This window comes from Thunnus albacares, chromosome 3 (genome assembly GCF_914725855.1).
Source record: "Thunnus albacares chromosome 3, fThuAlb1.1, whole genome shotgun sequence".
NCBI classification, from domain to species: Eukaryota; Metazoa; Chordata; class Actinopteri; order Scombriformes; family Scombridae; genus Thunnus; species Thunnus albacares.
Window position 1 is genome coordinate 19,657,651 of NC_058108.1, and position 121,896 is coordinate 19,779,546.

General features: G+C 40.5%; 4 protein-coding genes and 1 long non-coding RNA gene across 10 annotated transcripts; 3 read left to right on the plus strand and 2 right to left on the minus strand.

The window, feature by feature from the left end:
• Window positions 1-40,155: 40,155 nt before the first annotated feature.
• Window positions 40,156-61,010, plus strand: lcorl (ligand dependent nuclear receptor corepressor-like). Of its 2 annotated transcripts, XM_044346868.1 has the most exons (8): window positions 40,167-40,377; window positions 41,353-41,418; window positions 44,588-44,676; window positions 45,321-45,447; window positions 46,145-46,363; window positions 47,196-47,280; window positions 53,490-58,951; window positions 59,058-61,010. In XM_044346868.1, the coding sequence occupies exons 1-8, from the start codon at window positions 40,203-40,205 to the stop codon at window positions 59,063-59,065; spliced, it is 6,231 nt and encodes a 2,076-aa protein (XP_044202803.1). In that variant the 5' UTR covers window positions 40,167-40,202; the 3' UTR covers window positions 59,066-61,010. The 2 variants fall into 2 exon arrangements, with proteins under 2 accessions (XP_044202805.1, XP_044202803.1); XM_044346870.1 differs by lacking the exons at window positions 53,490-58,951; window positions 59,058-61,010 and adding an exon at window positions 48,242-52,712 and having other exon boundaries at window positions 40,156-40,377.
• Window positions 61,011-62,903: 1,893 nt separating this feature from the next.
• On the minus strand, window positions 62,904-75,544 carry ncapg (non-SMC condensin I complex, subunit G). Its single transcript, XM_044346871.1, has 22 exons — window positions 75,440-75,544; window positions 75,038-75,152; window positions 73,171-73,413; window positions 72,498-72,726; window positions 72,130-72,275; window positions 71,863-71,947; window positions 71,529-71,721; window positions 71,297-71,446; window positions 70,050-70,190; window positions 68,500-68,623; window positions 68,058-68,147; window positions 66,731-66,919; window positions 66,477-66,587; window positions 65,953-66,072; window positions 65,546-65,782; window positions 65,248-65,429; window positions 64,893-65,058; window positions 64,217-64,384; window positions 63,976-64,099; window positions 63,671-63,718; window positions 63,487-63,556; window positions 62,904-63,346 (listed from the first exon to the last, which is right to left on the minus strand). Exons 2-22 carry the CDS (start codon window positions 75,143-75,145, stop codon window positions 63,220-63,222), a joined length of 3,051 nt encoding a protein of 1,016 aa, XP_044202806.1. The 5' UTR covers window positions 75,146-75,152; window positions 75,440-75,544; the 3' UTR covers window positions 62,904-63,219.
• LOC122979433 lies at window positions 68,172-68,587 on the plus strand. Its single transcript, XR_006402854.1, has 2 exons — window positions 68,172-68,286; window positions 68,441-68,587. It is a non-coding gene; the product is annotated as an uncharacterized LOC122979433 (long non-coding RNA).
• Window positions 75,545-78,494: 2,950 nt separating the features above from the next.
• fam184b (family with sequence similarity 184 member B) lies at window positions 78,495-108,137 on the plus strand. 3 transcript variants are annotated; one of them, XM_044346876.1, is made up of 19 exons: window positions 78,495-79,329; window positions 85,616-85,804; window positions 87,406-88,080; window positions 88,692-88,827; window positions 89,291-89,442; window positions 89,563-90,108; window positions 92,095-92,202; window positions 92,291-92,577; window positions 93,391-93,535; window positions 94,887-95,006; window positions 95,281-95,413; window positions 95,702-95,832; window positions 96,256-96,371; window positions 97,765-98,124; window positions 98,249-98,375; window positions 99,923-100,030; window positions 103,268-103,665; window positions 104,590-104,691; window positions 108,054-108,137. In XM_044346876.1, the coding sequence occupies exons 1-18, from the start codon at window positions 79,180-79,182 to the stop codon at window positions 104,660-104,662; spliced, it is 3,954 nt and encodes a 1,317-aa protein (XP_044202811.1). In that variant the 5' UTR covers window positions 78,495-79,179; the 3' UTR covers window positions 104,663-104,691; window positions 108,054-108,137. The 3 variants fall into 3 exon arrangements, with proteins under 3 accessions (XP_044202811.1, XP_044202810.1, XP_044202812.1); XM_044346875.1 differs by lacking the exon at window positions 108,054-108,137 and having other exon boundaries at window positions 78,496-79,329; window positions 104,590-106,426; XM_044346877.1 differs by lacking the exon at window positions 108,054-108,137 and having other exon boundaries at window positions 78,497-79,329; window positions 98,261-98,375; window positions 104,590-106,426.
• haspin (histone H3 associated protein kinase) lies at window positions 107,664-120,814 on the minus strand. 3 transcript variants are annotated; one of them, XM_044346873.1, is made up of 17 exons: window positions 120,409-120,814; window positions 118,720-118,887; window positions 118,397-118,567; window positions 118,025-118,150; window positions 116,432-116,545; window positions 114,277-116,296; window positions 112,901-113,045; window positions 112,611-112,762; window positions 112,028-112,216; window positions 111,715-111,800; window positions 111,354-111,416; window positions 110,834-110,925; window positions 110,507-110,586; window positions 109,886-109,974; window positions 108,996-109,138; window positions 108,779-108,881; window positions 107,664-108,363 (listed from the first exon to the last, which is right to left on the minus strand). In XM_044346873.1, exons 1-17 carry the CDS (start codon window positions 120,567-120,569, stop codon window positions 108,162-108,164), a joined length of 4,104 nt encoding a protein of 1,367 aa, XP_044202808.1. In that variant the 5' UTR covers window positions 120,570-120,814; the 3' UTR covers window positions 107,664-108,161. The 3 variants fall into 3 exon arrangements, with proteins under 3 accessions (XP_044202808.1, XP_044202807.1, XP_044202809.1); XM_044346872.1 differs by having other exon boundaries at window positions 116,432-116,548; XM_044346874.1 differs by lacking the exons at window positions 118,720-118,887; window positions 120,409-120,814 and adding an exon at window positions 117,366-117,444 and having other exon boundaries at window positions 118,397-118,488.
• Between the last annotated feature and the right edge of the window lie 1,082 nt (window positions 120,815-121,896).

Below are 121,896 nucleotides of genomic sequence, written 5' to 3' on the forward strand. Positions count from 1 at the left end.
ACAGGTAAACAACTCATTTTACTTTGCCCTGCTGTGTAATGTAAAAACACTCACAGCGTGCAAGCTCGACTCAAGTCATGGCTCAGCATGACTACCCCCAAAACAATGGAAAAATGCCATAACGTTAGCAGAGCGGAGCAGTGAACTTGCACGAAATCCGTCACAAGCTGGCATCGGCTTGGGCTGGAAATAGAAAAAAACATTGGAAACCGAGCATTCAGAGCAGTCTGAAGCCAGTGCTTTTTGCTAACAGGGATAACTTCTACATATGTTTACCTCATTATTTTTACACTTTGGCCATGTTTAATATGAACATCTGATATTGTAACAATATATATATGACTATATATGACTGACAATAAGGAAAAGTATAATTTTCAGTTCTATATGTAATGTTACAAGGTGTTGTACAGTGTTCCTGCTTTGGTTGATTCATAGACATGGTTGCTATTTATTGTTTTTATTTGACCTTTTCTACATTTTATTGTTTTTATTGCTGCTGTATATCTTTCTTGGCAGACTTGTTTGTCATTTATTTGTTGTTATTTGACTTTTTCATCATTTTACTGTTTTTATTGCTGTATATCATTCTTGCCAGACATGTTTGCTAGTTATTTGCTTTATTAATGTAAGACATTTTATTGTTATTACTGGAGCTGTTATCATATATTGTATATCCTTCTAGCCCATGTGAATGTGAACTCAGGGTATTGCTGTAAAAGAGCTTAATGCTCAGTCAATTTTCCCTGAATAAACAATGGTTATATATCATAGGTCCCCTTTAAGTTGGTTTTGAAAATGGCACTTTACGAATTAGACGGCACAGTGAAGATCATTTTTTCTCTGTACATTGTCTGTCATCTGTTATGAAATGCCAACACAATTTTTTTTTAAAAACAATTTCATTTCTTCTTTTTCATTTGGAAAACAGTGAAATTCAGTGGAACAGATACAGATTCAGCAAGTTAAACCTCTGTTCTGTTGCCTGTTGTCTGTTGTACTGTATTTCAAATAACACATTTTTGTTGGTTTGTTCTTAGTTTTTTCTCATTAATGTGTTTTTTTTATGTTTCTGTTATAGAAAACAGAATGAGTATGCAGCAGTGATTTGAGTGATTTGATTACATGCTCCTGTTATTCGAGGCAAACTCTTGATAATTCCTGCTGCTTGCAGCTCAGGACTTTCTGACAGATGTGGATACTGTTCTAATTATTATTGTTATAATTATAATAATAATAGACCTTTTAGCACATCCTCCAGAGTATACCATCCCCGCATTTCACCACACTTACTGAGAAATATGATTACGTGACAGTTACATTCTTAAATGTTGAATCTAAAACACACAGACTCTCAACTCTGGAACGAGGCTTCCTAAAATGTACCATAAAATGAAACTTACAACATGATTAAAAGTGGTGCATTTAAAAAGCAGAGTAGGGTTTCCTTCCCTGTGGGTTCCAGCCAAGCCAAATGTTGGCCGGGTCCATGTAACGTGCCGCACTTCTCTTAGCAAAATTGACGCTGACATTTAAGGTTAATACCGCTTGTCACTGTGATTTCTGCAAATATGGCTTCACCACTAAGTGTTACAACAGCTGTTTGTCTGTATGTGCGTGTGCATGTGTGTGTGATTGTGTTTGCATGCAGTGTGGACTAAAACTGTCATTAGAGTTGAATCCAGTCATAATGTCCACACCTAGCAAAAGCCTTCCAGAGGTTGCTAAACACACACACACACTCATCCGTGTGTAGCCATCCAGAATATAAGAGGAAACACCCGCTACCCACCCACTGACTCCTACCCTAATCCCCCACCACACCCCATCACCCCTCCAGTCCCACCCTCCAGCCCAGGTCTGCGGGTGTGAGTGCAAACAGACCACGGTGAGTCACTGCAGGCAAGAGGGAGGAGAGGTGAGGGTGCTGTGAGGGACACGAAGATGAGGAGGGGCTGGAGACACTGGAAACCACCCTGGGAAAAGTGAATATGATTCAACCATTATACACACACAATCACACACGCACTCTGACCTGCAGCCATTGTGTGTTGCATGACAACAGGCCACCTGGCACCCACACACGCCGTCGCCCAGGTCAGTGGTCAACTTGGTGACGGCAGACATCGGGGATTAGGGCTGGTCGAATGACGACAACCCAGTGAGATACTTCATACAACTTCTGCCAGAAGACAGAGTGTGTGTGAGCGAGATGATTGCATGGCTTCATTCATTATTAGACTAACCATAATAGATGCCAAAACATTGCATCCGTAATTACCAGTGCAGTATAAAGATTATAGGAGCTGAATCTCTCTTTCTCTCTTGGTGATTTTTGTGACTGTTTGCTGGCTGGGGGTGACGGGAGTCTTCCCTTGCTGACTCACTGAAGAGGTTGTTTTGGACGATCTGCTTGCCAATGAGCTTGGAAAATAAGAACAGGGGTATTCCAGAGTTACGGATGCGGCATGTAATGATAATTGCAACTTGGCACACGCTAAATAAACTAATTAAACTTTATTTAAGGAAGTGATATCGGAATACTTATTTGATGGCTCACAGGATTTTTGTTTTGGGAGGGTATGTGTGTTTGAGAGAGGTTACGGCCTTCTACACCCTTATTTAATACGTCAACAAAACAGTCATGAAGCCACAGGGCTGACTCAACGGACACATATGCACCGCACCAGCAGCCTTTTTAACCCCCAAAAACTCACAGACTCTTTTAAATGTGTGCCTTTGATCAAGCTGACATTTTAAAGGGGTGTGTGAAGCATGTGTGGCTGGAGACAGAGGGCTTGCGGTGGCGTGGTGGCTGGTGTTGTTGTTATTTGGTTTGAGGTTGATGTTCACTTCTATGCTTAGCACTGGTTTAACTAGATGCAGGCCTGCAGGCCGAGAAATAACCCCTATTTTCCAGCGTCCAGCAGCTGTGGGCACAGTGCCACATGCTGAGAACATACTTACTGTATTTATACATACACATAAGGCAAGGTAGGCAACTGTCTGAGGCCCCAAACAGCTATAGCTATTTATTATGATGTTTAGATATGAAATCGTGTTACTATTCTAACTTATTAAACCCCAAAATTATGTACAAAAGGGCCCCAAAACACTTTTCCTTCACTGGCGGGGTCAACTCATGTTGATAGGGATGCAGAAACTCCTCCAAGTAAAGTGCAATCCAACACAACATCAAACAGTGAAACAGATTTGTCACAGAGCGAATTTCAAAAGGAAAAATTAAGAGCAAAAGTAAAGCAATCACGGTAAAAACTGTTGTGCCCCCTGAAACGTGGACTCACTTGTTAGGTGATGGGAGCACTGACCCTTTTTCCCCCCAAACCTTCATGAAAATAGACAAAGAGAATGATGATAATGTAAGAAAAACTGCATTCGACGAAGAGAGAATGTCAGCTAGTAGTGTATAAGAAAAGAAAAGTGCTTTCAGGTCAGGGGAAGAGAGTAAGACAATGCGCAGTGATAGAAGAAGTATTCAGATCCCATAAGTCACAATACTCCAAAGTCCTGCGTTTAAAGTTTTACTTGTTTTATATTAAGTTTTACTATGTTACATGTTACTTGTATTATTATTATTACAGACATATTGCCTTATAAGCAGCACTTGAATGTTAATTTTAACATTATTTTAATTTATGTATAGCTACTGTTGGGTAGTTTAATCTATAATGATGCGTCATATTTTATCACCTCATGTATTTTCATGTATCAAAAATCTTAATCTGTAAATGTAGTGGAGTATCAAAATAAAGTAGCATAAGGACTATAATATTTAATAGCCTAAAAGAAATCATCAACCTCCTTAATACCATATGGTAAAAAGTAACCAAGTACATTTACTCAAGTATTATGATTACAGTTATGAGGTACATGTACTATACTTTAATATTTCCATTTTATGAAACTATATACTTCTACTCCACTTCTACTAGGAGGAATACAGTTCCTTCTATTTCAGGGGGAAACACGTACTTGTCATTGTACTACATTTTTCTGACAGGTTGTCACTGGTTACTTTACAGATTAAAATTTTACACACAAAATATATGATCAACATAAAAAATATGATGCATTATGATAGATTAAGCTAACCAGCAGTATATAAAGCAGCTAAAATGAGCTCCATCTTGACCAGATATTAAGTAAATGTAAGTCCAATGTGTTAATAAAACATCTGCAATTTACCTAAGTTTACCATTGCATTCAAATGTGTATTTACTTTTAACACTTTAACTACTTTTAACTTTTAACAAGTATTGTTAGTGTGGTGTTAATAGTTTAAAGATTTAAGTACTTTGTCTACGACCGCCATTACCAACATTCTCAATTAGAGAGGGTGAAAATAAGGCATGAAGGAGGTCCCTTGACTGAGTTTGCCTAAGGCCCCCAAATCACTAAATCCACCCCTGCACACACACACAAACACACACACACACACAAAACCACACGCACATTGGCCTGCTAAAATATAAGCAAGCGTGCATGCACTGAAACAGATGAAAATATGTGCACACACACATTGAGAACACCCAACAAGTTCAGAGACATCGGAGTGGAATGAGCTGCAACTGAGAATAGTTGCCAAGTGCTCCTGCATTAAAGAGTGAGTGACGTTATCAGAAAACAAACACGGCACCAGAGTTCATATGCCCGACAGCCACACGACATCACACACAAATACACAGACACACACGTCAGTCTGACAAATGACATGGTAGGGCTGAAATACCACAGACAAGGTACTCTTTTAATGTACTTTTAAAGCTGCATTCTTTATTTAATGGTGCCTTGTTGCACATAATGTCTCTGTTACAGCTTAACTTTTGGCAGAAAGTGTGTGTGTGTGTGTGTGTGTGAGAGAGAGAGAGAGAGAGAGAGAGAGAGAGAGTGTGTATGAATCTGGTCATTGTAACAGTTTAACAGCTGGTTCATTATCTGAGTTTATACACGCATATGAAATCCCCATCAGGCTCGACCACATCAATTCATCTTAAGTATTACCTCAATTCATTCAGTCCATTTCAAGCTTCATTTGTGTGCATGTTTTGTGTCTACATGAGTGTGTGTTTCTCTTGCTGCTGGATTCTTCTCTTTTTTATATAGCCAGTGATGGAATATGTGTCTTTTCTCCACACATGGTGACCTGTAAAAATAATGACAGGATTTACTAGAAGAGGCAAACAGACAGGAACGGCAGTTTAAATTGGTTACACAAAATAAACTAATGGTGAGGCTCATCATTTCCAGGTTTTACAGATTTTCCCCACAAAACAGCCTCATCAGGAAGAGATTAGTTTAAAATAATTTTCACACAGATTTTGTGTCCAAATGCAATCAAATGTTGATGGGTTTTTGTTTTGGTTTTTTTTGTAATTTATAGTGAACAAGTTCTCATGACAAGCACAGATAAGAAAATCATTAGTTTTGAGAAAGTGAAGGAAAAGTCCTCCCAAACTCCAGCTTTGCACCTTGAAGCTTTCTTTATTCTATTTTGGATTTCTTATCAGATTTATGTATACATTCAAACTAAACTCAAATCAATTCTTTATGTTTTTAAAATAAAAAAGAAAAAATCACGACCTTTATCTAAGCAATAGCATTACAGTGCTGTGAGGTGTTTAGTTTTGCTCTGAACGATACAACATCTGGAGGATGAACACAGATTCAAACCTGGCAGAGAGACTTGAAGGGAAGAGGATGTTAAGAATCCCACTTTCCACCATCACCTCCAACTCAGTCAGTCGTCGCCGAGAGCTCCAGTGAAGTGGATAATCTTGTCACTGGAACATCTCCCTGTTTCTGTTGTCAAATATTTGCCTTGCTTAAAAAGGGTAAACCTCAATTCATCATCACAAGATGCTCACAGGCCAGAATCTATGTTGCATAGATAGATAGATGAAAAAAGTATCACAAGTCGCCAACAAGCTGACATTAGCCTCTGTGGGTGGTTTACACATCAAAAAGTGTTCTGAACTGACTTGGAATTGGAAGAGATCCACATTTCTTTTTTATCATCTATATTTATCCAGTTTGGCAGGTTGCAGTTTTTAACCCAGTTTAAATCTAGTTCAACTTCTCAAAAATAAAAAATATGAGGATATGACATATCTGTGTAAGAAAGGTTATGACTTCTACATTAAGAAGAACGTCTGAATGATAACACTGCGCGTTAATGGCGAGTCGTTATTCGCTGCCTGCGCTGTCCTCTCTGGTCACGCTCATCCTCTCTGTTTCTTCATATTCCTGCATCTGCTAGAAATAGCACATAAAGTAAGCTTGTGAAAATGTCACAGGCGACAGCTTATGACAAAATTGAGACGACAAGAAGCTATTAGCAAGCTTGCCAAAGAGTCATTAGCAAACAGGCACAGTTTTCAAGTATGGACAGACAGAAGCAATCTACAGTAGCGTAGCTCTAAAACTATGTTTCTTTTTTTCCTTTTGCTTGTCAAAACTGTTCCTGGAAAGCAAGAAAAAGGAAAACTTGAATTGATTCCTATGGTGTCTGGATAAAAAAAACTGAACCTGAGGGAGAAATAATGTGGATACAGGTAGTAGATGATAAGTGCATATGGCTCTATGTGTGTGTGTGTGTGTGTGTGTGTGTGTGAAAAAGACTTATTCGTGCCACATGTGTGAATAGCGGCTGGCGGTTTTGTCACCAAGCGTGTGAAGCATCACATCGTGGTGACACATCTCTGTGACAGCTCCCAGCGTAAACACTGCAGCTGGACTTTGACAATGATAACTAGTGACAAGGAGAGGGAGAGGAGAAAGGAAGGAAAGGGTAGGGCACTTGTAGATAGCAGCTCTAAGCCTGACTTCATGGCTTCACAAAGAGCTTTGAGGGTCTGACAATGCAGTTGCGCCGAAAAAAGGGGAACTCCATGAATCTTAAATCTGCTCCCTGCATGGTCCAAAATAGAATTTAAGCAAAGGTTGCAATTCAAAGGCAGAAGATATGGATTTGTTTAACCTTTGCCCCAGTTTTATGTGCATGTGCTTGATATTAGGTCGTGTTTATGTGCATATGAGCACCTGCGACCCTTTTCTCTGATGTTGCAGAAAGCCGAATTCATCTGTTTCTTGCATCTCCTTGAGGAAGTCCTAGTAAAACACCATCCTTTTACTGTCCTAATAAAGAGTTCTGGGTTTGTATTCCCATCTAGAGGCAAACTCCTATAAAACACAGGCACACACATACACACACACACACACACACACAATTTGGTGGCAGTAAGAATGAGTGTGATAAAAGGCTCCAGAAAAGGTCTCTCTCCTCAGGTTATGAAGCAAGAGAGTCTCATTGTTCATCTTTACAGCTGTCAGTTAGCAGGCGAAGCCCAATGCATGCGTCAGCCTTTTCTTTAATAGGGAACACAGCTTCTCTACACAGCCATTGATTTACCTCCTCCAACCCCTGCTATCTCTACTATCACCCAGAGGTTTGATCAGCACAAGTTAGATAAAATTTGCCCCGGTTGTTCGTGCGTGTGTGTAATGAAACACGCAGGAGAGAGAGAGAGAGGGGGACAATCAAAAAAAAAAAAAAAAAAACCCACAGAGAAACACTGTGTTGTGTGTTGGCGTGTGTGCTCGCTCACGTTCACCTCGGTGCATTTGTGCTCCTGAATCCGTTCGCAGCGCAGCAGTAAATTGAGCAGCTGTATTGTATCCTGTGAACAAAAGAGGCCCATTTGTATAAATTTGGCTTGTAGAGGGTTTGGCTCTCGAATGCGCCCCTAGCGTAGCAGATTTGATTACACGGGTATCTGTTGCTCTGCCTCAGCGGATAAAACAGGCCTCCATCAACAGGAGAAGTCAACGTGCCCCCCAACACTTCAAACAGAAATTCATGTGTGAGCGTTCATCTGAACAAACCTATTTATCTATTCTTCCCGCCTTTCAATTCATTTTTTGGCTGTTTTGCTCTCTTGAGTATTCAAAGGTCACAGGAATGATTTTTTTTTTACCACTCACTCCTTTTTTGTGCTGTTTTGATGAAGCTGTGTTGATTCTCATATATCATGTCTTCTTTCCTCTTTATGTATTCTTTTTTATTTTTATCTCTTTTTATAAATTTATGGCTTTATATTTAATAGAAAAGTAAGCGTTTAAGTCCAAAGAAGCATGAGACATCACTCATTTGTGGTGATGTAGTTATATCATGCCCTTTCTCATATTACACTGAAATATTAAAGCATCATTAATCAAAAGCTAGTCATTCAGTTTGTGTCATGAATACATGTTGCTTGAAGAAAAATGTATTGTTTATTTAACAGAGCAACTGAACCTTTAATTTAATCTTTGCTAGTGCAAAAAAAAGTGAAACAAACTCAGTAAAAATAGTCAGTATCAATACAGAGCTCCTTGACCTCTCACCCTAATGACCGAGTTTTGATTTTAAGTTTTGAGCAGCTTATTGCTTCACAAGTGTACAATCCAGTGTTCAATAAACTTTTAAAATTCTGCATATCTCCAACTTAAAACAGACTTAAACATAGTAGGTGTGTACAGTAGTTGAGTGGCTTATTTCCCAGCTCACACACTGGCCAGTGATCAAACCTTCCAGAAGTTTCTCAGGTCTCCTGTGCCTCACTCTCTGCTTTTTAAGTAAATAAAAAACATTAAAGCTCAGTGGATTGCTCCGCTCTATTTATGTAAAACATATGATTGTTTGCTTTCCCACTCTCCCATCTCGTTCCCCATTTCCCCATTTGAAATAATGAATATGGTTTTGATCGGCTAATTTTTCACTTTCTCATCCCTAGATATCCCTCCATCTATTTCTATCGCCATCAGGTCCGGTTGTTCCAGACCCAGTTTTCTATCTGTGGTTGAAACGTAATGCCTGTCAGGAGAGTACACTCGCTGGCCAAACCCTGGGCCCCTTCACACACACACACACACACACACACGCACACACACATAGGCGGATATCCATTAAATCCAGTACACAAGCAGAACTACGCACATACACAGGGCTACACACCCCACCTGCAACCTCTTTAATCGAAACCTCCCACCGTTCTCCCATTGCTCGTTCAAACTATGAGGGTCTCCAAACCCCTAAAAACCTCAAAAACCTCTTGTTCTCTAAGCTCCAGTCTCCATCTTCCACTTCAGTTTCTCGGTTTCCACATTCTTGTGCTGAGAGCCAAAGTGCAGCTTTTTTGGATGCTGATAAAAACAGACATTAATCCCCAAGCGGCAGACATACAGTTTTTGATACAGAGGAAAGCATTTGTAATGGTAATCGACACAACTGATGTCATGTATTGATGCATGGTGTGTGTGTGTGTGTGTGTGTGTGTGTGTGTGTGTGTGTGTGTGTGTGTGTGATTATCTTGGCTCAATGAGACTGAGCTCCATTATCTCCACCTGTTGATCGTCACCCTTATTACACTATAACAACAAGAAATCCTCCCAGTTATGCTGGCCCCGCATACTACTCACATGAGTTCACATCTACCACACACACTCTGCCTGTGTGTGTGTGTGTGTGTGTGTGTGTGTGTGTGTGTGTGTGTGTGTGTGTGTGTGTGTGTGTGTGTGTGTGTGTGGAGAGCGAGAAAGAGAGTGGTAACTGAGGCATGTTCAAGTTGGTGGTGGTATTGTTCTTGGAAGGTGCCAAATATATGAACATAACTTCAGTGAAGGGATCCAAACCTACAGACACAAATACAGTAAATCTTCAGTGTGTTTGTGTGTGTGTGTGTGTCTGTCTGTCTGTCAAACCTGGGAAGGAATAAGTAAGTAAGTAACTTTATTTATATAGCACCTTTCAAGAGCAGAGACATTCCAAAGTGCTTCACAGAGGAAATAAAGCATAGATATATAAAACACAATAAAAAACAGAATAAATAAAAAATAGAAAAATTACACAAAGGCAAATCTGAACAAATGGGTTTTGAACTGCTTTTTAAAGGTGTCCACAGTGTCCACAGATCATAAATCCAATGGAAGAGAGTTCCAAAGTTAAGAAGCCAAAACCTCAAAAGCACAGTCTTCTTTATTGTTAAGCCTAGTTCGAGGAACAACCAGCAAACCCTGATCAGAAGACCTTAGAGACCTGCTGGTGACATAAGGCTGCAGTAAATCTCTTATGTTCTCTAATGTAGGCAGGTGCCTGACCATAAAGAGCTCTATAGGTGATCACAAGAACTTTGAATTGGATCTTGAATTTGATGGGGAGCCAGTGAAGAGCAATATGAATCAGTGTCACATGAGACATTTTGGAGGACCTGGTCAAGAGTTTAGCAGCAGCATGTTGGACCACTTGTCAACAATCCAGGAATGTTTTGCTGAGGCAGGTGAAAAGGGGGTTAGAGTAGCCAAGGGCTACTCTAACGGGATGATATAAAAGCATGAATTAACTTTTCCATCTCCGCTTGAGACACAACGGCCCTGAGCTTTGCAACGTTTCTCAGCTGGAAAAAACAGGAGCGAATCAGACACTTGACATGTTGATCCAGAGTCAGAGCCTGGTCTATAGTGACACCTAGATTTCTTATGGATTTAACCGACGAGGAAGGGAGCGCTCGCTGATGAGGAGATGAGATTTGGAGGCGGTTTTAAATTCCCAGTTTAAAATGACATTTTATTTATGGCCACTTAACTAGGTTGACATGATTGGAATGCATCCAGGCATACATGTGTTTATGTGTGTGTGCGTGCATGTACTGTATCTGTGCATGTGTGTGTGTGTATGTGTGGTTAGCCCTGATTGCTTTTGGTAGCATTATTAACCTTGCCGGTCAGGAGCAGTGAATGAAATGTCAAACATCATATCAGTTGGGAGGAAGATATTCTCTCTTTCTCTTTCACACACATACACACACACACGCACTTGGTCTCTACTTGACAGCAGAAATTAACATTCTTCATGTAGAGGACATATAACCAGCGATACACTCACGCGACACTCTGAATAGCAATGAAATGACAATTCCAACGTAATCCCAGTGTCCAGCTCAGTAGATTGATATGTAAATGAAGGTAAATGAATCTCATCCCAGAAACATGACCTCGCCTGGCTGGTCCACGTCAGGCCGTCAATCAGCAACCTCATCAGTATCAGCACAGGGGCGATAGCAGCAAAGCATACCTTAATGCTTCTGTCAGTCCCATCATGCCCCGCATATATATCCCACTGGATTACGCCTGAAACCTGCATCTATCATTATTGTGCTCTGATACTGCCATTAGAGTATCTTTTCCCCTTTGTGGCTTCCCCTTCTATCCTCTTGCCTGAGGAAAGAATGAAAAATCGCTTTCCATTCAAAAGAGAAAAGAAAACAGGATTTTTCTCACAGGGTGTGGAGCTGGAAGAAGACGGGACATTCACTAACCCGAACTGAGTGCTGTGTTCTGACCACGGCCGTGGTTACCATGAAAAGTAATCTTGTTCAGAGTGTGGCGAATCAGTGGAAAATTACACTTCCTATTGTCACTGATTTTGAGGAAATCTTTGATTAGAGATTGTTCTCCTCCCATATGATTGTTCTTATCATACAAGTAACACAAGATCGAGAAAATTGTTTCTGCTTTCTGGAAAAAATCTCTATCAGTGCTATACTGATAGGTAATCACAGGTGTATGACCAGAAAAAGGTATTAGCACTGCATCAAAAAAACGCAGCCTCCTTATTTATCTACTCCTTAGCTGCTTTGGAACAGCTGGATGCCAATGCATTTTTGCCAGCAAAAATATGCAGGGGAATCCTGCAAAAAGTTGAGAGTGGCTTAACTTTTGCCGCAATGTCAGAGTCTTAAGTAGAGATTGAAGCTCAATTTATACTGTTGCATTATTCCTCCAGCAACTACTTATGTAGGCTCTGTAGCTATGCTGTAGCTGACAGGCGCCTCCTAACTACATGTCAAGGGTACCCCTGGGGACCACATGAACTCTGATTGGTCAGCTTTAGCTGCTCGTGCTTTCTCAAACACGTTTCTGGTGTCAGCAAAGATTGCTGCAAGTGAACACAACATGAGGGTTTAATTGGTCTCTGAGTTCAGACCCCAAAAATGTCTTAAAACACAAGAATTTGTTGCTTAAACTTGACTTCCAGCCTTGTATTTTATCTTCTCATTGGTACATGTAGGAATGTGCTTCATCTGCAGAGGAAGATTGTGTGATATGATCAAAAGGTCCCAAACAGCTACTAAATTGACCTTGAGGTAAGATTGTTTTCGTCAAATTCAGAGATGTTTTATCACCAGCAGCCTGTTGGCAGCTCATATAAAGCCATAACAAAAAGCTTTTTATTGTTATCTTTGCAGATTACTTGTGGGGAAAATCTCAGTCTCTTGGATGTAGAGTGAGACAAAGTAGATTACACAGACAAAAAAAATGCAAAGGACAAAAATAAAGTCGAACAGACATAAAAAAAAAAAAGGTGGTAGAAACACGGACGATTCCCATGAAGCAGCCTCATACTCTTAAGATCATGCACATTGGTCTGTTGACCCACAAGCTGGCCCCTGATCTATGTTCTCCAAGATACTTTTGGTGAACCGGAGGCTTGGAATCACGGCATGGAGAGCATGAAATAGGCTTTTATCATAATCATGGCCTCCGGTCTTTTGTGGTAGCCACTGCAGAAAATCCCCACCCTGCATCCTGTGTGGCGCTGCATGCCGCTGGATCCTCCACACAAGTTCTTTTGAGGGTCGGGTAACAGAACAGAAGAAGTGCAGCAATCATGTAACGATCACGATGAGGGCTTGCATACATATGCTGACTCACGACCGAGCCACCAGGCTCCTATCAGTGTGCTGCGGAGTCGAGTGTGGCCTCGCAGAGTTCACACTGAGATGTGAGGTAGACTGAAACAGACTGTAAGAGGAACTATAAGAACAGGTTCTGTTTCATCTGGATTCATCTCAGCTGGTAGATTACTGGCAGGTGTTTACACAAGGCTTCAACGCAGAAACTCTACACGTCCTCTCCCCCTCCTCTGTGTGTGTGCGCGTGTGTGTGTTTGTAGTATGGCATGTGTGTGTTCCTGTATTTCTGAATGTGAAATCAGATTAAACTCAGGGAGAGGGGTGGGGAGGTGAGCTGCAAGTGCTCTGCTACGCTCGCTTTACTCCGAGGTATGTGAGAGTGAATGTGCGTGTGTGTGTGCGTGCGTGTGTGTGTGTGTGTGTGTGTGTGTGTATGTGTGTGAGAGAGAGAGAGAGACAGAGAGTGAATGAATGTGTGTGTGTGTGTCTCTGTTGGGGGTAGGGTGGGGGCTGGAATTGTGGTTCTTGGCTCAGGTATTAAACCTGGAGGCGTTTGAACACAAGTTTCAGTATGTATATGTGTGCATTTGTATGTATGTGTGGTGTCTGTGTGTGTGTGTGTGTGTATGTATGTCTGTATGTAAGTTAAAGTCCACCTGCTGATGGCTCTGATAAGAAGCCTTTGGGGCTCTGTCTCTTGTTACATACATAACATCCACAGATTGGACAGAAAATTACCAGAACATGACCACAACATGATCAGAACACTGAACAACTGTAATTACATGTTCATATCAAGTTGTCGGATGATTTATGTGCGCGATTTCCTTCGACTCTGAGGGGCTCTCAGGGTTTTTTGGTTAATAAGAAAATCCTTTCATGACACTAAAATGTCTGTGAAATATTTCCATGTTCCCATGTGGATTTAACAGGGTGAATGCTGTCTTTGAGTACCAGTTTGAAATACAGCAGTAGTGACAGCAAAGATAACAGTATCAAAGTGGAGAGTTTGGTCATTTGCCTGGTTCTCCACAGAGAGGATCAGCGCACCAGTTGAGGCAACACTTTTTAAAATGAAATGGAAAAGTTGAGCAAAAAATTTGTAGCCTAATTAAACGGAAAAACATGCTCATGTTGCCTGACTTGTGGCCACTTTCTTGCTTTTTATCAACCACTGCAAAATGGAAACTTAAAACTGAATTGAAAACACAAATCAACTGGAGAAAAGGACAAAAATGACAATGATCTGATGTCATATTACAGGCATTTACTGTATCATTTTTGTGTGGGATTTTTTTAAGCAGACCATGAATCAATGTGAAACGTTCAAGTTGGAAGTTGAAAAGGCCAGTTCACCCAAAATACAAAATATTTTCCAGACATTCAGATAGTTTTGGTTTTATATTAAGAGGTTTTGACATTGCTTAGACTGGCACCTCAAACAGACAATGTCCCAATTAAGCAAACTAATGTGAAGGAGTCAGCTATACTGTACATGAAACTTGTGGAAACATCATATATCATATGATCATATTAGATGTAAACAAACAGTATTTCCAGATTTTCAAAAGCAAAGTCAAGTAAGTAGATAATGTTACTGCTTCATTGGGACAGGAAGTGAAGGATGTCTCCAGCATATGTGTATCCCTTTACATATAATGCCTTTAAATATTCTATCATGTCTATAGAGAAGCTCTCCATCACCTCAGCATTGACCTTTGTGTGTGTGTGTCAGCCAACCAACCCCCCTAAAATTACCACTTGGAGAATGAGAGGAATCTGTGTTTCCTGAAAGACAGAGAGAAAGAGAGAGGGCGAGGCCGACAGACAGACAAAGATAGACATAACCTCTTGTTCGTATTTTCAGCTCTGTCATTTTGATCATTTTTATTTTCAGATGTTGAATCTTTCTGTCTCTAGAAAGCTGAAATAGTGACATTTTCAAAACATTTCCCAGACATCAAATGAGTATTTCAGGATAATGTTACAGGAAATTCCCCCTCTGTTCCCTCACAAAGAAAGTGAGGTTATGACACACAAGACATCAGTGCCAGTCCAATACCATAATTTGAACACACCCCTTCTCCTGCCGTGCACAAATAAAGTCTATTCCATTTTTCCAACTGGTAAAAATGAAAATGACAGATAAATTGCGTGTTATATATTTTATTGAAGTTGTCAAATTGTTATTGTGTTTTTCAGTTATGTGGATGGAAAGGAAACAGGAAAATAGATTATCTTACTGACAAAATGCACGCATACTCACCCCTGATAATAATGATAGTTTTCCTCAATCTGATTATGTGCTCAGTGATCATTACCTGAGAATCTAAAAATTTAAAATGGAAAATATTTAAAGGAAATGCTCAAATTGAAAGGTTGAAGGGTCAGTACACCCAGTTTTGGTTTATTTGCAGAAATTAGATTAGACTGCATTTATGATGCTCAGCGAACCTTTCCAGAAACAATGTTCTGGTTACTTAGGATGATCTACAGACCTGCTGTAAACAAATATCATCAAGAACTGCTCTCTACTGATGGTAAAGACGTCTATTTATAGTGAAATCTGTCTTCCCTTTTTTCCTTCTACAGTAATTTCCACTTCCCATTTACCAATTGGCTTTTCAAGCTGTTCATAAATGTGAAGGCATCACCTAAAGGGTGGAGGATTTGCTTTACACCTCAGTAAAATAATAACATAATGATTAATTGTAAATTCATGTGAAAAGCCATTGGAAATGTAAAGTTTGAATAATGGCTTTATATCTGGACAGAGGTCAGTTCAAAGATGTTAACAAGCCAATTGGTAAAACCAAAACCTACATTAGACACATTACATTACATGTTTTTACAATTAAAGCATTATATAAGCACAGGTTTGAAAATAATATTGCCAGAACCTTGCCATGATATGCACAGTGTCAAACTGGAAGAGCATTATTCAGTTAATCAAACTGTAATTTGACAAAATAATCTTTATAGTAAGTACACTTTCTAGTTTTTTCAGGGGTCTTCAAGCACATTTCTTCACATCTCAATAGCAGATGGAGTTTGCTCTGTTGTTATGAAGATGGATGAGGCATCATCATCTAAGATCTACTGGTGATGTAAGTATGAAACTTTGGGGGCATGATAACAGTTGGTTGTACATGGGTGGTAGATTGTAACCGGATTGTTTTCCGGCTGTTCGCTGACTTCTGGTCAATGACTGACCGATTTGGGTCTGGTGTTCACAAACAGCTGATGTTGTCTGTTTCCAGTGTTCATTCAGTCTCTTGTCCAAGATCCTTGCCGTTTCACTGATGTCCCCCACAGCTGTTGCATGTAATGTCATACAGCACTCCAATCTTCCTCTCTGGGGGGAGGTGGGGGAGGGGGGTTCTGCCTGTAAGATTATTTTGTCAAACTAGTATTTCCAAGTCAAAAATGAATTTTCATGCTCATTTTTTATCTGGTTTTTGACTATGGCCTTAAATAACAGAGACAGATAGCAATAAGTGTGTGTGTGTGTGTGTGTGTGTGTGTGTGTGTGTGTGCGCGCGTGCGTGCATGTGTGTGTGCATGTGTGTGTGTGTGTGTGCATGTTTCCTACTATTCTGCCTCTTCTCAGTCTCAGATCTTGGTGCGGTGAGGAGACTTTCAGCTGGACTTGCGTGCCTCAGTTTTCAGCACAGATTTCAGACAGATGATAAATGTGTCAGTAGGATGAGGTAGAAACATACTAACTTTCATTTCGTCTGCTGTCACACACACACATTAATGTCTACAGCCACACACACTGTCACTCTCAAACTCACACACACACATAAAGTGGTGCCAGTCCTATAAAATCTGGCGTCTGAGTCAGCCTGAGAGTCAGACGGTTTATAACTCGTGTCTAGTCCATCCTTTCTCTATAGACATCATAAAGACAACAGCAACCACCACTGCTGCATGTGAATAGGAAAGTTAGAAACCCTTATAGGGACCAGTTTGAATTGTAGACCTTGAGACTGGGGACACTTTGTGTGGCCCTCCCCTTAAGGTTAAGAACTGGTCTCACGGTCACAGTAGAAATGGGTTTAGGTAGCGTTGGAGTTGCAATAGTGTAAGTTAGGGAATGCACTTCACCAATAATGTGTCTCACAAATATAGAAGTACAAGTATGCATGTTCGTGTGTGTGTTTGTGTGTGTGTGAGTGTGTGTGTATAAAGGGTCAAGAATTGTCCTCCCTTTGGACTGATCTACCCACTTACAGTAGATCAAAGTGAACTTCCAGGACAAACTCTCGAGTGTCCACTGTTCCGGACGCCGCCTGGAAAATCCCACTCACTGGAACACAGTCACCATGGGAACCATCAGCCATTGTGTTTGTGTGTGTGTGTGTCTGTGTGTGTGCATGTAAGGCATGTAAGTTGGGTGTCCTGAAGCTCATTGAGACCTTTTTATGTGGGTCACACTTAAAGCTCTTCTGTTACACTGTCATACACTTTGAACAAGCACACACAACCCCTCTCTCTTTCACACACACACACACACACACACACACACACACACACACAGACACGCAAACATTGAGCTTGTTGGGCAGTGGTTAACCAGGCAGGCCCTGTGGATGACAGGCCTGCTATGTTGCTGTGGTGACTCTTGAACCTGGCCGGAGGTCATCGTTCAAAAGGAGGACAGCATTCAAAAGGTCACTCAGCGCCACTATGGGTGGTGGCGCTGCCGGTTCTTGAGCAAAGAGAGAGAGAGGGAGCCTCAGCAGAAGAATAAACCAATGCTCTCTTTTGATTCTGCCTGTTTTGGCCCATTTAGAGACAACACAAGACTGAAAGAGAGTAAAAGACAGAGAGCAGAGGTCCTTTCACACATGAAATCTGTGATATTGCTGCGTTCAGTGGGTAAGACCGACATTAGTCCTGTGTGGGGGAAAAAAACACCGCCTGTTCATTCATTTAAGGGTTTTAATCTTTTTTTTTTTCCTACCTTTTTACCCAGTGTAATCCATGAGGTCATGTCACTTTGGTGGCTATGAAACGCATCATAAGAAGAGTCACAAAAAGATTTATGTGTCTCATATAGAAAATGACTGTGGTACCCATTTCTCTATAGCTGCGGCTACATGGACAATATTTCTCCAACCCAACTGAAATCGTGTAACTTCATCATATATCATATAACTTTTTCGACATGCGCAAAGTAGTTCCACCTGCTGTGAAGTGTCTAATTTGCCGGAAATATAACAGAAGAGGAAGAAGAAGTAGAAGAGGTTCCGCCTGTTAATACAATTTTCAAGATGGACCCACATCGTGTCCTGGGAACAATATTTGCATTTCTGCTGTTCTTTTAATTAAGCAGCAATCTCAGCAGCACATACCTCTGCAATCTTCAAACAAGGGGAGAGACAGAACAGACCAGTTTTGTCCAGTTTTTTTCAACCCGATTGAAAATTCCCTCTAATTGGGATGGATCAGACCAGTCTCTTCCGACTGAGGTGGTTACATGAGGCATTTTTATTCTGATTGGGCTATTATTGCAACTATTACTGAAATATTAAGGTCCATGTAAACGCAGCTGATGACACCAACACTGACAACAACAATTGCCTAAGTAATTATAGGTTTTATTGCATATTAGGAAAGAAGCTAAAGAAACAGAGGGGTTTGTCCTGAGGGGTTTGCAATAGCCCCTAACTGGTGACAAGTCAGGGAAAATGTGGGCTGGTAAAGTACATAAATAACAGTCTCATTTCTCAACAACCACTGCCCATGTGGAAGATGTCAATAATCAAACAAAGCCATTGGAAATGTAAATTCATGAGGTTTGAATTATGACTGGACAGATTTCAGTTCAAAGATGTTAACAATTGGTAAAACTGTTACCCACATTTGATATTTTTACAATTAAAGCATTATATAAGTACAGATTTGAAAATAATATTGCCAGAACCTTATCAACATATGCACAGTGCCAAACTGCAAGAGAATATTCGCATGATCAGACTGTAATTTGACAAAATAATCTTTATAGAAGGCACATTCTCTAGCTCTTCTCTTGTAGGGGTCTTCAACCACATTTCTTCACATCTCAATAGCGGATGGAGTTTGCTCTGTTGCTATGAAGATGGATGAGGCGCCATCATCTAAGATGTACTGGTGATGTAAGTATGAAACTTTGGTCATATAGTAACAGTTGGTTGGCCCTGAACAGTATTGACTCTGGTAGAACTGCCAAGTGGCCAACATCTTATACTGGGCAGCTCCTTGTTGTTAGTGTGTGCAGTGGAACAAATGTGAAACAGGGCATCACTCCTAATGAAAGAAGTCGATTCACCCTAATCAAGCCTAAATTAAATAACATTTTATGTGGATAGTTGATACTCAGGGAACTATCAAATAACAACAAGACTAAGAGCGTACAGCCATGCTAGCAGCCCTGAGAGGTCAGTGGTGCTTTGAGCCAAAATGCTAACTCTAGCATGCTAACATGCTCACAATGACCAAGGTATGATTTTTTACGATTTTCACCATCTTCATTTAGTATATTAATATGGAACATTTAGCACTAAACACAAAGTACAGCAAAGGCTGATGGGATTGTCAATAGTTTTGTTGGCATTTCTTCATAAATGACAGCTTAAAAATTCAGGGGATCAACAAAGTAATATTCATCCAGTGAGAGCATGAATGCATGAGGCACATTTCATGGTTATCCATCCAATAGTTGTTGAGATATTTCAGCCACTGAAATATCTTGCAATGTTGGTCCACCACTAAGTGGTGGGCCAACATTGCAATCCATAGAACCACACCACTCTCATATGGCTAAAAATGAGATGTTCAGCAAAGAATCAGTTTTCTTTTTAATGCTTTTCTGAAGAGTATTTTCATATTACTGCACAACTTTAAACTCAGTCAATGTTATGCATTTAAATTATTTAATATTAATTTGTGCATGCATGAGTATTCTAAATAAAATGTGACTAAAATGTTGTATACTACTGTCTATTACATGAACAACAATAACAACAACATGTCAGACATGTCCATTCAGACACACCATTAGTAAAGCAGTAGTTTACAGTTCAAGAGAGAGAAAAAAGTGGGAGCTACACTTTCTACATCTGTATGGCATTTAGTATGCTGCATTGTGCATTTCCTCCCCAAAGGTGAAATTGCAGACTTGCTTCAGCAGCTACTTCCATGCCAGATGATTGTGTTTGATAGTTGTGTGAGAGTGAAACTAATGAATTAGAGAACAGAGGGTGTGTAGAGTGCATACAGATCTGCAGGGATTTCTGTCAGCCAAGGGGAATGGACGAGACGGAAAGCCCACCTTGAATTTCAACACGCATTCACCCTTGCAAATCAATAACCCCACTGCCTGCACTTAAATACGCAAAGGCACACACATATAGTCACCCACCTAAGCATATCTACAAAGCCACGTATACAAGTAAACAGTAGAAGATTTCAACAGGGAATCGTCAATGTAAACGTTCGAGGTTGAAGCCAGGATTTTGGGCCATATATCAATGCAGAATGTCAACACTCAGAAAAAGTTTGAATTACTTTTTTTTCACCTTCCAGTTTGCAGTCGAGAATCTGTCCTCTTTTCTATTTTAAGTCCAAAGTATGCAGATAGTATTCACATGAGTTCCAGATGGACGTTAGTAGAACCATGTGTTCAAATCAGCCCTCTAAGCTTTAGCTATCGATTCCACCATCTGAACATATTGAGGTTCTTCAGTTATCGCTTTCCCTTAAGGACAAAGAAGTGCTCCATCCCTGGAGGGCATTTGATCTCTGTGTTGTGAGGAAGAGAAGGGATGAAATTAAATTGGATGATGAGTGATAGGAAAGAATGGGAATAATCTTCTTGGTCCAAAATAGCTTTATATCTTATTTTGTATTTTCTCAAATGTTTTTTGCTTCGGTTTTGTGGGTTTTTTTTTCTTTTTTAGTCCTCAATAGGCACAGAACTTGTGAAAAAAGAAGGAAGAAAGACACAAAGGAAACAAAAAAATCAAAGAGGCAAACAAATAAGCTATTTTTTCTGTCTGTTTACCGTAAGTTGTTCAACAATACAAAATGCCATGAAAATTACCTTAAGTGGACATATTATGTTTTTTTGTGATTTTCTGTTATTTTTATACTATTATAATTTCGGAATCTGCGCTTAACATGGTCAAAGGTCCAAAACTTAAGGTTCACATATGTAGAAATGCTCCTTGCGAGTCAAAATCCCAGGCTTCAACCTGCTCTGAACTTTTCGTTTGCAGTGGTTTTTTCTACCTTCCTGACGAGCTGACACTGGCACGCATGCATAGCCTTGGTTGCTAAGGTTGATGCTAAGGTTTTTCCACGCCTTATTTGCATTGTCCACTCTCATATTTCGGATTTCAGTCATTTCGTGTAAATAACAAGTAAAAGAAGTAAAATCTACTATTGTCTTAATTACAGTTCGTTTAATGGTTTGTTGACACCATAGCCGACGGATATCTGCTGAGGGGCAGCTTCCAGAGCTAGCCAATTAAGTGGGCTCAATGGGAGGGGGGCCTTAAAGAGACAGGAGCTAAAATGGCCTGTTTCAGACAGAAGCTGAACTGATTGGCAGCTTAAAGGGAAACTTTTGTATTTTTCAACCTGGACCGTATTTTCCCATCTTTTCAGCCATGATTTGGAAAATCTTTTAGATAACACTAAGAAACGCTTTCTTTATTCCAACACAACAACAACTCTTCCCAGCACTCCTGTCTCCAGCTCTGTCATGGCTGAATATTTAACTGATTTCGACAACAACTCAACTCTCAAGAGATTTTAGAACGAGACTCCTTGAACAAGACTTGATTAGACACAATAACAAACAGATGTTTGGTCATTTCCATAATTTTGTCAGACACTTATAATAACAATCTTAGCCTGTCAGTGGCAAAAACAAGCACTTTTAGTGGACGTACATTGACGGGGTACTATTGTCCCATCAATGTACATCAATGTTTCGCAGCTCCTGGTGGTAGCAATCTCACTCAAGACTGGACCAATTTCAAAAATTGTTTCCCCCATTAGTCACTTAGACACAAAAAGATGGGAAAATATGGTCCAGGTTGATAATACCAAAGTTTCCGTTTGAAGGCTCAGTATGAGTTAACTAAGGAACTGTAAATTATGCAAAGATGTTACAGTAGAGCCCCAAATTAAAAATATAGACCTGTAAATGTGCAACATATGTCCCCTTTAAACTTGCATTATCAGATTTTTTGGGCCATTAGAAACAAACTGTAAACATAACACTGACATATCATCTCCTTTTAAGTTGATATAGTGAAACAGTTGCTTATTTACACATTCAACGTCACAGAGCAACATTAAAATCCATCTGCAGTTGTGTTTCTGGCCACCTGGTAATTACAAGTCCAATATTCACTCCTCTTTTAGTTATGTTTGTTCCACCAACTCCTGAGGGAAATATCCCTCTTTGTCTACCAAACGCTCCACTGTGTTCACCAGTTAGTCGCTCACTTTTTCTGGCTGCCATCTATAGTTGGGTTTTTAGAGCTTTTTTGTTGAAAACAGTTGCCCCCTGCAGCAGAAAATGACACTGATGAGAGTGGAGAGAGTGAACCACACAGACTGGGGACTACAGAGTAGGGTGATAATTCGTCACTATGAGTGACTCTTTTCACATACAAGTAGTCATGTGATCCATTGTTAATATAAAAGTACTGATTATAGCTGTAAACTCTCAGTCAAATTGATGAAAATGGAAATAATTAATTACCAATGTTCTCTCCTTGTGTAATGAATTCAGTAGGTGACATTTAGAGGATCAAAGCCAGCTTAGGACAAACTGACCACATCACATCCCTGGGGGAATCAGCCAATCATAGCCCTGAATGGCTCTGACTCACTGTCAGTCAGTCAGTCAGCATGTCAGTCTGTCTGATTGATGGGCCCTGGACGCTCCTGCCTCTCTCTCCCTCTCTGTCTATCTCTTCTTTGTCAGTCTGATGCTGTATTCACATCAGGACTGCATGAACAGACAGGGAAGGAGACGGGAAAGTCACTCTTATCAGTAAAGCCTGCTAACATAAAAACACACTCATACACACAAACACACACAACCAAATCTCTCCCCTCCACTACACTACTGACATTTGCAGGTTGCACTGGAGGCAGTGGTGCAAAGGCTTTAACCAGACCAGGGTCGCCCATAACGGGGGAAAAAGGGGAAAGGTTTCTGAGGCCCAGCAACTAGGGGGGCCCATGGAGGCCAGCAATAATCATGTTCATCCTAAATATAAGCAATGATAACCAAATTTTATTTTGAACCAAAATACTCACTATTACTTATTAAAACAACAAAATAAACATGGTATTTATTGTTGCTTTAGTAAAATGCAGCCTGTTTCATAATGAAAACTCCCTTGACAGCTACCATTACCAGCCAAGAGGTAGCTAGCATCAGTAAAGGAGCCACCACCACCTGTGAGAAAGAGGATGATGTCGATAATAGCGAAGACGTTCTGCATTTAACCCCGACACCAGAGGCCAGATGCATAAATGATGTGCATTTCCAACACATAAACTGGTATTTATACCAGTTGGTGAAACTGCACTTCTTCTTTCCCGAGTGAAAATGAGGCTCGTGCACGTGCTCCCAGTTCCACAATGACTGAGATTTACAAAACAGAACCATGAGTACGCACAGCTTTGTAAATCTGATGAAAAGAATGCGTATGCATATTTCTGTCTTTGTGTGTACTCACTGTTTAAGTCATGAATCTACACAGAGTTTTATGCATGTGGCCCCAGGATTTGAATCCATGGCAACTTCTGTGCGAGCATTGATAATGGATTGAGTACTTCTATGGAGCCAGAACCAAAAACACAGGCTGCTGGACATGAAGGGGAAGCCTGCAAGAGTGTCACCAACCCCCGGAGCTACAACGATCCAGGAAAATGGCATGTAAAAATGATTGATGTAGAGAGAGAAAACATTGTTAGAGCACTGGGAAGTGTTGACAGAACTACTTTGTTAAAAGGTGTCAGCTAAAGATTCCAAAGGCAAGCCTTTCCCAGACTATTTGTCATACTTTAAAGCAGCAAAATGGACGTGAGAAAGTGAAAAGTGAAAAAAGAGACTGGCTGTTGTTTAGTGAAGGTAACAAATCATTGCACTGTTTCATGCATTCTCTTCTCTGACGAAACAGAGAAGTCTACAAACGCTCTTATTATCTCAGAGGGTGGCAAACACTCTACAGTAAAGTACCAGAGCATGAAAAAGCAGCCCACATGAACACTGCTACTGGAAGTTGCAGAATCTACAGCATTACCTTATGCATGACACACAGGTGTTGATGGCCTGATCCAAAAGGAATTCCAAATGCAAGTGGAAAAAAACAGGGCTTTGTTGGAGAGATTATTAGATATAATACTCTTTTTAGCATCTAGTAATCTAGCTTTCAGAGGGGACACCAGTGAGCTTGGTGATGTTCATAATGGATTTTTTTAGGGCTATTCGAGCTGATTGCAAAATACAATTCTGTCATGTGAGAGCCTCTAGAAAAAGTCAAAGAATATAGACAGAGAGGGGAATGGCTACCAGCGCACTATCTCTCATGGTGCTCTCAGAATAAATTCACTGAACTGTGTGGAAATCACATTCTTAACAGCATTCTCATGGAAAGACTCCAGTCAATCTATTTCTCTATAATATGTGATGCCACCCCAGATATATCACATGTTGAACAGAACTTCCTGCTCCTGAGGTATGTGTATAGTGATGACACACATGGCATAGGATGGACAATAAACAAAAAAAACAAATGTTTTACTGAGTTTGTAGACTTCGCAAAAAAGACAGGAAAACAAATCGCTAGCAATGATAAAGGAATCTCTCCAAAGGCCAAATAATGGAAGCAATATGTCAGGGAAAATTAAAGGTGTGCAAGCCCAAATTAGCTAAGTAAAATACTTTGGCCACATTTCCACCTGAGCATTGCATACACTGAATCTAGTAGGTGTACATGCTGTCCAGTCATGTAAGGAAATGTCAGCTTATTTCAGATGTGTCAATCACCTCTGCACACTCTTTGGCGCGAGTCCAGGCCGGTGGTCTGTGTTTAAGGAAAAGAGGGGATGCTCCCTCCACTGCCTGAGTGTTACACAATGGAGTAACAATATTGACGCAGTAACACCTATTGCACGCCATCTCCTCAGCCCTTGATTGCATAATATCATCCTGCAAATTATCCAATGAGACCTTATCAGATGCACGAGGACTGTGAGAATATTTCACATCATTCACAGCAGCTGTCATGTGCACTGTCTGGGTAAAAATACTGGAACATATTGAAGATAGGAATCTGCTCCTGCAGAGTAGCAGCCTATCTTTGGATCAGGAAGCAGCAAACATTGGAGCTCTACAGCAGGAAATAATTTCTTTGAGAAATAATCGGGATTCAGTGCTTGCCGAAACAAAGTATAGTCCATGCAATGGGAATCACACCTGAGTTCACCCATAGCAGGCAGAGAAAGTGCCAGCGCACTGAAGAAAGGTCCAATGCACAGGAGACTCCTGATGTAACATTTAGGAATTCTGTGTATTATGTTGCAGCGGACGGTATCATTGCACAGCTGACTTCCAGATTTCAGTCAAACAGGGACATTTGCAGTGATTTCAAGGGAATACTCAGGTTCCAGCAATTGAGTGAAGAGGATCTTAAGTCATCTTGTAGAAATTTGCTAACAAAATATTCCAAGGATCCATCTGAAGATCTGGAAAAACAAATGCTCCATCTGAAAAGGATATACAGTGCCACATTCCCAGGATCAACACCCATGGAGCTGCTCAACAGGATTTATGGCACGAGGATTGAGAGCATTTATGGTGACATTTGGATTGCACTGAGGATATTTTGCACTTTACCAGTAACTGTGGCAGGAGGAGAGAGATCCTTCAGTAAACTGAAAATAATAAAGAATTACTTGAACTCCGCAATGAGCCAGGAGAGGCTCAGCAACCTGGCAATACTTGCCGCTGAGTGTGAAGTAGCTAAACAGATGGATTTTAAAGACATTATAAAGGACTTTGCATCCAGAAAGACAAGAGAGATGGCTGTATAAGAGGCAAAGATGAAGCCAAGGTAAGGAATTGCATTTTCTGCTGAGAAATGTGTGGTGTAAGTGTAGCAGATCTTTGTTGACCTTGGTGTGTGTAAATGTGTCAAAGAGTCCTATTATGGTGTGTGTGTGTGTGTGTGTGTGCGTGTGTGTGTATGTGTGCCTATGCCTATGTAGCCCCCATCCTTGAGTAAGTCTCTCTCAGTTTACATGTATGTGTTTGTGTAGGACACGCATGCGTTGATATGAATGAAGCAGATTTGGGGAGGGCCCATTCGCTGGACCTTTTTAGGGGCCTAGTCATTTCTATGGGCGGGACTGACCAGACAGAGAGCCAACATATTTATACTGAATGTGTTCATAGTTTCGTTGTTTGCATTCAAATGTGTGTTCGCTCTCTCTCTTCCTCCCTCTTTCTCACACAAATTGTGATCATCCTCATCCTAGTGTCTAATACCTTTAGTAGGAGAAAAGTCTTTCCAGCTCAAAGGTTTCTGGAAATTGATTCTTGTAATAAGACTATCACTTGCAATTTTTTACCAAATCACTTAAAAGAACAGTTTACGCTGAATTTAATTATCTAATAACTGTCACTTTATATACTCACTCTGTCAGTGGAAACTCTATTGATGTTCACACACACAACCCCCCTCCCCATCTCTTCTCTACAGATTAATGTTAAGTATTGGATTAATTGTAAGCCAATTTGACTCACAGTGCAATCGTTTGGCTTCAAGATGCCTTGGATTATGCAGCTTGAGTTGTTTAGAGAAACATAATGGGAGTTTTATGCCTTTTTTGGTACTCGAAACAACTGTGTAACTCGGTTGTTCAGGAAAGGGAATGGGGCTTGTTGCATGTTCAGTCTGCAACAATTTTCATGGGGCTTTGACTGCGAGAGGGATGAGTAGAGACAAAGGTCAACTATTCCTTTAACCTTTAAACTACTTATTTACCTTTTGTCAGCTGTTGTTTCCAAGGTCAAGAATGAGCTTTCAATCGCAAATTTTAAGCTGACATGAGGAAGAAGTTCTTACTGTTCAGACAGCACGGAAAGCAAATTTTGAACGCAGCACGACTACAGACAAAGTCAATTGGAAGGCGAAAATTTGTCCATGGTGGTGCAAATTTACACGTTCGAACGAGCTGAAAATGTTTCAACTTGAGAGATAAATTCATGTGTATCCCAGGGCTTTGCGAATCAGCTTTATAAACATACAGAAAGGAGAGGAAAAAGAAGACAGACTGGAGGGAAATAACAGAAAGAACCAGTGTTCAGTTAGAGGCTGAACTGAACACAAACACACAGACACACTCCAACAGACAGACAGTGCATCTGTTGATAGATAGCTTACAGCTAATGTATAGTTAATATATTGGCTGTTTGGAGCAATTTAACACAAGCAGTTGATCGGACAAATCGAATAACGTGAGACAAAAATTCATTTCACATTCTGTCTTAACACCAGTTTAAAGTGCTCAGAAAAATGGAAATTGGAAATATTGTACATCCATGAAAACTGGGAAAACTCCTTGCAGAGTAGTTACAAATGGTCCATGTGGTGAGATTATTTTGTCAACTGCTGTTTCCAAGGTCAAAAATAAACTTTAAATCCCAACTACCTAATTATTTAATTATATATGTACAAACCAGACACACTCATGGATAACTCTAGTGTATGCCATGTGGTCACAAGGATTATTTCTACCAGACATGATGGATTTAAATGTCTCACTTTTTAGTTCACAGCAAATTTGCAGTACACAACTATACTGTGAGCCTTAGTTTTTTGTTGGTTGTCTGTATCTTTTCAGGATCCCAGCCCGTCCAGGAGTTATGAGGTGATGACAGGATGGACTGACGAATAATAAATCCTGTCAGCAAACACATGTGCACACACATATTCAGAGATATATACTCACACATACACACGCAGCGGAGTCAAAAGGGTATGCTGCCCTCCTACTGTGTCGCCAAGCCCTACAGGATGTTTCACGAACACATGCGGCAGTTGTCACACACACACACACATGTTGTACATATATACATCCATGCAACACACACTTACTCAGACAAAGTGCCAGAATAATCTCTACAGAGATCCCCTCCCTTTTCCTCCCTTCCTCTGGTCAAACTTATAAAATGAAAGAATTCTTACTCTTAAACTCACACACACACACACACACACACACACACACACACACACACACACACACACACATCTACAGAAAAAGACACTCCATCCTCATTTCCTGCAGTCCTTCCTGAATCTCAGGGTGGCAAGCTGGGAATCGTGAATATGTGAGATGACATGGGCAGTATTAGTCACTCTCGCACACACTCCATCAGTCACCACACTCACTCACACACTCACTGACAGACATTTCCAGCATTATACTGTGGCATGTGTTCTTTGCGGTGCAATGTGGGCACACACACACACACAGACAGTCACACACACACACATCCAGCACTGTATAGCAAATGTTTTCTTCACTGTCACACACAAAGAAACGCCCAGCCTTATCTAATAGTAACTTCAAATCATTTTTCTTATGACCCTATAAAGCAGTGCACCATAGTTGCATTATGTTTGATTAAATTATGTCTGTATGGGTGGGGAAGAAGGGAAGCACTGCTGTGTGGTCTATTAGTGTCAGCCAGAAACACACCACACACTTAGAGCCAATCACGAGTCTACACACCACACACTCTCAATCAATTAGCTGAAACATCTGTGTGTGGATGAGCTTATGTTCATGTCTCTATGTGTGTTTGTGTGTGCGTGCATATGTGTGGGTGTGTAAATCATAACTGATTTAAAGTGAAAAACTCTACTTTCCTACTTTCCCTCCCTGTGGTGTCTCATTGTTGGCCCAGAGTGAGGTGGAGTTCCTTTTGCCAGGTCTGATGTTCCCACACACGCACATGCACACACACACACACACACATACACACACACACACACACACACACACACACACACACAGACACACACACACAGAAAGAGTTCAGAGTCTGTGTTAGCTTCATTAGAGCAGGAGAGAGAATGGGCACAGCACTATTGGCATGTGGGTTCGATTAGCCGGGCCTGCCGAGCCTTATAAACCTTGTTCTATTTCTGAAAGAGAGAGACAGAGGGGGAGTGGAGAGGGTGGGGAGGGGGTCCTTTCTAATATATTTAGCAGAAAGGAATATAATGGAGAGACAAGAGCATGCTAGGAAGGGACAAGGCACAAGTTTCCACCAAAGACACCAGAGAGAAACGGGCATCACCGAAAGTGCAGTAAGGAGGCACATTTGTGTGGAAACTCACTTCTTTTTCCTAAAAGAATGACACCTCTGAGACCAAGCATTAACACACGGACTGTATGGACACACACACGTGTACAATAAAAAAACAGTGAGTCACCTCACTCTCACGTATATATACTCACATTAAGGTACAAATACTCGTTATAAATTATTAGCACGCAATGGCTGAGGCCATATTTACAGCTCATGGTGTTTGTGTGTGTGTGTGTGTGTGTGTGTGTGTGTGTGTGTGTGTGTGTGGAGAAGAGTTATCAGAAGGGCATGATTTATGCAGACAGCTGTTAAACTGCCTTTCCCTCAACCCTCATCTTCTCTATCTCTGTCTCGACCCTCCTCTCTCTAGCTGTATATCACTGCTGACGCCTATTTGCCTCACATTAACACACATTGTGATTGACATTTTAGCTTAAAAAAAAAGTCTGTGTGACTATATGTATGTGCTTTTCCTTTGCGGTATCATGTGGACTCTGCTTGTTTGCATGTATATGTGTGAGGTCAGAAGTGAGTGCTGCCTCAGCGTACAAAGGTGCCTGAATGTGCATTGCATCGTGGGCATTTTGACAGTACCATCTGGGTCTGTGGGGAAACTGAAAGTAACACACATTTACTCACCTTGCTGAGCGGAGATGTTATAATGTACATACAGGAACACAAACAGCACACCCACATAGTAGGTGTTTTACATCTCACGTCCCCAGAAGGTGATGAAAACTGTTCTGCCAGCAGCAGTTGCTTTCAGCTGAACTTTCTGTTGCTAGTAGCAACCCCTACTGGCACAGCTCCATGGCAGTTGCAGTTTAAATTGACATTGTTAGAACCACCATTTTTTCACCAAGCAAATAGTGACAGACATCTTTTAGTTATCTACTCCCCAAAGGCTCTTGTTGGTGCATTATCTGTAGTACTCTTTCTAGACATGCCTGCAACATGGCTTTAGGAAGGGCAATGTCTGAAATATAATAATATATTATATTGTTTTGTACACAAAATAATTCTCCCAGAGGATAAAGCTCACCAACATTGGTAATCCCTTGACTTTACCTCTTGCACCTTGTGAAATGTCTTGACAACTACTGGATTGACTGCCATCACATTTTGTACAGATATCCACAGTGCCCAGTGGATTAAGGCTCATGACATTGAGGAACCTTTGACTTGTCCAGTAGCATCACCAGTACATCACGTTTTCACTAATCTTATGAAATATCTCGTTGAGATAGATTGGCACAAAATTGCATACCCTAAAATGTACAGTTTCTAGATGATGTATCTTAGGTTTGCTTATGCGCTGCCTCACAGAGCTGCTAGCATGACTAACACCTTGTCTTCTAAAGATGCGTACCATTGACCGTATATAAATATGAACAACGCATCTCCACTTCTTGCCACTATTCAAAAGTGAACAAATTTATCACAAAAATGAGCACTTGGGAAAACATCAACATGGTAAGATCTACTTAAAATGACAGAAACCATCTATGGGAAAAATTTATTTGACGTGTACTTTGATTTTTTTAGTTTGGCTAACGTCCTATCCGCTAACATGGAGGGGGCGGGACTTATGACTTATACTGCAGCCAGCCACCAGGAGGCAATTGAGATATGTCCATCTTTATATACATTCAGTGATGTGTACAGACAGAATGTGAAGCGAACTTCACACGAGTTTGACCATTAGACCATTTGTGATTATTCGCCAAACACCCAATGTAACAGACGCACTGACTGGGAGTGCGTCTGTTTGTCTGTGTTCTGTTCAGCAACTCAGAACCTGCCAGAAACTCAGATTTCTCTCTGTTATTTCCCTCCAGTCGCTCTCCTTTCCCATCTCATCTCTGTGGGTTTATGAAGCGTACACATTTTTCAATCAAGTTGAAACATGTCTTCGTGTCAGTTCGCAAATTAAAATTCATTTTGCGTTGTGTTTGAACACACTGTCAGTTACCTTTGGCCTAACTCTTATTTACAGTATCTCAACTTTTCTGATTTGTGATATCATATAATCGAAGTTGTGTTTTATCCAATACTGTTTTCACAGTTTAAAAATAGTTTCCACTTAAGACTTACAAGGCCAACTCCTGTCCTCAACTTTTATTGGAAGTGTATTTAACTCGCTGCATAGCTGTGCACTATATAATGAAGACAGGAGAAATACTTCTTTTTTTTTAATAACAGGTGGTGGTTGAAGGTTCATGTTTTTCCCTTCACTTTTACTGATAAAATCTACAATTAATAAAGGTAGGGAAGCAGGCTGATATGCATACAAGCTGGTGGACAAAGAGAGAGAGAGAGACAACTCCACTGCTGTCTGGTGTTTGCTGCTTATCAGCGATTCACAGCTCTTATCAGAAACAAGAGTCGCACAGAAGATTCATAACTGCATTACATACAGCGGACACACATGCAGGAAGACAGCTGTCTGAATTTATGACTGTTCTGTGAGCACTGACAGCTTCAAATATCAAACTGCTATTTCATTTCACTACCAACAGATAAATATCACACTTGCCTGGAAATACTAGAGTTATAAGGGAGGTTGTGTTTGTGTCTTTCCATCCTTCTTCACGTTGAAACATGGTTGTAATGATTCTCAGAGATAAACATGAGCCCATTTCAGACCTCAGACTTTAAGTCTCTTTGATTCTTCCAGTGACAGTGGAGAATTCAGAATCTGGCCCGAGCCGCAGCGTTTTTATAGTCTAGCTGTAAATAACATGACAGCTGATGCTTCTTGAACACACATCAGAGAATCAATAAGTCAGATACAAGAATTTAAATTTTATATTTGCTTCATGCCTTGTCTACTCTCAAAGTACGGCTGAAAGGTTTATTTTCCTCCAATTTTTCTTTCAAGTTTTTTGAAGATCAGCATGGGAGTGTGTATATGTGTGTGGTAGTGTGGATGCAGGCATGAAAAGAGAGAGATAGGGTAACATAGACCAGAAAAATAAAGCAGGGAGGTTCTCGTACATTTTGTGTAATAGATAGTAAGAATGTAATGTTTATTTATTTTCATAAAAATTAATAGAAACATTCATAAAATAGAATAACAAGATGACATAAGACATAGCATGCACAATAACAGATACAATAAACTGTAAGAAAGGAAATTTTAAACAAAGGCAAGTCTAAACAGATGGGCTTTTAGCTGTTAAGATGTCCAAAGTTTCCATAGATCTGTAGTCCAATAAGAGTAAGTTCCATCATTTTGCAGCCATGATCTTAATTAAAGGCACAATCTTTTTAGGTTTTAAGCAATTAAGCAGCTCTGTGATCACAAGGATTCTAAAATGAAACTGAAAAGGGAATTACTGCAATCCTAGTGGGACAATCAACGCATATATAAAAATCTACATCGCACCTTGAGAAACAATGGGCCTAAGTTTGAATATTCCACTAATGGAATAAAACAGGAGCATATATAAAACATATATATGCAGGTCAAAAGATAAACATTGGTCAAAAGATAACGTTGAAGAGTTGCAGAAAACAATTTCTTGATAGAAAATCAGTAGTAGTAATCGTTTGTGTTATGAGGGTTAAACAAGACATATAACTGAATATTATCCAAACAGCAGTGATAAAGACTTTACAGGGTCAGAAAATTGTGGGACAAGGGCACATAACAGGCAGACAGATGAACAGACCAAATAGTACATGAAAGAGAGGCAAGTGGGGAAGCAGACAGAAAAATCCAGACTGATAAGTCTCACAGCAACATGGCTCTATTCTTTGGCTTTTTCCTGGGTAATATGCTAGATGAAGGAGTACACTTGACCTTGCATGTGTTTTCAGTTTGGCTATTTCCTCTTGTCCCTTACTCACCTCCCTCCCTCCCTCTCTCCCCCATCATCCCCGGGGCGAGGTCTGGCCCTGTGCACCTCCACTTAAAATGACCCTCCACCTTCTAGCCCCCCGCTCCACAGTGCACCTTCACCCTCCCCAAATGGTAAGTGTGTATGTGTGTGCGCATGTGTATGTGTGTGCGGCCAGAGCATTTGTCTTCAAAGTCAAGTGCATTATTGTGCGCAGAATTAATGGTAATCCTCCGTGGTGCTCCTGTGCTACATAAGCCTCTTGAGCCCCTTTTTACCTTTTACCTCCAGAACAACACACGTCGCGTTGAGCCCCTGTCTTACCTAAAGACCTGCCCAGATGCACAAAAAGACAGACAGCTCAGACAGAGAGGGAGGATGAAGGGGGGTCAGTTGAAACCAGCTGGACAGAGCAGAAGTTATGAAAGACTTCTTCAAATCGGCAGCGGCTCGGTGTCTCCCTGCACAGCAGTGCATCTCTCCAGGTCTCTGCATGCATGTCCACACACACTCTTGCACCAATTAAACTCTTCTTTTCTCATTTTACCACCCTTCCTTCCTCTTTCCTATTTACCTTTCCAGTTTTGCAGCTTATCACTCTGATCCAGCTTCTAAAAATTTGGATATAGCTGTAAGGTGAGCCAGACCCTATTGGCAGAGCTTTATAACGGAATTTAGAGAAGGGCTCAATCACAAATAAACATTACCATGTCACACACAGCGACCACCATCTCTCATTTAAAGCCAGGAATTCTAAACAGATGTCTTTATGCATTTACTTGCACAACAGCGAGTGCAGCCGTGTGTTTGGACATGGGAAGCTGAAGTGAGGGTTCACAGTGGATTCTGCGGGGACGAGAATACTGCACCTCTGTAGTAATCACAATGGCCTTGTTCCAACCATAATACAATCCCAAGGACTCTATCACACACACACACACACACACACATATATAAATATATACATACTGTACATGCGCAGACACTCAAGCACACACGCTCAAAAAATACCCAGGTAATCATTTCCATATTTATTTTCTTTGCATTCATATTCCTCTCCACTTCATATGTTTTCATAAAAACAATGCCAAGCTCTCAAAGCGGGCTAAATAAGTGATTTTTGGAAATCCCATTTGAAGGGCCCCGCTCAAAGCGTGGTGGGCGTCTGTAGCATGTCAGAGATTATACAGGAGGCTGTAGCCAAAAACACAATGAGACCCTGGGCTGCAGTGACTGTGGTTTCACCCCAGTAAAAGGCTCATTTTGATTCATTGGATGTACAAATGATTAAACATATTGGATCCAAGTATTAGCACAAATAGCATACTCAATCCATCAACTGTCACAAATAACCACCTTAAAAACAGCCAGGCCTCTGCCGTAAGCCTAGGCTTTTAGACATAAAGCCTTTTGGAGTGTTTTTCTAATTTACCGAGCTCCATCTAATTAAATATGATCCCCATCGGTTTGTGCACACCACAGGGCAGTTAAATTACATCTATCTGAGAATTTTGGGAGAAAAAATTAAATGCTACATGCATAAATGTGCGAAAGGCTGAGGTTTCTACCCCTTCACTTACCATGTATTAAACTCAGCAAGACGCCTAGAATTTAGGACAAGATGAAACCAGAAAGAAAACAAAGAGAAACATGCGCCACAGTCAGTTCAAGGGTACACAGGAAGAGGAGAGTGAGTTCATACCGAGCCAGAACGCCGAGCCACTTTAATTGTTAGTGTGCACAATAAAACCCTACTAATACCAGCTAAATCCTGTTTATATTAAATATGTGAGGTGTTTCTTTTATGGCATATGGAGAACTGGTTCTAATCATCTTAAAAACCTATGGGCTCGTGGAATGCACCTGTAAATTTAATTGACTGAAAACCTCTTAACAAGCATAGTCCACACTGCCCTCTTCAGGGAACAGAGAAACTAAGATGAAAAGTGATTCAGCGGTGGTGAAAATAAAGTGAAAAAGAGGAATTAGTCAGACTAAATAAGATGGATGATTTGGTTCTCATCTCAGCTATTTTGAGGACATGATTTAATCTTGGTTGTAATAAGTTCTCTTGAGTTCTCTTGATTTCTTCATCCTGTGGCTATATTTGATACCTGGTAGTTTGTCAACGCAGTCTATTTCTGGCTGTTGTGTTTGGACTTGTTGAGGCAATGAAACTGGTGGAAATTAAAATGTGTAGCTACTGTGCCCCTCTCCTGAACTACATAACAAGATCCAGGTGCACTCTCAGTCATGGTTATACACACACACACAACACACACACACACACACACCTCTGAGTGTCCCTAACTGCAGTCAGGACTTTATGGTGTTGCAGTAATGAGATATGGTGGTGGCTGAGGTGTTAAAAATTCCTCTGGGCTGCTGCAGAGGCAGCAGAGGGTCCACCACCTTGATGCTAAGCTGCCGCTCATTTCCTGATCACTCCATACATGTGTCGTCACACTGGATGTAAACACACACTCACATGAACATACTTAGATGGAAATACACACACACAGCGTTGCGGTGACCCTGCTCGTAATCATCTCTGTCCCCCAGGGCACTTTGGGCTGTATGCTGTTGGTCACGCTCCGGCCCCGAAATGCCGTTCACCAGACTGCCATCTTTCATCACCATCTCCACGGCAACCACGGTCTAAGTCACCGTGACAACGAATTCCACCTGGGCCTGTGACACTAACTGCCTCCTCCTGGCTCAACATTCAATCACATCTCCCTATCCGTTCCATAGCCTCCCATAACTCTATTTCACATGTTCTCTAACCGACCTCCCCGTGTCTGTCCCTCACTCAGTCACTGACATGCATTCTCCATGAACCCCTTTTCTGTTGGCTACTCTCATACCTCGGTTGTGCTGCATTACTGGACGAATAGTTGGATTCATCCACCAGGGGGGCCTGAGGCAAAAATGAGATGTGGGCCACCTCTGAAACCCCATCTTGTTTACTCTCTGTGCCATTAGTGTAAACAAGTGACCATCATGTACAGTGCACACAGTTGGATACACAAGGCATCTGAATTATATTTTGCCTAGAGCCACAAATACCTGGCCCCAGGTATGCTGTGTGTCAATTTGTGTAATTTAAACTTTGTTTAGGAATATGCACCATTTAAAGACAATATCAATTAAAATAGTACATTATTTTTTTTGTTTTATGTTTAAAGACAAAAACAATACTTGAGACATACAAACACGAGAGACATGCACAAAACCATACACAGTCACATAGAGGGGGTTGAGGCACAAATGAGATAGGTTCTTGGCACCACCAGCTCGACACGCTCATAAAACCAGAGTATACACCAGTTACATCAGAACAACAAATCATCAGCAGACTCATTCACAACGGCCAACAAATCATCGAGACACATGAGGTAGTATCATGCATTCAGGATCTCAATTTCATAATGTTTCAGACATCTGACAAGGTCAGCAAAAAAACAAACAAATGAAAAACAGCTATACAAACTACTGAGGAAAAAGCCCTAAATGATAGATGTCTTAAAATTTGTATTTTACATGACTATATTTTGGCCCAGTCTACAAGAAAATGCTCCCAGATAATACACAGCACACCTTACAATGTTTATCTTTTCAGTTGATGTTGTGCAGTGATGCATATTCCCAAAGAAATCTACAATTAATGACATTATTATAGACTAAGTGATGCATAGTGAATCTGGGTGTTTTGGGGCCTCTGGTGGTCTGGTGCTTGTCTGCCCTGGTTGGAAATCCAGTCTTGACTGGATGTAAACACAGGAACCATATTCATAATGTATTGGACAGTAGGTTGAATGACAATGAAGCCTGTGTAATGAAGTGACTTCGCATATGACCTTGTGTTTATCATTACCCCATACAGTATATCTTAATGAACATGGGACCTAATTGGTGTATTCTTAAAAACCCAAGGTGCTCTGCTGCCCCCATGTGGTTGTGTTGAGGAGGAGCCGGCAGTCCATTCAGACATACTGTCAGTATCTGCTGAGAGGTTATTTAGGTTTTGGTGGTTTAAGTTTGGTGATAACAATCAAGTTTGGTTTATTCTGCATCAGCACGTCAGATGGTTTTACAAAACAGTTTATCATTGGTTGGCTAAATATATCTATAAAATCTAGAGCCTACTCTGTAGACCAGGGATGAGGTCAACCTGAAATTCAACATTAATAGTCTAATTTGTCCTTCATTTTACCAGTGCAACATGTGACATATCCTTGAATCAGTAGAGAACAGCTGAGACATGGATTTAAAAATTTGTGAAAAGGAATCAAATTTACATTACAATTGCATTTATTTATTTGGCACGATTTAATTTACTAAATTAAATTGATGTAATCCTGAGGTCTTTGTGGGCCAAACATCTGCTTGAAATCCAGGCTACAGGGACTCCACCCCATTACAAACAGCACTGTATTATATAGTACAAATGTAAAACACCCACCGCACTTTTTGTGGATATATTTTTAACAAGGTATGCACCAGGCTTTATTATTTTAAAGACCTAAAATTTGGTTTGGGTTTATGGAATGACTGCTCCCACAAACTAGAATAGACAAGTTGAGGTTGTTCACTGAACCATGACGTCGATCCATCTGTTCCCCTTTAAGTGGATCAAAAACCATGAAGGTGATGATTTGAAACGCTGTGGCTGTAGCTTTCATCATGGTCACTGAGAAATACACAAATAATACTTGAACAGCAAAAGCATTCACAAAGGCAGCCAATCACATGTGCAATATAATTAATACAGCAGCCAATGGGGTTTTTACACATAATCATACTTTATCCTACAGTATATGGGCATTAATGAGTAATGTGTATGCACATGTGACCACCTACCCACATGACCACATGATATAATTATAAATAGTCTATTGTATTTTTACATATGTCCTGTATAGACATTAAAATTTTGAAACTTTAAAGGACAGGTTCACAATTTTTCAGTCAGGCGCACAAATTAACATTAAATTTGTTTTTTCTTGCTTTATAATCATTCTTCCTGTTCACACTGGCCATTAGAAGATCCCTTCATAATGCACTAGTGATGGAGGCTAAAATCCACAAGCCTCCTTCTATGCAAAAATGTATTTAAAGGTTTATTTAAAGCTAATATGAAGCTTCAGTTGTCCAAATGCGTCAAATCAAGTAGATATCTTTCAACGTCACAGTCTTTTTAGTGCCAAAGTCCCTCTTTTTATTACTATACTTCCACCATAGCTCAACTGTGAAACACTGTCTGGGGAAACACAAAGAGGGAATTTGATGCTAAAAGACTGTGAATGTGGCAGATATCCACTTGATATGACTAACTCAGACTGTTGAAGACTCATATAAGCTTCAGATTAACTTTTTAATGCATTTTTGCACAAAATGATTGTTTGGACACACTTTGGATTTTGGCCCCCATCACTTACATTGAAAATGCATTTGAAGGGGATCTTTTAATAGCCAGTATGAACAGGAGGAATGATCACAGCGAGGAAAACCTCTTTCAGAGTTCATATGGACACCTGACTGTTGTTTTAGACAGAATGGAAAAATTGTAATCTATAACTTTTAAGATAAATGTAATGGTTTAGCATTCAACAACTACCATGAGTCTTTGAGCAGCATCAGGTGGTGGACATAAACATTATAAAGTTACATAATAAGACCTTTATAAGAAAGACTCTTCTTTCAATTCCCATTCATGTATAGCCTACAACCAGGGGCGGCCCATGGTATAGGCCACATGGGGCACCAAATGAGTGGGATGTGGATTTTTTTCTTACCAACAGGTGTGCTTGTATACAGCTTTTGGAAATATGCACGTGTTCTACCTTCTTAATCTTTTTCTTCTCTTTTTCCCATTAACTTGCAGGGTTTTCACCTGGTTTGATTTTCAAAGCCTTACTGGTCAGTCAGTTTTCACCTGACTACCACCACACTTCATGTGCTACCTCAGGCAGTGCTATTAAACACTCATTGAATGGCGGTCTTGACCCCCTCTTGCCTTTTTGTCTGGAGGACTGGGAGGATTTTGGAGGTACCATTGTTGCAATTCATTGTGGTGTGAATTCCTATTTGAAGTTCTTGGACTAGAGGTAAGGGTAAGATGGGGGAAGATGCCCCCCTTAAGAACATTGTTGATCTACTGAAAAGACACAAGGTTTTTGAATGTGATTTCAGTATGTACAGTACCATTATGCATTTATGCTGGTAGACTAATAAATGTAGTTCTTATAGCAAATACAAAAAAATAAGCTAGTAATTTTGATTTTAGGTGTCTACAGACTTTGTAATGAACATAATACATACTATCTCATCAAGAGCATTTGCTTTCATTGATTTCTCTCTTACATTGAGTAAAATAATATGTTTTTATAAAGGCGAAATTTATTTAAATTGGCAATTTTTATGAGGATTAGCTTTAAAGAGCCTTAAACAAAACAAAATAACAAATAGTTTTTCAATTTTGTCAACATTTCTGCATTTTGAAGACAGGTCAATGACAAAATTATTGTAGATTGTAGTTAAATTCTTCACTAATCATATTTTTTTTTAATGCTAACTGGGTGAGCTTAGGTTTTACTAACAGCAAATAAGCCTGTAGCATTATCAGAGGATGAGTTGATTTTATGTCCTTTCATTAAAACACGAATGTCTTAGTTTTTCCAGATATCTTTGTAATTGTGTTTTTTATTAATTTTTACGCATCAACAAAAATCAGACTGCCCTGAAAAATATGGGGGTGGGGAAGGTGTCCTGGGAAGTTTTGCCCCAAACCACCAGAAGGCGTCTTGCTCCAGAGGTGATTTTTTTTTTTCAGATTTTCATAATTACCACAAAAATCAATTTTATATTTTTCTCCAAATTAATGAATGGCTTCTCACATGAATCTCCTAACTGGACTTCCAAAATGTTTTTCTGTGTTTGCCTTCGTTAAAACACAGAGATTCCTTAAAACTCGACGAGGAAAAATGAGATCAAGATACCTTTAAAATGTTTCATGTGTAGAATTCCAAAGCAGAAACTAAGATGGGTTTTTACAATTAGAAGTTTTTACTGAATGTAGGCAGATATCAACTTGAGGCTTTCAAAAAAAGCAGTGCAGAGAGTGGGAGTCAGCACTGTACCTGTGAGACCAGATTCAGGGCAAAGATTCGCCGACTTTCTGCAGCCCTGTCCCCCCAGCGGCAGACCGGCGGTATGACGGCTGTTGTTGCTGCCGCGGTAACCGTCCACAGTCGTGCAGACAGAGGGAGAGAGAGAGGGGGGAAGGACGGCAGAATGGCGACCGTGCAATGCTCCAAATGCACGGCAGAAAGGAAAGGGTTTCGGCGGGAACTTGATTCTTGGCGACACACACTGATACACTGCGTTGGTATGATCCATGTGCAGTTTTATATTTTGTGAGAAATAAACGGGCTTGAGGGAGAGATGTCGCCCGATAACAAAGGGAGCGCTGCCCCCGGCTATGTTACATCGCTAGCTAATGCTAGCTAACGAATAGCTAGCTGGATAGCTCGCAGCCAGGCACCATAGGTGGCCAGCTTTAGCAGTGAAGTTAAGCAGGCAAGCTAATATTTACCAGCTGGCTAGCTGTTCGAGTTGGCTCCTTTTCTTTGTCCCTGCTAGCTAGCTCCTCGCCGGTGCTAGCTCTTTCCAACCCTGTCATGTTTTTGAGATGATATCGTTCATGTAGCATTAAGGCGTATCATACACTTTGCTTTAATGCCTGTTAATTTATAGTTACAGCGTTAGCGTTGTTTATTGACACATATGCTGGCGATGCTAACGCCGATGCTAACATTTACGCTGTTGATGTTATTTGGGGGAGGGGATTGTAGCGACATTAAAACAGCTAAGCTAACTAATGTCAGTGCAATACGAGGAAAGCTTTCGTTTCAACCGTCTCGGGTAACGGTTCTCCTCCGACCGTTTGCTAAGTTAACGTTACTTTAACACAGTTTTTAAGGTTCAGAAGTCGGAAATGTTAGTTAGCTAGATCAACAGACACGAGCTCTTTTTCTTCTTGTTAATAACGTTTAATGACAATGACATCAAACTGACTGAACACTAAAAAACCCGGAGTTATGTGGTTATGTTACTACTTTTCACCACTCATGTGTTATTTGGAAGTGATTATAATGATTATGAAGCATTGCAGGTGTTGGTGCGTCTGCTGGTGAAGTTGACTTTAGCATTGTGTCGTAATCGGTGTTGTTGCTGTCAGACTGTTCTGGTTTAGTACATCAAATTGAAGAACTAACTGTACCCAAATGTCTTCAAGCACTTCAAGCATGCATATCTTGTCCATGTATCAGTACCGAAGGATTGTTTGTGTTGTGTCTTGCAGGGTTTGAAAGCATTCTGGAGGGAATCTATGGCTCAATGCTGCTGAGAGACCTCAATTTATTTGATGGTGGGTTTTTTGTGTGACCATTAAACAAGTTTTGATCACTATTGAGTAATCTTAGATTTTTCAAACATTTATGTTGAACTAAAACTGAAAAGACCATGACTAACAAATCATTAATCTGTATCTGAATACCTTCCAACTTCTCTGTCCTGTCTGTGGCACTCAGCCCCACTTCCTACAACATAAACTGTGTCTGACACAACGTGTCACAAATATTTAGTTTTATTTTCTTTAAAGGATAAGTAATTTCCCTAAGCAGCTGTGCACTGTAGTTATTAGCAAAGATTACTCAAACAGGAGTAATCAGTGGATTTGTTGGGGTATATTTTCAGCCACGGATTAATACACATTTGGTGCTCAGTATTTTTGGCAGCAGGATGGTGTATGTGGGATCGAGTTACTGTAAGCACGTATTCAGTATTGTGCGTCACATTCAGGTTTCCTGTTTGACAAGAATGCAATGTTACTGTTGTTAGTTTTGAAGCTGGACTCAGTACTGCAAGATAGTAATAATCTATAATCTGTATTCCTATTTTCTATTATATTTGGCAGCTGTGCCTTTTTCCTAAATATTATGGATAGGTATCCTCCCACCCCACCCCCCCTCGCATGTGAAAAAATAAGCAATTTGGACTATTAGATGATGAAACAGAATTCTTTTTTTATATATATATCTTTCACACACCTTGTAAAAACACCAAATTGATGATGCCATCACAATACTGCACATCTGATCCCACAAAGGATGAAAAGATTATCTGTTGTGTAGCTGAAAATTCATTTAAGATTTGAAGATATTGCTGCATCAGTTCAAAATTAGTCCCCTGTGGCTCTACTATGTGCCTGTTTGTGTCTCTTGTGTGATCTACCCTTCTTTTGCTAAATTCTCTCATTGTACCTCAAGCAGCAACTTTAAGCAATCTCTCTCTAGAAGAAAGTCACATATGATATAAACATGTTAGACTCCACTGATTACAGTGTCTTAGCCTGCCCTGAAGTCCAAAGTACTTTGGACTTAGAACAACAACAACAAAGAACATTTTGACAAAACAGTTGTAGTATGCCAAACATGTGACTGTGTCATTATAATATACCACTGGCACCACCAATCTTGCTACTCATTTACAGCAAGGTATTGAAACAAACTCAATACAGATATGCATGATATTGAAAATGAAGATAGAAGATACTTCCAATGCATTTGGTCTCCAGGTGGTTGCTGCAGGTTGGAAACAACTCATTAAATATTAAGCTATTACATATGCAAGAGCCCATGTAGCATTGTTCAAATGCTGAATTTAGACAGATTAAACTGTGGAATCGAGGTATATAATGCCTCATAAACAGCATTTCAGCGAATAATGCATCCTTGGGTAGTGGTTAACTTTGTTTGGGGCACATTTGATTCCCAGTAATTGCCATAATAATAATACTTTTCCCCTTATTGATGTGAGGAAATAATTATAATAGATCTCTTTTTAAGCACTGACAATCAAAATCCATACATGTTATTATATCTAAAATTGTATTAAATCTTAAGTGAATCGGAATCTGTTCTGTCTTTGTATCATATTGTAGACTTTGTATCTAACTGTGTATTGAATTGTCTGACAGGGATAGATATACACCTCTAGCAGGCCCACACTTGTTGCATCCAGAGTCTCACTATGGTCTGTTATATTTGCAGTCACAACACTGTGTGAAAAATCATGGATCAAAAGTAGCTGCTCACACTCTATTCTCACATACTGGCTTTCATACATTGAAAAAAAAACCTTTGAAAACCTTCAAAGTCCTTTTTTATTTGGAAAATAACCTTGAAATTATCTTTACTTGCAATAGTGCTATTATCTCCATTAGCTCATAGTATTACATGTCCTGAGGCCTTGCAAGGAAATAGCAGCCAAAACACAGCTTGCTTGACACTAGCAGCAGTCAGCACTGCCATCTGGAGTTTGTGTGACTCTAGACAGAAACATAAACTGCTTTAGATAATTTGAGACCTGGCAGTCATGATGACTGGCGCTGTGAAAACACTGTTTAAGTGACATTTATTTATTTGACCACATTTTTTCCTCATAGGATGACTTTTTAAATGAATATCGGCTAAAGCTTCACACTGTGTGTGTATAACCGCATGCGTTGATGGCAGTGAGGGGTGTGATATGAACTGAATCTGTTATCATGGTAATTTCATGTCCCTATAGCAATATAGAACAGTTTCTAGAGATTAAATTGAGAAACCAATAACAGTTAAAATAATCAAATAGAAATGTCTTTTTTGGGAGGGTGGGGGGGGGTTAATCCAGTGAATTAAATACCTTACATGCTCATATTGATGCTGAAATGCCTCTGCTTAGAGCTGCAACAACTGGTTGTTTAATCAATAAATTCATGGGCAGTAAATTAATCACCAACTGTTTTAATAATTGATTCATTGTTTAAATCAATCAAAAATGCCTAATATCTCGGTTTCCAGCTTCTCAAATGTGAGAATTTGCTGCTTGTTGATGTCTTTAGTTGTAATAAACTGAATATATTTTAGGACAGAACTCCCCATGCACAGCCAGTATTTTCAGACAGGTGCTGGTCGGTCGCAGTAACATAAAAGGTGAAAATCAGAATATACCACCGCACACTGTAATGACTTTACTGTGACTTTGTTTGGGCTGCTGGCTGTACAAAACGACATTTGAAGACATCACCTTGCACTTTGGGAAACTTTTCACTGTTATCCAGTGTTTCACAGATTAATCGATTAAGAATAATCATCAGATGAATCAACAATAAAAATAATTATTTGAAGCCCATCTTCTGTTCAACCCAATAATGTCATGAAACAATCCTTCTTATTGATTTGCAACATTGCCCACAATTGTGTAATGCAGGCATAGATCTTATAAGAATAGCTACCTTAGTGTAAATCGTAAAGCACAAATTTGCTGACAGTTTTCTGTCATGTTACAATATTGTCATATTAGGTTTTGGATAATATACCATGAGGAGATAGACATTTGTGATCAGGATGTGAAGTCTGTTCTCTTATAAACATTTTTTACTTATGCTGTTTGAAACCTACAATTGCTTTTTTGTCTTTCACAGCCGCAGGAGGATGCTGTTTGATCCTTAATTAACATATTAATGCCCAGTCATGTGGTGTTGTGTTTTTCAGACTGTGAACCCGAAGAGGTGGATGACTGGTCCCCAGAAGCAACCTGCTCTCACTGTTCATTCTGCAACCTTCCCCTGGACAAACTCAGTGTAAGAATTGGAGTCCAGATTAGTGCTTGTGTTTTGCCTTCAAACCAGCTGAGTAATGCTCTCTCCAGCTCTGACTGCTTTAATCATATTGTGTAATCTTTGTAGTAATGTAGTAATATCCTCTAGGATATAATCTAGTATATAAAAACATTGGCTCAACACATGTGGCTGTGTTGGTGACCAGAGAGAAGTCCTCCTGTGCTCTGTTCTCAGTTTTCATGTTACTAAATCTCCACTGTTTGGAGTTGAGTTACATTCCTATTTGTACTTTCAGATCTAAGCCTTGTTTTACTCGTGTTCAACATGTTGAAGCTGTGTTAAATTACTGCTGTTCAAGGAGCATTTCATCCAGATTAAAAGTTATCCACTGGCAAACCAGTAGGAAACTTTTATTTTGAAGCAGCTATTGGAAATGCAATGTCCGATTTCAGTCTCACCAGGGTTTTATGTACTTGGATGGATCCCTAGCCAATCCTAGCATTCCTCGGTTCCATATGCTGTCTAATGTCCACTGAGAAGTTTTACATTTTTTGAGCATTAATCTGAGCCTTAGCACAAATATTTGCAGTTTAATAATCAAACATTCTCACTTCGCTTTCAGTAGTTAAATAAATTTTCTCTCTTTTTTTTAAATCTTCTTGTAGGATCAAGTACCTGCAGCCACGTCACCCCTCTCCTCCCCCTCTGATTACTCTCCCTGTCAAGCTCCAACCATCTCTGAGAGCAGCCAAACAGCGCACAGGTTCCTCCAAGCTGTGTTTCACAAAAAAGGTGTGTCAAGTGTCTTTCAGCTTGTGGAGCACAAACCTGTCAAAGCTATGATACACTAAAACTCCTGCTGTGGGGGCACAGCTGTCAGCTTTCTCCTTGTAGTTACTGAATTGGTATCTGAATGGAATAAGTTACTGTAACAATGTCGACACTCAGTTCAGTGTGTTTTGGAAAACAGAGCTGGCCTGTTTTGATGTGTGTAGCCTGAAAGGCTACAGTGTGCATCTGTGTTCTTGCATGTCAGCTCGTACTTTTGTGTGCTGTCACAAGCTCAGCAGACTTTCATGAGAGGGCCCTGAGAAAACTGAGTGGTAGTTATGATTAAATTACTTGCAAGGTTGAGATTAGTAAATGAATCACTGAAATCAGTGCAAACTTTCATACTTGTCACTCAGCCTCGTAGTTAAAGCAGAAGAAAGCAGATTTTAAGATGAGAGAGAACTGATTTCCAACTATTAATGATCATTTTCATAAAGTTTCACCAAATAAGAGTTTTCTGTTCTGGTAGGACTTGTTAACTGTTGGGGATGAGTTTAATTTGCTGCTAATGTGTTGGGACCTGGACAGATTTAGGTCAAAATGGATTTTTTTCCCCTTGTTGACCCATTCTAAACATCTTTTCCTTTATGAATGGCAGAAAGTAGTCTTACTATGTTAGAAATGAATTGACTCTCTGCATCTGTCCTTTCGTCATCAGATGTGCCCCTGGGCTGTGATTCCAACATCCCTCTGATTGCCCAGGAGCTGATGAAAAAGATGATACATCAGTTCGCCATGGAGTATGCGTCCAAGTGCCTACTCCACACCAGTACAAATGGTGTTACAACAAGGACCTCATCACCTTTGTCATCAGATGCCCCTCTAGACCTCACAGTGAGCCGTACCCAGGAGGAGAAAGAGAGGGAACCTGAACCAGGTAGGGAATAAGGGTGGTAGTCTTTGGAAATCTCCCAGTCACATTCTGATTTTTTTTGCATCATGATTTGTCTCAGAATCAATTCCCTATTCAAAACCAATTCTTGATTCAGTAAACAGAAAATTGGGCACTAGTTTTAGGCTCTCACTCATGTGAGTCCACTGAATGGCAATATGAAACATATCTGGAGTTAAGCCAACCAGTGTTTATTAAACTCACTGTCTGACAAACAGAAAAGTGTTTAAAAGCATGCAGGTCTATTATTTAGAAAATTTCACTTCATTAATTTGGAAGCATATTGTTTCTGTCACTTGGTAAATATCTTGAAAAACAGAGTTTGGTCTGTGTGTTTTTGGGTAATGGACAAAGAAAGAAAAAAAATTGGAGAACATCACTGTTTTGTTTCTAGCAGGGAGAATACTTAGTTAGTACCAGTGAAATTCATCAAAGTTATTTTCTTCACCCAACCAGAGCTGGCTGAAAGTTTCATAAAGTGGTGCAGTATGTCTTGATTAGCTGTCATGTTTATTAGTCCTGGAATTCCATGATTAGTCTCCGTGTGATGGCGTTTGGAGTTCTACCAACATACTTCACTGTTGTCTTGTAAAGTTATTTATCAAACCCTTGCCTTTTTTGAAGATTGATACAAAATAAGTGTTGTGTGCACGCTGTACACCGTCCAGGTGCTGCACTGAGCTCTCACAAATAAGTTCTGGCTTTTTTATTTTGTCAACATGCTATTAACAACACATTGGGTTTTTTTTAAATCTGTGAACCAATTCAGAATTAAAGTACCAAATCACTGTAACTCAAATTGTTGTTCTTGTAACAGATGGCGTGCTTGACCTCTCCAACAGGCCCTCTGCCTGCTCAGCAACTTCAGCATCATCATCCTCATCTAATCACAAAGCCTCAGGGTAAGAGTATTGTTATTCTTGGATTGTTTCTATCTATAAACTGTGGTGGTATTCAGCCTTGTGGGAAAAAGCATGATGAAGCCATATTATTACTATTAGTTAAAACTGGGGGTCCTGCATAAATACAATGATAATTCTACATGATTGAGGCATTTTTGTCCATAACTGCTACAAACTGACACTTGTGTGGAAATCCCCATTTTTAACTAAGTTTAGTACTATTGTCTACTGCATTTTCTTTTAGGTGTATAGCATGGCTGAGATCGATTGGTTAGCATCAATATTGTGTTATATTTTTACCAGTGCTGCTTGACTTAAGTCAACTAATTAACACCTCTCCAGTCTGAATGATACATATGCATATTCCTTTGTCTGGCAGTTGGGTCAGTAAATTGTTAGTCATTCTGCTGAGCTAGTTTGTTTTTGGTGTTTTTGGTTCTATGGGGTTGACTCTTTTATCTCTTGAGCGGTAACGTCACAGCAATGGCACCGTACCATAACATTTGCCAACAGCTCAGGAATGTACAATGAGGAGAACATTGCAGTTACCTCACCACGATTTTACCTCCTTTTTACTGATCCAGTTATGATGATTCTGATTATTCAACCTTCAAGCATGTAGGACTGTCACTGAAGGATATCACAAAACTACAGGGGTTGTGTGTGAGTGCCAAAGTAACCCCAGCCATTCACAGACTGTCCCACCTGGACGTGAAGAGGCTTTGCCACACACAAAAATGTGTGTGTGTAAGAGACACACAGCAGCAGCAGCAGTGTGTGTGAGGGCCCAGAAACAGACTGAAAACAGACAGACATGAAACATAACAGTCACAGTGATGTTACCAACACAAGGCATAAAGGAGTGGACCCCTCGCTCTCCACCCCCTCTGTCCCCTATGCCAAAATCAAACCCCTCCATCACCTCCATCCTGACCCTGCTGTTTGGTCCTCCCATCCCTAGGAGGCAGTGCAGGCAGAAGGAGGAGTACATTGAGAGGAGCTGGGAGCTGTCTGAGGGGTTGCTGTCCAAGGCCTTGAAGGACATACGTTCAGGGAGGCTGCAGGAGCAGCGGGCTGCGTTGCTTTATGGGATACCCCTTCACACCCTGAGGCAAGGCCTGGACAGCTGTCCTGAGGGAAAGCTGGGGATGCTGCACCAACTCACACCAGGAAGCAAAGAATTCAGGGATGAAGTGACATCATACAGTATGATGTCATCGATGCTGGGCGGTGAAGCCCGTCTCGTTCTGCAGAAAGTGGCAGCGTGGGCAGAGCGAGCAGAAATCGGAGGAGCTGCAGAGGAGAATGGAGACATTAGTGTCCCTTCATCCTCTCTTACCTTTTATCAGCCGAGTGGTCTACAGAAGACCCTCCCCCACTCTTTCCCTCAGCTCAGGGATGCTCTTCAGCCTCCATCCAGCCCCACTCCCAGTCTGGAGCCCCCCACACCCCTGCGTATTCCTCAGGTCCGTTCCTTGTCTGACCAGAACAGGTCAATCCAAGCTGAGAATTGCAGTGTGGCTGAAAACCTACATCAACGTACCTCACCAACAGAGGGTACTTCCAGTTTATCGACAGCTGCTGCAAGACCTTCAACTCTCTTCAAACTCAGACCTCCTTTCCTGGCACATGGCTGTGCAGGAAGTGCCAACCAGTCACCTCATCGCCTGGGACAACGCGGGTCCTCACTGGATGATTCAGAGGAGGGGGGCCGGGATAAAGACAAGCAACCAAGAAAGAAACGTGGGAGATACCGCCAGTACAACCACGAACTGTTGGAGGAGGCCATCACCATGGTGATGGCAGGTCGCATGAGCGTGTCCAAGGCCCAGGGGGTTTATGGGATACCCCATAGCACACTGGAATACAAAGTCAAAGAGCGTACTGGAACACTGAAGAATCCGCCCAAGAAGAAATCTGCCAACTTTTGCTCATCTAATTCCAACTCGTCTGGTTCTGGTGCCGTTACCAGTTCCGCTAACTCAGGGACTCTTGCCTCAGCTGCTGCCGCAAAGAGGTTCTAGACCAAGAAACGCCTCTAGGACTCCTCAACACTTGAACTCATCACCTCTTACAAGATACATGTTTTCTGGAGACACTTGTTAAAACACAACACATGCCTTTACAAAATATATGGATATTAATATTCAGGTCTTTTAACTGTGTGTCTGTAATGTGAGTGTCATACTTTCTGCTGTGTTTCTCAGACTTAGTCCTGGGCTTTAACTAAAGCAGCTACAAGGTGAAACATTTTTCAAGAGGCAGTGGTGCTCTGTGCAGCTTTTGTCTACAGCTGCTGGTGAATTCAGCAAAATCCAGAAGTCCTCACAGCTTCAGTTTACATCATTAAGCTAAAAGATCTTAAAGGATATAAATTGTGTCATATTATCCCTTTACTGTTCTGAACAAATCTCATGGAAAGACCAAAATTAAAAAAGACTTTTATCCTGCTCTCATGTTGTCCGTGTGGCCAAAGCCTGAGAGATTTCCCAACGGCCATGTGCTTAATAGTTTTCTAGAAAAGAAGTGGACTTCGCACTCACAGTCAGCACAAAGTTTACTAAAAAAGTGGCCTCTCAGTCACTGACGTTGACTGAAACATTGCTGCTTTTATACATTTGATGATGACAGTTTTCTGGAGTTTTTCATTAGCTCTAGATTTAGATTTTCTCTAAATATCTGTCTTATGTGCATTTTATTCTATACAATAGATTTTGGATGACAATGGAGTTATGTGTCACAGAGGTATAAGTTATATCAGGCTGTGGCTAAACAGTACTTGTTGGGATGAATTCATTATTAGTTCTGGTCTTTTTAGAGGATTTATTGATAACAGGACAAAATAAAGTCAGAAATATCCTTTAAGATTTCCTTAACTTTGTTTTTATGTTCATAAAATTAGTTTATCTTAAAAAAAATTACATTGATTGCTTTTCACCAGATTGCCCAGGATCAAGTGTGCAAAACACAGCTGTGGAGCTAAAAAAACAAAGTGTGACTCTTATGTTTGCTGTTAGGTTATTAGGTTATTCAGGTTTGATTCAATTCTTAAGGCTCCTTGTTAATGGAGCACTGATGATTGTCATTTGCAGCTTTCGATCGATCTCTGGGTATCTCACCTAGTCTACTGAAGTGACTTAGAGCCATTATTTAACAGATTAAAAACTCATTACTATTCTTAGACACCTCTACAAACAGGACGATTGTACATTATGAACCTCTGTGGTGGCTACATCTTCATTATGAGTTTTTGTTGAAGAGATTAGCTTAAAAAAAAGCCATTTTTGTGTCCACATAGTTTCCCTCTCTATTTGTACAAGCTAGTCTGAACATGGTATTGAGTGTAGTTGGAATGCAACTGTGCAGCATGTTTTAAAATGTGCACTGATAAGCTTGGGAAATGTATGTTATTGTGTATGTGTATTGTTTGTGAAAGATGTTCTTTTATTATCACAGATATTTACCAATTTCTGCTACTGTAGCTGTATTACTATAAACCTCATACATGACTGCTGCTTAATTTTTTTTTTACTTTACGGGACCGTCTCCCTGGCACAAAGAAGCCTAGGTAAAACAAAGAAGCTTATTTCAACTAATGCGATTCCAAGGTGACACGCAATGTAATGTATGAAGCCTCAATGACAGATTAGTATTTGGTGTACGGATAGGGTTAAATGTTATTGATGGTCGATTGTGGAGGCTACTGGAAGGTTACAGTAGTTTTAAAGATTTTGGTGAAAAGTTGGCAGCATGACAATGACTTGAGTCAGTGCAAGGCTTACAGGCTTCTTTGTCAGTGTCTGGAGAAATGCTAAATGTTGCGTCTACACTCATGTCTGCCTCTGAGATGGGCCTATTTTTCATTGACAGTGCTACTACCAAAGCAGCAGTTCAGGGTTACCAACACAAAGCTGCTTCGATTTGTTTTGCTGTGATGTCAGCCTGCCTGCCTCTGTCCTTCTAACCTTGTTGCCACATATACCTCTGAACTTTATCTGCCTATAGCCCCGTGTCAGTTTTCACATCAAGGCCTCGGTGTTACTGTACTGAATATGCGGGGTATCAGTTCCTTCTCGCTTGGGAACACATAAGAGCTCTTTGTCTCTCAAGGAACAACACCCAAGTGTAAATTTATTGCCATCAGCAACACTTAAACTTCTTCAAGTAAATGATTATACTGTCAGTCAGCCATTTGGTGGAGTGTCAAAGAATTGTTAAAAAATGGTTTAAATTGGCCACTGTGGCATTTACAGGAGATTTGCCATGTTCTTAGTTAAGTATTTGTCTTTATTGTTTATCTTTCTATGTGTCATTTGTAAGTTTAAGGCTAGAGGTTTTTTATTTGGTCAGATTCAGTGGCATGTCAACCTTTGTAACTTTGGCAACTGATATCTCCACTCCTGAATGTCTCTGCTCATAACAGTACACACTTTGCCTGTGTCTGGGGCTACAGCATAGTGCAGCATGATGTCTCTTCTCTGGGAACTACCTGCTATTTATATCAAAGGGCCAGTTTGTAAACAAGTCCAAACACCTCTTGAGAAATGAAGAAAGATTATTATTATTACGTTGTATAAGTTAGATTGCAGTATATTCTGGGAACACACCTAGGCTTGTTTTCATTTTTTTTTCTTTTTCTTTTTAATGAACTGCTGGCAAATCTTAAACGACTTAACAGAAATCTGCTATTTATGCATAAATCAATTATTGCACTATGATTTATAAGAAGCATTTTTATTGTAGAAACCTGTTTTGTGTGCTGCATACTTATTTATTGATTGTGCTTCAGAACTGTGATTTTACTAGTTTCATTGTTGTAGTTCTTGATTTGTAATGCGGCACTTTGATGCAAAGTGAAATGTGTATTACCACAACTGCATGAACGCTTTTAAATGTTAGCCTCTATAATTTATTTATTAAGTCCTGAAATGACACCCCTGACTGTTGTGGTTGTTTAGTGCTTATATTAAGATTAAATTATTTAAGTGATTTTAAAAAAAGATATTTGGTTATTAAAACAAACTGAACAGAAACACTACAGATTGTAACATTCTTACACTGCATCCGGCCTAGTTGAACCCTGAGGTCTGGATGCATAAAGTATTTAAATTGCTGGAAATACTATCTGATATCAAACACTTAATCAATTTTAATGTTATTAGAAAATCAATGACTTGTGTTTATAGTGAAATATATCACTCACATGACCTGATTTAACTGTTAGTTAATTTGAACATTAGAGGGTTTTTGAGCTGTTGATTTGTTGGTGAAAGTGCTGTTGAATAAAAAATTTGGTTTGAGCGTTTCTACAATCATTCCTTCTGCTTTTAGCAGAATGTTATCATTTGCCTTCAGCAACTCATCAATAAAGCAGTTCTCTAACATCAGTTACCTGTCATAATTTTATAATAAAACATATTGGTTTGCAGTTTACAAGGAAAGTTGTTTTCTGTGTGTGTTTTTTTTTTGAGGGAATTGTTCTTTTGTGTTGGTTTGGCAAAACCAAACCTTGGCAATCCTGTCAACTTGCTCTGTCCACCCCAACATTTTTCAAATCCAGCTCAGAGCACAAGGCAGTTGCTATGTGTGGTTTTCAGATGTTCTTATCACTCAAATGCACGATTGACAGATTTTGTCGATCGTGCATTTCTTTTATTAACAGAGGGTACCTGTTAGTTGTGTAGCATCAACTACTTTCCTTTTCATGTGATTATTTTTTTATACAGTGCATTATGTCCTACATGTTATTAAATATGGACAATACAGTAAGCTGCAGTTTGTGCATGCTGCAGTGTACAAACAGCTTTTATTATATGGCAATTCAAAAACTTGGAAAATGAATACACACTACAAGTGTGCACTGAAAAATTTAAAGTGTTGTGAATTCCTGTCTGCCACAACGTGTTTTTGATATTGCCACCAGGAGTTGCTAAAGTCAGAAATCTCCTTATTGTACATCATGGGATCCTTTTGGCATTATTTTCCCAGCAAGCTGATGAAGAGGACTGTTATTTTTGCTTCATTAAACAGGCCCCGGTATTTCAGAATATATGAATGAAGTGGAAATATTATACCAGACCTTAGTATTATGGAATTAACACAATATAGAATTTGTAGTAGTGTACATAATCAGACTTGGTTGTTACTCTGTGTAAATACTCAGCTATGAGTAAAACCTCCTAACTCAAATCTTTGCATTTTCCATCTAGCTGCCTGTTGCCATCATATATAGAAGAAATGGGAGATCTGGGACAGCGAGAGAAGTGTCACCAGAACTCTGCATTGGATGCTGTTCTGAGCTCGCTCTGCCCAGCACATCGCTCCTTACTCTACCAGATCCTGAAGCTGGCACACCAGGAAAAATTGCCGCCTTTCCTTAATTGCAGACCTGTGGGTCAAACTGAATCTCACTGCTGTCACTGTGGTGTGAACCCACAGGATAATGTTACCCCTCTCCCAGTCCCATTTAGTGAATGTAAAGCCCATAACAGCAGCTCGTACTACCCTTTAACTGATTGTGATCATCAAGGTCATGGCAACACAATGTATGATCCGGGAGACTCCAAGTCCAATTGTAGCATCCATCGCTACCCCTTAAAAGACTGTAAAAGTGAAGCCCCTCTGGGCTCAAGCTACTGCTGTATGCAGAGGTGCAGGATGGAAACCTACACTGTTTTGTGCCCCAAGAGGCTGCACCGCATTTCCTGCCAAGGCCTGGCTATAGATCATATCAACAACATGGTGTGTTCATTTGCATCCCCTCCTTCATTATCCAAATCCCCTTCACTGTGCACTGCCTCTGCTAATTTAGGCCCTTCCTCATCAATCTGCTGTAACCATCACAACCCCCACCCTTGTCCCTGTTATTCAAACCATGCCTGTCTGACACAGGTCAGAAACACAATAGAAAGAAAGGTTGGAGATGGGGATCCTCCTTGTCCTGTTTTGAAGAGAGAGCAGAGTCCCTCTCCACCCCCTCTTTCCCCTATCCCCTCAGACATCAGTAAGAAAACTGATGAAAAACCACCCTCCCTCCTCCACCACAGACAAGAGGAGGAAGGCGACCTAATGGTTAAAAATGGCCTCATTAGTGAAAGCCACCAGGAAGCAGATGTGGATACAGCAACAGAAGAGGAGCTAGAGTGTAAGACCCCAAGAACTAGTCAGGCTGAGCAGTACGCAAGTGGGACTTCACTGCAAGATGTTGTGAATCGCTTCAGTGAGAAACTGGAGACAATCAGACCTCTAGAGAAGGACCCACCTCTGGCCTCTACAGCCACTTATGTGTCTGAAAAGGAGCAGCCACAGTCTCCTTCAACCAGTCAGAATCCGCAGTGTCATGAAGATGCCCAACTGACTGAAATCATCACCACAGTGCTTCACACAGGCAGTGCTAGTGACTATAATCTCAGTGAGCTCTTCAATCGCCATGATAGCAAAGAGCCCAAGTCACCTAATACCCGCTCCCGTCGTCGCCAGGAAGTCCGTAATGCTATGGCAACACCCACTGATGATGCTTCAACCCGAAGGCATACCTTACAAATTAAGCGGGAGCTTGCCATGTTAGACCAATCCTACAGTAGGAGAAAGGTGCCACTAGCAAAGAGGGCAAGATTGAAAGATGGAAATAATGCTACTGTAACTACATCAAGCACTTCATCAGACTCAAACCTAGTTAAAGAGGAGTCTAAAAGAGAAATGGAGTTAGGTGTAGAGAATAAAAGAGTTGGGGAGGGACCACTGAACTTGCTCTCTACAGACAATGACAGGGATGAAGTAAAAGAAGAGATACAGACTGTTATAGTTACAGAGGAAGTTCAGATAATCAAAGCAGAGGAGAAAGAAAGGGAAATATCCAGTGAGGAAAAAGATCCAACTCTCTCAGGCACTCAAATACCCACCCCTGAGCTGCAGAGCAAGTATTGCAACCAAAGTTCAAAGGGTGACGGTGTGCAGTCACAGAGGATGACAGTGAGTACAACCTCAGTAACAAAGTGTAGCAGACCCTGTAAAAAAGATGTTAAGGGTAGCAGTGCAGAAAGTCATAGGAACCATGAAGACGCCCAATCGGGTCAAAGCTCTGACAGGGATAATAGACCAGGTAAAGATCGCCATAGTCCTGTTAGAGAGAGGCAGAAATGTCAATCAAACCACTCCAAGAAGGCAAGGAAATCCGGGAGAAATATAGTCCCCCCACAAAGATTCTCCTCCTATGTCACAGAACCCAGGAAGATGTTCTTTGTTGCATGTTTCTCTGAAAGCATCTTTAACCAGAGAACACAACAGGACAAGGTTTTAACATCTAGCACCTTGCCTGCCTTATCCAAAAATTCAGATACTAAAGACACCCAGCTTGAATCAATAAGTGAAGCACCTCTGTCCTCACCTGAGCATACAGGGGAGCTTTCCTTTGAATCAACACAGAGAGAACAATGTGGGGCATCTCATACAGAGTCAAAAGATCAAAGCCAGGTCTTCCCACAAACTGCAGCTGCCAAAGAGAAGAGAAAGAAACACTGCTCTGACAATAGGATAGAAGGCAGTGACTGTGCTGCCAAGCCTTTTGGAAGGTTACGATCATCTCCAAAAAGACCACAGGTCTCGAAGACAGCTTCAAGAAAGCCCAAAAACCCATCAAATTTGGGTGTCACCATTCAGTCTGCTACCAGTGTCGAGAGCCCTCTCAACTCTCTGGTCCAGTACACTAGTCCAATTAAACTCATGTTTGTATCACCGGTAAAGGATAAGGAAGGAGTCAAATATAGTCTCAAATCAGCAGGCTCTGGATCTAGTGCACAAGGAGAGGAATCCTTTGACCCATGTGAAGAGTCGTCATGGTCTGGGACACCTGAGAAAAAGAAAAGCCAGAGCACTGCTTCTCCACGTTCAAAATCTATTTCTTCACCACTAAAGTCTGCTACCTCACCTGCCAGATCTGCTTGTTCACCAACCAAGTCTGCTTCTTCATCGGCCAAGACTGGTTCTTCATCAGCCAAGTCTGCTTCTTCACCAGCCAAATCTGCTTCTTCACCAGCCAAATCTGCTTCTTCACCAGCCAAGTCTGCTTCTTCATCAGGCAAGTCTGCTTCTTCATCAGGCAAGTCTGCTTCTTCAGCCAAGTCTGCCTCTTCATCAGCCAACTCTGCTTCTTCACCATCCAAGTCTGCTTCTTCACCATCCAAGTCTGCTTGTTCGCCAGGCAAGTCTGCTTGTTCGCCATCCAAGTCAGGTATTTCACCAGCCAAATCTGCCTCTTCACCCAAGTCAGTTTCTTCATCACCTAAAATAGGTTCCAGGAGATCAGGCGATAGTACTCCAACTAAGCGTGTAGCTGGAACTGAGAGCCAGAGATCATCAGGTGACTTACTATCTTTCCATGAAACCACTCCTCCAAAAAGGCGTCCAGGCCGGCCAAAGAAGCTGGGACCACAGCTGGAGCAAAAAGTGAAGAGGCCAATTGGTCGACCACGTAAGGAGAAGGCTCTGGATGCAGAAATGGGGGCAAAAACAGTAAATGGAAAATCTGATTTAGCATCTGACACTGAGGAGAATGTAAACAAGAACCTCAAAATAACAGTAGTGTATGGCCGTTCAAGGAGAAACAAACGGATGGTGTCTGAGAGCTTTGACCAGCTGCAAACAGAATTCAATGATGCTTGGCAAGCAGTGGGCTTTAAAAGTGAATTGGGCATTTTAATGCACAACTCTAAGATCAATCAAGGTAATAACAAAACAGTTTCAACAGAATCATCAGAGGAGTTAAATTTTGTCAGCCCTGTGAAAGAGTCTGCCCCACATTCTAGCAGTAACCTCAAATGTCAGAAGCGGGATGATGGTATACCCTCAAGGAAACCAGGTAGACCTGCAAAAGTTAAAATCTCTGGAATCTCAGTCACAGTAACTACAGTGTCACCCAAGCAACGTAAAATTCAGATAAATAAGGAAATTAGGCGGTCTCCTGAGACACTTATGAATAAGAAAACTCCAAAATTCAGATCTGCCAAAGAGCCCTGGACAATCAGTCGTCAGTCAACGAGCAAAAGAAGTCAAGCAGTGGAAGGAATAGAAACAAAGGATGAAAGTGAAGACAAACAGCAGAATCAGCCTGTAGCAGTGCGTCACTCAATGAGAGTGAGGAAGCCCTCAATTTACTTTCTGCATGCTGTTGCCACCTCCACCTCTAGATCATACAGCCACAGTAACGCTCTGCTACGGCGCTCTAAACAACTTCTGCTAAACAAGGCCAGCAATGAAAGGAAACAGGGAGAGCAACAGGGTAGTGTAGAAACTTCAGGGGAGAAAAGACAGCTCTGTGGACGAGAGAGGAAGAACATCTCTCAGGACCTGAGTAGAGTGGCAGGGGTGTCTGTAGACTCAATCTATACTCCAGAGACACTCAGGTGGTGGGCAGCATCAGCCGAGGAAAAGAACATGAACCAGGAGCTTGCCAGACGAATACGGCTCATCTCCGACACCTGGGTCCCAGACACTGTGGAGAACCAAGAAGAAATAGGCCTTAATTCTAAATCAGGCACTGACGGCAACAGTTCATTTACCGGGAAGTCAAAACGTTCGTCTGTGGTTCGATCGCTGTTCGACTGTTCTCCTAACAAACCAAGGTCCTGTAGCATGCAGCAGCTTTGTTCCTGGTTCATGCAGACCACAGAGACACAGTCCTTAGGTATTGTCAAGAAGGCAAGCTCACGCAATCCTTATGAACTTATGCACTTCCCTCGCACAGCCAATATAAAAAGTGTTTGTCACAGTCCTCAGGCAGAGCGACTCCGCAAACACATCAAGAAGTTTGCCAAAACTGTGCCAAAAAGTCCTTTCCAACATGAACAGGCTCAAAAAAGGTTGAGGAAGAGGAATAAGGCACCTCTATCAACACATAATATTCGGCGACAACTTTTCACAGCCAGGTTTGCAGCAGACAGACGCAATCAAGGAGCCCAGAGATGGAAAGGCAAAGCATTCAGAAAATATCAGGCTATGCTGTTTAGGGCAAGGACAAGGTTCCTAACCCGGAAAGAAAGGGAGAGGTGGCGAAAGAGGCAGAGGAATACGAAAAACATAAAACTAACCACAAGAAGTTCACATGGACACATAGTAACTGGACTAAAACCAAAACGTAAAGTATTACGCAGATCAGCAAAAGATCAGTTATCCAACTGTTTGGAGAACAGTTCTGCCACCAGTTCTGTCAACCAAACACAGGAGCCTGTGGATGTACCCAAAGAGCAGAACCTCTGCTCTAAAGCCTGGAGCCCTGAGACACTGAAGGAATGCCGGGTGTTTCTGAGAAAGATCAACTCTCCAGACAACGAATCAGCTGAGGAGGAGTGGGACTCCTGTACTGTGACACTGGATGATGGGTCACCTTCTGCATACATGTTTGCAGGAAGGGAGAGGGAACTGGTAGGAGTTGTTAAAACTGTGAAAGAAAACAGAAAAAGGAGCATGACTAGGAGGACTGCCTCTAGAGAGCTGGAAGCTTCTGCACCTAAATCAGTCCAGGAGCAGGATGAGACGCCAGTGGTGAGGCAGAAAGGCAAATATAAAAGTCCTGGGGTTGTGTCTACTGAACCACCACAACCTCAACCAGCGAAAATATTGAGACAATCGCGAATGAGGGGCCTAACCGGGCCGAGATGGTGCGACTTTGTGTTTGGTAACTACCTTGCTGTTTTTATTGAATATCACTTAAGAGATCAACTTTTATCAAGCTTCAGTTTCAAACTACAATATCAACATGTGCTCTCTTTCTTTTCTGACAGAACACTAAATGAAGCATGAGGCCTCCTCCTTCCTGGGAAAGGGACTGTGGTTTAACGTGGTGCCTTTGGACATTGAGCTGACCACAAGGACTGACCATCCCACTATGGTTCAGTCTTACCCTCAGCAATTATGTAGCAGTCTAACTTAACAAAAGCTTGATGTTGCACTATTTTTATCCATGGATATGTATGTACAGAATGTTTGATTTTTTTTTTTTTATTTTTTTTTTTTTTTTTATAAACGTCAATGCCTTTTACTTTCTGAACATGTATAGTAGATCAACTCATTACATCAACCAGAGTTTAAATGGGATATTTGCTCCTACAGCGAGCCCAGTAAAAGTGGCTGTATTGGAAGGAAAGATAAAGCTTGACTGCATAAAGACAGTGCTGTCTGCCCCAAAAACATACCTCATTATCAACCGACCTATGACACCAGTAAAAATGTAAACTTTAACCTAATATTTTGAGTCATTGTCTCCACCACTAAAATGTACAGCTTTAAAATTTAAAAAATTTATAGTCACCAACTTTGGCACTGGTTAAGTTCAAAACTTCTAATTTAATAATTTGTTTTTTTGTATATTTTAGGTTTTAAATTTAATGACAAACATTCTCTCAATCCGAGCCTTGTTTGCAATATTTAATCTTTGATGCTACAGTCACTGTCACAAGTCATTAGCCAAAAAACGTGCTTTGAATGAAGGATTGTTATGGATCAAAAAAGCCACATCTTTACTCTAATCATGATGAGTGTCGGGCCCCTACCATAAAATATTGTGTTGGAACTATTTGGCCGTCAGCCTTGACTAAAACCAAATATTTTATGTCATTATTTCTCTCCAAACTGAACCACAATTAGCCCAAACATACATGTTCTAAATGACTACATATTTAGCCCCTCAGTATGTGGAGGTTTATGTGAAGCGATGAAGGAAATGGCATTATGCAGTTGTAGAAAGTAGATCCTGATTGATTTTTTGTTGGTTTGTGGGATCTGTGTTGTTTTGATTCAGTTACCTTTTATGCGATTGTATGTCTCGTTTTCACCCAAAGCATATACTGTATGTTGGTGTCAGATCTACTTCTTGCACTATTCCATCTGAGATTATTATTCCCACTACACAGATTCCTCCCCCATATTTTTGCACATCCCATGTCCCACTACCAACCCCTACTGTAAAACTAGAGAATCTATTTGGTGCAATACAAACCCAGATGTTTTATCAGTATGTAGTAATTATTTTATTGCTGACAGACGAATGGATGTACACAAGTACCAATGGCCTGGGATGTCACTTCAGTCGTTTCCATCGCCATGTAATGTGATCTCAAAGGATATTGCTATACAAACTGTCCCCACCCCCTTTCTCCCCCCCACCTGCTTTGTTCCCCTCAGTGAAGCAGAAAATTAACAGATTCCTAATTGTTATTATAGCATTAAATTGTTTTTATCATAAATGTACTAGCATTATTTACTGTTTGAATGCAGGTGGGAGATGTGTTGCTGTTTAGAGTTCCTGTTTTTCAAGTTGCAGCAAGAGACGCCTACCTCCACTTGGGCTCAGCTAGGCCTACTGCTCTTTTGCTTATCGACCGTGTGATAGACGAGGCCAGAGAGTTGATCAGTAAACACTAATCTTGGATCAATATTATGTTCTCCTGCCTTCTGTTTCGAGGGAAGGTAGATCCAAGATGTCTGGCCTGTAGGTCAATACTTAAACCTGTAGTGTGTATTGTGTGCCTGACTACCCTTGTATGTATGTCACTACGGTTGCCATTTCAGCACGAGGGAAGTGAGGCGGCCCCGTCTTGCAACAAATAACCCTCTGTTGAAGAACCTGGTGCTAAACATCTGTTGTATATTTTCTTTATCATGTGTTTTTATACTGTCCTTTACAGATACAATAAAAAGGTGTCTGTGATTGGAACAATAAAGATTCTTTTAAAATACACAGTGAGCAGATGATTTACAGGAAAAATTGAAAGCCATACAGTCTGTACTTTTAGAGAACTGATAACATCTGATTCTTCTTTTAGACTAGAACAGAGTGGTCCCTTTAACCATTCTGTATTTTTAAATTTTCCATGATCACTTCAACCCATAATTTTGCACTGACAGCTGAGTATTCATGGAGTGGAAGGAAACTGGTGACTGATGACACACCGGTTCCCAACTATGGGTTGAGACCACTTTAAAGGGATCTCCAATATAAATCTGTGAGGTCATATGAGTATTAAGAGACAGGAAAGAAAAATATATTACTAAAACGAAATTAATTTATTCATCGGGGACACTACTTATAAACATTAATATGATGAAAATGTGTCAGATTTAGCCAAAAACTGATTTTTATCTGCAGTCCCTGGGCAAGATGATGTAAGAAACAGACAAGCCCTGATTCATGGATATTTGCTGGCTTCACTGTATTGATGACTATTTATATAATTATTTTCGTTTTTTAAATTTATATATTCATTTTGTTCCCTCTTGAGTTATGTAATATTTATGATTAGAGTTATCACTACTGCACCTAAAAGTTGAAACATGGTTAGTTTGGGGCTGGATGAACATGAACATTGTCACTGAACTCAGATGTTTTAAGGCATACTAAAAAACATAAAACATCAGATAGATGAAACATAAAACATCAAAGCACATGTATTTTGTGTGTGTGTGTGTCATTTTTTTCTTGTGTAATAGATATTTTACACATTTATTCGTCTGACCCCAACAGTCATTCAAATGAAACAACCAGACGGGAAACTCACTCTAAGATTGAACTGCTCTCAACTCTTTGGGCTTCATGCAAGAACATTTTCATATTTTTATCCCAAAACTGTTTTCAGCCTGATGAATGCCACCTGTTCACGAGGAGGTGCGCGTTCATGAGATGCTCATTAACATAATCCACGCCCCTGAAATTGCCATAATGGGCTCCATGTACCGCTCCGTCTGTGGGCGAGTTTCATTCACAAAAAGTTCCCAAAGAGTAAAAACACCGCGCAGCTTCAAGTCCTGCTTTTAGAAATCAGAAGACAAAAACACAGGAGTGACAGTAGTAGGAGACCTGGAACAATTAGACAATATGAATCCAGCTCACATGTCATCAGAGCAGCTCTGCACCGTGACCGAAATAAAAAGGGAATGATGTGACGTGAAGTTAGATGCTAAAAAACATCTTTCTAAAGCAAAGCGCTCCGTGATGGGAGGAGGTCATGTGACAATCAGAGAGATATTACAGTATCGCTGTCTCTCTGTAGCTCTGTCCAGTATCATGTTGTGTTGCAGCTGACAGTGTAACATCAGCTGCAACATCATAAACTCTATAAAAAACCTTTCAGTAATTTGGCAGCCACGATGAAGATGATGATGATGATGATATGGTGAAGAGAATATTAGTTTTGCATTAAGTTTAATTGTTATGCATTTAATTTTTGTATATTCCAGCATATTTAAACTCCATATTAATTCAGATTACTGCATTATAATTGTAAATGAAGCAAATGTTTCTTCTCTGTGAAGAAAGGCAGAGACAATCTGTTCATGATACATACAACAGGTCTGGACCTCTCTGAAATTTAATTCGTACCTGAAATCCACAAATGTTCTTAAATCACTCGTACGTGCATCTTAAAAACAAATTTGTTCATAGGAGTGGTCCTTGCATGAGGCCTATTGAGAGCACAGAGGCCATAACCTGTATTAGGGGTCACACGTAGACTTACCTTTTCTTTTTAAAGGGTGAAAAAATGTTTGGGAAGCACTGATCTAAACTAAACTCCTGCTTGCGTGAATGCAGTGTGCTGTTGACCGGTTCTGTGATAATTAAAGACAAGAAAAACTTTACTGATATAAATTTTAGTTTTATGATTAAAATGACAAAACTTGACAAGATAGGAAAACACAGAAAGACATCAGAGGAAAATGACAACACATTAAGAGGTGATGCAAATTGCAAGAGTTATGTCAGGGTCATGTAACATTTCTTCAATGTCAATTTTATTCAACATTGAAAAGAAAAGAAAAAAGAAAAGTAAATATTTCCACATTAAAATTAAATTGTATTTGGAGTATTTGAACACTTGTTAAAATAAACTGCAACATCAGTTTCCATTTTTGCTTTTAACTTTCCATAACTGAACTTGTATGAACTGGTTTTTACGACACATTGGCTTCCTGGTTGATGAGGGTGTTAAGATCCAGCTTTGTCTTCTCTAGAGCTGCAGTCTTGGCCCTCCGCGAGGGACGCACCACAGGAACTGACTCAGGAACATTCTCTCCATCACTGTAACAAAGACAAAAAGCAAGCAGAACAAGATGAATATTAATGAAAATACAGTGAAGGTATGAGATCATGTAAAACGTGTACAGATAAATGTATCATGTGTCCTCATGCACTGACAGAACTAACTGGAAAACACTCACCTCTCCTCTGATGACTCTGCCCTCCTGCTTGGCTTTCTGCCTCCTTTGGCTGCACAGACTTTCCTCTGACCTGTGACCAGAGAACACTCAGATTACCTCACAAGGCTGAGTCAAAACAAGAAGAGGTCTACAGGGACACAATGAACAACTGCATTTTAGATGAACAAACAGAACCCGGCATTACCTCTTTTGGCTCTCTTGGCAGATTTTGATAGATCGTCTGTTGCAGCCTCTGTGGAAACAGGGCAGACAGAACATTCATATTTTTATAGCTTCCTCTCTCTGCAAGCTGTATTCTTGTCTTGACAGATACCAAAAATGACAGAGTCAGGCATTTTTTAATCCACTTAGCAACATTCTGGTAATAAGACATAATCCTTTTACAGCAAGAGTTGTCATAACAGAAACAGGCACTGAGGAAACAACACTTCTATTATTGATGCTCAGCAGGTGTGAGGTTGTCTTTCATAGTGAGTTTTGCACATGTACCATCTGCATTGACATCCAGTGGTTGGAGTGCGGTGGCGCTGAGGAGCTCAGCCTGTTCTTTAGAATCCACCAGCTGATGAATCATCTTCTCCAGAGCACGCAGGCAGACACGGTCCTTCACCACCTGAAGACAAACACAGAGGGGAGGAAGGAGGGGGAATGAAAAATGAGGCTTTTTGAGAGGCAGACAGACTGACGTTTTAAACTGTATGACTGGTTGTGTGTTTTTATCTGTTTCTACCTGTACGAGCTGCTGCAGCAGCGTCTGCAGGTCTTTCCTGACAGTCTCCTCTCTGCTGAGCTCCAGGTTGCTAAGAGTCTTGGCATAGAGACGCACCTCGGGGGCTGTAGGGTCCTTCAACATCTCCCCACAGATGCGAACCGCCAAGTAGTCATGGACACACACCTCCTGAAGACAGATACGCATTGCATACACACACACACACTCAATCAGGGATTAATTCTGTTTTTGCCTCAGTGAGGTGTTATTGAATAGTTTAGTGAACCAGCTGTGTGTTAAAGCTCTGCACCCTCCAATTTAAACTGCAGAATTCAATCAGAGAGCAGGGCTGCAACTAATGATTGTTTTCATTATTGAGTCATCTTCTAATTATTTTTTCCAATTCATCGTTTGGTGCATAAAACCTCAGATAAGACTAAAAAAAAAAAAAAAAAGGTGCATCACAATTTCCTACAAAGTGACGTTATTAAATGTCTTGATTTGTCTCATATTCAGTTTACTATGATGTAGAACCTGGAACCATCAAATGTTTGATCTTTTTTTGTTGAAAAATGATATAAATAACTATCAAAATAGTTATTTTCTTCCGATTAATTAATCTAGTAATCATTGCAGCTCTATCAGAGCCAATAAAAACACAACTAACAAAGCATTTCTCAATGGAGACAACCCAGACCTCTGTGTTGGCTGAAGGTTTCATGAGTGCACTTGGACGGGTCAGCTCAACAAGTAGCTCCACCACGTTGTTAACATCCACCTCAGCTAGTGGAGAGGTGGCTGGGGCGTTCATCAGAGTCCGTACAGTCGGCAGGAAACTCTCCTCCACGACCTCCTGGTGGACCCTAATACACACAAAGACACACTCCGTATTAGTTACATAAATAATCACTTCAACAAGGCAAACAATCATGGATGGTAAATACACAGATATAATAACACATCATTGATCAATCAAATTAATTCCTTTACTTAAAATTCTTGGATATCTAAATAATTTAACCACATGACTTATTTGTTTATGTATGTGTGACCTGCTCTCGCGGGCGTAGAGCTGGAAGAAGACACCCAGGCAGTGTCGTAAGCGGGTGTCATCCTCGGTGACGGGATTGTACCACAGCAACACCAGGCGGGACAGCATCTTGGCACTGGACATGCGGCCGGTATACATAAGTTTTGCCAGGCCCTCTGCTGTCTCTGTACGCAGGTCAGAAACCTGAAAATGATGAAACCACACAGATACTTTTCTGTAATTTCTCTAATTTTTCACCCGAGAAATCCAGACATCCAATACTGTCCAATACTAAGTAAATGTTTCGCTTTGAAGCTCACTTCATTGTCCAGGAACTCTGACAGCATCACAACTATACTCTGCGCGGTGTCCTCTGGTACGTCTCCCTTCTCCTCAGCCGGTGGAGCGTCCTCTTCCTGCCGCTCCGGTGATTGGGTGGGCGGGGCTGTCTGAGTGGCAGCTGTTTCAGAGAGCAGCTGGAAGCCGAACAGCAGCAGCAGGTCGATGATGGCCCGCAGAGCACTGATACGTATCTTTACCTCATCCAGCTGGGCGATCTGAAAACATGAATACACAACAATTCTAGTACTGGCAGCTCGTGTCTGTCTGTTTGTGTCAGTGCACCGATATTAAAGTAACATATTTTCTCAATGTAGCCCTGGTAAGTTATCCAGCCACAAAAATTTAATGAATTTTAGATGAATAAAACACATGTGGGAAACATTACTTGTAGCAGCAGGACCATGTGGGTTTTGGCAAGCTCCTTGCTGTGCAGAGTGCACGTTCCCAGACACACCACCGCCATATTACGGACAGCAGGGTGGGCATTTGCAATACTGGGCAGGATCTGACAGACAGAGAAATACGGATTTCAACCAACATTTAATTTCCTCCGTACCTCCAGAGGTTCGCCAACATGAGATGATATTAACAAATAATAACCAAAGAATCTAAGGTTTCATCAGGTTGACATCCTTAAAAGAAATTATCATAATCATATCAAAGATAAGCATTACTCTGTGATGGTCATAATCTACAACCCTACTGCCAACAATTAGTACATTTTGGTATAAGACAGAAACATCTTGTGACATTAGAATTTAAAAAGAACCAGTGACCATACATACTAATGAAAAAACTGTGGCAACTAACTTTATCCTGATATTATTTATTTCTAAAAAGTCAAGTTGAATGTTGTCATTCGTACATCTATGGTACCAGTGGTGAAAAAGTTAAGGTGTTGATTTATACCAGTGAGGACATTAAGGCGCTAATGGTTGGACCGATTCGAGTCTTCATGTTCATCTGCTTCAGCAGTTCAGCGCACATTGTTAGACACCTGAGAAGAGTCTCCGGGTCATTCTGAAATACAGAAAATAAACACACAATTCAAACCTTACATTGACTATTTTATATAGATGAAAAGTCCCATTAAGCTAATCAGGATATATTATATTTAATAACATGTAAAGACACAGAGGTGGTGGTTCTTGTGAAGTCTGTACCTTCTCAGTGCGGACCTCCTTGTCAGGTGGCTGACTGCTCTCTGCGATTTCCTGGATGACTTGGTTCCTGCGGTTCTCCAGCTCTGTGATGGAGTCCTTCAGCTCTGCTGCACGGCTGAACTGCTGAGCTGTGATACAATCCTCCAGGGCTTGTTTAGCCTCCAAGATACGCACCTTCACCTCTGCTAGCTGGATGGCAGGAGGGAAGAGAAGAGGGGGGCGGGGGGGTCATAAACCGAAGAGAGGGGAGAGTCATTCCTCAGCTGGAGCACACTCCAGAGGATTCCTGACTGTTGAGACGAGCAACTAAAGGCAAAAACAACAACAGCTGAGGCTTTGGGCCAGGTTACCACCCTCTAGAGACTACTTTACCTCTACTCACTGAAAATGAAGGGACAGAGGAAGAGAGCAGGTGCACGAAGCAGATGGAAGCTAAACACCTGAGCTAGGATCGACTTCTGCATCAGTTTGGCCTCCAAGGTAGTGAATACTTTCACTGCTTATTGTAAATCAGGAGACTGAAATTTAATTAGACGGACTGTTGATCAGGACTGAAGTCCAACTTTGTGAGATAACCTCTTTCAGTCTATTTGTCTTCTTAGGTAACCACTGACTGTCACTGAGGTTAAATGAGGAAAAGAAGTGATGAAGAAAACTAAAATTTACTCGACCAGACCACAAGACAAGCTCGGTGTACATGATCTACATTAGTTCAAACATATTTTGCCTCCAAATACCAACCATCCAGCTGGAGGTATCGAGGCATGAACAGATAGAAACAGACAGCGAGGGAACGTAAATAGAGCACAGAAGAATTTTTTCTTAAAACGTACTTTTATCAGAGAGTCTTTCCTGATTTTAATTCATTTCACTTACGTCTTTTGTTTTTTTTTTAAAAAAGTTTCTCCTGTTTAATTTTACACTGAATTGGTTTTATCTGTAAAATCGAATGATTTTATATGTCTGTGTTTGTAACGAGGGTTTTATAAAGAGTGCTCTATATATGAAGATTATAATTATTATTAGATTAGCGTAGAACAGTGAAAAGTTACAAACCAAAACAATTAAGAAATAAATTTGTTGGTAATCTCACTTTTAGAATATAAATACATTTTATTATGTTTAGTTCCTTCATAGTAATCATTCTTTCTCTGGCTTGTTAATATTTCAAAATTTCCTATCTAATAAAATCAAGTTCTTTGCCAATATGTGATGTTTTCATCCATCCAAAAAAAAAAAAAAAAAAAAAAAACACAGTAGGGCGATTGGACAGGATTACTGAATCTAATTGCTCCTGGGTGCTTTCAGCTGGCAGAGTGTTCCCCACCTGGACCTGCTGCCTGCGGCTCTCGTTCTCATCCACTGGCTGACTGGCTTCCATGATGGGCTCCCTCACATCAGAGATGATTTCTGCCACCTGTGTAACACAAAGCCAGCTCATTTAGGCATCAATCTCAGCGGTAATGACACCACCACTGAATGGAAAATCTGTCTCATTTCGTGACATCTCAAACAAAAGAGCTTTCGTAGCAGAGGACAGTTTCATTAAAGCCTCCGTTAGTGCAATCATTTTCCACCTAAGTGTGTCCATCTGGAAACATTGACAAATAATTTTGGCTTTTATATTTTCATTTCTGCCTAATTGTTCTATCAAATGAGTTTATGAGGGGTAGTGATATATGCATTTCTGCTTGCGTGTGTTTCCCACAGACGGCAGTGAATCTACGATGGTGAAAGAGTTCAGATTCATGTGTTCAAATGGAACTCACAGTCTGTATGCGTCTGTGATCGTCGGGGATGAGGGTGAGGAGTTTCTCAGTGAGCAGGGAGACCAGCGAGGACGGCGTCTGTGGCAGAGCCAACATCTCCTGCAGTACAGTCAGCACTTGCTTCCTACAAAGACAAAAAGAAAACCAAAGTCTGACTAAAAACATCAACAAGCTGATGATAATATTTAGAAAATTGGACAAAATCAAACAAAATCAGACAATTTGTCCTGAAAGGCAGTTATGATAAGCGCTGAACAATAAACTTAATTTATTGAATTAATGACACTATGGATCTCTCACTGAACTAAATTAACTTATATTGCAAAATCACAATACATTGTCTGAGTCTTTAACCGACCAATCAGCTCACAGCCTAATCCACAAGTCCAGACAAGGAAGTGAGCCACCACAAGTTAGGGAATATACTTAAATGATGTATTTAAAAAGCTAGTGTTACATTTATTTTTAATCAAGGTAAATCTTTTGATAAAAGATTTGAGATCATATTGTCCTAAATCCTCTTTTTCATTAGTTTCTAATCCTTCATTCAGATTCTTTTTCTCTCATAACTTTCACTGTTCCAATATGGTGTCCAGACAACCAAGCAGTTACTCCTCCTCTTCATCTTCTTCCTACCTTTTACCATCCCTATCCAAGTCCTCTGACAAGTCTGAGCATTTGCTCCCCGAAGCTGTTCAGATGATTAAGCAGTAATCCTATTTCCAGACTTATATTTGCCCTCTATCCATCCTTCCCTCCCATTTTCTCCCAACACTTTCTCACTCCTTGCCTTCGCATTTGGTGCCCAGCTATTTGTTAAGGTGATTTTCTTACTGCATCTTCCAACCTCTGCCTCATTTCTTCATCTGTTTAGAGGGACCGTGAGGAGTTCTGACCACTATAAACAATATGGAGCAATGGCTTTATGAGAAGGTTCCAGTTTTTGCTTGGCCTGTGCACACATACATAATCACACAGATGACAGGATGCACATTCCTGCCAATATACTATACCACTGATTTACAGGTGGCAGTAACACACCAAGAAATGCATCAATACATTGGCAAAACTGTCATTGACTTTTATTAGTTTTATCGAATTCTTATCCGATTTGAAATCTATTTTACTGTTTTTTAATTATTATTCATCTTTCTTTTTTTTCCCACGTGTGCATTAGTCTTGGTTTGTACTGTTTACATTTATTTTGTCATATTATCAGCTTGTCAGTCATCTGTAAATCACTTTGAATTGCACTAACCTGTATAAAAGGTGCTATTCAAATAAAGTCTGATTGACTGATTGATTGATAGTAAAGGAAGGAAAGAAGAAGACTGCAAGCAAACATGGATGTAAACAATGCTGTTTTCAAAAAGCTTTGCAAATGTTTATGAGGAAGAAAATGCATTCAACACATTTGTTAGACCTAAAGGATACACAATGCGTTATGGTGAGAAACACTGAATGTAAATAGACCTTTTCTTTGTTTACAAGAAAACTCCACAGGACACCTTTTTATCATCCTACCAGCGCAACCATGTTCCCCATCTTACCTGCCACCCTCCTCGTTGGTGTCCAGACAGCCGATGAGATGGATGAGCTGCTGCGAGATGAACTCCTTGGTCATGACCAACTCCAGCTGGTTAAAGTCAGCCCTCTGCTCCTCTGACAGCACTGGCACTGCCTTCAGATATCTACAACAGTCAGAGTCAAGAATTATACAACTGAGAGACAACAGCAGCTCTTGAGGCACAGCCAGACAGTTCAGCAGCACACTCTGAGACAACAAAGCCAAAAATCAGGCAGTGACCTGGGTGCCTGAGTGACGGTGGTATTACTCAAAATAAGTAACAGTTATATTAAATGCAACATTTTAGGTAGCTAAAAATCCTACCAGCACTACCTACAAGCAGGTACACACAGCTGTATCAGCTATCAGCTAGCCACTGGGTCATTCATACAAACCTGTAATAGTCTCTCTGTAAATAGTCTCTTATTTCATCATCGACATATTTTATGAGCAGATAAGTGTTAAGCGTGCTGCTAACTTATAGCAAATCTATTTAAGGAGCATTTCACACTACAGCATCCCACACATTTGGCAGGTGATAAAACAGCAGTGTGGTCTAACTGTGACGCTTAGGGAGGATGATATTTGAGTCCTGGGATTTAACTGGATGCATGAGTGTGGACGGTATTCTGTGATTTATGCAAGAGATTAACAACAAGAAAATTCAATAGGTGTGTCTGTGTAACAGGAGGAATATGTTTTTGTATTTTGAGTGTGTACAGCTACATTTCAAAGTAGTTGTAGCACATGCTGCGTGCCTGAGGCGCGTGAATCTAATCACAGCTGTTTTTAGAGTATCTGGCTTTGATCTTGTAAATAGTTTTTTTCTAAAAAAAAAAAAAACCAGACTTACAAATGCAATGAGCATCAACAGATGTTGTTTGACTTGTTTGGTAGAGATAAGAGTCTTTTTTATGTAAATGTCACACTTCACTAAAATTACACAGGTTAGGTTAAATTTAAACCATTAGTTAGCCACACTATTAAAGCAGTTATATAAGCTTTAAGTTAGCCACACAGTTACATACAGAAAGAGCTCCTCTGAGAACACCGCCTTCAGATACCTGGAGTTATAACATGGTTATTATGGCAACTGTGTTCTGATAATCATCAATGAAACCTGTTAATTAGTTGTCTGGTCCAGATGTTACTCAACAACAACAGTAAAACATACAGCTGATAGCAAGAAAATATAAATATAATCTAGTGAATATCTATCGCCTTTCTCACCCATAGAGGTAGTCGGCATATGTGGCAGCATCTGGTAACACTTGTTCCAGCGTTTCTTCACCATCATCCCCTTTGGCTTTAATGAACTCACACAGGGCTCTCCAGTAAAGCACATTCTCACAGCTCAGAGAGTCAACTGGGATCAGCTTCCTGTTGAAAACACACATCTTTAATTTCTGGCATCTCATTTACAGTTTCACTCATGAGATCCAGAGAGAGAGAGAAAGCGCACCTGTTGTCAAGCTGCACTCTGTTCTGCAGCAGATCATCAGTGGGTGCGCCTTTGAATATGGCTTTGAGTGTTTCCAGAGCCGTTTGGGAGCAGTTCTCCACATCAAGCCTGTGGAGCAGCTCTATGATATCACCATTCAGCCGAAGCAGCCAGGACGGCAGCAGACGAGCACAAACCACTTCCCTCACCGCTTCTACAACAGACACACACACACACACACACACACACAGCCGGTCATACAAATTAATTGTGCACAGTGTCATTTCTCACTGCAAGTAATAACTAAATTGAATTTTTGTTATTGAAAAAGAACCGGCACACAATCTGGTGTTACCTGATGTGTCGTGGAGTCCCTGCTGCAGTAGACTCACTCTCTGTGCAATGGTCAGAGCTTTAATGTGGACTTTGTCTGCCAAAACCTGAAACAGGAAACAAAACTGTGTTTGAATTTTTTTTCTGGAGTTATAACAAACCTAATTTCACAAAAATCCATGTTTAATCAGATCATGATGACAACTTTATTGTGTATGGTTGTTGATGCTGACTTGCCATATGCGTGCCTCAAATTTATACTTGATTATTTGACTGCCTGTGTGGCTACCTGGAAGGCTAACTTGCGGACGTTCTCTTTGATGTCCCGGGTGCGTTTAAGTACTTTGGGGAGGGTCTGAGGAGACATGGCGATGCAGGAGAGGACGGCACGTCGCACCTCAGCATTACTATCATTTTCCAGAATCAACATGTAGGCTGAACAGTGGAGAGATGGAGAATTTGACAGTTAGAAAGAGAAAAGATACAGATAAGAACATTCAAAATACAAGGCCATGAAGTGAGCAGGAACTCTACATTTCTGCTAGATGACATCAACAAGTCATGCCAGCAAACACCCACACTGGGTTGAGTATTTTTGTTATACCACAACAGATTTCTGGGTTCAAACACACCATCTGCTACTCTCCAAATACAAACCGCTGATGGTGGGGCAGTCAGGATCCATTGGCTGCTGCAGACGGGTCATTGCCAAGGCAGCCTGAATCCTCACATTGGGGAACTTGTCAGTGACACGGACCAGCATGGCTTGGTGGATGCGATCGAAGAGGTCGTCGTCAATCTGGGCATTCTCTGCCATGCTGCCCAGTAACTTGTTAATCAGCTGGCACACACGGAAACGCACCGCATGGCTACTAGCTTTGTGAGACTGAGGAGAGAGGAAGGTAGAAAGGGAACAGTCCATTGGAATTGGAAAAAGAGGAGTGAGACATGGGGTTGGGGAGAAAGAGGCAGATAGTACAGGAAGACGAAAGGACATGGTTTGAAGGAAAGAGGACGAGCAGAGATAAAGGGTTGTATATCGCAGGAGCATAGGAGTGAGAGACAAATGGAGTCCGACAAGAAGGAGAGAGGAGACAGATGGGACAGGGCAAAATCAGATTAAGAGGCTGCAGAGACATCAATCATGTCAGAGCTTATCTGTACAGGAAATGCTCAACAAAAAAAGGAGGTTGTTGTCATTAACACAAGAAATGTTTGGGGTTCACTGATTTTTTAAAAATGATGATGATTATTAATCTCAAAAAGTTGAGTTTGTGATTATTTATCACACGCCTTAGCCACAATGCATATGCTCATGTAATATAAATACCTCCAACAGGAAGTTGAAGATGAAACTCAAAAATGGATGATCATCCTCTGCTTCTTCGTCTTCCTCCTCCTCTTCCTCCTGCTGCTGCTCCTCCTCCTCTGTTTTAGGTGGAGACTGGAAACTTGTGGCGAACCTCGCGACAAATTCAATGACATTTTCGACGGTAGGTTCCCGCTTGTACACGATCATAGCATACTTCAGGTAGTGGACAAACTCCTCGTGGAACAGTGTCTTGTCCTCAAGCTGATGGAGGAGATGGAGGAGGTCAGCAGGCAGGTGACAGGGGATGCAAACCAGAAGAAACAATAAAATGGACAATACGTTTCTGTAAAAGTTATTCAGCACAGCGAAAAAATAAAGCTATCAGAATAGAGAACCATCCAGACCTCTCAATATGTCTTTTATGACATGTTTGTTTTCTGTCCCCAGGGTCAAAAAAAGAAGAGATGGTATTCAATTTCTGTCCACTACAAAACTGGAGGTCTACTCCAACTCTTGGTTCTTTAACACTGTGGCTTTATTCAGATTCATATTTCTCACTGCACAGTAATTTTTAATTCTTCTGTTTAATTGTGTTTTTCAGAGCTGCAACTAACGACTTATTTTCATTATCAATTTGATTATTTTCTTGAATAATAGATTAGTTGTTTGGTCACAATGGTGAAAAATGTCAATAACTATTTCCCAAAGCCCAAGCTGATGTCCTTAAATGTCTTGTTTTGTCCCAAACAACAGTCCACAACCCAGATCAGTTTACTGTCATAGAGGACTAAAGAAACCAGAAAATATTCACATATGAGAATATGGACATTTTCTTCTTTCAAAAAAAGACTAAAAACAATTAATCAATTATCAAAATAGATGGCAATTAATTTAATAGTTGGCAACTAATAGATAAATCATTGTAGTTCTAGTATTTTTATCTTCGCTTTTCCTCCATTCTTTTAAATTCTATGCATGTGTCTTTTTATATCATCTTGCATTTCTTCCTTCTTTCTTTTTATGTCTTATATAATGGACTTTGAATTGCCTTGTAGATGAAAGGTATGATTTTATCATAATAAAGCTTTGACCCTAGAATCCAATAAGAGGGATGTGAGGCCAAAACAGCACACAACCACACCTACATATGATGGTTTTAAACAGTGAAAAATGTGTTAAAGTGTTTTAAAAGTGTCACATGTTTAAAGGATAGGTTCATATTTTTTCCAAGTCTCTCTTAAAACAAATGTCAGGTGTGCACATGAATACTAAAATAGGTTTTCCTCACGGTAATCATTCCTCCTGTTCATACTGGCTATTAAAAAAAAAATCAAATGTGCTTTCAATGCAAGTGGTGGGGGCCAAAATCCACAGTGTTTCCAAACAGTCACTTTGTGCAAAAATGCATTTAAAAGTTGATCTGAATCTTATATGAGGCTTCAACAGTGTTAAGTGGATATCTGCCACATTTGCAGTCTTTTTAGCATCAAATTCCCTCTTTGTGTTTCTTCTGACAGTGTTTCCCTGTTGAGCTGCGGTGGAAGTATAGTAACAAAAAGAGTGACTTTGGCATTAAAAAGACTATAACGTTGACATATATCTACTTGATTTAACTAATTTAGATGGCTGAAGCTTCATATTCACTTCAGATAAACTTTTAAATACATTTTTACACAGAAGGAGGACTGTGTAAATATGTCCTCCCATCACTAGTGCTTTATAAAATTATCTTCTAATGGCCATTATGTACAGGAGGAGTCATTATGGCAAGAAACCCCTATTTCAATGTTCATTTGGGCACCTGATTATTATTTCATGACAGACTTGAAACGTTGTGAACGTTGCAGACAAACAGCAGCTTCACATGTTTCCGCACAGATCTCACCTTGTTGTAGCGGCTCTTCAGACTCGCCACCAGCTTCGCCTTGTTGTTGTGGCCTTTCTGAGCGCGCTGAAACGCCTCCTTAATGTCCATTTCGTTGTCCGCAGTCATCTTTCCTCTACAGAAAACCACAGTAAAAAAGTGAAATTACTAACACAACTGTAAAAGCTTCCCTCGCAGAAACTTTCAGCAACGTCTGAATTAAATGATACTAACGGCAGCAGCCTTTTTTTCTCTAGTGTCTCATTAGCAAACTTAACGAAAGCCCCACCTCGAGAGAAGAGCAGGAAAACAACGTAACCTGGCTCGCCAGAGACACTAGAGCATACTTTATCAGAATATCAACACGGACATCATATTATCCAGTAGATGTGAACTTTATTTAAGTTTTTAAAATGTATTTACCGTTCCTGCAATTTTCCTCAGGAAACACTGCCGCCTGTTTTCAAATTCAACTGTGGTGTCGTTCTCGCGAGAACGTGAATGCGTAATATCGATTTCTACGTAATGACGTATAATACCGGGAGGGCGCCCTGGGTTTAGCCTTGCAGGAGACGTTCCTGTCAGGCTCAATTGTGTATTAAATAAATACCATTTTTCTGCAAGTAGGATCGATTTTTTTATCAGCTTTTTGATTCTTTAATTTATCTATAGTACTAAATACTCGTTATCTTTTTTGCCATTCGGATTTGTGAATCAAATCTGCCAATGTCTATATTATTTGTATTTGTATTATATTTGTATGTATATCTATGCTGGACATAAATTAATTAAAATATGTATATGTTTAAGGTATACTGACTGATTCTACTAATAGAGCTACTATACATCCATGATCAGGCTCTGCACAAATCCAGCTTTGTTCGCCCAGGACTGGCAGACCTATCAAGAACCATAAATTACAAATGATCATTTGATTGGCTTTTTTAAGGGTGAACTGCAAGGATGTATTCAGGAGAAGAATACACAGGTATTAGCATTGCCTGTGACCAAAATATCAGGGAAAAAGACCTATAGTTTATGAATGGCAAGTACTCAGACAGCAGCCACTGTATGAGACCACTTATTGATATTTAGCTTACAGCAGTCATATTGTACGTTTATTATTTATCAATCATTAATAAAAACAGATTAAAAAAAAAACAATTAACCATATTATTTGGTTGGATGAAAGAAATCATCTCCTACACTGGATCACTAATCTGCTAATATTTCATATCCCACATATGAACTGTTTGTACTAGTGTTCAACCCCTCATGTTGGTGTTGTGGTGTCCAAGGCCACAGCTGCCGGGCAGCTGGGGAGGGGTCACAGCAGACAGTTCACCCGTGGGAAGGGCAATGACAAGCATCTCTGCAGGCGGACAGGGCTCTCCATATTATGGGAACAGCAACAGCAGCCATCTATCTCTGGAAATCAATTTAATATAGAGGGTACTCTGTCAGGCTATTTGCTTTAGACCTGTGTGCATGAGGGTGTGGGATTATCAGAAAGGTGTATTATCATATTAAATATTCATAATGGTAGATGTGGAAGGGATAAAAGTCTGTCCATTAGTCCATACACCTACTCTGTCATAAGCTTAAAAGATGTGAAAAAACAACTTCTAGCTTTTGTACATCGATGGACCTACAGTATCACAACACTTTCTTTCCAGAGACCAACCCCCACCTGTGTAAAACTGCTGTGCGAATCGTAAATCATACAATTTCTCATTACATTGCACTTACTTACATGTTGTAATATTGTCCAATAATTATAGTCTGAATTGCTACATTAATCTCACATGGGCTCCATTTATCTCTTTGAGGCCATGTTTTTTTTTGTCATTTTAAAGCTTCAGTATGCTTAACATGAGCTTCATCTGATGTCAAAACCTGCTCAGATTGTGTTTTGCATGTTGTATAGTCTCTACAGGATGAATGCTACACTAATGGGGCTAATGATGTACATTTTGGGACAGTGTCTCCTTGAAGGCATTCAAACTGACAGAAAAATTGTGTTAAAAATGAGAAAGAGAGCTTGAGACAGACAAACCAGGCCTACTTTTACGCCTTCACACACCTGGCTGGTTGCTGCCTTAAGTGGCATAATTGCCACATTGTTTGTTTCGGAAAGGTACAAAAAGTGTTGGATAAAGCCTTCAAATGGTGCTTATATGGTGCATAATCCTAAATAAAGTTGTGTTAAATCACATTACAACAAATTAACAAAGAAAAACTGACCTGGTATTAGCATATTAGTTTGGGTGAACAGGGTCAGTTTGGACCAAGCAGCTAATTTTTTCTGTAAAAGATCCCATTCATGGCTGTGACTGTGTTAAAGGGGTCCTCCATTGATTTTACACATGCAAGTCAGTTTACTTGTCATGGGGATTAGCTACTACTCAGCCTATTAAAACAGTTTTATAATGTCTTCTGTGGCTCTGACGGAGCTTTTTGAGTGTGAGAAAATGACCCCAGTGATGTCATCAGGGTTATCCCAGCTTGTGATTGGAGATCACAATTTTTTTTACCAGGGAGCCTGAGTTACAGAGTGGGGACATTTACCCGGCAGAGAGGATCTAATGGAAAGATAATATGGACTATATAAATATTGACATCATGACAGCTCCCCAAAAGTGACACCAAAACTTCTTGTCACCTGGTGCAGCTAGCCCCCTGGTGGCTTGCTGCAGTATAGGTCATAAATCCCGCCCTCTCCATGTTAGCAGATGGAACATGAGCCAAATGAAAAAAATCAGAGTACACGTCAAACAAATTTTTCCCAAAGATGCTTTCTGTCATTTTAGGTAGTTCTTACCATGCTGATGTTTGTCCAAGTGCTCATTTTTCTGATAAGTTTGTTTTTAAGTAGGTATTTGACGATATAAAAAGGGGGTGTGGCATCATGATGGACAGCTGTGACAGCCACTCTCAATCCTCCGTTAGGCGGCAGGGACAGCTGAGGGTCTGCCATCTGGCCCACTGACTCTACTATGCAGACTCTGGCTCCAAATAAGGTCACACAAACAAGATGGCAGCTCCCAGAGAGGAGATATTTTGGCTTCACTTTTGCATAGCGCTAGGAAGTGGAGATGCTAGTATAGATAATATAGATAATACTGAGTTGCATTATGGGAAATAAAGGATGTAGGAGTATTATGGGGGTTTTACTCAGGACTAGAAGTCAGGAAATGTTGGCCTCTGTGCATTTAATTATTATTTTTTAAAACTTTCTATCATCAAGTCCTCCAATGTTATGGCACTGCAATACTAAATTGCTGGAGTGCCCCTTTAAGGTTATGAAAGCAATTTCAGTCAGTGGTACTCACATGTGTATGAGTGTGTTTTTGTGCATTTTAAAATCCACAGCACGAAAACGAACTGATAAGCATAAAGGGTACAGTTTCGCAAAGTGTTTACCTTAGAAACAAATAATTTAACAGCTATCCATCCAATAGGAGCAGCAGCAGAAGCAGCAGCCTGGTAATACAAAACGTACTTAGTAGTAATCTATGTTGCTGTTTAGCCATAGAGCCCACGGTAGCACCACTGAAATTGCTTCCATTATATTCTGTTTACGGTATCCGACTGATGGAGTAAAATAACACGACTGGACCCCTGGGACCCCCCCCCCCCCTTCCCCTCACACGGTGATCGGCACTGATACAGCAGCGCCGGTAGGGGCGGGGCAGCACTGCAGCAGTGCGCTTCTCGAGCTGTCTCCGGTAAAGCTCCATAGGATACACGCGCCCCTCTCCGCCCCTGCTGCGAGACAGGTGGTTGGACTGTATGCCTTCATCCTCGAGCGCCCGGAGTAAGAAAACAAATCTGTTGGCAGCAGGGAAGGGTCGGTTGGCGCGAGCGCGTCCCCGATGGACTTCCAGCGTGTGACCTCCGCGATCACCGGGCGGACAGCCGGAGAGGGGGGCAACAACCGGAACGCAAGAGGAGAGCCCCGCCGATCCACTACCAAATGTTTTCCACCGAATTGCTCGAGCTACTGTTCACGGGAGGGGGTCTACCGACAGCGGAATGAGATGCAAGAATAAAAAGTTGACACGATTTCGGTGGGGAATTTTCGTCTGAGAGGCGGCAGGATCATTTCTGACTATCCTCCGGGTCTGGGAAGTTCCCTTGAGGGGTGGTGGGGGGGTTTCATTATGGCTTCAGGCGCCGGTAAGGCTGCACAGCCCCCCGGGCCGGGCTCCGCCGTTAACGGGACTGCGGCAGAGTTCCCGAACATCGAGCAGGAGCTGTACGACTACCAGATGCACAGCAAGATGTGCAAGAAGATCGCGCAGCTCACCAAGGTAAGACCCGCCGGTGACACCGAGAGAGAGAGAGGCGCGCCGCCGGGACGCGCTGTCACTGAAATCTGTCAGGATGATCTGATGTCTGCTCTCACCGCCGCTGCCATCGCTCTGAAACATAATTACATGTTGAGAAGGCGACCTGTAATTATCCTGTGATACAAGGAAACAAACAGATGCCACAGAAAAAAATGTAAATGCTCACAGAAAGATGAAATTGATCTGCAAGAGATATGAGAAGCATATATACAGTATAAATACAATATTAGAGTAATAGACACTATGAAGTCATAATATTCGTGCTTTGGCAACATTATAGATGATCAGTATGTTACAAGGCATCCTGATCTCTTGGGATAATGATTGGAAAACTTGGATCAGGGTACATTCGTCTTCGTGACTGACAGTAATCAGACATCAATGAGGGCTTTAGGTTGCTATAGGAAGCAGATCTTCTGCAATTTTACAGCCAAGCCTATTAAGACATCAATTAACAGTGATGGATCACATTTTCTATTAATCGATTTACGGTTTTGTCTCTCTAAAATGTCAAAATCAAAATAATCTAACATCACATTGCAAAGATAGCACAAATGCCAAAACCCATAATCATGTTTCTTTGTTTGGACAACAGTCACAAAAACACAAAGCTATTAATTTATAGTGATATAAAATAGATATGAGCACCAAACCTCACCTTTAAGAAGCTGTAATGTTTTGTATTTGTCATTATAATCAGTGGTAATTTTCCATAATTATTATTATTTCTTTATTAGCTCAAACATATCATGCTGTGAGCCTTTGTGCTGTGCGCTTATTAGTGTGCAGGCAGGGATGCTTGACAGCTGCAGCAGCAGTATATCTGAATCTGCTCTGGCTTTTCATACAGTAAGCAGTGCTGCTATATGGGGGAGTTCTCCTTCTTCTTCTCTGCTTCACAATAATGCTTACAGAGGCAGGGCATGACCCATCGCTTGTTGAGCTATGACAATTACTGATGACTGTGCAGTTCTCATCCTCCCTCATGGCCTCACCTCTGTGTAGCCTGTAGGTGTGTGTGTATATGTGTGTGTGTCCAGGATGTGCAATGTATTACAGCATTTGTATTTGCGTGTGTGTGTTGTTCCAAAGGCTTCCTCTCTCTCTCTCACACACACACACACACACAAACAGAGATGTCACAGATGAAGGGTCAGCACTTGTGTCTGTGCTTGTTAGGGATATTTGCCAGCCTAGTCCTTCTACTCCTCATGCCCCGCCACTCCTTCCATCCTAATATTTCTCCTCCGAAGGCTGAACTTGTTTCTCTGCCTTGAAACTTTATGCAAGCCCTGCCAGCCTTACTTTAGCTCTTTGATGACCGCAGTAAATAAACCCGAGGCCCAGAGCGCTGATGAAATATAAGAATCATCAAATCCGATATTTGGTGTAAGCGTTTTCTCTGAGCTTTGGGATGTGGGGCATGTGACACATGGTTTATTTGAGTGTTTTGGGGCGGGTGTAGAGTGGAGAGGAAGTGGGAAATGGGTCAGCTGTGGTAACCTTATATATTTAATAACCCTTACTCTCTGTGTGCATGAACATTGAAGCTAGCGCACGCACACACATGCACTTGCACTTAACACACCTCCTCACGTCTGCCTGTCCCCCGCTCCTCCACTCACCCATCCACACAGTATGTACCATACCAGTATGCTTGCTTGACTTACAGGCGTCCCCCTCTCCCCCTCCTCCCCTCTTCATCCTCACCTTCTCCCCTCTCTTTGCCAGCGAGAGTGGTCCGCCTTGGTTGAATGGGTGCTGCTAAAGATAAACCAGTAGCACGTCAAGAGTGTGTTTACATGGCGGAACAAGCCAATGGGAAGAAAGCAGGAGCTGACCATGTCAGGCCAGCTGTTGTGAATGTTCACATAAGCTTGTGCGTGAACAGACTTCCACAGCAACACAGAGAGAGAGAGAGAGAGAGAGAGAGGGGAGTAGTAGAGATCGACTGAGTGTGTGTGTGTGTGTGTGTGTGTATTTACACCCACACTTTTGATTGGCAGCTCTAATTCTGTCTACGTGATTTCCTGTACTTGTCTAGCTTACACTGTCACAATGTTCCCTGCTTTGTAATCCAGCACACCCGCTACCCTCTTTGATATGAGTGGAGGTGTGTGTGTGTGTGTGTGGAAGCGGTGGAGGGGGGATTGGGCTGATGTAAGAGAAAGAGAAAGTGTGTGCATGCTCGCTTGTCTCTTTGCCTAACCTCTCTTCGGTGCACCAACCATTCACTCTACATCTCACTCCTGTTTCAACAGCCTCGACTCAGCTCTCCTTTACACTGTAGACAGAATATTAATTTCATGCTTTGCTGACTATGAAGTTATTGTCAGTAAGCACGGCCACTGGCTTGTGAGGCTACATGAATAACATTATCGACTGGCAGGATCAATATGGGGATCTGGAGACAGGATTTACAGTAGCAAGAGGCTCTCGCCACTCTCTGACCAAGCTGGCATGCCAGGCATCTGAGGAATTTACAACTAAAAAGCTGGATCAAAGTGTGACACTGTCTTTAATCCTGGCATCCATTATTACACTGAAATTTGAAGGTTTCACTAATCTGAACATGTTTTAAACAGTGTAGAGGCTTTAATTGTGATGCCTAACACATTATCTCAACTATAAGTGATTAAAAAAAAACATCAAAATCATTTATGTCTCTTAACCTTTGATTCTGATGCTGCAAATTGGAAGCTAACGTCATCATTGCGGTGTACGCTAACTGTAAAGCAAACCTGTGTCACTTTACTAGCTGTGGCCATGAGATAATGCTAAATGCTAAATCTTAGTGCAACAGTAGTGAAGTATATAAGAGTCAGTTACATAGCAATATCTATCTCAAGTTTTCTAGCATTAGCTTACATTAGACGCCTTTCAAGTCAAGTCAATTTTATTTATATAGTGCTAAATCACAACAAAAGTTATCACAGGGCACTTTTCACACAGAGCAGGTCTGGACTGTACTTTTTAATTTACAGAGACCCAACATTCCCCCATGAGCAAGCACTTGGCAATAGCGGCAAGGAAAAACTGTCCTTTAATGGGAAGAAACCTGGAGCAGAACTGCACTCTAGGTGGGCGGCCATCTGCCTCAACCGATTGGGTTGAGAGAGAAAGAGGGAGGCAGGGGGAGAGGGGAGAGAGAGACAGAGAGAAGCACAGCAACAACAATAATAATAATAGCAATATAACTAATAATAATAGCGGCAACAGTGGGCACAAATGACTAATAATAATAGCACTCGGTGCACAAGTTTCTACTCAATGCACAAGTCACCTGTTCTTGATTTGATTGGTGTTATTTTGTGTTCTACTTTTATCTTTTATTTAAAGTTGTTAATTTTATGTCCTGAGTGTTATTTGTGACATTATGAAATGAATCATGATATCTGACTTCTATTTTTCTTTGTCATAGTGTTGTATGTTATGTTTGTTTGTTGTATGTTTATAATCTTATTTTTTATTTCTTTGGTGAGATACGTTCACAAGCCCATGTGGGCACAATCCCTATCAATTATGTATTATATATGTATTTAGATGTTTTCTGCTTGTGCAAATAAATATACTAAAACTAAACTAAATCTAAAACTAAACTAAGAGATAGACTACTGGTCATACCGGACCAAATAACACTGTAGCAGCAAAAGCCCTTTTTGAACTGAACAAGAGTGCATTTTATCGGTTATAAATGTAACTTTTCATTGGTAAGAGTAAGAAGGTTTTATTTCCTCTCTCACATGTTACACAGTGTGTCTTTAGGTTTAGCAGGGTAAAGACATGAGTGCCTCTATGATGAAGATAAATATATTTTTATTTGCATAGACCTAAAGTAAAAAGACAAGAAGAATGACTCAGATCTGTAGCTCCCAACCTTTTTGGCTTGTGCCCCTTAAGATGAAGAAACGATAAGCTGTGACACTTTGTTACAGGTTTTTTCCTGATGAGCTGTGAACAGCTTAAGACTTTGAAGTGACAATTTTCTGTGTCATTTGAATAATTTTCAGAGGCCTGAAGAGGTAGAACCAAAACGAGGGTAAATTTAATGCTATGTACAGTAGCAGTTTTTTCTCCTTTTATTTCTATCTTGTAGGTCATATAGCGACCCCTCAGATTTACACTATATGGCCAAAGTATGTCTGCACTCTTGTATACATGTATTTTTGGTTGTAGCTATCTTCCATGGTTTGGGCTATCAGCCCCTTAGTTCAAATTAAAGGGATTCTTAATTCTACACCATACAGTGATATTGTAGACCAATAGCGTGTTTTAGGAAAGACGTTTCATCAAAATGACAATGTCCCTGTGCACAAAACCAGGTCCATGAAGACATGGTTTTCAGAGTTTGGTGTAGAGGAACTTGACTGGCCTGCACAGACCTCAACCCCATCAAACACCTTTGAGCCAGGCCTTATCGTCTGACCTCACTAACGTTCTTACGAATACTGAATAGTAAAAGCTCCCTGCAGCCAGGTTCCTAAATCCTGTGGAGAGCTTTCCCAGAAGAAGAGCAGAGGATGTTATAACAGCATATTAATGCCCAAAGTGTTGGAATGAGATGTTCCACAATTGCACCTTGGTGTAATGTTCAGGTGTGCAGATAATTCTGGCCAGATATTGTATATTCTGATGCAGTAAGGGGTCCTGACCCCCAGGTTAGGAAACCACTAGTTTAGATCACTAACAAGTTTTGCTAAATCGTCCTCTCTCCTGCTATATTTTACTTCTTCCCTCATCGCTCTCACTTTCAAACTGTCCAAAGAGGACAGCCAAGAACAGCATGCACACACTCTCCCCTCAGAGCCTGTCCTCGATTCAGAGTCCCCTTCATTCCTTTGAGTCATGAATCATAGTTCGTGAGCCAAAGTTCATGCACTATGACGTGATTGGAAAGTCCGCGTGACTTATTGTATAAGTGTTTGACTAACAAGAAGGTGAGAGGTAAGTTTGTGGAGATGTCACATCTGTCATTGACATCTGGAGCTGGATTATAAGGAATACATCATTTATCGATGGAGATTGAAAGCTTTGAGGACACTGAAGTGTGTGTGCGAGAGAGAGGTGGTGACATTAGCGCGCGCACACACACAGAGGGAATGTCCGGCAGTGCTGTGCCAGCTGTGTGCTGCAGACAGAGAGGCGTCTGCGTAAAATATGAGCCCATGTGTCCCCTGGATACACCCATGCGTGTGCACACACACAAACACACACACACCTCTGCGAGCGGGTAAGTGAGACGTCAGGGTCAGTAGGAGAAGATGATGACACTGTAGACATGGTGTAGGGGGTAAAGTGAATAGTGGGTCGAAACAGGCCATATTTCATGTGTTAGTCACAGTCTATATGTGGACGAGGGGGAGAGAGACCCCACACATGCTGGCAGGCAGGAGAATCACCACAGGAAGCTGCAAAGCCTGGACTATATTGGCTCACAGGTCTTTGGTTACTGTAGATACACACAGTTTGACAGTGTTGCTGTTTAATCTCCATTATTTGTGTATGGGAATTACTGTGTATCCAAGTCAGTCAGTCTCAGTTTAATATTTGTTATCATGAAGCTGCCAGATGAAAATATTGGCTCCATAATGTCTGTGTTTGCTGACTAGTACAGGTGTCAGCTTTCCTGCTGTTGTTTGCACCTACAGTAAATTAAATGAATACAAGAGGAAGAGAAATGATGAGAGAAACCTGAAGAGACCACACAAAAATATAACGGCTATATTATAAATCAGTCAGTCACATTAAAAAGAATGAGAGTAAAACAATTAAGTCTTGTCCCAGTCATTTAAGAGAGAACAGGTTCATGCTATATTCTTACAGTTGTCCAATACAAATAAAAAGTTTATAGGTCAAATCTATTTTAATCTATACCATCAGAGAGAAAAACTGTTATTCAGTCTGCAATGAAATCCTTCAATATCAGCAGTAAATATGAGCTGTTTCAGCTTGAAATTATTCTGCAGATTGTTCCACAAGGAAGAAAAATGGTGCATGGAAGCACTTTTGCTTTGCTAACTTGACCTCAGGGACAGAAAACCCTAAAAACCCAAATTTTCAACTACTGCATAAAATTATGTCCACTTGAGGCATGGCAGGCCCGACCAAGATGAACAAGACTGTAGGAGGCTTGTCAGTATGAAATATGTTGTTTTCGGTTACAAAGGAAATGATTGACATTGCAACTTTAAAGCATAAATTTACATCGTCTTTAAGTCTTTCCCTGTCTGTCGCTGACACTCTCCAGGTGATTTACTCTCTGAACATGAAGAATGAGGAGCAAGAGGCGGCCCTGCAGGCCTTGAGTCACGCCCATCACGAGGAGCTGCACCGCATCCTGATGGATACATGTCATGAAGGGGAGGGGTCAGCACTTAGGACACGCCTCCTGGAGCTGCAGGAGTCTCTTGATGAGCAGCAAAGAGTTGGAGCCCAGGTGTGTATGTGAGTCCCTGTGTGTGTGTGTGTGTGTGTGTGTGTATGTGTGCGCACTCTTACCCTCCTGATCATATGATGAGCCGACCTCATTCAAGGACATGTTGCATTGCTGTAATTTAATGTGTAAACTCCCAGCGGGAGCAGCAAATCAAACCTGCCACTAATGTGACCTACAGTAGTCAGCCTGGTTCAGATTGCCTGTTACTTTACCCAGTCTTCATGTGTAATTTACATGCTGTGCACCACACTAAAACATCACCATGAATCATAAATACACACATGACTTTCTTATGAGCTCTTTGGGCAAAAGATGCATCTTAAAAACCAAAGAAAATGTACATTTTTTAAATGTCTGACCATGCTCATCTGTCTGGTTTGTTTGTTGTTTGCCATGTTTTCCTGGTTTGGTTGTTTTTTTGGTGCCAATTCCAGAGCATGTTACCATAAGTGTAAACTTCTATCTGCATATCACATCTCTGCTTGAATACCCCCTAACAAGTGCTATAAGAACAGAGCTGTTGTTACGGAACTAACACAACTATAAGGTCTGTTTTTGTGAAACTGGGAGCAGACACACATGCAGTAAATGTGCCCAAATAGGTGTCCAGAAGTGCAAGTACAATCCTACTGCAGTGCAGCATAATGTGGAAAAAGGGCTAGAACAAGATGAATACAGTTGGAAGAATACATTAAAGTGGACTAGTGCAATACTGGCACTAATGCAAATACTATGAGAAATTATATTATATTATATTATATTATATTATATTATATTATATTATAATATTTTGTCATTGCATAAACGTGTTGAAAGTGTTGAAAATAGTCTAGTCTTATATTCTGGTCACAAAAAATATTGTCTGGTCATATATCAGCACACCTCAAACATAGTGGCAGTCATCAGTTAAACCATTATCCTCAGTCAGTGTGGAGGAATATTAAACTGCATGTACTATATATTATTTTTTTCTGCAGTAAGTTACCATGGTATAATCACAATATTACACACAGAGATGCTCAGATAAAAAAAATAATTGACCTGTTAAAGGAAATATCTCCTCCTTGTACATTAATTTCAGGACGTCTCACATAGAGTAGGTATTATAAAGTAAGTATCTTATGAATCTGTCTTACTTTTGTGAAAGGATGAAAAAAGGTTTAGAATTTGGAAAATGGCTCCAACGTGCCAGATTTCAATCATGCACGCTGGTAATGATGTTTTGTCACAGAGTGAGTATTGTTTGAATGTCAAAACATTGTTGCTAATTGACCTTTATAGCCACAATCTTCCCTTTTTCAAATGTTACAGTATTTATACACATCGTCCACACTCTAACTGTGGTCTACACAGTTCCTATATCTTAACCTAACACCTTCGAGATCTGATGGCACTGCATATTTGTAGCATAATTCCGCATGAACAGTGTGATGTTGTCACCTCAGCATGAACCAAAGTTTCTTGAAAGGTTTCCAGAACGTTGATGGGGGAATAAAAAAAAGTTCTTTGAATCAATACCTTGAGTAATTTGTGCAGTTTTAAAGAAGCTGTATGCACATTCACAAGTGCAGTATGTAACATGATATCCTCTGTGCCTCCAGGTACAGGCGGACTTTGAGTGCTTCCGCATCCATGCGGAGGAGAGGGAGCGTGAGACTGAGGCTGAGCTGAGGAAAGGGTTTGAGGAGAGGCTCCAGGCCGCAGAAGAGGAGCTCCAGGAGGCCAAGTCCCAGATCAGCGCAGCCCAGGAGGAGAGCCTGCGGTTGAGCAAAGAACTGGAGAAGGCTGGAGAGCAGATCCAAGAGCTGGATGCCAAATGCGAGGAGCTACAAAAAGCGGCTGAGCAGGAAAGGGAGAGGAAAGAGGAGCAGAGGCAGAGAGACGATGAGGAGAAAAAGAAAGAAGAGGAGGACAGACAAACAGAAGAGCGGGAGGACTTGGAAAGAGTGAAAGGACTCTTAGAGGAGGTGAGCACACTGAAAGAGGAGAGGGACCGAGCGGAGGAGGAGAAGAGGCGAGCAGTGAAAGAGGAACGGGAGCAATGGGAAGGAAAGATGAACGATCTTAACGAGGAGAAAGAGGAGATGAGGAAGAAGATGGAGGCAGAATGGAGGGAGGAGCGTCGGAGGTGGGAAGAGAGGGAGGAAGAGGAGAAGAAAGGCATGCACAGCGCTCTGAGAGAAAGAGTGAAGAGAGCAGAGGCAGAGGTGGAAAGTCATCTGGAGAGGCTTGCGGAGAGCAAGAGAAACACAATCAAACTGCAAGAGCGAATACAGGTAATACACACACTCATTCCCATACTAATACTACATCCAACGCTGTGAGGAAGGGAGGTGAAAGGAAATTGAAATGTTGCAGCTTCCTGTCTCTGATGTACGCAGCTAATGATCGTTCGGATGGGAAAGTAGGGAGCGAGGTGGAAGTGGGAGCAGAGAGAGGGGGGGATTTTGCTTGTCTAACCACAGGCTGCCCTCCCTGAGTGCTATTCCCACTGCCAACTATCTGCTAATGAGTAGTTTGAGCAGGATAGATTTGCTGCACCACCACCATTACCACCTCACGCATGAGCATTAAGAAGCCCTACGAGAGCTGGCATGGAGCTGACACACGCCCTCACAGCAGACCATTAAAAGCGCGCAGCTGGGCTAGAGAGCTCCCTGACTCACCACATTTCATTCTCCATTTTTTTTTTTTTTCTATCGCCCTCCCTGTCTCTCTGACTTGTGTTCTTTCTCTCCTTCCTCCTTATCTGTGTCAAATTTGCTGTCGGCTTCTCTCTCTTTCTCTCTCTCCTGTCCTCTTTGACGAACCACAATACTCCTCTGCACTGCCCTCCTTACGTGCCCTCGCGCCAAACTCCCTCCCGGCCCTTCACGCCTTCCTCCAGGACCTGGAGGAGGAGCTGGAACTGGATCGGAGGCGTGTATCCGAGGCCGAGGGCGTGGCTAAACGGGCGGAGGAGGAGCTAGCGGTCGCCAAGGAGAGGCTGCTGTTGCAGGAAGATGAGCTGCAGAGCAGAGCAGGTAGTCACTCAGTCCCCGTCTGTGTCTGTCTGTCCACCTGTCATCTCACCTGTGTGCACTGAAGAAAGCGTACATCGGTTAAACCCAGCTGAGCTCGGTGCATTTCCATTATTCATTCCAAGTCACCGTTAATTGAATTTTCGCCTCGCCATTATAATATATACAGAAAATGCAACAGACGCGCATTATTCATCCTCTACAAAAGCAAACAGTTTCATCAAAGTGTCATTATACCCAGTCAGCAAAAATGCCCCGAATTTTATTTATTGCATGATAATGATTTTTTGTTCTAGGCCCTTCCTCATTTAGTATCGGTCCGCTGTAAGTCCATTCTGCTTCTATTATGCATAATCACTCAGTATGCTCGTGCACGTACCGTATATGTGTGTGTGCCTGTGTTCACTTGGTTGTTTGTTGGCGTTTATTCTGTGTGTGTGTGTGTGTGTGTGTGTGTGTGTGTCAGAGGAGCTGCTGAACCGTGGAGGTTGCGAGGTGTGTGTGTGTGCTGAAGTGGATGAACTGAGGAGCCAGGTGAGCCGTCTGCAGAGCAGGAACAGAGAGCTGGAGTTACAGAGCAGCGGTAGAAACAGTGACCATGCCCGGCAGATACGCCAGGTAACACACGTGTAAACACATGCATGAATACAAACAGTAGATTTATTTGTCTATGTATACACAAGTGCAATTACACAAGCACATATATGCATTGTACTATATGTGTGTGTGTGTTTATAGCATGCCGAGGCCCTGTCCTGTTTGCGTTCTGAGATGGTGAGAGCTCAGACAGAGGAGCTGCGTCGCATCCAAAAACACGCAGACGACGAGAGGGAGAAACTGCAGAGGGAGATAGAAAAAGAGAGAGAAAAGTTGCAGAAGGAAAGAGAGCAGGAGAAGGATCACCTGGAGAAGGACAGAAACAGAGTCCGCAGAGAGAGAGATGAGGAGAAGGAAGCGCTGCGCAAAGAAATGGAGGAGGTCAAAGAACGTCTGAGGAGGGAAAAGGAGGAGGAGATGGACCGGCAACGTAAGGAGTTGGAGGTCGAGAGGGTTCGTGTTCTCTCCCAGCTGGACAAGAACATAGAGCAGGTGGAGGCAGAGAGAGCCGGCGTGCAGCAGAAGCTGGAAGAGGAGAAGAAGAGGTTGGTGGAGAAGGCCGAGGAGGACAGGAAGCGGTTGAAGGAGCAGGTGCGGAAGGCGATAGAGGAGGTGATGAGGAGACATGCGGCCGAGCTGCACAGTGTACAAGAAGCTCTGAGCTCAGAGAAGAAGACCAACCAAGAGGTCAGCATCTGTTTGAGAGTTTATTCTTTTTAACTAGTAACAATTTCTAGAAATAGTAACTTTTCAGCACAGATCAGTAAAGTACTGCTCACACTTTTTAAGACCACGGCACCCCTTCATAAGAAATTTTTTGTCACGGAGCCCCTCCTTACCTCTGAGCTGATGTGTTGCGTAACTATAACAACCGTCCATTGTCATTAGCAGAGCTGCAATGTCCCCTTCCATTCAAAAATGTGTTTTCCTTCTTGTTCCTTCGGTTGGATGTTTGAGCTTCACTGTGCAGAATGATGTAGAGTGTTCAGAGTTTAACACCAGAAGGTTGTTTCACACTAATCTGCTGAAAGTGGAAAGTTTCAGTGAATCTTGAGTTAAAGGCGCGCACCTACTATCATGATCTGTGATATCATTTCCAATCGTGGTCCCGTATACGAGGTAATTAAACTTTTTTTGAGGAAAAAACATGCCAAACACAATTCATTATTCCAAGCAGAGGAATCTTATATGTCTTAAAACATGACTGGAGGGGATCTTTAAACATTTTTAAAACAGTTATTTTAATATTTTTTACTTCTTTTGTTTTATTATATTTTAAAATATAGCATAAAACATTAACATTAACGTTAATGTAAATATCAACTCAATTTAACATGGTGAAATTGTATTAAAAATGCATGTAATAAATGCAGAATGACATCAAAAAAATTCTTACACCCACTTCACTTCATACACATATCTTTCACTGAATATGTTTACATTCACACAAGAAACTAGGTTATCAAAAGAAATCAGGGAAAGGCAGGAAATGAGATGATGTGTTTACATGCGTAGCAATAAGCTGACCACTCTAAAACCTACATTTCTATACAACTGTTTAGTAGTCTGATATTTTTCACTTACTTTACTACTTTTTAGGCTAAGACTGGGATAGTGTTAACGTGATATGACACTCCATTTCTCATTTTTCCCCTTTTTTGTGAAGCATTTGGACTATTAATGCAGTGTGAGGACAGGCATTGTACTGAAAGAGCACACAGTTTTTTCACAGTGTGCACATGTATCTGAATTTCAAAAAGAGTCTATCGTTCAGCTGTGGCAGTCAGCTTTTGTAGGCTTAATTTTAGCTTCAGATTCAGTTAGACTTTGGATTTATTATTTTAGATACAAGCACACATCACTATAAGCCACTATGAGTAACAATATTTCCTTTCAACCCTCCACACAGCTGCGACATTAATACTTTCCCTGTTCTGTGTCTGTGAGATGCTCATGTAATTTTGTAAAAAACACCTCAGAAACCCAGTCGAGCATTCACAGAAATCAGGATTCTCCAGCTGAGATCTGGTTGTGTTGACTCTTGATATTACAGAGGTTACTTCAGTGCATGTGGACACACATGATTGAGTTGGACACTCTTTCACACAGTTCAGGTCACAACAGGCATCAACCCCTTAGTTTAATTAGTTTCCAACATTTTGAGCTTGTGACTCTTTAAAATGAAGTAATATTCTAATTGTGACATGAGTCTTAAGAGTTATGACCATGTTAACTGTCTTTTAAAAATGGTGAAATTATAATAACATAATTTACGAGAAAAAAGCAAAGATCAGAAGAATGGCTAAAAAAATTAATACATTTTTGTAGTCTAAATGTTTTGTTTCTGCCCTCCTATTCTGATAATCATGTCATGATTATATCAGATTATATCTTCTGACCCCGCTGGGGGGTTCCCACTCTGACGTTTGGAACCACTGGTCTAAAAGAGTGTGTTTAATGAATATTTTTGGCACTCAGTGTGTAAATGTAGAGATATAAAGAGATTTTATCATATAATTGCTTGGCCTTTGAGCCTTGTGTTAATGTGCACTTCATCGTGACTAATTATTAATTAGGCTTTAGTAATAAGATGATGAAAGTATGGTCGGGTTAAATACTAAAAAGGAAAGTTAATGTAATAGTTGTTTTGGTGATTATGAACATTCTTGAAAGGTTTGTGCGCGTCTGGAGGAGGAGAGGAGAGGTGGAGAGGAGCTACGCAGCGGGCTGGAGAAGGAAAAGGAGGAACTTGAGACAAAACTGAAAGATGCCAGCAGTGAGGTGAGGAGACTACAAGTACAGTATTCATAATCATTTACATTTATGAAGCTCTGATTTTTTCATAACAAAAAGGTTTCTGTGTTCTCAGATCTGTCGGTTGAAGTCAGTAATCCATCAACAAGAAAAGAAAGAAAAGGTCGGCCCCGAAGCTGCACCCTCATCCTCTCGCCTGGAGGAGGAGCTGCATCAGACTCGGAGTCGACTGGCTCGGATACAGGAGGAGGCGGAGAGGCAGCGGGACAGGCAGCAGAGAGAGATAACGTCCCTGAGAGCTGACAAACACCGGCTGGAGGAGAAAGTCCTGGAACAGAGCCGACTGAACACGGAGAGGAGCCTCCTTGAGCAGAGCCAGCGGCACACCGAGGACCAGATCAGGTAGCGGAACGAATACAAACCTGCCAGAACTGATTCAATGTGTACAGTATGTATAATATCCTCATTTTTCCTTTCATCAGTTCAATTAGATGATGTTTTATCACCATGAAACTTGTTTTAACAAAGCAAAACATGACAACAAATCGGCTACAACAATAAAAATGATACATAAGCCATTAAACTGTGTTAGTACATCAATGAAAATTAAATCAATATCGCAATTCAAGCAAACATTTGCCTTAATGGTTTTCCTGAAGACCAATTAGCCTGTCTGGTCTCATTTAGTGATTCTACATCTCTAGCAGCATCATTCTCATCATATACTGACTGTGATTACTGTACATGCACATTAAAAACAACAGATTACTGCAGTAAAAATAAACAGCGTGTTTAATTACTCTCATGCAGATTCACAGTCACACTCATACAAAAGGTTTTCATCCCTCTGCACACTGTCGATTAGACAACATAATGCAATCCTCTACCCGAGCTACTACTACAGGTCCCTAGCTATACTTGGGTTTCTTCTTCAGAAACACAAATGGGAGTTTTGTAATCCCTTAATAAGACAAAGAAAATCAAGTTTTGCATTTAAATGGATGAAATCAATTTATTAAGAAATGTGTGATATAATCAGATTATTGCAGGTTATCAACTAAACCAGAAAAAATAGCGTTCTTTAAATGAAGAAGACGCATAAGAGAAGATGGCACTAAAAATGATCACACAGCGGAGTGTAGCGAGAAGAAATAAACAGTAATTTTGCATGTAGGTTAACTCTGCCTTACTTCTTGTTCTGATGCATGCCTCCAGGGCAGAGTGTGAGGATCGTCTCAGAGCAGAGTTCAGGATAGAGATGAATGCCGCTGTTGCTGAGAGCGAGCAGAGATGGCAGAACCGAGAGCAGGAGCTGCAGACACAGATAAATGAGCTGCAGAGTCAACTGGACGAGCTGCAGGTGAGCCTTCTTCACAAACTAAACCCATCGGTACTTAATGCGGTAATTCTTTAATCTAAGGATCTAGTTATCACCTGATATCAGAATTGACATGTAGCTTTCACTTCATCATTCATATTGTTAAAAAAACAGATGTGTGCAGCGGTTCAGAGGTCTGGAACCATGCAGATCTAATTAGAGATTGAGTCACACAGTCAAGGTACATTCAGCTCCTAGAAAGCACAGAAAACCAGTGTGACTGTCATACTCTAAGATTAGCATCATACCCCTCCCCCTCTTTAAAACCAAGAGAGAAAGAAGCTTGATTGACTCATTTGATGAGGCTGCTTTCATTGTTTGCTGCAACTAATGTTTATTTTCATTGTCAGTTAATCTGCAGATTATTTTCTCGAGGAGTCAATATTTATGAATTATGTTAGAAAATAGCTAAATATACCCATTATAATTTCTCAGAGCCCAAGATGACGTCTTCTATCATAGCTACAAGAGAAAATTAGAAATGAGAAAAGCAGCAAATCCTCAAATTTAGGAAGCAAATATTTGTCTTTTTTTGCCTTAAAAATGATCGACTTATCAATCGATCGACTAATTGGTTAAGTTCAGTAGTGAGTTCTTTTATTTCTTGATTCATTCTCAAAACAACATGTTGAGGATCAGAGATGTTTCTCTCCTTTTAGCTGCCATCAAAATCATATTTTGGATTTCAGTTGGGTAATAAGGTAATGTCTGACTTGCCAAATGTTATTTTACACATCAAGATCAGTTTTCTAGTCATAAACAGTTGTACACAGTTGTATAATGACTTCTGTGGCTCCGGAGAAGCTTTGCAAAGTCTGAGAAAATAACCATAGTGATGTCACTAGGTTATCTCAATTTGGAGATATACAGTATATTTGTACCAGAAAGCCTGATGTGCAGACTGGGAGTCTGAAAGTTGTGGGCGTTTACAAGGCAGGAGAGTCTAATTAAACACTAATGAAAGGCTCTTGAGTGACATTATGGGAATTGTAGGATCCAGTGTTGCTAGACCTTGATCCATATTAGAGACTAAAAGTCAGGATCTGCTGACCATTCAAATCTGAATCTTGTGAGACCCCCATTAGAGTGCAATAGTGAGTCACTGGAGTACACTTTTAATTAGTTCCATAAGCTTGTCTTGAGTGCACAATGAAGTCAGAGTTTTATTTATTTATTTCAAGAAAAAAATGTTGGAGTCTGCAAATTCTTAAACAAAAGCAATGTCTCCATTTAAATAATTTAATGGTCGCTGCAAATTCATCATCTCTGGATTACTCTGACGGCACGCAGAGACTTAAAATCCTTTTTGCTCACAACTTTCTCGCTAATGCAGGTGGAGAAAAAGAAGGCGGGTTCGGGAGACGATTGTCACGGCAACCCCGAAATTGACAGGCTGAGGACGGAGGTTCAAGAGACCAAGGAGATAAACAAGAAACTGAGGGATCTGCTGCAGGTACACACACACACACACACACGCACACACACACAAACATTTTCAAAAATCATATGTACACTCTTTCAAAGGTTTTTCTCTGTGATGAATAATTTAGCGACTTTGGTGATAGCGCTGCAGAGCTCGAAGTGGAATGGCAACGTATTGCTATTCTATGAGTGCATTCATCCATGTAATATACAGCATATGTGGAGTTAAGTACAGTTTATCTGTAGTGTAAAAACATGTTTGTGTGATCTAAAAGCATGCAGCTATTGTAAAAACTGTGTTGAAGGAGCCCCAGAGCCAGTCTTTAGCTGAGGAGAGACACAGTCACGCCGTGGAGCTGCAGACGTTACAGCGACAGGCGAAAGAAGATCTGCTGTCTGAGAGGAACAGACTACAGACCATGCACCACCTGGAGCTAGGTAACACACACACACACACACACACACACACATGCGCATACACATACACGTAAACATTAGTATAAGCACACGCAGACAGTAACACATTCCCTATATGTAGCTGCGTGGACACATGAACACACACACACACACACACACACAAGGAGCGATATACACATTGAGATTATAAATTCAACAGTGAAGTTCCTATTGCCATGGATACACTTCACCATGGCAACAGCAGAAGGGTACCTGTCACAGTGGGCCAAATTGATTTTGTTTTCTGTATGTGGTTCTGTGTGATATCAGATAAGCAGCGTGCGGAGTTGACCCAGCAGCACACCGAGTGGAGCAGACAGATGACCCAGAGACACATGCAGCAGATAGAGGACCTGCAGGCTCAACTACAAGCACACACACAGATGATGGCCCTGCAACAGGTGACACACACCGGGGCGAGCGATGCTGAATATTCAGTCCCCCTTGGGTTGAGTTTGCACAAACAGAAACACACAAATGTCTCAATGTCTTTGTCTGTGTGTTATAGCCTATCTCCCACTAACATAATCTCTTTTTATCAGAGGCACACAAGCAAACAAATACCTTTATTTATATATATACAGTATGTGCACACAAATCACAACCATTTCATAACTGATATCATTATCCTCCACATGAATGAAATACTCCATGACTCTGGGATAAAGCTAACAAAGTACATAAGTGTCTACAGCAGCACTAACCTTTTTAAAAACTGATATCTGAATCTTGGCATTAATGGAGATTTTGACAATGTATCCACTGTGTGTGTGTGTGTGTGTGTGTGTGTGTGTGTGTGTGTGTGTGTGTGTGTGTGTGTGAAGGACCTGAAGCAGCAGAACCAGTATCAGGTGTTTGAGCGACAGCTGGATGAGAGTCGCTGTGCCATGCTGGAGCTGCAGAGAGAGAACGCAACATTGAAGAAACAATTAAAGGAAAAGTAAGGAAGGGAGTAGAAGGAGTAGATACATATAAAAAAAAAAAAAAAAGACTTATTTACTTCTTATTATTAACACAACCATTTTTCTTGATTATCCAATTTATTTAGTCAGAGAATAGTGTAAAATAATGTCCTTTACAGACTTCCAGAGCCCAAGGGGACTTATTCAGATTAATTGTTTCATCTGATTAACAATCAACACCCAAATATATTCAGTTTACTATCCTATAGTAACATATAGACAAAGAAACACATTAAATCCTCATATTTGAGAAGGTGGAAATGATGAATCTTTGGCTTTTTTCTTGAAAAATGACTGAAATGATAAATCCATTATAGTAATTTTCTTTCTATCAACTAATTGATCAACTAATCATTTCAGCTCTAATATCTTTGGTATCAAGACAATCTACATACCAAATTGGAAGCAGTAAAAGGAATAGTTTTGGGGGTTTTTTTGTTTTTTTAGAGAGACTTAGATGAGAAGATTTATTTTTACCAGCACTTCTAAAGCTCACTAATTAACACATTATAACCCCTGTAAAACCACAACTTGTTGTTTTGATCTTTTGGCTTTTGTATGGATTAAACACATGAGATATAATGTGTTAATTGGTGAGGTGTTGATAGGTGGGTTTTTGAACTTTGAAAGAGACATAGTAGCTGCTCCCCTCTGCTCCCAGTCTTTATGCTAAGCTACTCTAAAACTAAGCTAACTATCTCCTGGCTGTAGCTTAAAACAGTATTTACTGTACAAACATGGGAGTGGTATCAATCATCTCATTTAACTCAGCAAATAAGCATATTTCCCAATCGCAAGCCTTTAAGACAGTTAGGAAGAAACGACAACACATCCTGAGACAAACTGCATAAATCATTCTGGCTATGATTGAAATTCTGTTTAATTTGCATGCGTTTGTATTTTTATCCCTGTTCATTTTCATTTATTTACGAAAGATTTAGGAAACCTTCCCACTAAGCAAAATGTATGCATGTTCAGCCAAAGATCAGTCCAGTTTTTTGGGGAAATATGACCAAAAAACATCTTACAAACATGCACTTCTTCTGTGATTTTTGAGCTCTTTATTTGGAGCATGTTTTCATATGTATCAATGTATCTACTGTTTGGTCCAAAATCCTGGTTTATATTAAAAGTATGTACTGTGTCATGATATCCAGTAATATACAGGCTAAATTAGCTGGAATGTTTCCATCAGTAATGGATTCAGCCATTTTCAGGGCCACTGATGTCTTTTATCCAACAGCCCAGATAAAAACAGCTCTTACTGTTTGCAACTTATCGTAACTGTGTTATTATATTAAACATCCCACTTCCATTATTTTCCATTCCTTTCCTTTCCACCCCTCTGTTGTATCTACTGCCCCTCCCCAGGTCAATACAAGAGAAACCTGAGGCCGAAGAGAAAGAGGAGGAGAGCACAGAACTGCACAAGAAGAGAGACGCCCAGCTCGAAGAAGAAGCACAACGTCTGAAGGAGGAAGTGGAGAAACTGAGGGTGGAGATGGAGAAACTGGAGGAGTCACAGAAACACTGGGAGGAGAAAAAAGAGGAGGATGTGAAAGAAGAGGAAGTGGAGGAGGAGGAGAAGAGGAAGGAGCGGGAGGAGGAGAAGAGGAGAGAGGAGGTGGAGGAGATCAGGAGGGAGCACAAGAAGGAGATGCAGAGTCTGGTCTCTGAATACAGCAGCGCTCAGACGCACCTGCAGGCTCGCATAGTAGCTCTGGAGAATGAGTGAGTACAAGACGGAAACACAGAAATACATAATTATTAATAACACATTTAAAATGAATATAAAATGGTTGTGAACATGAGGACGGGTATGAGAGAAAAGATGTGTGTGTGTGTGTGTGTGTTGATTTAATTCCAGGCTGCGTGAGCGGGAGGAACGGTGCAGGAGGAGGGAGCCTCGATGTGATGAGCTGCAGTTGGGGAAACTCCAGGAGAGACTTACAGAGAGAGACCAGCTCATTAAAAGATTAGTGGTGAGAGCATGCACACACACACACACACACACACACGCACGCACACCCAGATCACTTGTTTACCTGTGGAAATGCTCCTCTGATCACTCCATATTCACTCCAGAAGATCCTCTTACTTTAGGGATAAGTCTGGTGATCAATCTAAATTTTTCTTATTGTCAACAAATTCCATTAAAATACCAAAACCAACAATGAACTGATCTTTTTAATCTTTTTAAGTGTTGTCTGTGTAACCGCAGCCAGATATATCTCAGTCCTCTGTACTGTAGACCTCCGTTTTTGTCCAAAAACTATTAAAAACATTAAAGAGCCACACTGTTGCACTGGGTAACGTGTTTCTTCATTACTATGAATGTGAGCACTGTAGTTTATTTTGGGTCAGTCACACAAACACTGTCCTGCTACCATAAATACAAAAAGGTGATCCAAATCCGCAGCTGAAAATAGTCCCCAACAAATGCACCATTAACTCCTGTTTGAGTAATGTTTGCTTAAAGGGCCACAACTGTTTGGTTTGAGTCTGAGTGCCACAAATAAAGTAGAGAAGTCAGAAAATATTGAGAAATGGACTTAAACATTTTCAGTTTTGGTCTTTTCATGAGATTTGTTAACATTATGGAAACTGTACAATATCACCAGCCTTATCCTGGATTGTTCCTGCCCAAGCTAAGATATTTTATATATTTTTTGCGTGCAGTGTATTTCCAAGGCAACGACTGATACTTTACATAACAGCAGAAACAGTACATTAAACATATGTTACATGTTGCTCATTTTTATGATTTGGTTTACAAATCTGTGTCTATCGTAATCCTTTTTTATGATTTGACAAAAACAAACAACAACAACAACAAAAATGTAACTCAATGTTCACTGATTAGCTTTTTCCAGAGCTTTCAACCGCATCTCACCGTTTTCATCAGCAGATGGCAATGGCTCAGTTGTCATTATGTTCTTTCTTGGATCATGTGACTCTATGAAAACTGAAAAAAATGCTGGTGCAGAAATGTTTTTTTCTGTCAAACTGCTGTCTCCAATATCCAGAATGAACAGTCAACTTTATGATGTTTTGAAGTTAAATACTTCATTGCTGATTGACTTTGAACAGCCCCTCACAAGCTAAACAGTCATTATATTGAATCCTGTTAAACTGACCAGTTTATACAATTCAAATCAGGGGAAATTACTGTACACAGTGTGGAAACTCACCTGACAGGAGGAACTTTTACTAATTCTTGCAGCCAATCAGCAGTGCAGTGACCAAGTGTTCTTCTTCTAAAACTGCCTTTGGAAGAGGGCAGATTTTTAAGAATGTAATAACTTTAACCATTCAAAGCAAATCAAATTGGAACAGCCTCTTCATAAATCTCCTCTGGTCATATATGCGTAGGAGAGAAATTAAATTTTTTGAAGTGTCCTCTGCCAGAGTGCCGTGTCTACCATCTGTGCGCCATGAGGCAGCTTAGCAAACAAGTACACCCTCCAGACAACAACACCAACTGTGAATAAGGCCAATGAAAGTCCTTCCTCATCCTCCTTCCCTCCAGGAAGAGAGGCATCAGCTGCAGCTCCACCCTCCTGTTGCCGGGGACAACAGCACCCTCAGGCTCCGTGACAGCAAGTCCCGCCCCGGGAGCGTCACGCCAACCATGAGGGTGAGTTTGTCTGTTCGGCTCGTGCACATAATGTATTCATCAAAACTAGCCTCCTTCCAGCCAGAAGCGCTCACTGGGCCACAGCCAACTTCTGTTAGAGGCTGTAAAATGTACAAGCTCGCCCACTCAGCAGATCACCAGTCTGTCATAAAGACACGTCCCCTGTGTGTAATGTGTCCATCACACAGATTTTAATTATATGACATTTGACCAGTAAAGATACAGGCTTGTGTGGAGAGTTCTTTAAGAGTGAAAGTGTTTCCCACAAAATACAAAAACATGTTTAATGATGTAATCTTGTACCGTGCTGTATATTTGACTTTGGACATTGATCTTTAACTTCATTTGTCTCAGTGAAACACTTCATATGCAGATATTATAATATATATGATACCTTGAGGAAGATTTTAATCTCAGAAATAAAACCCTCTTTGCAGCTTTAATAATAACAATGTGACATTCATTTTGGTGTCAGTCATGGATAAGTGATCACGGACGCTCTGGGCTTATAAATGTAAGCATGATATGTAAAGCATGTGCTGTTTACAGGCTGTAGTGGCTCATAGTGACAAGATTTAAGAGTGAATAAAAGGCAGCAAAATGTCCACAGACACCTCACAAACCACTCCTGCAGCGTAACCCGTTTCTCTAGTGACCATCTGGATGTTCAGTAAGGTCCAAACACTCACTGTTTGGAGCGTTGTGTGTTACAAATAAGAATGATAGTGCAACAAGGAGGCTGTGTATTTTAACATATTTTGGTAAAAATGAGATATCTCATGAAGGTCTGACAGACCAAAACATCATAAACTAGAAGAGTGTGCTCAGTAAATAAAAAGCAGAGCTTTGCCAGGTGTGTCTGGGGTCATGTTGGCGGTGATGCACCTACTGCAACGCCACCACAACTGCCAGATGCAACCAGTGGAGATTTGCAAAGTTTTGAATTGAAGTTTTTTTTTGTATAGTATAGTCTCAGTTTTCTTTAAGATGCATAGAATAGTGTAATGGTATTGTAAGCGAGTGTCCTGGGTTCGCCTAACTGTATGAACTAATAAGGAAACAATGTACGGGACAATAAGTCCAAACTTCTCATTTTAAAAATTGTTATTTACACAAAATAAAACCTCTTCCTGCCTCTCTCTCCCCTCCCAAACAAAGAGTTGAATTTCACTCCTCCCGTCCTTCCCGGCTCGAGTCAAGATGACAAAATAACAAAAACAAAAACGGGGATTTATTCATCTTGTATTGTGTTTAACTTAAGTGGATCATAATATGTTGGGTACGGATTAATCTGCAGATGCTCCCGCTCAAGATCAGACCAAACTTTTCTATGGCTGTCAGTTTTTGAGCCACAACAAAGGCCAAGACTAGGTAAGCCTTGTTTGTGAAAGTCTTTACTATAGTTTCATAAGGAATCGTACGGAAGAGGATTAGGGCAACATGTGAAAAATTTATTTGAGTTCTGAGTTCAAACTCAAATAAATTTTTCACGTGGCCCTAATCCTCTATTATAAAAATATTTTTTTTAAAAATTGTTAATCACTGCAACAACGAGAAGTCCTTGAGCATACCCACATAAATGTGCACAAAATATTTGGCTGATGGGTCCAGTAGTATGCAAGATTAGCTGCGGACATACACACACACACACACAACCAATCGTATGATCTCCTTCCAGGTTTACACCTGGCGGAGATAACTAATAAATAATTCAGCAGTAAGTGAGACAGTATGGAGGAGACTTTCACATTTTTATTCAAGTTGTGCCTTACTTTGATGCACATTCAGGTATACAGAGACTCTTTTCAACATATTTTGGTAAAAAAAAAAAACATTTTTGAAACATTTGTATGTACGTACTGAGCATATGGAAAGACAGCAGAGGTGTTGTTTACACTGCAGAAGTGGTTTGAGAAGTTTCTAGGGACGATTTTACACTTTTTCTCTGCTGTGAAAATGTGTCAACTGATATGAAGTCAAGCTGACCACAGCTGCTGCTCTCCATGAAGCAGAGAATTACACTGAGCGCTGCCTGAATAACTGAGAGTGGTTCAAATCTTTTCCTTCAGATTTGTTGCAGCATTTCATTGAGTCTACACTGGCACTTTGAATTATAACTGCTATCTCCTCGGTCAGTCAAGTTTGTGTTTGTCGATAAATCTTTTTGCATAAGACATCCATATCTCCTGGAGTTTCTGAATTGACAAGCTCAAGATTTCTATAATGTGTTCAATATTTAGGAAATATTTTGGGCAGAGCATCACTTTAAGTTCAGACTTTTCAATCCCTCCCTCACTGGCACTATGTGCAGCAAAGGCAAAATAATGTCACTCCATATGAAATTGAATTACCCTCAAAGGCAAAATGGCAGTTTTCATCATCCATCCAATACGCCATCACCTGCAACCTGTCAGTAATCTGTCTTTCAATGGCTGCAGGCCACATAATTATATCCACACAGTAGTGACAAAACTTTTCTTTTTGTCAGCAAAACCCATGAAAAGATCAAAACAAACCACAGATAACTCTGTCTCTCAGTGCTTTCCAACTTCTCAGTCCTGTCTGTGGCAATTTGTTCCTACTGGAGACGTTTATCTTTAAAAACAGGTCACAAATATATAGTTTTAATGTTTTTTTAAAGGCCAGGTAGTTCTCTAAAACATCTGGGCTCTGCAGTTTTTGGCAACTGAGTAAATAGTGCATTTGTTGGGGACTATTTCACATTTCGTGCTCTCACAAATGATATATGGAGTTGGATGTGTATGTGGGATTGCATCAAAATGAAGAACAGTTGCAGTGTTCATGGTAATAAAGGAAAATGTCACGTAGTTCAGCGGTGTGGCTCACTGATGTGTTGTTAAATAGTTTTTCGACAATAATTGAGGTCTTGAGCTTTTGTTACACAGCCAATCCTTCTTAGGAGAATCAATTCAGTCATCTATTGGTGGTTTTGGCTCTTCTATGCAAAGAAGAATACAGACCACCAGCAGATTTCTCTTTTAAACAAATACACCTACAGTAACAGTGTTTCTTACATTGTACTCACCAGCAGTCTGAGGTCACATCAAGTTGGATTTAATTATTATTATATAACATACTGCCAGCCTTAATATGAGTGGAGAATAATTTCACTGTGTGGATTTTGATTCATGTCATCATTAAATAAAAAGTACAAAACATCAACATAAATCATGCTGGTTTTAAAATTCAAATGTATGTGTTTTGTTCCTCTAACAGAGGAAGCGTGTGGAGTCACCTCCTCGTGTCACCAGCATCCCCAGCGCCGGTACTTACGACAGGAGCATCTTCCCGCCCCAATCCTCCTCATCGTCTTCCTCCTCCTCTTCCGTCCATCAGCACTCCTCCTCAACCCTCCCTCACCAGTCCAGCTCCCACCCGCAGACTTCCCCCCACTACTCCACCTCCTCTCTTCCGCACAAGCACACCTCCCTCTCCCTCAGCCAACATTCCTCCCCCTCTCTCCCTCGCTCCGCCAGATCCCGGACCTCCTGTATCCCCCCTACTCCAGCGCCCACCGCTCCCCTCCCTGTCTGCCCCTCGCCACAAACGGGCATTCGCTACGTGTCCCCCTCCTGCCAGGACCCACACGCACACCTGCAGGCCCATTCAATCAGGTATGGACTTTTTAAAAAGGTGTCTTGTTTTCTTGTAAACAAACAAAAAATACATTCATGCTTTGTGTCTTTGAGGTCTAACAAACAAGTTGAAATCTTTCTTATATGACAAACATGCAAGGCAGACTTTTTGAATATTTATTTGAGTATTATATAGGTTCTTTTTAAACACCAATCCTTCAAATGGGGCTATCCTGAATCACCGCCATCACTGACTGAATCAGAAGCTTTTAGCAGTAGAGCTCCTCCCTGGTGACTGAAAGTACTGTTGACAGATTAGCCATGACACACAGTATGTTACTGCCTGGTTAAAAGCTTATTTAAAGGTTGCAAAAACAAAAGAAACAATCATGATGTGATAATTCTGTCATGAAGAGTTGGCTGTGGAGTTATTAACTTTATAAGCTTTGCTTGTATCGACTTAGTTTTGTACTGAACTGACAGTTTGAACCAGCAACAGACTGTGGTTACTACTGAAATGAAGACAGTCAGAATCAGCACCAAACAACATGGCGTTAAGTTTGTTTACTGATGTCTGTACTGAAGTGCATTTGAATGGTTATGCAATCGTTTAGGTAAAAAAAAAACCCAAAAAAACAATCAACATGGTCAGTGATGATAAATCTTTGTACTAAACTCATGTCCACTTCTACGTGCTGTGTTTGTTGGTGCATTACTGACACCGACTTCCGTTCAGTGGAATAACATGAAACCTGCAGCAGGAATGTGAACAAATTGAGGACCTGCACATTTAAACATTGCTCTTTAGCGCTACTAGTGGTCAAAAACAACTCCACAGGGTACCTTTAATATCTTGGGAGTGAAATATGGTTGTGTGAAATACTCAGAACCTGGACAGTATGTAAATATATATGTCAATATGATTTATTTTTTTTTAAAACAATGTCTTTTTGTGTTTTGCAGGGGCCCGTATGTGGAGCAGAGGGGGACAGAGGGGCTAAAGCAGGAGTGGTTCACCAAATACTTCTCCTTCTGAGCACAAATACACACACACACACAGCAGCTGCAAGTACATTTCTTCACATACAGTTCATTGCTTCTTATACACATCCGTTTGCTTCCCACATACACACACACAAAACCTTAAAGGGGAACTCCACCGATTTTATACATCAGAGTCCGTTTACAGGTCTTTGGGAGTGCTACTGCATATGTGAAAAAAGTTGTATAAAGCCTTTTGTGGCTCCTGAAGGAAGCTGCGCAAAGTCTGATGAATTGCCCCAAAGAAACATCTGTTGGAGCTGAAAACTACAAGTTTGAAAATGAAAAAAAATCTGGGGTTGTGGAGTTAGAAAGAAGTGAGGTTACCAGGCTACATTAGCCGCTACTAGCACAATACATGTCGTTCGCGAATGATTCGTTTAAGAGAACGAATCTTTTATTTGAACGAACTGAATCACTTCCTGAAACTATCCGTTCATTTCTCAGTTCAGTTGAGCTCTCAGTCAGTTGCGAGCGAACGTGATTCGTTTGCAGGGATCGTATCAGTATCATAGAGTGCATAAACACAACTGCTGCATCTGTACTCATGAGATTTTAAATACCTTAAATTTAAAATGAGCTAGCTTATATTTGACAATCCCTGAATTATTTTTTTAAAGTCTCACCACCTTTCGTATTTTACAATGCGTGGTGAAACCTGCAATATGAAAAAACGGGTGGCTGACACTGTCTCAGATCCTTTAACCGCGAGGGAACGTCGCATGTTCAATGATCCAAGCACTGACCCAGTGCCCACCCTTCACCCTCCCTCTCATGTCTTGAAGTCTCGAAGAAGAAAGTAGTATCAAATATCTTATTTGATTATTATGTGCCGCGAAAATATACACACTGTACATGATAGCGTAACACTTTATTATAGCAGCTTTCAGTTTGCAAACAGTATTTTTATCCAACTAAGTTCTCAGCTCAGTGGCTTCTCCTTCACGAACAACCGTTCCCAGTTTTAGCGTGTTTCAGGTCAGTGAGGGGGATTATACGCAGTCAGAGCTCCGATCAAGCACTGAGCGATTCGATGAACGAATCTTTTTAATGAACTCTTTCTAGTGATTCAGTACACTGAAAAGAACCGCTTTGCTCATCGCTAACCTGAATCTGTACAGTCGATTGAATGAGTCATGTTGCACTGTGGGTAACGTAGGCGGCAGGTTTTGACAAGGAAGAATAATGCATGGCATAAAAAAGATGTCTCTGGTTCTGCTGCATTGATTTTGATTTTTTTTAAACTGCCCATCGTGTGTATGTATGTTATAGGTGTGCAATGCTAAATCGGTGGAGTTCTTTTAAAACACACACACACACACACACAAACAGAGACATGGCAACATTAACATACGTATGGGCTCATCACCAGCAAGGTCATCTCAAACATTGCCTCAAAGCTCAACCAAAAAGTGCTTCTCAAACACATGCCTGACCTCTTCTCAGAACATAGGCCTGCCGGATCTTGTTTGTATAGTTTGGAATGTCTCCATATCTGTTTTTTTTTTTTTTAAACAGTCTTCCTTTTTTAAATGCAACTTTTGCTCTAATCTCATCACATGATTACTCCAGGAAAACGTACATTTTTTTGAAATCAGCAACCAAGTGTCTCTTCGAGTATGGAAGCATTCGACGTATTCAATCAAGATCCTCGTCAATACGGACACACACGACTCACCATACCAAAATGAAGCTTGTTTCAATGCAAAAATGTATAATAATCTTAATGAACAAATTGAATAAATATTTTGTTTTTGTACGTGCTTCTTCTTTATACATTGGTGTAACATGAATTAAAATGAATCACGTGGCTCGACGGTCAACATGGACTACCTGCGTTAGGGGCGGGTGCATGGATGTATTATAAGAACTGGATACCAGACGCCAAAATGTCACCAGTTCATTTGAATGAAAAATGCTGAACGAGCACATAAGCCTAAAGTTTCCTGGATGACGTCACGCACATAAAAATAGCTTTTCTAGGCTGTGGAAAGGTTTTACAAATACAAAACTCTCATAGATTAAAAATTCTTAATACAAAGAGTAGTAATTGAACTTATTTGCAGTTGGAGGTGTCAAAAGTTTTGCAGATGCCCCTTTAATGATGATTGTCTCTGTGGAAAATTCTTATTGGGCCACAAAAGCACAACTTGCACCAAATCCAGCTCTCACAATACATCCATGGGCAGGTGATGTGTATAAAATTCTCCATCACAGTATATTTAATGATATCTCGATATACAATTAAAATCTCGATATATGTTGTGATACATAGTAAATATTTTTGAAAATTGATGGAGATACAATTTATTGATAAAATAATCAGTTTGGGGTGTATTTTTGGCAAATTAAACCCTCAAAAATCACATAAAAATGACCAAAATTACCATTATTGTCCAACCGGTACTGGACTTTTGAGACATATATAAAAAAAAATATTTGCCAATATCAGCCAATCCCTACTGCAATTTTGTGATACTTGTTCCTGATATATATCGGCAGTAAGCCGTTATTGACTCATATTTTGGCCCAGTTATAATTACCACAAAGCAGTTGTACATACTTATTTGCACTATTGTCCACAATGCCTAATACACCCATAAAATATTAAAGCGATGGCTGCCACAGTATTAACGGTATGGCTAAACCTCTGATGGGTCAATAATTCCCAGCAGGGAAATTTTAATGTTTCATTTGTAAGCTTGCAAAAAAAAAGCAGCACATTCATGAGTTTAAGTTATCCATATTTAGAAAAAAAAAAAAAACGTGTCACAATTTTGCCCACAGTGACATGAGGGTTGCCTGGAAACTGCCTCTTATTAGTCCACATTTCACAATTCACATATTGTGGCTGGTATCTGTAACAGGGCTGCCACTTACCTTTATCTCATAGCCCAAGATGATGCCTTTAAATTGTTAGTCCAACCAACACAGTCCTCCAAACTCCAAAGATATTCAATTCACACCGAAATAAAACATGAGAAGCTGGAACCAGAGAACATTTGGTGTTTTTAATTCATACATGTATCAATCAATTACCAAAAAAGTTGGCAATTAATTTCTGTCAATCGACAGTTTAGCATTAATCTAGATTACAAAATTGTGATCACAATACCACTTTCAGATGTTGTTCAAGATCAGTTTAAATTTATTTAGAATATTTTTTTCTGCATTTATACTTAAGATGCATAAAATAACATGTACCTCATCAGTTAAAATACACAAGCCTATGCAAGAATAGGCATAAAAAAAAAGCACCATTAAGACATTTTGCGATGCATGAATACATTATTTTCAAATGTCTCATATGACAGTTCTGTATATACTGTACATTGAGTGACGTTTATCTCTGCCAGGATCAATAACCGTGTCTTTACATATCACAGGTCATCCAGGGCGACTGGCAAACTGCTGACAAATGGAAGCTGACTAGAGACGACCCAGATAAACTGCACCTTCTTATTAAAAACTGCCTGCGTGAGCTTTTTCACATACTACTGAAACATGGGGCAGCTTTGCAGCGCTTCAGTAGCAGAACTGTACTGGAGGACGTTGTCATAGAAACGAGTGAGCTCTTCTCGTATGTCCTTGGCAGCCCTCCCTCCTGTTCCCCGGTACTTCATGGAAAGCAGCTTGGAGCACAGGTAGTGGAGCCACAGCACGTTGGTATGGGGGTGGTAGTTACTCCAGTTATTACTGAAACAGACAGACAAAAAAAAAAAGATCAATAAATCATGACCACAATAATTCTGAAATATTAGTTTAATAATGTAAATGAGCAGGATGATCTACAAGAGGACTGGTAATGTCTGTTAAGACATGTCACAATGAGAAATCAAAGAAATATCAATGTCAGATGGGGAAATTATATTTTTATACCTCTTATCAAACATCCAACAAATCATATATGTATGTTAACACTGAGAAAAGATTTCTTACTAATCAGCTGATATCTGCATAGTTCACTGTTGGCTCTCTTTTTCTATAAAAAGGTTGAATTCTTTCTATATGTGCATTGTTTAACTGTTCCATCTTGTTCTGTGGCACGGAGAAGCTCTTGCTATCCGTCCAAGTGTTTCTGAATTTATCACTGATACATAAATGCACTGACCCATTCTCCTGTCTCATCAGTCTGTAGATATCAAACTGGTAATCCCCCTGGCCCATGAAAAGCTCCTCATCCTTGGAGATGTCACAGGATACAGTCAGATCATCTGAGGAGGACAAAAATAAATGCTTTTCAGCACAATCCGCTTAATTCAGCTGTAAAAACTCAAAATATAACAATAAGCAAGTGGGAGGTGGTGGGTGGAAAAAAAATATCTGACCGATTTCTAGTCTGGAGAGAGAGTAGTCAATGATGCGCACAAGCACTCCTTTGGTTTCCACAGAGTGGGCTGTTCCATTTAGGACGAAGCTGCCCTTCTTCTGCTTGGTTGTTTTGACCAGCACGTTGCCCCAGTGGAGGTCCCTACAGAAAACAGTAGAGGGGGATAAAGTTCCTGTTACAAGACGACAACAAAATCATCCATCACAGCAACACTGGAGTTTTGTTCTGAATGCTGAATGTTTCACACCTGCTGTGGCAGAAGGAGGAACTTTTGAGTTAATTATGCATCAACTTGTGTGTGTACGCCTGAATGAAAGCTTCAAAGTATTTGTTGTCGGCCAAGTTATTGGAAGTTTATGATATCATGTTTGGTGCTGTATTGTAAGCCAAACTTTTATTCAAATAATCAAACGTTATGAAAGCTGTTTGTAGTTGTCTTTATTCAATGATACTGCACAACCAACAATCTGATACAGAGTTACACCAAAAGCACAGAAATACAGATGTGGTGATTTTGAGCTTTGCCATTACAACAACTAGGTTGAAACTATTAAGTCATTATTCAATAATTGATAGAAAGAAAATCAAATAGCAATTATTTTAGCAATTGATAAATTGTTTTTTTAGTTTTTTTAAGCAGCTTCTCAAATATGAAAATTTGCTGGTTTTACTTGTATTTAATGATAGGAAATTCAACACCCTCGGGTTCTGAATGGTTGATACATAAGAAGACATTTGCAGTCATCACTTTGGGCTCGGGGAGATTGATTCTCTGACATTTTGTAGACTAAACATGTACAGCGTTATCCTGTTTGGTGCGTCTAAGACGAGATGCATGCAGATAATCACAGTTACAATCATTTGTGAATGTGTGCGTGTGTACTCTACCTGTGTTCAAATTTGAGCTCCTCCTCAGCTACAGCCAAGGCAGCAGTAACTTGATGAAGAATGCTCTTTGCCACCCCCAACGACGCCAGCTTGATGACACAAGAAAGGCTTCAATTAAAAGCTGCATTTACACTCTCACACCAGTCAAACAAAGTCAATTTATAAGCTAATGATTAGAAGATACAGTTGCCTGTTCTTTTTTCCCCCCCAATTAGTACAGACTAATTATTTTTTGCAGAAGACTCAATTCAAGACATTACCATTTTAATGTGTGCACTCTCTTCATTAATTTTTGAGCACATTTTCACAGCTAGTCTGCAAGTCAGTGTAATGAGAGTAGAGTGCAAGGCTTGTGTTTGAAGACAGTACATGAAACTCTGGCTACAGAACAGAAATTGGCAAGTATTTAAACTGAGAAAGTCAAAAAGCAGAAAGAAACACACACACGCATGCATTGTTTCAGCCCAAACAGGCTTAAATTATGTCTCAGCGTAGTAGCTTTTTAAGGCCTTTGAGCGTTTTGAGCAGTCACTGACATGATTGATGACTGCTCATCATCACAGCAGAGCACTGTATTGCGAAGAAGAGGTGCTGTTGTGTGTCACTTTGATGTGTGCGTACCGTTCCATTGCTGTTCTCCAGGTCGGTGCCTCCAAACTCAAACTCCAGGATAATGAATAACTGATCCTGTTGAAAGAAATCTAAGCAAAGACACGAAGAGAGATGCAGTGAAAAAGACAAACATTGCCTGATCCCACATTGACAGATTTTTTTGTCTTCCATTAAACTCAGAGCATCTGGTAATAGACAATCTTAAGAAAAAAGAAAGACTTCTTTTAAGTTTCATCCACCACTGCAGCCTCAAAGATACACTGCACTGCAGTTCTCTACATTAGGGAGTGTAAATTGAATGTGAAACATATGGGAATATGCTTTTCTCTCACTGACCTGGTCTGTCATTCTCAGAGCCTTTTTGTTGGTCAAAGGTGTCCCAAGCCTTCAGGAAATCTGGAGGGTAGCAGCCTCGGACGCAGTGGAGACTATGAGCGAGCAATAGAAACGTCAAATCACATATAAACTTAACAGTAGTGGTGCCATGATTAGTAAAAAAAGAAAACTAATCACCAACTATTTTGATAATCGATTAATGTTTTAAGTCATTTTTTAAGATGTAATGCTAAAATTATGAGAATATTTTATGGTGCTTTAGTCCACTATAATAGTAAACTAAATATCTTTGGGTTGTGGATTGTTGGTCGGTATAAAACATGATATTTCAGGTTGCATCTTGGGCTTTGGGAAACAGCGATCAACATTTTTTCACCATTTACTGACTTTTTAAGACCATATGGCTAATCGATTTATTGAGAACAGTTTAACTGATAATGAAAATAATTGTTAGTTGCAGCCTAATTAAAACCATTGAGACACAAGCAGAAATAAGACAACAACCAGAGAGAGTGCTTACTCATTGAGTCCAATAAAGCCGTGAGTCTGGTTCTGCTGCTTCTCTTTCAGGCTGCTCAGCTCCCTGGTGGAAAAAACACATCAGTGATGTTTAGTTCACATTGACCAGCTGTTGCATTAAAAACAAATTCCCCAAAAACCTGAAGTCTCAGCTTTAATGAGAGCTAGGTTCCACTAAAGTGGGACATTCAGACTTTATGAACCACCACAAAATATTAGGTTTATATCTTTGCTGTCACAGCTTCTTTATGCTGGTGTCAAATCATGTTATAGCAGAATAGTGAGACACACAGTGTTCATTTGTTGCCACTTTACTTTCATCAGTATGAAAACATGTTATTGCAAATAACTGTATTATTTACTTTGAGATAATAATCTCATGAAGAATCTCTCCGAAGGTCTTCTGGTCCTCTCCGTTCACCTTCTCACTGCCCTCCAGTGGAATAATCTGTCAGCACAAGAACCACTGTTTTACCACTGAATATACATACATTTATTTATTGTATCTACATTATAGAGACACCTTAAGCAAAGTCCTACACCTCAGATCACACTGAATACTGACAACTGAAAGGAAAGGTGCACTTTGGATGCAATACGGTCCTGTTTATATACATACTGTACATCATATAGTTAGATCTAAAGGCAGTACAGCTCACAAACACACACACGTACTTTGAGAGCAACTGTGTCTCCTGAGGCATTGGTGGTGGAGAAGACCTCACCGAAGGTCCCCTCCCCAATCTTCACACACTGTTTCATACGCTGAGGGAGAATACACTCCTCCCAGGGCAGAGGGCCCTGCTGGTCGCACTCTGCATACACCTTCTCTGCATCCGACAGATCTGCATCCTCACACGCAACCTGTACAAGAAGACAAGAGGGAGGACGTTACAGGCATGAAAAGGTAGGAGGTTTCTATGTTTGTGTAAGACCCAAACGCAGTCAAACTACAAGGATTACAATATGTAGAACGCAGTGACAATGAAGTAGGGTGTGTATCATAGACTGTGTATCTGCAAAAGTGTTTATTTTTGTACATCCGAGGCTGTGTTTCATTTGCATTTCACTGTCACTAGACAGCAGTCAACACATAGTAGCTCACACCGGATATATTTACACTTGACATAATCTGTAATTCAGAAAAACATATTTGAAAACTAAGTCATGGCTATGTGTGGCTTCTTCAAAATCATCCTGTTAAAATAATCCTATATATATGGCGTTTGCTCTCATAGCTGCAGATGTGTTTTCGTACCAGAGAATCACAGCTCATCAGCTGTGACTGGAGGCGTCTGGAAAGCGGTGTCCGGAGAGGCGTGGCAAAGAGATCCTGGCTGACGTCTGCCAGCTCCGCCCTTCCAGGAGTGCATGGCACTGATGTATGTAAACTCCTCGGAGTGAGTAGCACTGAAGAGAGGCAATGAGGAAAAAGAGAGACAGGCAGAGTTAAAACATTAGAGTGAGGGGAATAAAGATCAAATGAGGACACAGATCTTTTTGACTAACTGAGGAGCAAATTACAACTTGGTGGTGTATGTGTATTACCCATGTTTTTGCGATGAACGGAGAGGGCGGCTTTGAGACGGCTCCAGGTGTGGGTGTTAGGTGTGAGGTCGGCCAACAGAGATGAGAAGTTGAGTCGACTCGCTCTCGCTGGGGTGGAGAAATTCATGGTAGTCCCAAACAGCTCCTACACACGGGATGGATATCATGGTTTGTCAATGATGTCACATTTTAAATCTATCCGTCCCCCCTTACCTTCAATGATACCTTGCCATGCAGACATTTTTCGTTTTTTTAATTGTCTCAGGTTTTGAGATCTTGCCGAGACTGAGAGCACTGAGTTGTGTTTGTGGTGCTCAAAGCAGTGAAAAAACACTTTTGAAAGACCCAACACATGGTGCTTTTTAATAATCCATACATCTTAGTTCTGAATTATTTTTCTCTGATCATAAAATATTAAACTTTCTGTGTTCTGCAAGTGGAAAGACATGTTGCAGTTTAGTTTTTAAAATGTGCTACAAAAATAATCCATTGACCACTGTTATATGAGGATGGCGACATCAATCTTAGATGTGAATATCTCAAACATAAGGAAACAAAACCAAACTATGAGGGTGGATATAAGTGTTGACACCTCTGGAGATAAGGGGGAGGCTTTTTTTTTGTAATTTCTGTGAACCAAACAGTTATTACACTCTGACTTGAACATTACATCATGTAACATTGCATGAAAAGACTGAGATGTAAAATTCACTGATATTCTCTTATCAACCCTTAACCAACTTCCCTGATTTTCTGTGTATAATAAAGCCCTCAGTTGAAATGGTAGTCTGGCACACAGAATGGATGTACACCAAGATTGTCGCAGATAATAAAAATGATTTGACAAATCGGGTGACGTTTAAACATTTCTTGTGTCACATAATGTTAAAAAAAAACCTCAGGAAGAAACATTTAGTGATACATTATTGAAAGTGTTGCTAAATGTTCTCTTAACCAGGAATATATATATATTAAAAAAAAAAAAAAAAAAAATCACACTACTTAAAAATATTTTAGAAATTCCATTATTAATCGGGGCCTTGCGGATGAACTTTGATTGCCCAACGTCTGACTGAACTGAATTTTTCCTTGACAACCAATCACAGTCCTGTGGACAAAGCACCAGGAAAAAATATAGCGGTTAATAACTGCAGGTGCATCTGATTTAAAGGGCTGCGGCTTATAGTTACTCTCATAATAAATCAATCTATTGCACTTTCTTTCATCTAACTGAAAAATACACACATTGCTTATTTTGTCTGACAATCGCTAACCAATAACCAAAACTGTTATCAATAAAGTGATGCGTCAATGGACAGTCAATAAATGGACATAATGTTTCAGCAGTATTGTGCTTGTGTACATGTTGTTCTCACCTGCTGCTGTTTGGATTGAGTGGATATCAGCTCATTGATGCTGCAGTCCACAGTCTTGGTACTGCCTCTCTGTGCAGTTCTGCTCTTGAACGTGTGTGTGCTGGCGCCGTTTTTAGTTTTCCAGCGACTCACACTCAGACCGCTCACACACGCCTTCCTGGTCGTCCCCGGTCGATCCGTGGACGTGCTCCTCCTTTTCTTTTCTCTAAGAGCCAGAGACGTCTTCCTTCTTTTAGGGAGAACATCACAGGATTTCTTTACAACGTCTCTGTCTGAGCTAATATTGTTCCCAGAACTAGTTGAGCCCCTCTTTTTCTTATTGACGTTTACAGAAGAAGTGCTTCCTTTACAGCGATTAGTGTCACTCTCAGACTGGTGGTCGCTCTTTGTCTGGTTATCACTGGCTGAGTCTGACACATCTGTGGGCGATTTAAGCTTAGTGCCTTTACGCTGCAGATTTTCTTTCAACTGTGATAAAGTTAAACGGTTTATCTCAACAATGAATTTGTCATTTAGACATTTCTCCTTCAGCATCGTTTTGAGCGTCTCTGGGTCATTAGACTCTGGCTGAGTGACTGCACTGTTTGTCGACTGTCTAACGACCATCATTCTCTCTACAATTTCTCTCGAACGTGCGAGATCTTCGGAATCCTCAATGTTATATGTGTGGTCATTTTCTGACTTGTTTGCATCTGGATCGACAGACTTATCATCACAAGCCAAACTTGCCTCTCTGAAGCCTTTAAGTTGCCGAACAGTCTGTCGTGACAAAGTCAGTGCTTTGAGTTGAGCTTTGAATTTCTTATTAAGACATTTGTTCTTTGCAGCTACAGTTTGCACGGGGCTGTCGGCTGATAATTGCGTGCCCATGACAAAGTCAACGCTGCTGTCGATGCAGTGGCTAGATTCAACATTAAGTAGTGATGTCGACTGCTCCATGGATTCCACTGCTGATGAGCGTTCGGCTGACTGCTTATAGTCAACTGACAGTGAAAAGTTAGTGCTTTGACTGTCGGTCACTGAAGACTCAAAACTATTGTTTGTTGACTGTAAACTATCACTGGTTGCATTGTTAGTCACAGATGAACAAAGACAAATTGGTGGTTTTGAAGATGATGGAGGGTCGATAGTGTGACTGCTGTCCACAGACAGTGAATGTTCATTTGTTGGATGGCTGTGGACTGAGCTTGAATGCTCCAAACAGGATGAGTAGGTTGTTTCACTGTAAAGCTGAGTCACAGTGAAGTTGTCCAATCTCTCCAGCTGCACTGTGCAGCGCCAGGTCAAACAATTCTCCTTCAGAGCCTCTATGAGCCACTCTAACCCTCCCGCTGCTGACACAAAATGACTGCTGCTTTCACTGTCTGTAGTGAGCAGATTTAGACTTTGTAATGTCCCACTATTCTTGGTGTTTGAGTCTTCACCGTGACTTCTAGCTACCTCGCTACAGCTACTCGTCTTGTTCATGTTCTTCAGCTGCAAAAATGATTCACCAGAGGGTTCTTCATTGTAATGCGGGCCCAGTTGTTTCTCGCCAAGGCTTGACTGCTTGATGGGTGGTGCGGTATGTGGTTGCCCTGGTGAATCCTGGTCTTCTTGGAATGTGCTCACGAGACCTATACAGCTTACTGACATGGATGGAGGAGAGGACTGATCATTGATGGGAGAAGGTTTAATGTATGGCCGTTTGCTAAAAGAGCTCGCTGAGGGTGTGGAGCAGAAGATGGGTTTCCTGGAGCCGGGCCCGAGGCTGTGATCTGCCGACTCATTGAGGGATATCTCTCGGAAGGGGTTGGTGGCAGAGCTGCTTGTCCCTGCAGCATTCACAGAGTTCTCCACACTTGACACCAAAAATGACAGGGGGACCCTCCTCCTCCTCCTGGAAGGCTGAAGAATTCTACTCGTATGGAAGTCATCTGAAGAGTTGAGTACACTGACAGTCGCTTTTGGGAGTTTGGATTTGGTGGAAACTGCACGTCTGCGGCGGGTTACAAAGCGGCCCGTAGAAGGAAGATTACCACTGAGAAAAAGAAGACGGGGGGGGGAAGAGCTAATTGTTACAGCAATTACTGAGAACATTTGTGTAACACACACTTAAGCTAATTAACAGGGGGGATCAACACACTGACTGGATGAATACTTTATTTGAACTGACGTTTTGTGAGATTTTGCAGAAGACCTCGAGTCTTCCTCACTCTCGCTGGTGATTGGGTCATGCTGCCTTTTCCGTCTCATCAAGGCTCCCGTGGCAGAGACAAGCTTGCTTTTCCTGCTGACGCACAGAGACAAAGATCATTTCAACAAACATATTAACAGACAAAAAGCTTTAGCAAATGCGTAATGTTATCCTAATGATCCCGTATCGGTATCGGCATATATCAAAATGGTATCGGAACTGAAAAAAAGTGCATCTCCAGTTCCATGTCAAAAACACATCATTTATTAATACAACTGTATGACCACAAGTGCGTGTGTTTCCGCAGCTTCTGCTGAAGCTCAGAAAGTTGTAGCTGTTAATTGGATGTGTCAGTAAGGCTGTGTGATATGATGATATGTAACGTGTGACGATAGAATAATGTCTATCGTTTCATATTACGTTCTATGTCTTTATTTTGTTGTGTCACAAATCACACACTTTATGGCAATATTTTTCGGCATTTGGAGTCTGTCCATCTTTTGCACGGATTACATGAATAAATTACTCTTCTTGCCTTTTTACACGCAAAGCTTTTATTGCATTTTCTTTTTCCTTCAGATTTGCTGTGGCATTTCACTGGGTCTACACTTGCACTTTGTTGTAACTGCTATCTCCTTGGTCGATCAAGTTTGGGTTTGTCAATGAATCTTTTTGCATAAGACATCCATATCTCCTGGAGTTTCTGAATTGACAAGCTCAAGATTTATATAACAGTAACGTAACAAGTGTAGCTGTCGTCAACTTGAGTACCTCACCTGATTCACCGCTGTGTGCACTCACACGGTGGACCCACACAGACAAGAGACTATTCATTGAATTAACAGAAAATGTGATCATATCGCACAGCCCTATGTGTCAGATACATTTAATCAACACCCCATATATTAGAGACCTGGTTGTCTTGCTCTGCTGAGCAGGCTGCGGACAAGAAGGCAGGGACATGCTGATATTCCCCTCAACACTGCTGTTCTCTGTCAGAAACGATAATTTTTTTCCCCCTGACAGGACGGACTATTCTACCACTGTAAACACTTGTTCTCTCTCTCAAGATAGAAAATAGATTATAAAAAAAGAACAGATTAGAAAGAAGGGATTTGGTGTATGAGCAAGTAGGTCAGGAGAAACTATAGGACATCAAATAATATAATACAAAAGGTGCCCCTTTTAGTATTATAAAAATCCAATTGGGAATGCACACGTTGAGTAATTTCCTGGATTGATCATTTGTCATATTCAATACTTGCTTAATTATCCATTATCAATGTTATACATTACAAAATGAATTGTTGTCTTCTTGAAAGCTTTACTTTGTAGTACAACACAAGTTAACTGGCTATTTGAATTACAAATTAATTAAACATATGAATAATTAGAGCCATAAATTCATGAAATTGACCACTTCAGAGGGAGAAGAACACCAAAACAAGTTGATAGTCTTCATATGGATATTTCTCCCCATTATTTGGTCACATAAAACTCTGGACCTGCTGGCATTCCTTTCTACTTTCATAATACGTTCTGATCATGCCAGCTGCTCGTTTGTGCACAGACCTGGTTGTCTTGCTCTGCTGAGCAGGCTGACGTCGGGGAAGAGGGGGGAGGTCAATGTTCTCCTCATCGCCGCAGTTTTCTGTCAGGCACTTGGTTTTTCTCTTGGTAGGACGGTCTGCTTTACCACTAGGAACAATAATAAAGAAAGGATTAAAATCAACAGATGAGCAAGTACGCAGATAAAGCATGAGCAAGCAGATCAGTAAGAAAACTATTCCATAAGCACATCAAGGATATCTTTTCCACCAAGGCTTGGACAAAATATTATTAATTGCCATGTAAAAGAATCATAAAATTGAATGATCATTAACAGTTTACTTATAACAAAATGCTAAGCAGCTGTCATTTCCAGCTGCTTGCTATCTCACAGACCTGGTTTTCTTGCTCTGCTTGGCAGATTGAGGACAGGGATGAGAGGAGATGAAGACGTTCTCTTCGTCGCTGATATTCTCCTCATTATAGCTCTTCTCGCTCAGACATACAATGGTATTCCTCTTGGCAGGACGCATAGCTCTATGACTGGCAACACTAGTCTTCCTCACTCTTAAGACATGAAAAACAGATGCGAACATGAGGAGCAGAATGGATATGATATTAAAGATGATAAGAGCAAGTATATCAGGAAAACATGTACACCAATCAACGATCAATCGGCGTAAGACAATGCATTTATAGGAGGGATGATGACCAAAAACCTGGTTTTCTTGCTCTCCTTGGTAGGTTGAGGACAGGGAGGAGAGGGGATGACGTTCTCTTCATCGCTCATATTCTCCTCATCATAGCTCTTCTCGGTCAGACATACCATGGCATTCTTCTTGGCAGGACGCATAGCTCTACGACTAGCAACACTAGTCTTGCTCCCTCTAAGACATGAAAAGGGGATGAGCAGAATGGATAAGATTTTAAAGACGATGAGAGCAAGTAGATCAGGAAAATATTTACACCAATAATCAGATGAAATGATGACTTGGTTACTTCAGTCGCTAAATTACTTAATTTCTTTAACATGAAATATACCAGGCCCAGTGGCTTTGTTTGTTATGTATTTCTGTGTGTAACAGAGCTTCAGCCTATTTCATATCTTTACACTTTTGAATGATTGATGTTTTGTATTTTTTTACTGATGGCACTTCACCAGCCAGAGGTTTGTGTACTTAAAGTAGAGTCTGATAAATAATGGATTTTTGAAGCAGATACCTCTTGGTATATATATGGGCCTATCACAGATGTATCAGGGTATATGTCTGATATGTGCCGATATTTGTTTTTGTTTTTTTTTAAGTTATATAGGTAGCATTTTATGTATATTTGATCCTCTTTCCTCATTCAAGTTTAATGTATAATACATATGTTTTTTTTTGTTTTATGTGTTTTTATCTATAGTCATTTATAATTAAATTCCCAGTGAAGTTTACAGTTTCAGTGCACCGATGTCATTTTATACAATAACGTTCATTGTTCTGTACAATGTTTTCCCTCCATTACATAGCTTTATCACAAGTGTTTGATAACCACATCTGAGTGATCATTGCAAAAAATATGCGTTTATGCAGATATTCTGCATATACAAGATTATCGGCCAATATATCAATATTGGATTTTTTATCTCCCTTAAATTGGTATTGGCAGCAGCCCCAAAAATCCAGTATTGATCAGACCCTAATATTGTTATTTGACAGTTTTAGAAAAATTAGATCGTGATATACTGCCAATATCCTTTTTTTTTTTAAAAAACACAATAAGTACTTAAACATTTACAAATTGATTTTTTTGGGATCCATCACTTCTAAAAGATCAAGATATGGACTAAGCTGGACAATTCACAGTCGAGAAATAAACTGTCAGTCCTGACACAAACTTTGTTATAGCTACATATTTCTAAACTACCTCAAATATATTTTTGGCATTCCTGTACTGTGTGTATTATTAGCTGAAATATGTGCTGATACCAATATATCTGTAAAAAGCTTAAATCTGATGATAATATCAGCCGTGTGGTCAGGCTCTAACTTGAAGAAAGCAGTTTAAAAGAATAAAGACATGTATTTGGTAATAAAGTCTTATGGTGTAACATTTTCTGAAAAGGCTAAAGTGACATTTAGTAAGCAAGTTCATGTATATCTAACCATACTTTTCCAAGCGTTTGTTATGGGTAACTTTTGATACTACCCTTAATTCTACTGTGAAAGTTTGTCATTAATTGTCATCTAACTTACAACTCCCCTAAAACCAAGATATGTAAATATACAGCCTATTTGAAACAATGCAATATGAGATTAAGAAGGGGATAAATTAATAACAAGACAATCAATGAGAAAGTGTGTCCAAACTTTAGACTGGTGCTGTACATGAGAGGCTCAGACTGGGGCTGGACTTTAACATACCTTTTAGTCGTCGGTTTTACAGGTTCAAAGACGGAGATGTCTCCCTCTGACGAGCCAGTGCTGTCGAAGGCCTGCTTTCGTTTGTCAGGTAAAATCCAGGCAGACACCCTTCGCTTCTGCCGGCCGTAGGTCTTCATATATAACGGCTTTCCTGGATCCATGTTTTAGATGACTAACGAGCTAACATTACATCCGTCGGTCAAGTTTAGCAAGATAGCTCGACCTTTGCTAACTGTGCTGAACTATCAACGCCCTTACAAACTTCTTAACAGTGATCAACAAAGCTCATTGAAATTAAATCTAATTAGACGTTTTAACCCGTTTCTATCATCTTTTTGTATATTTAATCATGAGCCGTGCTGCTGTGCTGTGCCCGCTGCTTGTTCTGGTTCAAACTGCCGGATCTCGATCTGATTGGTCAACAGGCGGTGATGATGTCAGCACGGCGCCACCTGGCGGGTTGGAGTAATTACTCCCTGGAGATGGAGAAGGAGAAATCTTCGTCTCTTTTTATTATATGCAAGTGAAGGAAACACATTTCCAGCACTGTGTATGCAGTTGAAATATTCAATATAACACAATACGTGGAATATAGCTGTTCTGACTGTCGTAGACTGGAAAATAAAGATAGAATCACTGCACCCTGTACTGTACCTGGGAAATATGACATTATATTTTTACACTCTACACAGTATATACGTGTGATGCATGTGTGCATGTGTATGCATGTATATATATAAGTACACGTACATTTGAATATGTAGGTAACACTACAGCATATTTAATTTATTGTGTATTCATTACTTCACCTATATAACATACATAACCACAGTTACATCCACCAGAACCATTACTTCTGCACATATTTTGCACAACTTTTTTATTTTTACAATCCACAAGTCAGGTCATGTATATATAGCCTAGGTATTATAATGTTTACAATGCATATTATGTATATAGATTGATCTTATCTTATCTTATCTATTTATGGCGATTAATCCGTTTTTAAATCAATACAGTATGACCATACAGATGATACAAATAATGCAGTAACAAAGTGTAACCACCAGGTGTCATCATTCTATTAGACTATTTTGCACTATACTGTATGTATACTGTACAGTACACATATTTCTATTGTATTTACTTTCATATTGCCTTTGTTGATAATGTTTATGTTGCCCTATTAATTTTTGTTTTGAAATTTAAAGATCCCCTCCAGACATGTTATAAGTATATGATAATCTTCTGCATGGAATAATAATATTTGTTTGATATGTTTTCCAATTGCACCATTAAAACTCTTAAGATAACATCTCTTAATTCTCCTATTATTATAAAATCCAGAATCTATGAGTATACAAATATTGCTCATTTTAATAGTTTAACTGCTGGACACAAGATGTCTCCTACTTCACTATAAAGTCCATTCTCAGTGTCTGTGCACTGGAAGCTTCAGGTATCCACATCACACTTGTGAAAGTTGAA

What these genes read in the sequence shown, in the direction of transcription:
- lcorl (XM_044346868.1), top strand. Translation starts at nt 40,203, where the DNA reads ATGACGGCTGTTGTTGCTGCCGCGGTAACCGTCCACAGTCGTGCAGAC. An exon ending in CACACTGATACACTGCGTTG is followed by an intron (nt 40,378 to 41,352) that starts GTATGATCCATG and finishes TGTGTCTTGCAG; the next exon opens with GGTTTGAAAGCATTCTGGAG. An exon ending in AGAGAGGGAACCTGAACCAG is followed by an intron (nt 46,364 to 47,195) that starts GTAGGGAATAAG and finishes TTCTTGTAACAG; the next exon opens with ATGGCGTGCTTGACCTCTCC.
- haspin (XM_044346872.1), bottom strand. Translation starts at nt 120,569, where the DNA reads ATGGATCCAGGAAAGCCGTTATATATGAAGACCTACGGCCGGCAGAAG. An exon ending in GAGACACAGTTGCTCTCAAA is followed by an intron (nt 111,801 to 112,027) that starts GTACGTGTGTGT and finishes TTGTGCTGACAG; the next exon opens with ATTATTCCACTGGAGGGCAG. An exon ending in CTGATGAGACAGGAGAATGG is followed by an intron (nt 108,364 to 108,778) that starts GTCAGTGCATTT and finishes TGTCTGTTTCAG; the next exon opens with TAATAACTGGAGTAACTACC.
- ncapg (XM_044346871.1), bottom strand. Translation starts at nt 75,145, where the DNA reads ATGACTGCGGACAACGAAATGGACATTAAGGAGGCGTTTCAGCGCGCT. An exon ending in TCCGCAAGTTAGCCTTCCAG is followed by an intron (nt 71,948 to 72,129) that starts GTAGCCACACAG and finishes TTCCTGTTTCAG; the next exon opens with GTTTTGGCAGACAAAGTCCA. An exon ending in AGAGTGCAGCTTGACAACAG is followed by an intron (nt 71,447 to 71,528) that starts GTGCGCTTTCTC and finishes TGTTTTCAACAG; the next exon opens with GAAGCTGATCCCAGTTGACT.
- fam184b (XM_044346876.1), top strand. Translation starts at nt 79,180, where the DNA reads ATGGCTTCAGGCGCCGGTAAGGCTGCACAGCCCCCCGGGCCGGGCTCC. An exon ending in AGCAAAGAGTTGGAGCCCAG is followed by an intron (nt 85,805 to 87,405) that starts GTGTGTATGTGA and finishes CTGTGCCTCCAG; the next exon opens with GTACAGGCGGACTTTGAGTG. An exon ending in TGAGCTGCAGAGCAGAGCAG is followed by an intron (nt 88,828 to 89,290) that starts GTAGTCACTCAG and finishes TGTGTGTGTCAG; the next exon opens with AGGAGCTGCTGAACCGTGGA.